The 137,098-nt window shown below is 38.4% G+C and overlaps 11 protein-coding genes and 2 long non-coding RNA genes across 18 annotated transcripts in view; 9 read left to right on the top strand and 4 right to left on the bottom strand.

Annotated features, from left to right (window-relative positions):
* The first annotated feature begins 11,770 nt into the window (after nucleotides 1-11,770).
* LOC143736888 (transmembrane protein 272-like) lies at nucleotides 11,771-14,632 on the top strand. Of its 2 annotated transcripts, XM_077227663.1 has the most exons (5): nucleotides 11,771-11,825; nucleotides 12,134-12,202; nucleotides 12,300-12,350; nucleotides 12,443-12,649; nucleotides 13,571-14,632. In XM_077227663.1, exons 2-5 carry the CDS (start codon nucleotides 12,139-12,141, stop codon nucleotides 13,762-13,764), a joined length of 516 nt encoding a protein of 171 aa, XP_077083778.1. In that variant the 5' UTR covers nucleotides 11,771-11,825; nucleotides 12,134-12,138; the 3' UTR covers nucleotides 13,765-14,632. The 2 variants fall into 2 exon arrangements, with proteins under 2 accessions (XP_077083778.1, XP_077083777.1); XM_077227662.1 differs by lacking the exon at nucleotides 11,771-11,825 and having other exon boundaries at nucleotides 12,045-12,202.
* A 14,364-nt stretch (nucleotides 14,633-28,996) lies between these two features.
* On the top strand, nucleotides 28,997-34,564 carry LOC143736442 (transmembrane protein 272-like). The gene is made up of 5 exons (XM_077227140.1): nucleotides 28,997-29,036; nucleotides 29,353-29,418; nucleotides 29,510-29,560; nucleotides 29,653-29,853; nucleotides 34,371-34,564. The coding sequence occupies exons 2-5, from the start codon at nucleotides 29,358-29,360 to the stop codon at nucleotides 34,562-34,564; spliced, it is 507 nt and encodes a 168-aa protein (XP_077083255.1). The 5' UTR covers nucleotides 28,997-29,036; nucleotides 29,353-29,357.
* A 2,163-nt stretch (nucleotides 34,565-36,727) lies between these two features.
* Nucleotides 36,728-40,367, top strand: LOC143736911 (transmembrane protein 272). Of its 2 annotated transcripts, XM_077227702.1 has the most exons (7): nucleotides 36,728-37,120; nucleotides 37,278-37,328; nucleotides 37,480-37,692; nucleotides 38,109-39,265; nucleotides 39,364-39,414; nucleotides 39,606-39,797; nucleotides 39,895-40,367. In XM_077227702.1, the coding sequence occupies exons 1-4, from the start codon at nucleotides 37,078-37,080 to the stop codon at nucleotides 38,333-38,335; spliced, it is 534 nt and encodes a 177-aa protein (XP_077083817.1). In that variant the 5' UTR covers nucleotides 36,728-37,077; the 3' UTR covers nucleotides 38,336-39,265; nucleotides 39,364-39,414; nucleotides 39,606-39,797; nucleotides 39,895-40,367. The 2 variants fall into 2 exon arrangements, with proteins under 2 accessions (XP_077083817.1, XP_077083818.1); XM_077227703.1 differs by lacking the exons at nucleotides 37,278-37,328; nucleotides 39,364-39,414; nucleotides 39,606-39,797; nucleotides 39,895-40,367 and having other exon boundaries at nucleotides 36,995-37,120; nucleotides 38,109-38,649.
* Nucleotides 38,995-64,122, bottom strand: LOC143736914 (uncharacterized). Its single transcript, XR_013203599.1, has 3 exons — nucleotides 64,029-64,122; nucleotides 39,704-39,794; nucleotides 38,995-39,171 (listed from the first exon to the last, which is right to left on the bottom strand). It is a non-coding gene; the product is annotated as an uncharacterized LOC143736914 (long non-coding RNA).
* On the top strand, nucleotides 41,132-42,562 carry LOC143736912 (cytidine deaminase). The gene is made up of 5 exons (XM_077227704.1): nucleotides 41,132-41,475; nucleotides 41,741-41,851; nucleotides 41,983-42,094; nucleotides 42,184-42,241; nucleotides 42,342-42,562. Exons 1-5 carry the CDS (start codon nucleotides 41,469-41,471, stop codon nucleotides 42,453-42,455), a joined length of 402 nt encoding a protein of 133 aa, XP_077083819.1. The 5' UTR covers nucleotides 41,132-41,468; the 3' UTR covers nucleotides 42,456-42,562.
* Nucleotides 45,401-51,762, top strand: LOC143736906 (amino acid transporter heavy chain SLC3A2-like). Its single transcript, XM_077227697.1, has 9 exons — nucleotides 45,401-45,921; nucleotides 46,806-47,058; nucleotides 47,233-47,420; nucleotides 48,236-48,409; nucleotides 48,978-49,066; nucleotides 50,299-50,429; nucleotides 50,635-50,932; nucleotides 51,019-51,081; nucleotides 51,189-51,762. The coding sequence occupies exons 2-9, from the start codon at nucleotides 46,868-46,870 to the stop codon at nucleotides 51,534-51,536; spliced, it is 1,482 nt and encodes a 493-aa protein (XP_077083812.1). The 5' UTR covers nucleotides 45,401-45,921; nucleotides 46,806-46,867; the 3' UTR covers nucleotides 51,537-51,762.
* On the top strand, nucleotides 54,150-66,499 carry LOC143736908 (amino acid transporter heavy chain SLC3A2-like). Its single transcript, XM_077227698.1, has 10 exons — nucleotides 54,150-54,469; nucleotides 54,643-54,805; nucleotides 55,106-55,285; nucleotides 55,431-55,618; nucleotides 61,532-61,705; nucleotides 62,209-62,297; nucleotides 62,483-62,613; nucleotides 64,068-64,365; nucleotides 65,026-65,088; nucleotides 65,214-66,499. Exons 3-10 carry the CDS (start codon nucleotides 55,134-55,136, stop codon nucleotides 65,559-65,561), a joined length of 1,443 nt encoding a protein of 480 aa, XP_077083813.1. The 5' UTR covers nucleotides 54,150-54,469; nucleotides 54,643-54,805; nucleotides 55,106-55,133; the 3' UTR covers nucleotides 65,562-66,499.
* On the bottom strand, nucleotides 65,424-80,110 carry LOC143736913 (uncharacterized). 2 transcript variants are annotated; one of them, XR_013203597.1, is made up of 6 exons: nucleotides 80,028-80,110; nucleotides 79,171-79,377; nucleotides 74,748-74,877; nucleotides 71,971-72,050; nucleotides 70,682-70,792; nucleotides 65,424-65,557 (listed from the first exon to the last, which is right to left on the bottom strand). It is a non-coding gene; the product is annotated as an uncharacterized LOC143736913 (long non-coding RNA). The 2 variants fall into 2 exon arrangements; XR_013203598.1 differs by having other exon boundaries at nucleotides 65,432-65,553.
* On the top strand, nucleotides 70,545-83,202 carry LOC143736901 (uncharacterized). Of its 3 annotated transcripts, none has more exons than XM_077227683.1 (12): nucleotides 70,545-70,775; nucleotides 76,491-77,316; nucleotides 77,400-77,521; nucleotides 77,662-77,811; nucleotides 79,192-79,415; nucleotides 79,804-79,955; nucleotides 80,033-80,136; nucleotides 80,323-80,383; nucleotides 81,109-81,197; nucleotides 81,280-81,414; nucleotides 82,347-82,447; nucleotides 82,579-83,202. In XM_077227683.1, exons 2-12 carry the CDS (start codon nucleotides 76,551-76,553, stop codon nucleotides 83,009-83,011), a joined length of 2,337 nt encoding a protein of 778 aa, XP_077083798.1. In that variant the 5' UTR covers nucleotides 70,545-70,775; nucleotides 76,491-76,550; the 3' UTR covers nucleotides 83,012-83,202. The 3 variants fall into 3 exon arrangements, with proteins under 3 accessions (XP_077083798.1, XP_077083797.1, XP_077083799.1); XM_077227682.1 differs by lacking the exon at nucleotides 70,545-70,775 and adding an exon at nucleotides 75,572-76,221; XM_077227684.1 differs by lacking the exon at nucleotides 70,545-70,775 and adding an exon at nucleotides 75,639-75,780.
* Nucleotides 83,175-88,734, bottom strand: zpax4 (zona pellucida protein AX 4). The gene is made up of 19 exons (XM_077227685.1): nucleotides 88,595-88,734; nucleotides 88,443-88,510; nucleotides 88,266-88,355; nucleotides 88,051-88,178; nucleotides 87,247-87,390; nucleotides 87,110-87,169; nucleotides 86,871-87,038; nucleotides 86,642-86,738; nucleotides 85,683-85,906; nucleotides 85,457-85,610; nucleotides 85,167-85,375; nucleotides 84,791-84,908; nucleotides 84,468-84,673; nucleotides 84,267-84,384; nucleotides 83,929-84,098; nucleotides 83,758-83,855; nucleotides 83,575-83,684; nucleotides 83,348-83,492; nucleotides 83,175-83,256 (listed from the first exon to the last, which is right to left on the bottom strand). Exons 1-18 carry the CDS (start codon nucleotides 88,615-88,617, stop codon nucleotides 83,368-83,370), a joined length of 2,310 nt encoding a protein of 769 aa, XP_077083800.1. The 5' UTR covers nucleotides 88,618-88,734; the 3' UTR covers nucleotides 83,175-83,256; nucleotides 83,348-83,367.
* Nucleotides 88,735-94,230: 5,496 nt separating this feature from the next.
* On the top strand, nucleotides 94,231-102,409 carry LOC143736882 (uncharacterized). The gene is made up of 8 exons (XM_077227657.1): nucleotides 94,231-94,538; nucleotides 94,899-94,964; nucleotides 96,088-96,159; nucleotides 97,035-97,210; nucleotides 97,293-97,350; nucleotides 98,312-98,483; nucleotides 100,627-100,824; nucleotides 101,364-102,409. Exons 1-8 carry the CDS (start codon nucleotides 94,527-94,529, stop codon nucleotides 101,477-101,479), a joined length of 870 nt encoding a protein of 289 aa, XP_077083772.1. The 5' UTR covers nucleotides 94,231-94,526; the 3' UTR covers nucleotides 101,480-102,409.
* Nucleotides 102,410-102,790: 381 nt separating this feature from the next.
* On the bottom strand, nucleotides 102,791-109,121 carry LOC143736884 (uncharacterized). The gene is made up of 3 exons (XM_077227658.1): nucleotides 108,610-109,121; nucleotides 105,549-106,238; nucleotides 102,791-104,540 (listed from the first exon to the last, which is right to left on the bottom strand). The coding sequence occupies exons 1-3, from the start codon at nucleotides 108,641-108,643 to the stop codon at nucleotides 104,455-104,457; spliced, it is 810 nt and encodes a 269-aa protein (XP_077083773.1). The 5' UTR covers nucleotides 108,644-109,121; the 3' UTR covers nucleotides 102,791-104,454.
* sat2a.1 (spermidine/spermine N1-acetyltransferase family member 2a, tandem duplicate 1) overlaps nucleotides 108,916-137,098 on the top strand; it is a 30,860-nt gene continuing 2,677 nt past the window's right edge. Inside the window, exons 1-6 of the mRNA XM_077227660.1 lie at nucleotides 108,916-109,186; nucleotides 111,836-111,935; nucleotides 132,298-132,361; nucleotides 134,241-134,292; nucleotides 134,401-134,484; nucleotides 136,967-137,068. Of these exons, the coding sequence (XP_077083775.1) occupies nucleotides 132,299-132,361; nucleotides 134,241-134,292; nucleotides 134,401-134,484; nucleotides 136,967-137,068 (301 nt within the window). The 5' untranslated portion in view covers nucleotides 108,916-109,186; nucleotides 111,836-111,935; nucleotide 132,298. The remainder of the gene's footprint in view (nucleotides 109,187-111,835; nucleotides 111,936-132,297; nucleotides 132,362-134,240; nucleotides 134,293-134,400; nucleotides 134,485-136,966; nucleotides 137,069-137,098) is intronic.

The raw sequence follows: 137,098 nt of genomic DNA, 5'->3' as shown, positions 1-137,098 counted from the left end.
GTGAGCCTACGTTCTGACGTACAACCCAGAAGTGCTGCGCTGTTACACTACGTCAACAGCTTAGGAGAATGACATGAAAGAGTAGAGATGGTTGAATAAAGTACAGTATTCTCGTCGCTTGATAAACTTGAGGTTTAGCCACTGTAGTCACTTGGATTATTTTAACAATGTCTTTAATAACTTTTCTGGGCTGGCAGATATCATTACCTTGCAGCCTATGGAGGAGTGATCCAGCTCTCAGATTTAATCAAAAATATCTTAATTTGTGTTCCGAAGATGAACGAAAGTCTGGGTCAACATGAGGGTGAGTAATTACTGACAAGAGTTTTCATTTTTGGGTGAACTATCCCTTTAAAGCACTTACTTGATGGTGTGATGAGATTTATACTTGGTTTTAATAAATAGAACAATACAAAAATATTAAAAAAGATAAATTGTATTTGGTTTCTTTTTTGATCCAATGTAATGTTTATTTAACCAGAAAAATGTAATAACATTAAGTTTAACTAGGACATGAATTTACATTTGAACGGAGGACTTTGCCTAATTTTAGTATATCACTGGTGTTCGTTTGTGTGTTTGTGTGTGCGCGGCCCTGGCAAACACTATGATGTGAAACACATCACCACTACTATAATGCAGTACCAATGTCGATGGACAAGCCATGTCATCCGCATATCCAAAACACGACTTCCCAAACAGATGTTGTACTCCCAGTTGAAGGAAGGTTGAGCCACGGGAGGGCAAAAGAAACATTACGAGGACAATGTCAAGGCCATTCTGAAGAAATTCCAACTGGGAACACATTGCACTGGATTGAAGCTCCTTTAAGAAATACATGCATGAAGGTACAGCACGTCATGAAATAGAACGCAAGGAGAAAGACAAAAAGGCTGAACCACCACAATCGATGACCACTTTCCCCAGGCCACACTGCACCAAAGTATGTGGATCGCGGATTTGCCTCTACAGCCATCTGAAGACCCACAAGTAGACCCAATGGAGAGGACAGTCAGACTCGCCTTGAGTGACCAGCAATGATGATGATGATGATGATGGGTGAGTTGAATTCTTGAACACATGAACTGAAAACGAGGCAAAAGCAATGATACCGTTTTAAAGTTATTTTATATTTAAAAGAATAGTGTTACGTGTAGCGTGTGTAGATAATCCACCAAGAAAGAGAGATGCGTGATGCAGAACGAACAGGAAGAATAAAACATTAACACAGGACATGGAACTGAAGAAAACTATAGTCTTCAATACAAACGGGAAAATAATTAACAGAACAGGGAACAGGTGGGTATGTAGAAACCATTAGAGACAAACAAGGAACTAGAGCTTAGGCCTTGTACACACTCATGTACAATGTATTTTTCAACTGTTTTCATTTGAAAAATGAAATTTAATTTTCTCTCCATTTTGGCCTTCTGTTCACACTGAGACAGCGTTTTTATTAATGAAAACTAAGCTTTTTGAAAACACTCTCCAAAGGGGATAAATTTGAAAACGCCGTTTTCGCGGTGTAGTGTGGACTGTGAAACCGGACGTATTTGAAAACAGGGATGCATGTTTAGTCATGTGACGCATAATGTACCAATAGATATTCATGTTTATACCAGTATTGTACCTATTATGTTCTATTCACTTTCACACAGTTTCTAAAATATGTTCCTTTGCACACTCTTCATATAAAATTCCTGAAAAGTTGACAGAAAAATCACTTGCATTTGCTGTCGTGCAGCAATACATGAGAGCAGTTGTGTTTTAGACCAAATATAAAATGTTGAGTGAGTGTGTGACCTGGAAACATCAGTGAGTGGTGAGATATTTTGCTGAATAAAATTATCCTGCCAGAAGAATTGCGTGACAACTTAATTATGTCTTGTTTTGTCTGTATCATCTCAGTGAGCTTTTGTGGTGGTTTACACATGAGCCATTCCACCGAATGGGGGACATTTGCTTGTTGTAACTCTCCAAATTAAACTTGATTTTTTAAATATTTTTTCAACGCTGAATCTAATACTACACATATTTAACTATTCAAAATGTGTATTGGTCAATCTCAGGCAAATTTTTTTTTTTTTTTTTTTTTTTACAAGGTTTAAGCAGAAGATGGACACATATTTTCTCAGTCCTGTTACCGAAACTCATGTGCCATTTAAAAAGCATGTTTAAAAGTATGTCAATTAATTCCTTTGTTTTCCCCACAAGAAAGTGTTTATTTTAAAGAAATTGTTGGTTATATTTTCAAATAATTGATATTTGTGAAAAAAAAACACTATATATTTAGGCAAGGTGTATTTTAATAAAAAACACAAAGCCATTTTTTCATTTTAAAGAAGACCGAACCCTCAAGTTTATAATTGTTTTAATAATTTAATTTTTTAAACTATTGTATAAATGATGGACCAAACAAAACTGATAAAAACACTGGTTTAACTTTATTTTTTTAGAAAAAAAAATAGTAACAGGAATGAACACTTGGTAACAGGAATGAGCGTCCATATGTGTGTGTATGGGAGAGAGTCTACATGACTGTATGTGCATACGATTTCTGTGTTGAAGTGATGTACTATGTGCTAGAAGTACTTCACAGAGAAGGAGGTGGAAAGAGAAAGAAGGAGAGAGAGAAGAGAGATGGAGGGAGAAAGAGGGAAATTAAGACAAAAAGGGGGAAAAGAGAGGGTTGCGGGTGTGTTTCGCTCCTTCCATTGCAATATGCCATAGGTGGGTGTTTTTTGGCACCTGCATAGTATGGGTTTTCTCCATCTTCTACAAAATATAAGAAAGACAAAGACCCAACGTTTAAGTTACCTCGTGGTGGACTGGCTTCCTGGAAGTATGGTGTTCACATTATAAAACTAATGCTAATGTCTACAATATAAGTAATTGTAACCATAAAACTCATAATTCAGCTGAATAGTATTATATCAACTAATATTTACAGTATTAAATCAACAAAACAGAGGACTCTACTCACTCCTGTTACTTTAACTCACTCCTGTTATTTATTCATATAAGCAACAGGACTGAAAGTAACAGGATTGAGTTTTTAAGCAAAAAGTTATCAAATACATGCCATATGGTCACATAGCATACGTGCTAACAGCATGAGGACACTGAGCAATTTCTAGTGACTTACCAAAAGTTCATATTTTTAAAATAAACAAATAAAATCTAAGAAATAATTTAGGTAACAGGACAGTATGTTGAGATTTACCTTCTCAGTCATAGTTACAATTTCATCAAATATACAGAAATTAAAATGAGAGGACTTACTTATGGTCTTCCCATTGCCTTCAGAAGATCCAGATGATGCAACTTCCTGTTGAAAATGTGTCTTGTGGAATATCCCAAATTTTTCAGAGGGGGGGATGTGTTAGGGTAACAGGACTGATGTGAAAACCCGGGGACACGACTAAAATTTGTATTGTATCTAAAATATTAGATAAAATATTTTTTTCTCATGAAAAAAAAACATTTTAAAGCATATATTGGATATAAAGTCACACACCAATGCAAACAAATTAAGATTTCTGAAGGATTTTAATCATCATATTTCATGGTAAATTTTAGAGATAGAGAGTGGGGACATGCAGAAAATGCAATTTTTTAGTATTCTATGTAGTTTTTATTAATGTTTTTAATTATACATTTTAAATTTGTAGTTAGCTTAATGTGCAGGACATTTTGCTTAATAATAAAATGTCTTTTAGAGTTAAATTTCATGCAATTTTATACATTTAATGTCCTGAGGACAGAAATGTCACCCTTTCGGTGGAATGGCTCACATGCGCTGCAAGGTGACTTTACCTTTTGCAGACGTTTCAGTATGGATGAGAAACCTGTGGAAACCGCTAGTGTGTTTTGAGTGTTTTGAAACGAAAACTCCTATCCGGATTAATGTAGACGTAGGCTCAGGCAAACGAGAACATGGAAAAAATAAAATAAAACACATTGAAATTAAACATAACCCTTACCCTTACACATACTGAAAAATGAAAACTGTCATCATTTACATGCCATAATTTACATTTTACCCATAGTTTACATTTTCATGTCGTTCCAAACCTGTACTACGACTTCTTTTTTTTCTGTGGAACATAAAATATATATGTTGGCTTTTTGTCCATACAATAAATGTCAACGAGGTCCAGTGTTGTTTTGGACTCCACTGACTTTTTATGGGAAAAAAACTGTTGAAACTTTCAAAATCCCTTCGTCTTCTCTCTGAAGAGAAAAAATTTATGTTGTTTAAAGCATGTTTAGATTTAGTTTTGCTATTGGAAAATGTTAATTAATAAAATGACTAGCCATAGCTGCTTGTCAAAAAACTGGATGGCAAATGAGTTTGAATGATTTTGACCATCTAGATTTGACTTAAACAAACAAGATCTACCAAGGCCTATAAAAAACACCAGGTGAAAACCATGGGAAATGGAACATTTTCAAAGCCTTAAAAGAACTTATGCAAAGTGTGCTTTTGTTTTTCCCCATTTGACCAGATGTTTAGAAATTATGGAAAGTTTTTCTTGTGAAGGACAATGTCAAGCCAATTTATTTCATATCACATTTAAAAGCAACAGAGTTGCACCAAAGTGCGGTACAATAAAACATTGTGCATATAAATAAGAAAACATAAAAAGAAACCATGCAGCATACAAAATATAAACACATTAAACAAAATACAATAAAAAGTAAAATATAAAAAACTATAACTAATCAAAAGCCAGAGAGAACAAATAATATTTAAGACCTGATTTAAAACATTTTGACATTTAAAGGCCGACTTTTCCAAAGTTTAGGTGCTGCTGAATAGAGAAGGCTTGATCACCCTTAGTTTTACTGCGAAAATGTGGGACAGTTAAGAAAAGCTGATTACCAGACATAAGTGTTCTTTGGGAGAGTAAGGAATCAGAAGGACACGCATATATTTTAATGCAACGCCAGATAATGCCTTGTACACAAAAACAGCAATTTTAAAATTAATTGTAATTTACAGGAAGCCAATGTAAAATTGCGAAAATTGGAGAAATGTGATCTCTTTTTTGTGCCGATAAGAAGTTTCGCTGCCGCATTTTGCAGGCAGAGGATTGCAGTTTGAGGCCGGCCACAATACAGGGAATTACACTAATCCAGATGTGATGTTATGAGAGCATGATTACAGTCTCCAAATCTTTCGGAGGTAGAAAACTGCTTTAATTTTGCAACTGTTGTGAACTTTTTCTTCTCAAGTGTAGAAAAGATAGAGTTGCAGACCAGGAGATTGTTGAGGTATAAGTTCTTTATATCGTCGCTGTAGTCATCTCAATCAAGTCTGACTTCTTGAGTCAAACATTGTAATATTTATACATTATAAGAGGGAGGGATTACATTGTGATGGTGGAAACTCATATACCAGTTTAGAAACCTGTATTAAAAGAGAGAGGGAAAAACTTATTCAAACCCTGAGACTCCAGAACAGGAGTGACAGGACTCTCTCTTGCTAAGACAAAAGCTCGCGAGAGTCTCCAAGAGTTTCATTAAAGGGGTGGTTCGGAATTTTGGACATCGGGCCTCATTTACAAGTTAGCCTGTGTGTTATTTACCAGTGGAGACAGTTTTCGAAAATGTTCACCCAGTCCTTCCAGTTGCATAGTTCGCCGGTGCTAGGCTAGCGTGAGTCAATGGTATTGGTTAGCCTACCATTAAAACAGTTTTATCCACTCCACAGTTCACCAAAAGCACATCAATTATAACGCCAGACTATCGATATAAACGTCTGTTGAGAGAATAATGTTAGAAATCAAACTACCCTTTCATCGCATTGCAATAGTTATACTTTGTTCACTGTATTTATCAGCATAGTCTACAGCAGCGGCGGAGTGATATTAAGTTACCTAGGCAACCGAGAGAGCCGGTCCACATGACAATCACGCAAGTGTATTTACCTGCCGCTGACACTCGTCACTACAGAAACAGAGTTTATTTCAAGAATAAAGCAACAAGACATATGATTATGGCCACGTTTGAAACCCATGACAATGTTTCGGACTTTGAAGGCGATGAAGATGAGGAATGTGTGTTATTCAACGAACCATACATGTATGAGCCAGAATACACACTGACTCCATTGGTAAATAACACACAGGCTAACGAGGCCCGATGTCCAAAATTCCGAACCACCCCTTTAACATGTTTCATTTAACTTACAATAGAAAGAAAAACCCATCTGACAGCTGTATATAGAGACACAGAATAAGACAGGAGTTTCGTGCTCCACAGCTGAATGCTAAATTCAAGTTACAGAACTTTCTCAGTTTATATATGAAACTAAATTAAACATTTGACAAAGTTGTATTCCTTCAATTCCCCCTTTGGGAGTTCTAAATAACTCCCACACTATATACAAATTTAAACAATTAAAAATTCATTCTTGTAACTTGTGATAGTTACAGGCACATAATGCACTCTGTGTTTGCTTTTCTGTAATTGCATGCTGACACAGAAAACAAACATGCAATCAGGGTTTGTGAAGTTCTTACGGATAATAGTCTTTTCTGGTTGGAACTGTGATTTTCTCGTGAGAGGCGTGATTAATTTGTTGAATGAAGCACTTGATACTGTGGACGCATAGATAGTACGCCAGTAGAACAAACAACAACATAATTACTATTTCCTTTATCCACAGCCAGGGTTTCCCAATCAAGTTTCCGAACCATGAAGAATTATCTTCAGTCATCTGGTGTACTTTTGCTGAAAGATCAAGAATGTCTTGTTGGATTTTGTTCAAGTTCTCTGTTGGATCCATTAAACCGGTGCAGCATTCAGGTCCGATGATGGTGCAGGCTCCTCCTTGTGTTGAATCCAAGGCCACTCTGTTCTGTAAGATCATTATCTTGTGCGAAGCGAGAGTGTCTGTCATGTTTCTGGTACGACAATCTTGATCATGTTGAAGGATGACTGAAGGTTCCGTATGTGAGTCTCTGCGTTGTGTATTTTTTATTTTTATTTTCTTTATCCTTTTGTGATAGTTGGCTCGGAAGTGGGTCAAGTTGTTTCTTGAGGTTTTCTTGTGGCTTCATACGCATATGACGAGGTCAGTGCGTATGGGTCTCGGGAAGTCATCAGTGGTATCTGCACAGAGTAAGAAAGAAAACAAAAGACAGTAGAGCAGTATTTGTTCAAACACTAGGGTTGTAAACTTTTTCTGGGTCTGCTATTTTCGTTCCATCTTTCCCTATTTCTTAATTCCTTTGACACCTAAAGAACGCAGTGAGGTGAGGATGGATTAATGGATGGGAAGGCCTATGAGGGATTCTTCACTGAAGGGTTGGCCCCCGACGCCTGTTGCAATCAGTTCTTCCCTCGGCTCCCCACTGGTTCGTGTCCTATCCTATCCCTGTTGGAGCAGGAACAACCTTACAGAGTGACACATGAGTCCAGGTTTTCCTTCCCTGACACAATACTGCAGCTGCTGTAATCAACATCACTTGATGTGGCCCATGTCACTTTGGTTCTAATGGAGGAAACGTCTTTGTACAGATCAATTATTGAACACACTTGTACAGTTGCATAGAAACAAGCCTGTTTAGCTGCCATATCAGCAAGAGCATTACCTTTAGCTTCCATAGTATTAGTTGAGATGTGCTTTCACTTTGATCACTGCTAGTTTCTTTGGAAGTTTCATGGAAAACATTAGATCTTTCACTAATTCAGCATGCTTAATGGGGGATCCCGGCATCCGCAGAAGTTAGAAACTGCCTGGTTTGCCAAATGACACCAAAATCATGAATTACCCCAAAAGCATATCTGGAATCTGTGTAGATATTAGCAACTGATCCTGAAGCTAGCGTGCATGCTCTTGTTAGGGCTACTAGTTCTGCAGCTTGAGCTGAAAAATGATCTGGAAGACGTCCTGAAGCTAACACTTCCGTGGTGGACGTTACTGCATAACCTGCTCGTCTGTTACCTTTTTCTTTTACTTCACTCATAGGAGTATATGTAAGCGTAACACAATCGTGAGTAATTTCTCCTTCATCCTCTAACAAAACTTCAGTCATAGCAGACATCATACATGAGGACGGATTTGTGACAGGTGCACGCTGTAAGACAATATTCGGCATTATTGTGGACACTGCATGGGGGCTTTTTTTACGTTTACAGTCTAACCTAACACTATTAATGATGAAAGGCCTGTGCTGTAAAATAACATTTAAGGCTGTGAGTCTACTTTAACCAGTGTCCCCCAAAGGAAAAACTGAGATAGTCACTTTTCTTTTGTTCTATTAAACAAAAACAGAAGTCTTTTATCTCTGTTGCAAGTTAGTGGGGAAATAAAGCACTCACAGCCCAAATGGTTAACACGTCAACCAGCTGCCCCAGTTTAATGATGAGGGGAGGGGCTGCTTCAGAGTGGCAAGCAGACTGAGTAGGAGCTGAGTAACATTGTTAACTTGTTTAAAGTTCTTTTTGTTTTTCCTACACTCTTTTCCCCAATGTCCATGTTTACCACAATAATAACAACTACTGCCCTCTCTCTTAGGACATTTGCGTTTCTGTTGATTCTCTGTGTTGACCTTAAAGGATGCTGCTGCAATTTTTACTCTTTCCTTGACATCAGAGTCTCTTTCCCATGCAGCCAAACTGTCTAAGTTGTTTTGTATGGTTCTAGTGGACCATGTTAAGTCTAAGAAAGGCAATGCTTTTCTATGTTCTGACAACAGACCATCAAACCATGTGCGAACTAGGGGACCATTATCTTCTAGCGCCTTCTCTGAAGTGTCAGCTATACCACTGTATGCCGCTGCTGACTGGCAAAATCTTTGAGTGTACTCACTAACAGTTTCACCCTTCTTCTGTAAACAACTAGTGATCTTCGACCAGTCAATTTTAGGTCCAACAATGTTCTTCAACGCTTTCAGAACTCCCTCTCTCAATTCATCTTTTCTGGCATGTTGTAGTTCAGAAGTAACAGCAGACTCAAAACTGTTGAATTCAGATTCAGTTAGAATTTGTGACATCAGCTGTGTGACTTCTGCCAACGACATGTCGTAAAAACGCATTTTACTGATCAATGCCCTTCTAAATTCAGAAACATCAGTGCGTACTGAAGGAAAGCTTTGGGATAGTCTTTCTATGTCTCTAGGTCCGAGTGCTTTGGCAACAGTTTGGTTTTGGACAACAGAAGAGTTGGGAGGAACACTTTCAGTTCCCTCAATTCCCTGAGATCTTCTTGCAACACAAACCTTTACTGAATCTACAGGCTTATCAGTTACTGATGGGATGTCTACATCTGTTTCAAAGAATGCTTTTAAGTCAGGATAAGTTTCATCTGACTGTTGGTCTTCTGAGTCACATTTGGTTGAGGCCTTGTTATGGCCCACCTTAGTGTGCATTTGTTTGTTCTGTTCTTTTAATTTAGCTATACACCTAGATTGTTCTTGTGCAATGGATAAGCTAAATTACATATGACAGAAAATAATGCCTTTTATGTTTCTATTCCTGATACATGCACCCAACACCTTCTTGCATTCTTCAATAGACCATACTTTTTCTGGGTGAATACCAAATTTCTTTCTCAAATCCAATCTGACTGACTCAGTCACTATGGAGTCCATCTGTTCTCCTAACAGTGTTTTAAATTCATTATCTGACCACAAAGGAGTAGCAAGACCACCTTTTTTAGTTGTGGAGATTAGTCTAGCACTTTTCTTAATCATTTTGTGGATTTCTTTGTTACCACACAAACAAACACTAAACTTCTCTGATCACAAAGGGTACGCTTGTTAACACAAATCAACAATTGTTAAACTTCCTTGTTACCAACAGATCACAAACTATTAGTACATTACGCTAATCTTCCCTAAAAGAAAAAATGCAAAAGGATCTTTCACCTTCTTAACTTTTAGAGGATAAAACAAACAAAAACACTAAATCTTCTCTGATCAAAAGAGGCTACACTCGATAACAAAGTTAACCTTCCTTGCCCAGAGCAAAGGGTAACAAATTACTAGCAATTTATACTAAAATCTTCCCTGCCTGAAAAAAACATTTGCCACTTCCCTGGCAAAGCAGAGGATAAAACAATATTAACATGTACGTTAATCTTCCCTGCCTGAAAACACAGGGTACAATATATTAGCACTTGATGCTAATCTTCCCTAACTTTATAGAGGATAAAACACTTCCCTGGCAAAGCAGAGGGTAAACAGTATTAACATGTACGTTAATCTTCCCTGCCTGAAAAACAGAGGATACATTTCATCTCTAAAAGCAACTTTAGAGGATAACTTTAGTTAACAAACCCTACAGTTGTCTGTTAACTTCTTCTCTGATGGCACAGAGGATAATTTTTACTGGTTTTTCAACGGTTCTTTGAATGGAGTGAAACTCACCAAATTTTTGTTGTATGGAAAAATTCCGTCTGGAAAACTCAGTCAGAGATCTTTGTTGAGCTTGGTTCTGGAACTCAGTTAGCTTTGTTGAGATCTTTGTTGAGATTCAGTTCGCGAACTCAGGCAGCTTTGTTGAGATCTTTCTGGATTCAAAAGATTCAGTCTGGAACTGGAAAGTCAGATCTTTGTTGAGATCTTTGAGCTTTGAAGTTCCAAAAGTTCATTCTTTGTTGAGTTTCAGTTTCTCCATCCGGGTCACGGCACCATCTGTTGTGAACTTTTTCTTCTCAAGTGTAGAAAAGATAGAGTTGCAGACCAGGAGATTGTTGAGGTATAAGTTCTTTATTTCGTCGCTGTAGTCATCTCAATCAAGTCTGACTTCTTGAGTCAAACATTGTAATATATATACATTATAAGAGGGAGGGATTACATTGTGATGGTGGAAACTCGTATACCAGTTTAGGAACCTGTATTAAAAGAGAGAGGGAAAAACTTATTCAAACCCTGAGACTCCAGAACAGGAGTGACAGGACTCTCTCTTGCTAAGATAAAAGCTCGCGAGAGTCTCCAAGAGTTTCATTAACATGTTTCATTTAACTTACAATAGAAAGAAAAACCCGTCTGACAGCTGTATATAGAGACACAGAATAAGACAGGAGTTTCGTGCTCCACAGCTGAATGCTAAATTCAAGTTACAGAACTTTCTCAGTTTATATATGAAACTAAATTAAACATTTGACAAAGTTGTATTCCTTCACAACCCATCTCAGATGAAAAAAAACTGTACTTTACCACTCTACTGATTTGTTTCTCAAAATGTAGCAATCAAATGTAACCCCAAGATTTCTTACTTGAGGTTGGACACTGGCAACAATAGCATCTACATTAAAAAGAGATATAGACCTGGAGGGGCCTAAAATCAAATTTCATTTTGCTTTCATTTAATTGCAAAACAGTATTAGCCATCCAACATTGGATCTCCTCAAAACAGTTGCAGAGCACGTTCAAAGGATAGAAACTGTTTTAGTTGGTAGAAAAACAGTTTTAGCTGGTAAATAACTGTGTATCGTCAGCATGGTAGGAAATTCTATATTTCTTAAAAATGGCACCCAATGGTAGCATATAAAGAGAAGAGGGCCCTGAATGGACCCTTGGGGCACACCGCATAATAGGGAAACTGACGAAGAAGAAAATTTCTCAATGCTCACAGAGAAAGTTTGTGGTAACTGGCCAACCACTGCAAGGTGTCAATGATTTCAGCTTATTCCAGCAAAATGCTTGTCATTTTTGTCATTTAGTTCACACAGCAAGAACCAGTTTATCTTGAAATGTTACAACTGTAAAAAAAGTTGCTGAAACCTTCTAAAACCCAACGAAGAATCATTTCAGGCTGTTTCTAATCCCGGAGTGTGTCAGGTAAAGTCTTTCCAGAACCAGAACTTTTAGGTAAGCATTTTTGAGCAAAGTTTAACTTGTGTGTAAGAGGTATGTCTATCTGTGTATTATTTACAGACTCACACAAAATCGTATTTGTTAATGTTGTGGAGTTAAATTGATCAATACTGTAGTTGTACTGTATTTCAAGACTAACTCAAACCAATATTATGTTTACACTTTTCTCTAAGTAATTTTTGTTAAGAAAACAGATAGATGATCATATAAATTCATTTATTAAAGTCATTAGAGCATAATGATTAATTAACTGCTTTCACAGACAGCTAATTTTGGGTTGTGATGTTGTATGCTTTGCGTAGGAACCATGGATCCAAAGCAAATGTTGAATTACGTGAAATCTCCTCCAAAAACGAGTATAGCTTGCCTTGGTATGATAGTTTTACTCCCTAAACAATAGTTACTTCTGCACTTAATGAACATTAAGTATACTGACTCAAGCAAATTTTGGACTGATTTGTATTTCAGTGATTTCAAAACTACTCTTACTGGCTATTCCCATTGCTCAGATTGCAATAGGTGCGTTGCAGTGAATGTGAGTACTGTATTTATTCCTTTCCTATACCTTCAGTTATATTTAAGGTGCTGTTGTGTTGCCTATATCATCATAGGTGCCGTTTATCTCAAAGACTGTCCCCAGCAGCACTATATCCCAGTCTATGTGCTGGTATGTGGAGTGTTTAGTGTGTTTCTGGCCTTGCTGTCTTGTCTTCCCTGCGCCAGGGAGACGGAGGAGGGAAATCATACTTCGCTCAGCCGCATCTGCACTGTGTGGAACGCTCTGGTTTCTACCTTTTTGTTCTGCTGGCTGATCAGTGGTAAGACTGGGTGGGGTATGTGGGAGGAAGAGGTCATTTAATGTGTTCATAGGTCTCTGAAAGATTTTGTGCATTGTTCGGTTAATCCATTATAAAGACACTTGCCAAACAAACAGCAGATTTCTATTAGAATTCTGTGAATGGAAAACAATGTCAATGTGTGTGTGGGTCTGCCTGAAATTCGGCTGTGAATATGAACTTGTTGATGATTGTTCTATAAAATATCTCTGACAATGTCTGTTTATCCACATCGCTACGGTCAGATGCTTTCTTAACTGCTGTTTTCTCACCACTGTCATTTTTGTTGTGCGTTTTTGTTATTGATATATCACAGCACATATTTGCATATTCATCTAAACTTTGCTCTCAGCTGTGTGGATGTTTGTTAACAGTATGTCGCTGCAAAAGTATTTCCCACTTCTTTTGACTTGAAAAGAACTTTACCGTGAGTACATAAATGCCCTTAATCACGTTCAGTCTCTCGAGTGCGAGCACGAGAAATAAGTCGCTGGCTGCAATTCACTTAACGGCCACCGGTGTCACTAAAAAACAAGGGTTTCTGAATTCTACATAATTATAGTCCCTTTGAGTATTTAATTAATTCATTAAAAAATATATGTGAATGAATGTTGTTGTTTTTTTTAAGTTAAAATTGTAAACATAGTCAATTGAAGTCGGGTTGCCTTTATTTATTGTGATTTATAAAACTGTGATTGTTTCAAAGCATCTTCACAGTATTATAGTAACAGAATGATGCCAACTTCATCAAATCATAATCTAAATTAAATTATGTTAAACAGATTAAACAGGGAAGTAACAGGATCAGTGAAGCCTGTTTCATCAAATAACTAATGTCATCAAATCGTAATCTAAAATAAATTATATTTCTGAAATATATATATATATTTTTTTTTTTAACAGGCAGTGTGTGGATTTACTCTATTTACCCTCCGAACTACAACCAAACCGTGGCTGGAGATCCCTACTGTAATAAGACCCTCTACTTGTTTGCATTCTGGACCACCACTCTGGGATACATTCTGTTAGGTGTGGGGCTATTGCTCGGATGCTGTTTTCATATCTGTACTTGCATTCGTGCAATAGCAAAAGATTAGCAAAAGCTCTATGGGTCATCTTAAAGGTGCAGTAAGCGATTTCTAAGAAACACTGTTGATATTTGAAATCAACCCAAAAACACACACCCCTCACTATATTGCTCCACACCCAAAATGTACTCTGCATACCCAGATGCTATGCTATGTGAAAAATTAGGCATAAATGACGAATGAATGACAAGAGGAACATACAGTTCACAGGAGTAAATTCAAGCAAGAGTTTGGTCGTGAGTCGCCAGCAGCAGCTCCAACAAAACAGTGACAAACTGTCCTGTTACTAAAGCTCACATTACAACAACAGCATATCTTCTGTGAAACAGAGTAAAAGCAATGTTACTCACATATGGCGCAGAAAACAATGCAACCTCTGTGTCCTTTTTCAGGTCTTTCCGCTTCGGTTCTCTCCAGCGCTGGAAAGCTTTTCTAATATTAACGCGGGTCCGAAAGCTGTTGCCTGATCATAACCCTTCATTTTCTAGTGATTTCTCTGAGCTTTCCTCTTTTGTAATGTCTCTCAGCTATCTCTCTTTCTACAGTCTTTCTTCAAATCTCCCTCTTCCTCACTCTCGCCCCCTAATGCTGATTGGCTCATTCTCTCTCCTCCCCCATCATGAGTGGACACACCCCCTACTGCTGATTGGCTCTCTCTCCGACCCAATCATGTGGACACACCCCATACATCTGATTGGCTACAAGTGTGTTGTGTTGCTCGGTCCGATCCGCTTGCTCAGAAATTGCTTACTACACCTTTAATGGATTGTAATGACAGTGTTCTTGATGGTTTGGAGGATAAACTCAGCTGAACTTTGTGTATTAAGTAACACAGTTGTAAGAATTGACATTAAACATTGTAAGAATTGACATTAAAGAGAACGAATGCTCTTGTCTTTTTTTGCTTACAAATGTATGGTGATTTTAAATAATAATAATCTAAAATTAATACCTTAATAACTATTTTGAAACAGCTTTTACTTTTTGAGCTACTAGTTTCAACCGAATTTCAACCGAGTAACATCATCTTTATAAAACACTATATTTTAGCCACCCATGCAGAATGTGTTTTTTTATTATTCTGTTCAATTTTACAAAAATAACATGGAAATAATCAAAGTGAAAGAGTGGTTAAGAAAACAAATGTGAAAAATGTGTGCACTGCAGTCTTAGTTCAACAGTTATGACTCATGTGCAGAGAAGAATCCAGTCACTCACAAACCTGACATTATCAACCCAGAAAAAAATGAACATAATTGCACAGAACTGCATTACAAACCAACAAGACTCAATCAACTGTCTTTAAACAACTGAACAGGGAATGAATAACAAGTGAACTCAATGGAGAGCGAGAAACAGTTCAATATACAAGGAGACAATGACCTCTGGCGTTCCGGCAATGACATGACAGACTCCTTAGTACTTCGCTACACAATTTAGCAAATGATTTCCTAGGCTACATGTTGTTTTTTAATATTCAAAAAGAGAGCATTTTGTAATTAAATTTACAAAATGTAATTTTGTAATTGCCATCAGAACATATTTTTTTGGTCTTAACAGTATAATAAAGCCATCCAACTCTAATGGGCTACTTAAGCTTGATTAACAGCGATAGACATAACTTAAGGCTTAAAGTAAAACTGATAGGCGAGTAACCTTCATTACTATAAATTGGAATTTAACCTTAAACATTATTTAAGTTGAAGTTTAGTAAGGGTCATCAGAAGACAATATTATGCTATATGCAAGATGTAGACGTGCTTCCCACTGGAAATGTCATTTATCATGAGGAGAAAGCAGAAGAATAGACTTGAAAAATGTTGTCACGTCGGAAAAGAAGACTTATGTTCAAATGTTTGGGGTCAGTAAGATTTATAATATTTGTAACATTGTACATGTCTTTGCTGACACTTATGATCAATTGAACGCGTTCTTGCCGAATAAAAGAATGCCTTTAAAAGGAAAGTGTTGTTATTTCTGTTGGTGATTTTAGGAAAGATTGTCTCGAGGTGCTGTTTTTATAGTAAACTGCAATAATACATTGATCCAATTGTTTTGGTTAAGCAAACATGGTTGCACATGCTGCAACATTACGCCAGAGTTTGACTGAGTCAGTTAGGAAATATTGGAAATTACTCTCAATTTTTTCTTTTTAACGTTATGAGGTGCACACTTGAGCACACACTATACATTTAGACGGTTTTAACCGTCATAGGAGACGCAAGAGGAAGCTTTTCTCAACATCTAAGTTGAAGTGAAACGACTAACATATTAAATCTTTCATATTATGCTTTCTATTGATTAGTCGCTGTTCATTTCCAGTAGTGCTGAAATTCTGCATTATTTAATTACCCGTAAAACTTCAAATAATAGCCAGGGCTTTATAATTTAGTGTTGAGATGTTCATTGAGATGTTGTTCCTAGAGTCTCTAATCTCTAAAAAAATCTCCAAATGCTCCACTTGAAACTGCGGTCTTCCGACCTTTTACTATCGTGTCAATTGATTTTGATTAATTTGCGCGAGAGAGAGAGAGAGAGAGAGAGAGAGAGAGAGAGAGAGAGAGAGAGAGAGAGAGAGAGAGAGAGAGAGAGAGAGAGAGAGAGAGAGAGAGAGAGAGAGAGAGAGAGAGAGAGAGAGACAGCGTTCGTGTTGTTTGAAGACGCGAGAGTGCGCGCGCTTTCTCTGCTAGTTTGGGCCCTGTCAAGCGCAGCAGTCATTCTATCATCACTCACCGATCAAAAAAGGCTTTGGCGTGACACAAGTTTGCTTTTGTGTGTGTGCGTGTGTGTGTGCTTTTGCCAAAAAGCGGACGATCTGACGGGTTTTAGAGATTAAATACAACCCTAAACTAAAAAACAGACCCGGCCTCTATTTGAGACCGGCCTTCATTTACCCAAACCTGTCGCCAAGCAGGCGTGTAAAAGAGACAGGCGTCTATTTGGGACTCGGCTATTAAGTTTTACGGTAAGTGGAAACTTTAAACTTCGCTATTCTATTGTCTTTCATATAATAAGTTTCAGACTATTTTAGTGTGACTGCCCAAATAGGCCTAAGTCAGGAGGGTCGAAAATTACGTTGTCAAATAGAAATGAGAGAGAGGTGCGACTGATCACAACCACCAATTGGGTTGAGACGTTCAATGTCCTGTAATAATAGTACATTAGAAAAATATACAATTTGTTTTGTGAAGAACAAAAATTTCGTACTCGCGTCTACTCCAAATATGGGGATAGTCAGATTCAGGAAATCGACTGTAGTGGGAAGTTCGGCTCATTTTACTGACTCGGATCTTTGAGTCTCGTTCAGCAAAATTAACGAATCTTTTTTCGAGTCATTTCGTTAAATTCAGCATAATATAATTAAAATGGCATGTTAAATATCCCAACACATCTAGTCATTAGGAAAATGTTGATTACATTTGTAAAAGGAATAAAAATAAACTATAGGGTTATGCAGCCAAAGCCAAATATAACAACCCGAAATGTTTTTTTAATTGATTAGTTGTTGGGTCTTAAGTTCAGGCTATTGCAGTCTGATTCTGTTGGTTCACCTCACCTCCTGATCCGAGACGTTCAATCCTTTGCAACTTCATATTTATCAGGTTAGTTCTCCTCTCGTGTCTCGAGACGTTAGTTGTCGACTCGTCAGTGTCTGACTCTGATCTGACTTCTGGGCCGACCATGCCGCGTTTGTGATACAGCAGGGCCGGAAAGAGAAATTAGTTCATCTTTCGAGTCTCGAGTTCTTCCTGTCAGTCCCATATAGGCTATGCCATAGACATAAAAAATACAATGCATTTATTATGTCTATGGGCTATGCTGTCAGCAGGGGCGCGGCTAGAAATGTTGGGCCCTATGAAAGAATATGAGGTTGGGCCCCCTTCCCCTCCCATACCATTAATAAAATCGATCTCTGGGGGCCCCAAAAGTGTGTGGGCCCTTATAATCGTCCTAACTTTTCCCCCCTTAGCGGCACCCCTGGCTGTCAGTACCGGAAAGAGAAATAATTAGTTCATTTTCTTCGAGTCTTCGGGTTTGAGTCCTTCGTTCTTTTGTCACGTGACCGCTGGTATCTCGCATCAAGTAGGCTACAACATTAGATTCGTATTATTGAGTGCGTCGGAATGTATATTGTTTTATATTTAGGAATTAAAATACAAAATATGTGCAATAAACATTATCTGAAAAATAAAAGTTCCATCTTATTATTTTCCCTGTCCGTCTCTTTTCTAAATGTTTCGTGTGCATCTGTGGTGTGTTTTATTATATATTATACATTAATTAACAACTATTATATTATGCATTAACTACGTGCTTGTTTGTGAAAAGGTTGTGAATTCGGTGACAAGTCACGTGACAAAAGAACGAAGGACTCAAACCCGAAGACTCGAAAAAGATGAACTAATCATTTCTCTTCCCGGTACTGACAGCATAGCCTCTAAAGCATGACGTTAGTTCTTTATGAAACCTCATAAAAGGGTTCAACAAAAAAAGAGTTCTGCTATTGTTATTTAAGTCTTTATTTGGTCCTGTTTAGAACCATTTTAACAGTTTAGTTAGACGTAGGCGATATAAAAGTTACCAGTATACGATTAACTAGCAGCGAAAGAACTCATTTCAGTAGGCTAGCTTATTTGTGCGCTCTCAAATGGACTCAGCGCTGTATGAGACGGGCGCACATCATGGCTTGAATAGTTTTACATTTACGTACAAATGTTTCAAAGTGACCATCTATTTGGATTGTTTACAAATATGCAGTACGAAATGCTTTTTTTCTGTAAAACACAATTTTGTTTACAAAACAATACATTTATGTAAATTTTGCAGGTTCATTTATAAAAGTTGTAATTCATTGAACCATGCTTGAGAGTCAGTTTAGCAGTTAAAGCAGTTTCTAACAACAAATCCATGTAAGACAAAGAAATGTTTAACCGTTTTCTGCATTTTGAATGATGACAGTACTAATTATATTCATTTTTATCTTGTGTGACAGTGAAAATGGGAAATGGCATGTCAACAACCCATTTGCAAGTAAACACTGTCAATACTTTTAAGTGATTTTAACAGTTAACGGAAAGAAAAAGAGTATAATGGAGTCCGGGCAGTGAGTTATGGGAAATGTAGTTTGTGATGGAGTGATAAAAGTCTGGTGTGGAGTGCCCTCTGGTGGCTCTCAAGGGCACTCCAGCTGGTGACCGTTACAGGCCTTAATTACCAGACTTAAAACCTTTTTAAACCGCGACTGGAATATAATGATACAAATAAGTTCCTCGATGGTGGTTTAAAGTGAGCTTTAGGTAAAAGTGTAATACTAAAGCGGCACTATGCAGGTTTTTTGTTTTTGTCAAACAGCGATCCCTAGAGTCGCTGTAGAGTACTTGTATTTAACGTTACTGTCGTAAATAAAACTCACGCAGAGCGTATCTGCACTCACGGCCTCTGCACTTCATAATAATAAAGTAGCCTACCGCGTTAGGCTTAGCCTACCTGAGCCTAAATGCCAGATGACACCAATAAAGTGTATCATGTACGTCCCATTATTGTCCGTTTGATGTTGTTAGACATAATTATTGCAATTTATCATAATAGTTTGCAAATTGCGCTCATTTACCCTATTTACAACGTGTAGGCTTATTTATGTCCTGATAATTATGTGAGATATTAAACACTGTTCTCATTATAATCGCAGGAATCAACTTTAACAATGAAAGCCTGAGCGAGTGGGACTCTTGTCCGGTTCCTCGCGCTGTCAGATTCTGGGGGAGTGGGCGAGACGACCACCATTCAACCCGAAAACAGTCATAACCATTCCAATAACTCCGAAGCTGTTCAGTTAAGCTAAAAAAACTGCATAGTGCTGCTTTAATCTTTTAAATTGTGCCATGTAGCTTGATGCTACTTGCTCTAATCCACCTGCTGCAGGAGCTTTTCTATTCCATAATCTTATTTGTTAAAGCGACCTAGCTCTTCCACTTCAACGTCCGCGCAGTAATATCTTCAGAATTCTTTAGGAGTGAAGATATCATGCGCGGACGTCGAAAGTGCTCCTAAGGTGTTATTACGCCTTACAATATAGTACCCCTTTTTATCCGCTTAGAAAATCGACATGTTTCATTTTGTGTAACTGTACTTGGATCATGTAACTACTCACGTAACCGTATTTAAATAGGGAAAACGTGGAAGAGTTGGATCGCTTCTAACTTCACCCCCGTTTGGGTCCATAGGAATATGCTGGGAAAGGCTAAATGCTAAAAACATCTTTGGTCTTTGTGCGTGACTGAGCGCACGCAAAAAGACCAGACTGGTACGCATCAATTCGTCTAAGCTCAGGTAAGAACATATCTCAGTTTGGAAAAACGGTTGCCTGTTCCTTTAAGCAGAAAATGCCTAACATGGTTCTTTTTGTATGTTTGTTTCTTAGTTTTCTGGTGACTGTGGAAATGCAAAGACTTCGGTACTTCTGTTTTCACGAAGATCTGAACTTCTTAAACATTATAAGCTTGAGCACAGACACTATAGACGTCGCTATTCCTATCCTTGCCTCTATTTTAGTTGTCCATGCACCTGTAAGACTTGGAAGGCACTTTTGACTCATTTGTCCAGATTTCATCAGCCTTCACAAATGCGAACTATGTTGTGCCAAAGGTAACATTTTATCAATTGTATATGTACCTATAGTTGACTGTGAAAGACTTAAAAAAGCAGGATAAAGCTCATTTTATATTGTTCCTGCAAAACATCACAGTCTTGTTATGTCTTTTCATGCTACCTTTATACTTTAAGACATCAGGTAAAGACCTAAATGTGATCACAATTACTGTAACTCTGTCCCCATCTTTTTTTTTTACCTTACCCATGTGGAAGCAAAAGAAAATGTTGCTGGAAAAGGGCTAATTTTGTCATTTTTGTGATGAGAAAATGCTTCTTCTTTTTTTTTTTTGCATCAGTTCATTACATTTTAATTAGCTAGAGACCAAAACCAAGTCGTCAGCAGGGCATTTTAATTAAAATTTATAATCATCCTACTCGAAAACTTGCTTGTCTCTGGCAATCAGACGACTGTGAATCCTGAGTCTTGTGTATAAAATATAAACCAGCTTAATCTCATCATCAACATTTTTTTATTTGATTTTGGGAACTGTCTGTGTCCTTTATGTCGGTACATTGGAAACTGGTTTCATCAGAATAACTTGTAGCTCGTCTTTTAACAGGTTGTCCAGAGGGATGAAGCTGAAACAGAGCTTGCAAGTTCCACAATGACTGTGTTCGTCATCAGGGAAGAGGGATTCTCTCAAACCACGACATGACATTGGTATAGTCATTGAAGGTGTGAAAGTCCTGAACAGGTTGCCATCAGGCGCACATGCATATGCCATGTTATTCGGCCTAATTTATGTGCTGAACTTGAGCTATCCAGGTGAGCTGGAACACACCTTTGATGCACTACAAAAGTTATTTATGGAGATTGAACCAAAGAAAATGACACGCAAAGTTCTCAGCCTCAGTGTTAAGCTGTGAAAGTAAAGTTGCCAAGAGAAATACATTTGGATATGTTGTATTTGGTTCTGTTTTAGAGCTTGTACTCAAATACATTGCAGGTTAAAGAATCACTGTTCAATGAAAAACACTTTAAACTGATGTTAAACTCAATTTATTGTGAAGTTGTTTTGTGGTATAGATATTTGGGCACATCGTTAACATTGAAACCTTTAAACAGTTATTAAAGTCTATTGCATTACATTTCTCAAGTTTTACATATTTTACTGCTTCATTGATTGGTAATGTGCTGCTCAATATTGATGTGGGATTCTTCAGCACTTTTTTTTTTTTTTTTGTTAATCTAGCCAAGTACAGTTTAGGAACTGGGAGAAACTGTATTGCACTTAATTGCTGTTACAAAAAAAGGTCAAACCATATTTACGGTGAAAGCTGTGGGTGTTACATGGTCTGCGAACATGTTTTAATGAAAGATATGTAATGCTTGCAGAATTAAATTTCAGTCCTTTTAATTTTTAATTTTTGTGTCTTTATTTAAGGAAAGTGAGCTACAGACCGAAATAAGGTATTTTCAGTTTTATCTGAAGTACAACAAAACTTGAATATGGGAGCAAATTTGGCTTTTTTATTGACGCATTATAATATTGACTTTGTTATAATTAAAATTGATAGTTTGTTCTGAGTGAAAAATTAATTCAACTTGAAAAACCTAATCTAATAACTTGTAACAAAATTACATCAATTTTGATGGTTTTTTTCTGAAGTAAAAATTAAATTTATTTTATTTCAAACTGAAAATATCCGTTTTTCCAAAATTGAAAAAATAATTTGAACCAAAGCAAAATTTTGATTAACATCAAGTAAAAATGTATAGTTTCAGCCAAATCAAAAAAATAATTTGAGAGAAATTAATTACATCTATTAAATTAGTTTTTCAAAGTTAAAACTTCACTTGGATGTAATTGTAAATGTTAAGTTTTTCCAAAAAAAAAAAAACTAGGTTGCATCAAAGAAAAGAAATTACACGTTCTTTGTAACAAACCATATTACTTTAGGTTAAGGTAAAACGTTGTGTTGAAAAAATTAAAATTATGATTTAGTTAAAACCCTAAATTTTGATTTAATGTCAAACCAAAAATACAATTTGAGAAAATCTAAAAATATTAGCTGTAACAAATTACGTCAATTTTTTTAAGTTAATCCAAAGTATCATTTTTTTCAGTGTGGCAACCAAGGTATAAGACTTCTGACCATTCAATGATTTATTTGTTTGTCAATTTCTGTATTTATGAGGTATCTTAAATAGTGCATAATTATGCAATACTTATTCAGATATATTTTTAATACTGTACTGTATTGCAGGGATCAGAAAACAAATGAATGATGGCGCTACTCAAAAGGGTGTCTACCCGCATCTTCATTGACTTGCCTTGGGATTTTTATGCACTCCTGCCTCCACAGTCCCGTGTGAGAGAATATTCTCAAAGGCAGGGGAAGTAGTTGCCCAAATAAACAAAGAAACATACTTAGCCCTCACTGTTGAACAAGTCATGTTCCTTAATAAAAATCTTGAATTTCTTCAATTACTCCCCTGTTCACCAGCATTTTTACTACCCAGCACTTCACCATTCCACAATAGTTTACTTTTATTTTGATTATATATGCCTATATGAGCCTTGCCTATGAACTCAGGTTTAGGATTATGGCTAAAGTTTTAAGACTCCATTTGTTGAACAAAGCAGAGTTAATTTGTCCTATGTATTAATTCTTTCATAATTAATTCGTGGACTCATTTGTTCATACATTGTGTAAAGATCAACACTGAGACTGATGATTTTTATTGCTTTGTGGTTTTCGTAGCACAAAGTGATTTATTACATAAAACAATTTAAAAATATTTGTGAAAGGTAGCTTTTCCGGCTTTTGACCACAAGATGTCGATAGTGTGCACCGTGTTGAAAAGCTTCGAGTAATGAACCAATTTACGATACACTTGTCTTGACAGAAGACAAAGACAGAAAGTCGTTGTTCTCCACGGATCTGCAGGCAAAAGAGCGCATCAACTTTCGGTGAATCGATTCGACGTCCTGGGTAAAAACAACGTAATCGGACGTTACGTCACTTCATTCATCCAAATGACTTTAATTCATCTCAATAAACAAATACAAACACAGGATGGCAAAAGTGTAGGCTTACTCACTTCAGGTGTCTTGTCTTTAAGCCAGGCGAGTTTTACTTTAGCACCTCGCCCATGGTGCGGCTTGTGCACTGTGCACTGTGCGTGATCTACAGAAACAACATGATTAGATTAAACAACATGACTAAATGATTTCTATTTTTTAATATTCAAAATTGTGATATAAATCTTTACTTACAGTACATGTTTGAAGGTGTATTTTATCTTGCTCAGCATTGTTGTAGTTAAATAACCTTTAGATTCAGGCTCTTGCCCAATATTATCTGTCTGCAGTCCCGGAGGCTGCATTTTCAGGACCCCACTTCTAGGACCGCATTTCTAAGACCCTAGTTTTTTGTGACAGCGCCACCTACCGAGTCGGAGAACCGCAGTCCCAGGAACGCATTTCCAGGACCCTAGTTTTGGAGGACCGAAAAAAGTGCCAGCAATGTAATATTTCCACCCAGTTTTAACTACATTAGAGTGTTTTTTTTCTTTCAAGTTTTATTACACCCAAATACTACTTTCTTTATTGCTATTAAACCAGGTTCCTAGGAATGTTGAGAAATTATTGGGTCTAAGTAGCATATAATAACTCAAGTAAAATAAACAAGGAATCATTTTATAGTCTTTTCAGTCACTATGGACCACATTTTCAAGTACAGAGGGAAGACAAGGATGACTCTGGGGGTAGATTTAAGATTTTGTATTTTACAAAATAATATAAAACACCTGAACTTGAACACACAAAATATTTTACAAAATAATATATAACTGAAATTGAACACACAAAATATTTTACAAAATAATATATAAAAACTGAAATTGAACACACAAAATATTTTACAAAATAATATATAAAAATTGAAATTGAACACACAAAATATTTTACAAAATAATATATAACCACTGAACTTGAACACACAAAAAACAAATTTGATTATGACGTGAACCACATAGACAGAACTTCAATGGATGGACAAACACATGGACAACATCATCACTGACTCCTAAGAGAGAGAAAGAGAAGTGATTTAAATAAGGAACATTTAGTTGACCATGTTCTACTCTCTAATTTTAAATTTCATATTTAAAAGATCTTAGTTACCACAGAGTAATGATAATGATAAAAATAATGATATCAATCTCCATACCAATTAATTTTCATAATACAATTATTGCATACTGTTCAAAGATTTGAAAAAAAAAAATGATTTTGATGTTCTCGGAACAAAGGTTCTAGAAACACTCATGTCGTTTCTTGAAAAACATTTTTAAGTTAATTTCATAAAAATAAATAGACATAAATTTGGTCTAAGCCTAGTGCTTAACCAATTTATTTATTTATCTTTTGTCATACTATTGCCTACCCTGAGCTGTGTCCTTGATAGCACTTCATATAGAGTACAGTATACAGTAAATGACACAATCCAACACGTGGGATTTCAATTATTATAATGGCCTCTCGGATATGTCTGACTATTAAAATGTCATATGTCTCAACCAACTTTATAAAACCATGTCAAAATGAAGAGACGTACACATAACATGTATTGTGGGTAACGTTAAACAGGCTGACTGTGAGCACGTGACAGTGAAAAGATTAAGATTATTTTAACTGAGTTAAAATGGAAAAACAATGAGTAAGAAACAAGCTTTCAGAACAAACATGCTACAGTTTATTGTGCTGTAAATTTGATACATTTGATACTCACACTCTGAATGTCATTCATCTTCGCTGGTCCTCTAATTCGATAGGTGGCGCTGTCACTAAAAACCTAGGGTCCTAGAAATGCGGTCCTAGAAGTGGGGTCCTGAAAATGCAGCCTCCGTGTCTGCAGGCAGATGCTACTCCTCTTGCCGCGCGCGGGTTTAGTTGCGCATGCGTCAGTGTCCTGAGACAAATGCATTTTCTAAATGCGTACATTCTTTGCCTTCACTCTGTGAGTCTTTCACCTCTACTCCAACTCTCTGCCTTTAGCTTTGAGAAGGTTAGCCGTGACAGTTCGTTTCATCATTGCTGCTCATCGGAGCAAAGTGCTGAGCTTTTCACTCTGCAGAGATATATTCTTCATCATCATCATCATCATATGCTGAGAAATGTTCATCATCATCATCAGATGCAGCAGCAGCAGAAGTCCCAGCCTCATTATTGTCTTCAAATTGGCCTGAATATAAACCAATTGCAGAAATCTTAGATGGCTCAGTCTCATCATCTGCAGACACCACAGCCTTCGCTATTTCATTTTCCCTGGTCATGAGATCCAAGGGCTTCTCTGAATACGGATCTCTTGCCAAATCCAAAGCGTCAATGTAAAACTGCCGATATACTTTTGGAGGTATTTCAGGGGGATACACCCACACCTTCTTTTCAAACAAGGCCCCTTTCAAGTTCTTCCAATGCTTTAAATTCCTATGCCCGTAGAGACGGAATCGATTCCGATCGGAAATCATTTCGTCCCTCCAGTCCCAGGTACTTGGCTTTGGTCTTTTCAGACTGTTAATGAAGGCTATGCATTTGTCCTTTTTACTTTGGCAATACCTATAGACAGGCATGACCACAAATAGAACTGCCTTCCCTATTCTTTCCGCTGCTACGTCCATTTTGCTCACACTCTTTCAGAAGAAACCACAGCAGAGGAACTCAATATCTCCAAAACACACCACGGAGTGACTCGAGGTTTGCACGGCTTTGTATAACCCGCTGCCGAGTCCCACGCTGTGACGTAAGGCGGACTGTGACGTCACACTCACGAGCAGAAGAACCCGTCACTATAGTATGGAACGCGGGCCAATAAGCGAAACGCGTGAAATTTGACCGCGTCAACACTTACTGTTTGTTCGCGTTATCGCGGCAAAAAGCACATTAGCCAATGAAATTGCTGTATTTGATACTATACTTGCATATGTGACGCGCTGGTACGTTTGTCTCTCATTGGCATATCTGTATACAAACATCAGAAATTATGTTTATTCATGAAGGATGTCGTTGTATACTGGTCTGCACCTATGCAAACATCAAACGTTATCATTGTTCATGAGGGATAATGCCATTAACCACAATAACAAATGATTGTTAAACTGTAACAACATTGTCAATTACATGACATTTAATTGGTTTAAATATAGCCTACAACATATCACTGTTACAGAACACATTCAGACAGCTGAGTTATGTAAAACGTTCATGGTTTATTTAGCTTTAATTACAAATAAAGATGGTATTATTTTCTTTCATATTTCAGATGTTGTAAAACAATGCATGTAAAATGTATATAGTAAAATAAACACAACCAGAAAAAAGCAGCTTCCTTCACTTAATTTTTCATATGCACACTTACATTAGCAAGTTAATTTTAAATGTATATTTTACATCGTCACTTAGTTTTTTTTCATATCTACATTCATTTTTAGAATTTAGTTTGTCGTCTTTTGAAATTCTTTCCAAACTTTCGTTTCATGTTTTTTTGCTCTGTGTGGAAACAATGGTAACATTTAAGTTGAAGTTAAACGACTAACATATTAAATCTTACTAGCCCTTATACATGTACTCCGCATTGTTTCATGTCTTATACACTTTTACGGTGTCTTATTTTACTTCTTTTTAAACTTAAAGCAGTCATTGTACATATTCATCAACAATGATACTCTAAGGATGGACAATTCAAAGCCATCACCATTTTTGACATCACTGTTTGGTAAGAATCGTATTAACAATCATGTTAAGAATATGTTCCTTTTTATTTTATTTATGCTAAGCTAATGTATGTTTTTCCAAATGTCCTGTTTCACTGTATACTTGGAAAATTGTGTAAACATATTCTTGTCTTAGTAATCTTTTCATTTTTCAGTGATACTGACTATTGTTGTACTGGGGGTTTTAATTTTAGAAATTGGAATAGGTAAATCATGTATTTTTACCTTATTATTCACTGTTATCTCTGCTAGAAACATTGTAAACAAAGAATGTATGCGTAATAATGCATTCCAGTGTAATATTGACAGAAACATTCACATATTTGTACTCTGCTCTTTATGTTTGACTTTTTTTAGGGGTCTACTTTCTGAGAGACTGTCCTGTCCAGCCTTACATCCCGGTCTACCTTATAGTATTTGGTGTATTTGTTTTGCTTGTTCTGATAGTGAGCCTAGGCTTGTTCTATGGTCTGCTTGCAAAAGACACCTTTGAAATGCTGCTGTTGTCTCTGCTGGTCATCTCCGTCAGCTTCATCCTCTATCTGTTTGTTGTCTGCTGGTTCATTACAGGTGAGTGGTAGTGAATTTGTCAAATGGGAATCATAAGAGGAGGGGTGAAGATATTTTTTAGAAAGAACGATGGAAAAATGTATCTGAGGGGTCAAACTTTCTCTTTCACTCGTTTGTATTCGGTCCTTCAAGTGAAATATATTAGTGGACTAATTTAGGGAATAGTGAATGAGGATATAGGGAGCGATTTCGAACACAGGTTGTGAGTGTTTCGGGTGTCATTTCGGATTGGGCCTATTGAGCGGGGAATACAAAAATGTGGAAGTTGGATCTGGAGTTGTCACAAAAATCTGGCGGATATCTAGCGGCTACACATGTTTCGCTTACCTTTAACTTAAATAGGAAGATATTGGGAGAAAATAGAAAATTGCCATTGCTGTTAGAGTTTTACAAATATCAAAGAGATATAGCTGAACTAAAAATGTTTTCTCTGTGTTGCAGGGAGTGTCTGGATATACTCTGTTCATCGTCCCAGTTATGACCCAATAAATGAGCAGAACTACTGTAACAAAACTCTGTACCTCTTTGCGTTCTGGTTGAACACAGTCTGCTATGGCTGTCTGGCTGTCCTGTTGCTTTGTATTGGATTTTCAGTGTTTTATATCTGTGTACAAAATGCTTGTCAAAGACCACAGTCATCGGCTTCAAACTCTCAGCAACAAGCATAAGACTTCTTTGGAAAGTATATTGGTTTTATGGTAACATGTTATAAGGTTCATTAGTTAACATTAGTTAATGTATTAACTATATTAACAATAGCATCTAAATTAAAAAGAGATATAGACCTGGAGGGGCCTAAAATCAAAATTTCGCTTTTGCTTTCATTTAATTGCAAAAAATTATTAGCCATCCAACATTGGATCTCCTCAAAACAGTTGCAGAGCACGTTCAAAATATAAAAACTGTTTTAGCTGGTAGAAAAACAGTTTTAGCTGGTAGATAACTGTGTATCGTCAGCATGGTAGGAATTTTTATATTTCTTAAAAATGGCACCCAATGGTAGCATACAAAGAGAAGAGGGCCCTGAATGGACCCTTGGGGCACACCGCATAATAGGGAAACTGACGAAGAAGAAAATTTCTCAATGCCCACCGAGAAAGTTTGTGGTAACTGGCCAACCACTGCAAGGTGTCAATGATTTCAGCTCATTCCAGCAAAATGCTTGTCATTTTTGTCATTTTGTTCACACAGCAAGAACCAGTTTATCTTGAATTGTTACAACTGTAAAAAAAAAAAAAAAAAAAATTTGCTGAAACCTTCTAAAACCCAACGAAGAATCATTTCAGGCTGTTTCTAATCCCACAGTGTGTCAGGTAAAGTCTTTCCAGAACCAGAACTTCAGGTAAGCATTTTTGAGCAAAGTTTAACTTGTGTGTAAGAGGTATGTCTATCTGTGTATTATTTACAGACTACACAAAATCGTATTTGTTAATGTTGTGGAATTAAATTTATCAATACTGTAGTTGTACTGTATTTCAGTATACTCAATACTAACACAAACCAATATTATGTTTACACTTTACTTTATGTAAATTTGGTTAAGAAAACAGATAGATGATCATATAAATTCATTTATTAAAGTCATTAGAGCATAATGATTTATTAACTGTTTTCACAGACAGCTAATTTTGGGTTGTGATGTTGTATGCTTTGCGTAGGAACCATGGATCCAAAGCAAATGTTGAATTACGTGAAATCTCCAATAACGAGTATAGCTTGCCTTGGTATGAGAGTTTTACTCCCTAAACAATAGTTACTTCTGCACTTAATGAACATTAAGTATACTGACAAATTTTGGACTGATTTGTATTTCAGTGATTTCAAAACTACTCTTACTGGCTATTCTCATTGGTCAGATTGCAATAGGTGCGTTGCAGTGAATGTGAGTACTGTATTTATTCCTTTCCTATACCTTAAGTTATATTTAAGGTGCTGTTGTGTTGCCTATATCATCATAGGTGCCGTTTATCTCAAAGACTGTCCCCAGCAGCACTATATCCCAGTCTATGTGCTGGTATGTGGAGTGTTTAGTGTGTTTCTGTCCTTGCTGTCTTGTCTTCCCTGCGCCAGGGAGACAGAGAGGGGATCTTCGCTCAGTCTCATCTGCACTGTGTGGAACGGTCTGGTTTCTACCTTTTTGTTCTGCTGGCTGATCAGTGGTAAGACTGGGTGGCGTATGTGGGAGGAAGAGGTCATTTAATGTGTTCATAAATCTATATATCCATTATAAAGACACTTGCCAAACAAACAGCAGATTTTTATTAGAATTCTGTGAATGGAAAACAGCATAGGTATAGGATTTTTTCTTACCGCAGCGAAGAAGCAACAAATCTCGCGGTTTGGCGGTTAACCATTTCTTCAACCAAATAACGAGTCACGCTGTCAGTAAATGTTGCTCGCCACTGATCGCTGCCTCTTTGGTATTTCGCACCTCTCGCAAAGGCCTCGGAGACTCCCAACTGTCGCTGCTGGCCTAGGGTTGTAGCAGACAAGTCTCACGGAAGTTCCGGGAGTCTCCGGCATAGATATTGATAGCGGCTCCCTGATGCCCACAAATTAGTTCAAATCTCCCGGAATCTAGAGCTCGCGAGCAAGAGCTCGCACATACTGTGCTCCATGCTCCACCAAACCGTGTAGCGTGCGTACGGCAGAGAGGGAGAGAGCGAGAGACCTTGTGTGTGTGTGCTAGTGTGCCTCATGAAGCTCATGTAAGACAGCATGTAAGAACATAGGACTCGCGGAATAAAGTACATTATAAGCAAAGATTAATGTGTTTATAGTTCATATCACACACCATATGCACTCCTGTAACTTTCAGCAGAAAAAAGGTGCGGTGACGACCTCACACCGCGGTAGGCATCTCATTAACGTGATATTGCGGTGATACAGTTATCGTCACACCCCTATGTGTGTGTGGGTCTGCCTGAAATTTGGGTGTGAATATTAACTTTTGTTCTGTAAAATATCTCAGAAAATATCTGTTTAATAGGCTATGTAACTAAAAAAACGATATTAATTACCTAATCTATTGCCAGTGAATTGCAGAACTGGTGCAAACATATCCCTATTGCTACGACCAGATGCTTTCTTAAAGGAACACGCCACCTTTTTTTTGAAATAGGGGTTATTCACCGTCTCCCCCACATTTTGATAGGTGGGCAAATGCATTTATGTCTCAGCGCATGTATTGTCCTAGTCTGGCAGCGCCGACGCTAGCTTAGCTTGGCATAATTTTCTTAGCAGAAGAAATTCCTGTTAACCCTGACTGTGCCACTTCACTCCTTTGTTCATCTGGGTTCACTGGTGTTTCTTTTACTCATTTCTCACTTCTTGATTCTGAGGCTCTCACAAGGGAGGTATCTAGCATGAAATCAACCACTTGCTTGCTCGATCCAATTCCAACGAATTTATTTAAATCATGCTTCCCTGTGTGGTGCCCTATTATCCATGGCATTATAAATGAATCATTGGAAACTGGGGTCATTCCAGCAGTACTAAAGACTGCTGCTGTTACGCCTGTACCAAAGAAAGATAATGTTTCTGTGGATGATTTTAACAATTCTCTAATCTTCCCTGTTTGGCAAAAATGCTTGAGCGTGTTGTTGCCTCTCAACTCTGTAATCATCTTACAACCAATAACCTTTTTGAACCCCTTCAGTCAGGTTTTCGTAAATTACATAGCACTGAAACGGCGTTGGTCAAAGTTACCAATGACTTGTTGATGGCCTCTGATTCTGGAGCTACCTCACTTCTCATTCTTCTTAATCTTCGAGCTGCTTTTGATACTGTGGATTATGGCCTATTACTTACCCGTCTTGAAAGTGTCTTTGGTGTGTCCGGGACAGTTTTAAACTGGTTTAAATCCTATTTTACTGACCGTTCCCATTTCATTTCTATGTGTGGCTTTAGGTCTGACACTTGCTCAGTGCTCACTGGTGTTCCTCAGGGATCAGTTCTGGGCCCTCTACTCTTCAATATTTATCTATCTCCACTTGGGCATCTGCTGCGATCGCTTGGTCTCCACTATCACTTTTATGCTGACGATACCCAAATCTACATCCATTCTAAATCTGGTGAAGACATCGATGCTTGTTATCTTTCTGGCTGTATCTCTGAGATAAAAGCATGGTTGAACAATAACTTTCTTTGCCTGAACAGCGGGAAAACTGAGGTTATGCTTATAGGTTCCCGTCATCAGATTCGCAAAGCGGCTCCACTGTCCCTGTCTGTTGATGGCTCTGTTTTAGAGACCCAAAGTATGATGAGGAACCTTGGTGTAATTTTTGACACCAGCCTCACTTTTGATTTTTTTTGTACAGAGCACTGTTAAGGCATCCTTTTTCCATCTCAGAAATATTGCCAGACTACGCCCAATGCTAAACCTATCTGTCGCTGAAAAGTTGATTAATTCATTTGTGTTGTCACAGCTGGATTATTGTAATGCTGTTTTAGCTGGAGTTTCTAAAACCACTATTAACAAATTGCAATATGTTAAGAACTCTGCCGCCCGGATCCTGACGGGAACCAGGAAATTTGAACATATTACTCCAGTTTTGAAGTCCTTACACTGGCTCCCGGTCAGGTTCCGTGTTGACTTTAAGATCATGATGCTGACATACAAGGTTTTACACGGCTTAGCTCCGCAATAGTTATCTGGCTTATTAATCACTTATTCTCCAAATCGCAGACTGCGTTCCTCACAGTGCAATTTATTAACTGTTCCACAAAAACATCTAAAATCTATGGGTGATAGGGCTTTTTCTGTTTACGCTCCTAGACTTTGGAAATCTCTCCCTCCTGAACTAAGGGAAGCACAGACTCTTGGCATTTTTAAAGCTCTTCTCAAGATACATTTTTTTAAACTTGCATTTGACTGCTGATGTCTCTTCGTGATCGCTTTACAGCTATTTTTTATTATTAATGTTGCTGCTTTTGTTTTTATTAACTTTTATTTGTCTTTTCCGGTGGATTGTGATTTTATGTACAGCGCTTTGAGAAGCTGCTTTTAAAGGCGCTCTATAAAATAAAGTTTATTATTATTATTATTATAATGAATGGAATCCTTTGTTGCCGGATAGCATGTTGTGAGTAAAAGTGATAATAAAAAAAACTAATTACTTCTTGTTGCCTGCATATTCACAACGAGTACAAATAGCATTGCAGATTAAGACTAGGCAATTTACTAGGCAGATATTGACTTGGGACTATATGGTGGGAAGCACAGGCGAAGCACTGCTACTTGGGCGCAGAGATATCACACAAGTTAAGTAGCTGACACAACTGTGGGCACGCTCACCTTGATCTGACACGTTGAGCCTGGTCAGCGATGGCAGTACCTTGTCCCACTCGCCACAGCGCAGACACTCTATTTCAGTCGCCATAGGTTGGCATATTCCCCCACACTCACACCACCCGTTTGTGTTGGCTCTCATCCTCACGTCCTCAGGCTGTTGAGTGATCGCAACCTCCTCCTCCTGTCGGCTTATTTCCAAAGCATGCAGCTCCTCTTCTGAAAACTCTGGTTCGTAGAGATATGGTTCTGGATCATGACTGTCTGAGAAGTCACCCTCTTCGTCTCTCACAAAATCCGCCATGTTCATCGCCATTCACTATGTCTACTGTAGGAAAAAAAGCCAGCTAATATTCACGCCGGTATGTTGACGGAAGTTGGGGGATTTCAGGTGTTGCGTGATATCTCTGTGCCCAAGTAGCAGTGCTTCGCCTGTGCTTCACCCTAATATAGTCCCATGTCAATCGCCTAGTCTTAATCTGCATTGCTATTTGTACTTGTTGTGAATACGCAGGCCACAAGAAGTAATTCGTTTTTGTTTTTTTTTGGATCACTTTTACTCACGACATATATTATCCGGCAACAAAGGATTCCCTTCATTATGCTAAGCTAAGCTAGCGGCGGTGCTGCCAGAGTAAGACAATGCCTGCACTGAGACAAAAATGCGTTATGCCCAGCTATCCAAACGTGGGGGAGACGGTGAATGACCCCTATTTCAAAAAACGGTGGTGTGTTCCTTTAACTGCTGTTTTCTCACCACTGTCATTTTTGTTGTTTGTTTTTGTTATTGATATATCACAGCACATATTTACATATTCATCTAAACTTTGCTCTCAGCAGTGTGGATGTTTGTTAACAGTATGTCGCTGCAAAAGTATTTCCAACTTCTTTTGACTTGAAAAAAACTTTGCTGTGAGTACATAAATGTCTTGAATCACGATCAGTCTCTTGTCGTGTAAACGAGTGCGAGCACGAGAAATAAGTTGCTGGCTGCAATTCATTTAACGGCCACCGGTATCACTAATAAACAAGGATTTCTGAATTCTACATATAGTCCCTTTGAGTATTTAATTAATTCATTTAAAAATATATGTGAATGAATATTTTTTTTAAAAAGTTAAAATTGAAGTCAATATTTAAATATTTGAAGTCAATTGGAGTCAGGTTGCCTTTATTTATTGTGATTTATAAAACTGTGATTGTTTCAAAGCATCTTCACAGTATTATAGTAACAGAATGATGCCAACATCATCAAATCATAATCTAAAATAAATTATGTTAAACAGGGAAGTAACAGGATCAGTGAAGCCTGTTTCATCATTTAGCCAATGTCATCAAATCGTAATCTAAAATAAATTATATTTCTGTATATATATTTTTTAACAGGCAGTGTGTGGATTTACTCTATTTACCCTCCGAACTACAACCAAACCGTGGCTGGAGATCCCTACTGTAATAAGACCCTCTACTTGTTTGCATTCTGGACCACCACTCTGGGATACATTCTGTTAGGTGTGGGGCTGTTGCTCGGATGCTGTTTTTATATCTGTACTTGCATTTGTGCAAAGATCTTTGGGTAATCTTAAAGGTGCAGTAAGCAATTTCTGAGAAACACTGTTGATATTTGAAATCAGCCCGAACAAACATACCCCTCCCTTTATTGCTCCACACCCAAAAGGAAATGTACAAACACGCAATATAAGTGGAGATGTCTCTTTCTCATAGCTGAAGTAAAGCAAAATAATGCTTTGTGACAGTGGCGTAGCAAGTCAGCCCTGGGTCCATATGTACGTGCGTACTCTGCATACCCAGATGCTATGTTATGCTTTGGGAATAATTAGGCGAAAATGATGAATGAATGACAAGAAAGAACATACAGTTCACAGGAGTAAATACAAGCAAGAGTTTGATTGTGAGCCGCCAGCAGCAGCTCCAGCAAAACAGTGACAAACTGTCCTGTTACTAAAGCTCACATTACAACAACAGCATATCTTCTGTGAAACAGAGTAAAAGCAATGTTACTCACATATGGCGCAGAAAACAATGCAACCTCTGTGTCCTTTTTCAGGTCTTCCCACTTCGATTCTCTCCAGCGCTAGAAAGCTTTTCTAATATTAGCGCGGGTACTAAAGCTCTTGCCTGTTCATAACCCTTCATTTTCTAGTGATTTCTCTGAGCTTTCCTCTTTTGTAATGTCTCTCAGCCATCTCTCTTTCTACAGTCTTTCTTCAAATCTCCCTCTTCCTCACTCTCGCCCCCTAATGCTGATTCACTCTCTCTCTCTCTCTCTCTCTCTCTCTCTCTCTCTCTCTCTCTCTCTCTCCTCTCCCATCATGACTAGACACGCCCCCTATTGCTGATTGGCTACAAGTGTGTTGTGTTGCTCGGTCCGATCCGCTTGCTCAGAAATTGCTTACTACACCTTTAATGGATTGTAATGACAGTGTTCTTGATGGTTTGGAGGATAAACTCAGCTGAACTTTGTGTATTAAGTAACACATTGAAAATAAATATTTAATTGTATTTAAAATAATTTTGTTTTGGGAACATTGTAAGAATTGACATTAAAGAGAATGAATGCTATTGTCTTTTTTTGCTTACAAATGTATGGTGATTTTAAATAATAATAATCTAAAATTAATACCTTAATAACTATTTTGAAACAGAATATACTTTTTGAGCTACTACCGAGTTTCAACCGAGTAATATCATCTTTATAAAACACTATATTTTAGCCACCCATGCAGAATGTGTTTTTTTATTATTCTGTTCAATTTTACAAAAATAACATGGAAATAATCAAAGTGAAAGAGTGGTTAAGAAAACAAATGTGAAAAATGTGTGCACTGCAGTCTTAGTTCAACAGTTATGACTCATGTGCAGAGAAGAATCCAGTCACTCACAAACCTGACATTATCAACCCAGAAAAAAATGAACATAATTGCACAGAACTGCATTACAAACCAACAAGACTCAATCAACTGTCTTTAAACAACTGAACAGGGAATGAATAACAAGTGAACTCAATGGAGAGCGAGAAACAGTTCAATATACAAGGAGACAATGACCTCTGGCGTTCCGGCAATGACATGACAGCCTCCTTGGTCCTTTGCTACACAGTTTAGCAAATGATTTCCTTTGCTAGGCTACATGTTTTTTTGTTTTTTGTTTTCAAAAAGAGAGCATTTTGTAATTAAATTTACAAAATGTAATTTTGTAATTGCCATCAGAACATATTTTTTTGGTCTAATAAAGCCATCCAACTCTAATGGGCTACTTAAGCTTGATTAACAGCGATAGACATAACTTAAGGCTTAAAGTAAAACTGATAGGCGAGTAACCTTCATTACTATAAATTTGAATTTAACCGTAAACATTATTTAAGTTGAAGTTTAGTAAGGGTCATCAGAAGACAATATTATGCTATATGCAAGATGTAGACGTGCTTCCCACTGGAAATGTCATTTATCATGAGTAGAAAGCAGAAGAATAGACTTGAAAAATGTTGTCACGTTGGAAAAGAAGACTTATGTTCAAATGTTTGGGGTCAGTAAGATTTATAATATTTGTAACATTGTACATGTCTTTGCTGACACTTATAATCAATTTAACGCGTTCTTGCTGAATAAAAGAATGCCTTTAAAAGGAAAGTGTTGTTATTTCTGTTGGTGATTTTAGGAAAGATTGTCTCGAGGTGCTGTTTTTATAGTAAACTGCAATAATACATTGATCCAATTGTTTTGGTTAAGCAAACATGGTTGCACATGCTGTAACAACATTACGCCAGAGTTTGACTGAGTCAGTTAGGAAATATTGGAAATTACTATCAATTTTTTCTTTTTAAAGTTATGAGGTGCACACTAGCGCATACACAACACATTTAGACGGTTTTAACCGTCATAGGAGACGCAAGAGGAAGCTTTTCTCAACATTTTAGTTGAAGTGAAACGATCTAACATATTAAATCTTACTAGCCCTTATACATGTACTCTGCATTGTTTCATGTCTTATACACTTTTACGATGTCCTATTTAACTTCTTTTTAAACTTAAAGCAGTCATTGTACATATTCATCAACAATGATATTCTAAGGATGGACAATTCAAAGCCATCACCATTTTTGACATCACTGTTTGGTAAGAATCGTATTAACAATCATGTTAAGAAAATGTTTTTTTTGTTTTTTTTAATCTATGCTAAGCTAATATATGATTTTCCAAATGTCCTGTTTCACTGTATACTTGGCAAATTGTGTAAACATATTCTTGTCTTAGTAATCTTTTCATTTTTCAGTGATACTGACTATTGTTGTACTGGGGGTTTTAATTTCAGAAATTGGAATAGGTAAATCATGTATTTTTACCTTATTATTCACTGTTATCTCTGCTAGAAACATTATAAACAAAGAATGTATGCGTAATAATGCATTCCAGTGTAATATTGACAGAAACATTCACATACTTGTACTCTGCTCTTTATGTTTGACTTTTTTTAGGGGTCTACTTTCTGAGAGACTGTCCTGTCCAGCCTTACATCCCGGTCTACCTTATAGTATTTGGTGTATTTGTTTTGCTTGTTCTGATAGTGAGCCTAGGCTTGTTCTATGGTCTGCTTGCAAAAGACACCTTTGAAATGCTGCTGTTGTCTCTGCTGGTCATCTCCGTCAGCTTCATCCTCTACCTGTTTGTTGTCTGCTGGTTCATTACAGGTGAGTGGTAGTGAATTTGTCAAATGGGAATCATAAGAGGGGGGGTGAAGATATTTTTTAGAAAGAACAATGGAAAAATGTATCTGAGGGGTCAAACTTTCTCTTTCACTCGTTTGTATTCGGTCCTTTAAGTGAAATATATTAGTGGACTAATTTAGGGAATAGTGAATGAGGATATTGTCAATGTCATTTCGGATTGGGCCTATTGAGCGGGGAATACAAAAATGTGGAAGTTGGATCTGGAGTTGTCACAAAAATCTGGCGATATCTAGCAGCTACACAATTTTCGCTTACCTTTAACTTAAATAGGAAAATATTGGGAGAAAATAGAAAATTGCCATAGCTGTTAGAGTTTCACAGATATCAGAAAAATATATAGGCCTAGCTGAACTAAAAATGTTTTCTCTGTGTTGCAGGGAGTGTCTGGATATACTCTGTTCATCGTCCCAGTTATGACCCAATAAATGAGCAGAACTACTGTAACAAAACTCTGTACCTCTTTGCGTTCTGGTTGAACACAGTCTGCTATGGCTGTCTGGCTGTCCTGTTGCTTTGTATTGGATTTTCAGTGTTTTATATCTGTGTACAAAATGCTTGTCAAAGACCACAGTCATCGGCTTCAAACTCTCAGCAACAAGCATAAGACTTCTTTGGAAAGTATTAAAGTAGTTTATGGTAACATTTTATTAGGTTCATTAGTTAATGTATTAACTAACATGAACCAACAATGATCAATACATTTGTTACAGTATTATTTATCTTTGTTAATGTTAGTAAATAAAACTCCAGCTGTTCATTGTTTGTTCATGTTAGTTCACACAGTGCATTAACTCATGTTAACAAATACAACTTTTGATTTTACTGATGTATTAGTAAATGTTGAAATTAATATTAACTAAGATTAATAAATGCTTTAGAAGTATTGTTCATTCTTAGTTCATGTTAACTAAGGCAGTTAACTAATGTTAAATAATGAACCTTATTGTAAAGTGTTACTGTTTTTATATTTGGCAGATGCTTTATTCAAATCAACTTCAATTCGTCATTTTATCAATATGTTCTCAAAAACTCAACGGTGCTTTTCTGTGCCCTGTACTGGTAGAAAACAGGATATATAATGCCAAGATCATGGGTTTATCTGTATACTGTATTTCCATCTAGCTCAAAATAAAGGCCTAGCCTTGAAGGTACTGTACAGAATTACTAAATAAAATAGGCTATATATGTTAATTGCAGTGTATAATACTCAAAACATTCAGATTTTTCAACACACACACAAAAATAGGTGTTTTTTATGTTTCGGTTTGGGTTGGCTAAAACAGTTTCTCAACATTTCACCAAAGGAAGTGTTTCAAAAATACTTAGCAAGTCTGGGGACCACAGAACTGTGAAAACATACTGACTCAGAGCATCTCAGTTCAGTCCTATTCACGTCTTCATGATGAAGCTCACTCCGGGGTCCTCCTCATATTTGACAGCCTGAGGCAAATTAATAAGAGATAGTTCACATTTTTATGGACTGTCGTTAAAGAAATGGACACTACTGAGAGAGCTGCCAGAAAATCTTTCATTGGTAAGAATATCAAGAAAGTTAAGGCTATATGTTTTTTCCAATAACTAATAAGCTACAATAAAAAAACAAACAGTATTCATTTTCTTGTTTTTTTTCAGTGATTATTAACATGATTGCGTGGATGATTTTAATAACAGCTACTGGATTAGGTAAAGAGCAGTTTTCATTTACAACGTAAAATATATTGTTAAGATGATTAGTTTAACCTCCTCAACAATCCATTGTAAAATCACAATCTTGAACGCTGTAAATGCTTGATTTTAATCAAGAATTGTCTGTGAGAAGTTTTATTGCACCACTGTAAGTCTGATTTTTACACTGTTTGGATGAATGTTTCTAGGAACAATCCATTTTCACGAGTGCCCTGTTCAACCAAAGCTCCCCATCTATATGACTGTGATCGGGGCTACTGGTCTGTTTTTACTGTTGCTCATATACCTGAGGAACACTTTGGATGACCGTCCGCTGGCTCGCTTCTGCACTGCCTTCAGCTTGATGCTCTGTGTATTCATTGTGTGCTGGTTTATTGCTGGTGAGGGAAAGAGATAGTTATTGACGGTCCAGTAAATATTTTATATATAAATGATAGTGAAACTAAAGTAAATGATGGTCGCATGTTGTTCTTGCAGGCACCTACTGGATTTACTCCATATATCCTCCCAATAATGACTCCACCAGGACTGGAAACCACTGTCATAGAACTCTGTATCTGTTTGCATTTTGGTTCAACAATATATGCTTTCTCTGTGTGTCCATACTGTTTGTCTTTTGTATGTACACCATTTTGTATAACTGTACTGTTGTTGTCTGCACTGATAGAACTGCATGTTAAAATGAAGATGCAGGCCTGTAATTCTCTGAAAATGTGCTGTATCATTAATATATCTTAATCATTTGTTACAAGAGATTTTCTTGTGTTTGTTTCATCAATAAATATCTGGATGTTTTTATTTAATAATTAAACATTGCTTGAGAGTTGCAAATTAAAGGGATTGTTCACCCAAAAATTAAAATCCAGTCATCATTTTCTCGCCCTCATGTCGTTCTAAACCTGCAAGACTTTTGTTCATCTTCAAACACGAATTAAGATCTTTTTAATGAATTCGGAGAGATTTCTGCACCTCCATTGACAGCTACACAACTGACACTTTGACACTTCAAAAAGTTCATAAAGAGATTGTAAAACTAGGCCTAATACATGAGTTGAGGGGTTTATTACAAATTTTCTGAAGAGACACGATTGCTTCATATGATAAATCTATGAAGAGATTTAATTTAAGCTTTTATTCGCATATAAACAATCATGATTAGCAAACATAAACAAGCTCAACCGAACCTGCTTGACGCGCGAGAACAAACCTCTTGCTGAAGCTCAAACGTGATCCGTAACATGAGAATGAAGTAAATAAAAGCCTTTAATTCAATCTGTTCATCAAATAAAGTGATCGACATGAGGGTGAGTAATTAAAGACAGAATTTTCATTTTTGGGTGAACTATCCCTTTAAGTAATCAAAACACAGACTTATATAAAGCCTGAAAGGTCTGTTAAATAATAACCATGTCTTGCTTTGCTTCTAAGCACGTTCTCTCTTTTTTTGCCATTTTAACTTCTTTATATACTTTTTACATGATAAATATAATATATAGTATAAATATAACTATCAAAATACATCAATCAAAAACAATAAAAGCCATCAATTATATATATATATTTTTTTTTTTAAACCCCCCAATATGATTGAGGGTTACACTTTATTTCGATGGTCCACTTTAGACATTCTACTAACTAGAAGTAACTTTGCAACTACATGACAACTAATACTACCAGAGTCTACTGCAATGTTAGGATATTAGATGTTAGTAGAATAGACATGTAGTTGCAAAGTTACTTAGTCAGTAGAATGTCTGTTGGGGAACATCAAAATAAATAGTTAGAATGTCTAAAGTGGGCCATCGAAATAAAGTGTTACCGGATTGAATAATTTATGGGAGGGTTGTTAGCAAGGAGGTCTTTGATAGGTTGTTAGGTTTGCTTGCCCCGCCCACAACACATGTATCATCAACAACCTGTCACAGCACCCGTCCCAGAAATATCATTATTCCTGGGAAGTCAACAACAATTGTTCATCAAACTGCTTTATATTTAAAAAAAAAAAAAAACATTATACTATCTAGTCCAGCGAAACGAGACGGTTAGTTATCATGGCTGGTAGGTAAACATTTAATCCAATAGTACATGTAAAATAGCCACATTTAACGCGGCTTTGCAGTGCACGTGACTGAGTTGATATGTTTGGCATATGTAAGTAACCTGAGTAAACTGTTTTGCAATATGCATCCCTCATACTTAGTGCATAACCTCATTGTTTGTGGTAAGGTGCATTGTAAACACCGGTATCATTGCTGCGGTGTTTTGATGCGCTTTTGTCTTGTCCCGTTTTGTTATTCCCTCTTTTGTTGTTTTATGGGTTAAGTTGCGGAACTAGTGGCTAAATGCTTGCAAGCACAGGAAATGGCTTACTGTCCGTACAGTGGGTTTCCAGTCGGCGCTGCCATTTTAACAACAGGGGGCGCCATTATCACGGGTAACCAGACGCACTTGTTCGTGTTTGTTTTGAAGCAACACGATTCAACCACATTTTATCTGCCATATATTCAGCTCTTTATCATCTTATGCTGTTATAGTGATCTTGACATCCAGCATCATTTGTTTTAGGCTGTAATGTTGAGAATGCCTCCTATGGCCTTACCGTGTGCGCGGAGAGAACTGCGATACAGAGAGCGGTCGCGGAAGGATACCGAAGATTTACAGCCATAGCTGTGACATGGTAGGCTATATCATATATTTCAAATACTGAAATTTTGCCAGTTGAATCACTGATAATTTTTATTTTTCTTCTTTCCATCTGACCAACAGTGATATCAAAGATAGTTTTGTAGGACCATGTGGTGCATGTCGACAAGTATTAATGGAGGTATGGCTGTGCTCATATTGTATCAGTCATTTCTTTTGAACATCATGGCCTTTCTCTCTTAATTTTTTTCATCCTTCTCTCCAACCCTGTGTTGTATTAGTTTGGCACTGAATGGGACGTTTACCTCACTAAGCCAGACGGGACCTATAAGAAGACCAGTCTAAGAGAGCTCTTGCCTTTGGCATTCACCCCTGCCCACCTGCAAAAGATCTGAGCGCACTGTCCTAAAATTGATTTATGTGGGCTTTTTAGATTTGTAAAATATTTCCTTTTTGATCTGAATTTTGGAACTGTGAATAATTAAAATGTGAATATACTGTCTATTCTCGAACAGTTTGTTCATTAGCTAACCCTGGTCTGTGTTACTGTTGAAGGTCATTCCAGTCCCATCATGATCCCAGACAGACCCAACTAGAGAGCACTGCACACCCTGGAATTACACAAGCCATTCAAATGTATTGCATACATAATAATGGTCAATGATATTTAAATAGGTTTCATTGAATACCAACTTTATTGAAAAAGCAGTTTTTTGAAACAACTTTATTTCTATCATGACAACTCTCTGAGTGTTTGTCATGGTAATGTACATGGCGTTTGGTCTTGGTGGAATATATCTGATACGCTGCAGAGCGAGTACGGGACTTGCTACTGCCAATGGCAAGCAAGACATGCTGCTGCTGCACAACAGCGTACATGAATTACCCGTAGCGGATCTATACAGGTGGAGCTGGGGAAGGTGGAGACTTTCTGAAAGCGCGCTGCTACAGTAAAAGCTGACCAAGTATTTGAAGGTTGAGCTGCGAGCTCATTGGCTGCTGATACAGCAGGAACCAATCAGCGGTGGCCTATATACAATGATGTGATTGCAAGCAGATTGAGTTAAGGACCTATCAGCCTGCGCCATCTAGAGTTTCAAGACAGAACTTTGTATTGTAGACATACTTGTATTTTTTAGAAGATTGTCTAAACCTTTTATCACTTGTTTATTTAGAGAATGTATGTTTTGCATACAGACAGGTTTAATGGTTTAACATAATTTTATACTTTTTGACAAAAGTATAAAATTGTGCAATTATAAGGACCTACAGAGAATTAAAATGGTCGCCTTAGATGGATGTCTGTTGGTTGACCTAATTCACATGCTATGCTCAAAAGTTTTGGGTACGTAAGATTTTTTTTAATAGAAATTATTTATTTTTATTCAGTAAGGACACATTAAATTGAAAAGTGACTGTAAAATCATTTATAATGTTACAAAGGATTTCTGTTTTGGACTCTCTATTCATCAAAGAATCCTAAAAAATAATAATGTATCATGGTTTCCATAAAAAATATTAATCAACTCAACTGATTTCAACTGTAAAAACAATTATATTTTTTGGAGATGCATCGATTGACCGGACATAAATCGGGACCGAACGGTTTTTACTTCAAAAACGTATGGCAACCTTTTCTTTTTTTTTGCCCGATTCTGTACCTGGCCGGGAAACTCATTGTTTGTGATGCTCAAAATATTGGAAGAACAAAATACATATTGAATTGGTGGTGGGGGTCAATATGAATGTACGGTATCTCTGAAGGAAACTGACTGTCTTCAGAAAAGTTTTGAAGGCATTTTCTTTTCTTCTACCTCCCAATACCCGTTTCTAAGCTTAGTGCTGCTTTGTGTACAGCGGTAACCAAGGAAATGCTGTTGTTCAATAAGCGCCACCTACTGTCAGAGAGTGAAATTGCAATTTCATTCACTCCGTCACTGTTTTTGTTTTGTGAGGGCAGGGCCATCACTAGCGGGGCGAAAGGTGGGGACTATTCTAGGGGCCCCCGTCGCTGTTCATTTGCATAAAGTTACATTTTTTGTCACCGGACTCGCGTTGCTTGACATTCTGTCGACTTCTAACGGAAGTCGCCAGCCATCAATTGAAAATGAATGGGATCATGTCGCTTCGTGTCGCGTGAACAATTTCAACCGAGTTGACTGGATTAATGATCCTGAAATTTCAGCTTTGCATCACAGGACTAAATTCAATTTTAATATATATTAAATCAGAAAAATGCTCTTTTAAAATGTAATAATATTTCACAATATTACTGTTTTTACTGTATTTTTGATCACATAAATGCTGTTTTGGTGAGCATAAGAGGCTTCTTTCAAAAACATAAAAAAATATAACTGACCTCAAACTTCTGAGCAGTGTAATTATGAACTTTTCAAGCATAAAACATAATCTATAGGAATTTATGGACAATCTCAGGCGGATTAGATTAGACCACTACAGGATGTTTAAAGCAGAGTTCGGAAAAGACAGTCTCCCAGTACAGAGAGAGTTATTGGTAATCCCTGTGACCCTGCTGCCCCGGGACTGTTTGAAATTCTCCTCACTGTGAGGCAGAAGGGGCCAACATACTGTTCTGTCACATGGGGAAAACACACACACATTGTTCTCTTGGTTGGCTGAGAGGGAAAGTGAACATTGGTGGGAGAGAGAATTTTTTCGACTATTTATTTGCTGTACAACCACATAACTGTTAAAAATAAAAATCGAGGACTAATGAGAGACGTTGTAAAGAGTTGCAAGTACAATGTTCATTGTGATGAGATTGCTATTGAAAGGAATTATGAAAACTACATTCATGAGATAAAGAGACTGACTGCACATTGCACAACGTTGGTCAAGCCGACAACAAGTATGGAAAGTATGTGGCATTATAAATCACACACTTTTGTTGTTCCCTCCTTCCATTGTAAAGCAAGCAGGGATATAGGCATGTATTTTTTCAGCCAACCTCTGGAAAATAAAAGAAAACGGACATAAAATTAAACCTCTGTGTTTTAGCCTATATTCACATGAAACAACCCATCATGCACGCATCGGTGACTGGCTTCTGGCTTTTTAACATTTAGTAGTTTAACAAAAGGAGCAAAAGTAGTTTAACCTTATAGCAATAAAATATTCAATTTTACCCATGCAATCTTATTTCTAATGTTTGTTTAGGGGAAAACTTACTTTGATAGATCTGTCTCTTATTAACAGACATTATCATGATCAAATCATTCAGCCTTTGTGTGCAGGATCTTTGTTACAGAAAGCTCAACCCAATGTTTTATGACATGATTGTGCAACAAATACAGTTTAAGCATTGCACTTTATGGCTATTGCTGTTCAGGGTCTTAAGAAGACTGCCTGAATGTTATGAGTAAGCACTTTTTTATTAGGCTACTCTGAATTTTTAATTTTTTTTAGCGTTTTTACTCCTCAACTATTTTCTTTTTCATCAGAGAGAGTTGTATGGGTTCTCATGGGGATGTTTTTTCAGGCTGAATTCCAGTTCACTCACGTGAACTCAGGCTCAATGATGCGCTCGATCAGGAGGGAAGATTTAAGGTGGAGGCTCTTTAGGATCTATGATTGTATTACAGTCGTGATTGTAGTGTAACTTCTTGAACAGTATGCAAATTCAGTAGGGTATATTAGAAAAGCGTGTAGTTTTGATGTCGTCGCAGAAGACTATTAAAGTCTTATCTTTTTCCAAGTTACTTTGGAGTTCCTCCTTAGATAGTGAATGGGCGGATGCAAGTGGAGTCGACACTATATATTCTGGATTGATCACCAGATCTGGTCTCTGTGGAGTTTTACGGCGCGAGTCCTGCTTGAAACGGAAGCTTATTCTTTTTGCAGGTATGTCTCATTCATTTATTCATTCATTAGGATTATTCTGTGTTTACATGATTTAACATAGGCCACTTTTATAAAAACATAATTATGCAAAAAGTAGCCGTATAAATAATATGAGATTCTGCAAGGAAATTTGAAACGCGTTTAAAATCTTTCTTTTTTTGTTGATTTTATTAAGACATATATGTGTTTGTTTGTTTTGAGTTAGTCTTTTAGAGGTTCTATTAGCTAATCGTCATTTTCCGTTTACCTTCTATAAATTACACAGAGAAAATTGCATTTAGAATACAATAAAATTAATCAATAACAGGTTAGTTTTAACATATGACCTCCCCTTCAGCCAATAAAATCATAATCTATTAGCCATGTGTTTGACACTTTTGGCAACAAGAAAGTGAGCATTAGCACATTAGGTCACATGCTGTCAAGGCTCCATTGTGAGCTAATTTTAGACTAGGAAATACATAAATTCAATTTTAAAAATATCATTGTACATCCAAATGTGTTTTTCTTAAGTTTTTGGGCATTTTTCATGCACATTTTGTAAATCAATAACTCAAAGACCAAAAATATAAGTGTTGTGCTTAAATGACAAAGTCCTTAGGGGATCCATATTTTCTGTGTAGCGGGCACTAGTGTTCATTACTGGCAGGCAGTACAATAGCCTTTTTGTCTTTGTTTTAGGTTGATGTTTGTAAGTTTTAAAGAAGACCGGGAGAAAAAGCTGTACTTTTCCAGAAAGTATTGATGATAGTGAAAAATAATTTACCCTAAATAAATCAATTATAAATGATGAAACCCTAAAAAAGGACATTTTGAAAACTAATTTTGGAAATTGATTTTAGTCTTAAATATATGTAAAATATAATGTCATTTATTTTTTCTAGCTGTGATTTCATAAGTAGTTCCACAGAGGGTTAAACAGACAGCTCTGAAATCACCGTCAAACATGAATAAAGAAGACGACATGAAAGACGTAGAACTGAACGAGATGGATCAGGAAAAACTGCCGATGACCGGAGAAACTCCGACAGGCACGGAAAAGAATGGCTCCGTAAAGGTCAAAGTGCCTGAAGACACAGAAGTCAAATTTACAGGCCTCTCCAAAGAGGAGTTAATGAAAGTCGCCGGTACAGCTGGGTACGATCTATCTATCTATCTATCTATCTATCTATCTATCTATCTATCTATCTATCTATCTATCTATCTATTGTCTATCTATCTATCTATCTATCAGGTGCAAGTATCTATCTATTGTCTATCTATCTATCTATCTATCTATCTATCTATCTATCATTTGCATATTTTCTACAGGTGGGTTCGGACTCGTTTGCTTTTGCTGGTTCTGTTCTGGCTCGGCTGGGTCGGCATGTTAGCTGGAGCAATAGTGATCATAGTACAGGCTCCACGCTGTAAACCCATTCCTGAGATGAACTGGTGGAACGAAGGTCTTCTGTACCAGATATCTGACGTGAACGCTTTCTCTGACAATGGACTGAAAGGTGAGAATGTCTCCATTTAATGCCTGAGTCATTTGCAAATTGCTTACTATTTGTGTTAATCATTGAAAAAAAAATGGGAACACATCTTGCCATGATCTCTCAACTTCGTACGCTCTTGATAAATAATACTTTAATAATGATCTATAACACTTTTTAATAAACAATTCAGACAACAGGCACATGAAAGTCCCGGTATGTTGGCTCTCTGCTAAGATAAAACACTAAGGCCTGGTTCCACAGACAGGGTTTAGATTAAGCTAGGATTAGGCCTTAGTTTAATAAGGGCATTTAAGTAGCTATGCATGCCTTAGAAAAAAACATTACTGATGTGCATCTTCAGACATATTTTAAGATATGTCAGTGCAAGTGCAATAAAACAGCGCGAACATGCATGTTAGTTTGGGACTATCTTAAGCCTCGTCTGTGAAACTGGGGGTAGAAATAATTGCAGATTTGCTGATGCTGACTGTCTTGTGACTCCTCATGTGAGGAAACATGTGCTGATCTGCGCAAGATTCTAAACACAACTTTGGCTGAGTTTGTAATTGTGATATTGCGCAAGTATTCAAACTCTCCCACACACACACACACACACACACACACTAAATTAAGATAATCAAGTACAGTGACCTTAAACCCTGATATCTTCAGCTGTGCACAGTACTGTGGTTAATCAATCAAAGCAGATTAATAATTAAAAGACCGTTCTGAAGTCTGTGGCTGGACTAAAAGGAAGCAACTTATCTGATGTTGATGGCCTCTCATTCACTTCCTCTTCTTCTTTTTAACTCTTCTAACTGTCATTCTGTCTGTAGGAGTGGAGGAGAAGCTGGACTATCTGAGCCAGATGAAGGTGAAGGGGCTTGTTCTGGGTCCGATACACACTGTGCAAGCAGACCAGCCGAATACACTGGAGCTAACTTCAATTAACCCTGATTTTGGCTCTGAATACGAGCTAACTTCTCTGCTGGAACGAGCACACAGAAAAGGTGACCTCACTTGTTTACTATGTTTGTTTATTTTCTAATAAAATATCAGCCTCGTCACATATGGATCTTTTTTGAAATCACAAAATAAGTCACTGGAATAGACCTTATCATTAAGATCCCGCTGCTCTGTTTTTGGGGAAGGATGTATGAAACAATTGTCAGTTTAACCTCTGACCTCTTACCCTGACTACGTGGCATTTTAAAGGTTTTTCATACAATTAGTGTCATTATTTTAACTAGTTCCTTATATTGGAAATATATAGAAATATACAGAACTGTGTCACCTCACAAACAATCTGTATGTTCCCCTGGCAGTTCACAGATAGATATTGTACCATTTTAGTGTCAACATGGAGGACTGGCTTGACACCGACAGTAAATCAAACACCGTTGTGTGGATCTAGCAGGAACATCACTGTGGTTTCCAGAAAATAAAGGCATCATACAATGCAAACATTAGGCTTTTGGTTTTGTCAGGAAGGATAAACTCAGGAAAGGTCATTTAACAGCCTTCTGGTTTGTTAACTCTCCCCCTCTTCCTTTCCTTGTTTTCCTCTCTTCCTCTCAGGAATCTCCATAGTGCTGGATCTAACACCCAATTATGAGGGAGTTTCAGTCTGGTTCAACAGTGCTGCTAATGTTGCTGAGCGACTCAAAGTAAGTGCTGATAAGAGGAGGGTAGATTTATTGATGAGAGAAAAGGCAACAAGATTTTGAGACCAAGCAGGGAAGGGGAAAAAAAATTCTTCTGATATCAGCATAGCAGTACTACTGTTCAAAAGTCTGGGGTCATTTTTTTTTATCAGTGTCAGTAAAGACATATTTTAGTTAATGCTGTTTGAACTATTACTCAAAGAATCCTGGAAAAAAGTGTATCACGGTTCCCACAACAATACTTAAGCAACACAACCATTTTTAACATTGATGATAACAAGAGATGTTTCTTGAGCATCAAACCAGCATATTAGGCCGTTTACACCAAGCGTTTTCATCAATTGGATCACAACGCTAAATACAGGTGTAAACGGGGCCTGAAACGTTTTCAGCTTGTCCACTTTCCACCACTTCCAGATGTAGTCGAAAACCCCTTCACCCGGATTGCTTTCATAGTGTAAACACTAATGTGAACAACAACAAAAGACCGTGTTCTCTCCGTCTACTGACATAACGTGTAACATTATCAGAAGCGCTGCCCAGACGGGATTTAAGCTTTGTCAGCTAAAGACCCAAATTTGGTTTGAAGATGAAAAACTAACCAAACACAATGATCTCTCATCATTCCTGATTTCTAAACACACTCACAGCGTTCGGCTGTTAGAGCAGAAACTGAAGCTCATCGTCTCCGGGCGCATTCATGTGTAAATTGCTTGAGCTTAGTTATTTTGTCCATTAAATTGAGAGATCAGAATAAGTCCACACATTTACCCGCCCACAGACCCTCCCCTCGAAGAAATCAGGACAGAAGTGGTTGAAAGTGGACAAAAGAGACGGATTAAAACACCAGGTGTAAACAGGAATGTGTCTCCCTCGTCTACTTGAGATCCGATCGATCTTTAATACCAGGTGTAGTAAACAGGGCCTTAGAATTGTTTCTGAAGCATCACGTGACACTGAATGGGCTGCTGAAATTTTAGCTTTGCAATTACATGAAGAAAATCTATAAAAACAGAAAGCAGTTTTTTAAAATTGTAATACTATTTCACAATATTACTGTTTTTACGGTATTTTTGATCACATAAATGCAGCCGTGGTGTGCAGAAGAAATTCCTGACCCCAAACTTTTGAACGGCAGTGTAAATTGAAACTAAAAAAAAAAGTGTAATTCAGTACTCTATTAATCAATGCCATATACACATATTTATTTGATGCATTCTGTGGCTTCTTTGTAGAAAGCATGCGTATACTGGCTCAGTAAGGGGGTGGATGGCATCATCTTGTCTCATCTGGACGACATCGTAAACACAGAAGCCTGGCCGTCTATTCAAAGCATATTCAACCAAACTGAGGAGACCAAAAAAACGTACGTGCTTGTGGCTAGTGAAGAACTACATGGGGTCATATAACTAGTTAAACAGAGACACCTGGTGGACAGAATGGGATACTGCTCACAGCTAGTGAATACAGATGAAAGAAAATACACTTCCAGAATTTCCAGAGTAAAATGCAATTTTTTTGACAGTTTCCCCTTACCTAAACCTCACTCTCCCTCTCCTGATCACTCTCAGAGCTCTGATGGGATCAGTCACCGGTCTCCCTGTGGATGAAGTCTCTCTCCTGCTGAACCGCTCAGGTGTTGACCTGCTCCTGACTGAACTGGCCGATCCGGCTGAGTCCGGCGTGAGACAGGCACAGGCGATACAGACGCTGTACTCTGGTCACCTGCAGACGAGTCTGGGCTGGAGTCTGCGTGGACGGTCTCGAGGATCTCCAGCAGTGCCAGTGAGGCTCTTTCACACACTGCTGTTCACACTGCCCGGCACTCCTGTGTTCAGCGCGGGAGACGAGATCGGACTCAAGGCAGGGGTGAGTGGAGCGTGCAATGAAAATCAAGCAAGATATCTATAAACCTTTCCTTTATTCATGAAGTTGACATAATTAAACCCATACAGGAGAAAATTCAAGCAATGTGGGACTTTGAAAGTGAAGCAGAAGATGCCAATGTAACGGCAAAGGTACATTTACATTATTGCATTTTCACATTTCTGTTCACATCACTGTAGTAAATGCGGATTTTAAAAACACATACACTCTGTTTCTTCCTTTCGTTCCTCTGACTCAGGCTGTACAGGAAGAGCGTACCACAGTGCGTGACTTCTTCAAAGCGCTCAGTGATCTGAAAGGAAAAGAGCGATCGCTTCTGCACGGAGAATATGTCCGTCTTTACAGTTCAGCCACTTCATTAGCATTTCTCCGCCTTTGGGATCAGAGCGAACGCTTCCTGATCGCCTTAAACTGGGGAAATGACTCAGTCACCATGAAGCTCACTAATAGTGACCTGCCGGCTCAAGCTCAGGTTCGCCTCACCACAGATGCTGTGAATCTAGCCGTGGATCACAAGGTGTCAGTAGAGAAACTAGAGCTTGGGCCCAAACAGGCTGTTCTGTTGTCTTATCCTTATCCTGGTTAGACACACACACACAAACGCACTCCTTAATGTCTCAGATCAGAGTCAACACTGTGCAAATGGAAATACTTTGTCTATTGAGTAGAAAAGTTTATATTGAAGTTATAGGAATGATTTTAGGGACACTAATTTTGAAGCAATGAAAGGCCAATTGTCACAGTTGTTGTAGAATAGAGAGACATGTAGATCTAAATATAATAAATCTGCTATAATAAAAAACAAAAAAAAATGGCTACTGTTTTTGTGTGAAACTGTCCACTTTCCTGCACTGGTGTGGTTAATGCTTACAGTATATCAAAAGAAAATTGTTCTGTCTTGAATATATTTACTTACCGGTATTTGTTGTTACAGACCATAATTCCTCATTTTAATCATAAAGCAGGAAACATGGATAGAAGAAATATCTTGAAGTGTTGATCAGATATTTAAATTATATTAATTATTAAAACAAGACTTTACTTTGTAGATACAATATAGTTAACAGAAAAATCTTTCATGCATACAAATATTTAAACACAAAAGTACACTACAATTCATATGATTGAATTCTAAGATTAAAAAAAACTACTTTTATTCAGCAAGGATGCATTAAATTGATCAAAAGTGACAGTAGTAGACTTTTAAATTGTTACAAATAATTATATTTCTGTCATAAAAACTCAAGTGTTTGTCATGGTAATGTATCTGGCAATGTTGATTTGTTTAGTCTTGGTGGAATATATCCGCTACGCTGCAGAGCAAGTACGGGACTTGGTACTGCCAATACATACATGCACGACACGCTGCTGTTGTGAGCAAGCAAGACATGCTGCTGCTGCACAACAGCGTACATGAATTACCCGTAGCGGATCTATACAGGTGGAGCTGGGGAAGGTGGAGGGTTTCTGAAAGCACGCTGCTACAGCAAAAGCTGACCAAGTATTTGAAGGTTGAGCTGCGAGCTCATTGGCTACTGATACAGCAGGAACCAATCACCTGTGGCCTATATACAATGACGTGATTGCAAGCAGATTGAGTTAAGGAGATATCAGCCTGCGCCATCTAGAGTTTCAAGACAGAACTTTGTATTTAAAATAAGTGGTTCTTTTAAACTTTTTTTTATTCATCAAACAATCCCAAAAAATAAAATTAATAATATTTGTTATTTATTTTATTATTATTTTTATTGTATTTTCGATTTAATAAATGCAGTCTTGTGGGCAGAAGAGACTTCTTTCAGAAATCTTACTGACCCTACCCAGATGGCATACATATCCCGGGCCTCATCTGGGCCAACTATGGCACATATGGCTCAGTCCTGGAAGCGACAAAAGTCACATGGGCAGTATTTGGCCCACATACATCAAGCTGGTTTTAGTGTGAGTTATGGTTTGCTTTGTGTGTCCCATGTGACCTTTGCCACTGCCAGAACTGAGCCATGTGCCATAGTTGGCCCAGATGTGGCCCAGATATGTATGATATTGCCAGCCACACTCAGGTTGAGTCATCGCTGTCATTCGTTATGTTGGCCAGAAGAAGGAAGATGTGGGCCACAACTGGACCCATTTGAAACGCTTGAATGGTGTACATTAAAAATGCTAAGTAACGAAACGTTCCATCTCCAATTAGTCACCCAGGCCATAAATAAAGGCTTGTAAATGGCAGTATTGGTCAGTTGGTCACTACTAGAGGGCATTTTATTAACGGTGAACTTGATTTTACCAAATCCAACATGTTTTCTGGATCAACATCTTTCTTGATCCTGGAACAACATTCCGATCAACCAGATTCCTATCAGAATCACATCTGATCTGAGGGACAAGTTTAAACCAGGGTTGAGTGCTTCTATATCAGTATTACTCACCTATCATTTTCCTCTGATTTTAGGGATAGGGATAAGGAAAAGGTTAGGACTACATTTTCAGGCAGGAATGTTGTTCAGGATCAACAAAATATGTTGATCCAGGAACGTGCCTGACTTGGAAATAATCAAGGTGACCTGAAAATGAACACGCACGTGTCCACAATTACACTTTGCCCATTTGACAACTAAAAAGTGTAAACGTATAATATAATTAATTAATATAATATAATAAATTGTATAATTACACTATAATACGGACACTTTAAAATAAATGTAACCCAATCAATTTAAAAGTGGGATACATGTTGTCTTGTAAAAACAATATTTTCTTCTTCTTTCTTTTTTTTTTTTTTTTTTTTACAATACTTACCGGATAATAGTAAAACACTATATCATATTATACTTTGTCTATTTCAAATTCACAATTTAATTACACAACTTCTCAAATTACACAAATTCTTGTTTTCACCCAATATCCATAAATGTTCCAGGTAAAGAATTAAGATAAACTTTACCATACATTTTTATGTTCATGCATACTATTTACATCTCCCAAAAAAAATTTCTTACCGTACTTTGAGAAAACTAGTGACCTACATTGGAATGAAGCACAATCCTGTGTCTTTTCAAACAACACACCGACTCCTCAAAGCCTACAACAGAAACAATAAACACGCTTGGGGAAAAAATAGAGCAGTTCCATCTGGTTGGAGTGTGTGTGTGTGTGTGTGTGTGTGTGTGTGTGTGTGTGTGTGTGTGTGTGTGTGTGTGTGTGTGTGTGTGTGTGTGTGTGTGTGTGTGTGTGTGTGTGTGTGTGTGTGTGTGTGTGTGTGTGAAAGAGGTTCTGGAGAGCAGGATCAGCATCAGACAGGCTTAGGAAGGTCCACCCAGACCCCTGCAGATCATCTGTGAACCTCAGGACCCCGTGCAGAGCTGAGAAAACAAACCGCACTCCTCACTCTTCCTCTCCCCCTCAGCTGCTATTGTTCATCTTAAACTGAGGGAAGGAGAAAGGGAAGAAGTGTCTTTGAGAACGTTTACATCTTCCTGCAATAGAAAAAAAATCCGCTCTGTGTCTGGTTCTGTCTTGGTGGTAAGTGCCTTAAAAGCAAGTGTTTGTGGGAATAGGTTTGCTTAGGTATGCTTACACTGCCTGACCAAAATAAAAAAAGTCGTTGTTTGTGAACACAAAGGTAACACGTGACATTTAAACACGCATTTTATTAAGTTGCTTGTATTTTCTGTGGTTTATTTGGTTCTGTACAGTCACTCCTCCAGTGCTGTGTGCACTTGTTGGCTTTTAGGGGCGGGAACAGATGAAGTCGTCTTCATAAAAGTGAACTGACCACCAAACCACTGTGTTCTGTCCGACAACACTGAGGACGACTCGCCTGATCTCTACGCAGATATTTAACTGAGCAATCTTCAGGTATTTTGTTTTTGTATTATTTATTTTATAATTTATTATAGTTTTAATCTATGTTTTCAAACTATAATGTACTATTGAAGCTATGACAGCAGCAGTTATTATTACTCTACTTGGTTTACAGTGCTTTGTATTGTTTAAAAGAATGATTTTTATGGTCTGTTCATTATTAAACTTTCATGGCTGCCTATAATTAATAAACTTCACTTAAAAGCAGTTCACATACATGGTAACCATTTGTTGCCTAAAAATGTAATGAATTTGTAGTAACTATAGTTTTTGCTTTGAATGTTTTTTTTTCAGTATTTTGACAATCTAACAGAGAAAAGAAATGAAGGACGTAGAACTGAAGGAGGTTGATCAGGCAAAACAGCTAATGACCCGAGAAAACAACGGCTGCGTGAAGGTCACGGTCCCAGAGAATGCTGGAGTGAAGTACGGCCTCTCCAAAGACGAGTTAATTCAAATCGCTGGTACAGCTGGGTAAGCCATCTATCTATCTATCTATCTATCTATCTATCTATCTATCTATCTATCTATCTATCTATCTATCTATCTATCTATCTATCTATCTATCAATCAATCATTGTATCTTTCTATCTCTCTATCATTTGCATATTTTCTACAGGTGGGTTCGGACTCGTTGGGCTTTGCTGGTTCTGTTCTGGCTCGGCTGGGTCGGCATGTTAGCTGGAGCAATAGTGATCATAGTACAGGCTCCACGCTGTAAACCCATTCCTGAGATGAACTGGTGGAACGAAGGTCTTCTGTACCAGATATCTGACGTGAACGCTTTCTCTGACAATGGACTGAAAGGTGAGATAAATGGAAATATCATCTTCTTTTTTCATCCCCCACGTCCATGTGTATTATTTGAATAACAATTATAAAGCCTTAGAGAAATCACAGCATGAAACAATTTTAAAGGTTTTAAATTGTTTGTTTTTAGCTTATGGTGATTTTTTTGTTTGTTTATTGGATCAGTAGCCTTGTTTTATACAGTGTATTACGGAATTGCAAACTGCATATTAGGTCTGTCAAAATGGCTGAAAAACTAAATTCGAACTGTATACTTAAATATTACTAATATTTAAATTATATTCTAATTTAAAATTGCATAATTTCAGTTAGGAAGAAAAAACATTTCCACAAGCCACAAGAGGGCGCAATGATCAAAATAATAATCCAAAATAATTTCGTAAATTGTATTTAAAACAATTATGAACAAAACAGCATCATGCACCTGTTCATGTGCAGTTTACAAAGAGCCGATCGCACAGAGTAGTAATGCATTTAAAAAGAGATGCAGTAGAATGGGGGAAAAAACCCACAACATCTCGAAAACTTCTTTCAACTTTACATGTCTTCTAAACACGCAGCTCTCTTGTGCGAGACGCAAATCAAGCGCAATGGTCAAAGTGTTCCGTCTAGCGCATATTTGCATTGAAATCAATGGAAAAGGGACGCGGAAAATCTGTTCTGCGTGAACGGTTTGGTTACGGTTTTGACTCAACCAAGATCTTCTCCGAACTGAGCGTCTCCATTTCTGCAATGTTTTTAGTTAAAGGTGCAGTGTGTGATTTTTAGCGACATCTAGTGGTTCGGCTGCGAGTTGCACTGAGGGCTCTGCACACTGCTCACCCCTCCCTTTCGAAGAAGCTACGGTGCCTGAAACTGGACAAACATATCGTCGCCTGAACAAGCAGAGAATAGCCAGAGTAAGAGTAGGGGTGGGAATTGGCAAAAATGTGACGATTCGATAGTATTGCGATATTTGGGTTCGATTCTGCGATATTGCGATTCACGTCCCCCATATTATTCAAAGGCATTACAAAAAATTAGGAAAATAAGACCACTCACCTCACTTTAAATGTCACATTTAATTCTGTAAACATTATCTTCTACACATTAACTGAAGTGCAAAAACTGAAAAACTTGTTCTTGAACATTCGGGACACATTGCAACACTGGTTTCATCACTTGCCCACCGCGGCACCGCAACAAAAACAAAAAAAAGTTTAAAGCGTTAAAAATGTTTAACGCAATTACGCAGTATCCGTTAAATCCTGCCTGTATTACACACACACACACACACACACACGACCCACAGAAAAGACGCGCGTCAGTATCAAGTTCTCTTTCGGGCTTGAACAAACCATAACACACACAAATTATGCCAAAATGTCAGTTTTGTCGAGTGTTCTCATAAGAGCAATCTTGAATTATTTAAATAAACGTAGAGATTTGTGAGAAAATGGGACGCGTGTCAGATCGCGTCTCTGTCCCACATTGCACTGCATTAACGAATGTACAGCTTATGTACGCTCAACGCCTGTCGCTCACTCGTTTTCATTCACTCCTTCAAGTGAACAGTATTAGTGGACTAACGTTAACTTTAGGGAATAGGCCTAACTTAGTGAATGAGGGTTTAGAGGGCGATTTCAACCCATGTTCTCAAGCAGTGAAAAATAGAGGACAATGACAACGCGCTGACAGACAAGACGGAGCAGGTAATATTTAATATGAAACAAACAAAACTCACTGAGCTCCCAGCACATAACTTAAAATTATTTAAATACAATAGAGTAACATAAAGCAGACATAATAGAGTAACATAAACCTGAGAATAATCATAAAACCGAAATTTACCCACACTTTCGATTTGAAAGATGCGGAGCGGCGTGTACAACCGTAATACTGAAGCCATTTTCATTTGAATTTGCTGTCGAATGTACGACAACAAAGCACCGCAACAAGCGCCACCTTGTGGATGTAATACGCAAATGTAAATGATCAGAGTAAACTCTGAGAAAACCGGAAAGTAAAACAGATAATTTTATAATTAAATATCGCAATACTTTGCGCTACTGTATCGATATAATTGCGTGCGCAAAATATCGCGATACTGAACAGAATCGATTTTTCCCCCACCACTAAGTAAGAGTGTGTAACATTGTCACTGTTTCTGTACCACAGTCCATTATAAACCACATCATGGATAAAGTTTACAAAGCCATAGTCAGGTGAGGATCAAGAGTCTTAATATATAATATAATAATAGTAATCAGCTGATTGTCTCACAAACGTAACCAGCACATTGCCCCCCACACAGCAAACCCATAATACAGCGAGGGAGAAGAACCACATGAAACTATGCAACTATATATTGTTTCTAACAGGAAAGTAAAAGTTTAGCTGGCTCATGAGCTGTTACTGTGGCTGAGCTGCACTTACTACACACAATAGGCTTTTTTTCTCTGATTTTGAAAACTCTTCGCGATCGACTTAAAATGCTTCCAAGATCGACGGGTTGGTGATTCCTGTAACTGTTTTACGGTCAATGACAAGAGTACTAATCAGCTGTCTCATGTACGTTATCAGCACATTTATCCCCACATAGCAAAGCCATAACACAGCGAGGGAGAAGAATTAAGTTACATGAAACAATCCAACTACATATTTTACACCACTGACAAGGGAAAAGCCACTACTCACGGTGTTTATGGCTATCTTCTAGCTTTCTGCTGCTTCTCTTTCAAGGTAGTGACGAAACGCGCTCTGTAGCGCTGTTTGTTCGCTGTCGGCTACAGTAGAAACATGACGTCACAATATGTCGACCTTCATAGAAGGGGATTCCCGCGGTTATGTAGATATAAATGTCTCATTCTAAGGTAATAAAAACATTACGGTTTATTATGCAAGTTCTTTATACACTATTAACAGAAATGCAATATGACATCCATAACTATGTTTTCAGTAGATACTAAAATTTTTTACACATTGCACCTTTAACAACGCAACAGCGCCAATGCATTCAACTGGATAGGCTAAGAAAAACATTAAAACGCAACAACGACCCGCACATGATCATCACACATCTTGCATCAGGCTGCATGACGCACACCTACAATTCGGACGCATCGTTTTTGCATTCTAATGTGGATTTTTATTTTAAACTAGAAGAATATTCAAAATTCTAATTTTAATTTGGCAGCCCTTCTGCACATATAAACATGCAGTAGCCAAAACAAATTCATTTTGATTCTTATATATCTGAATTGACACAGGCCTATATAAAAGGTGTATATATATTAGGGCTGGGAATCAATTAAAATGTTTTACTATTAATCGCACAATTAGCTGTGAGTAATCGCATTTCCCCCAAGCTTGTAATCATCAATATTTAAATGTAGAATCACCTAATTAAATTAAACAACATAGAAAAAAAAAGAAAAGGAAAAAAAGAAAAGGAAAAAAAGAAAAATGCCACAAAAATTGGACAGAAAATAGTTAAAATAATATTAAAATAATATTAAACATCAATATATTATTCTTCATTCAGTTCCATGCAACATGCTCAGATTTAACAGATGAATTTTTTTGACGAATTATTAAAATAAAGTATAGTCCTACAAAGCTATTATTACCAGAGCATGTGATCAGAGTAGGTAATTTTACCATTGTTGCCCAGCATGGCTATACCAGCTCAGTAGGGCTCAGTGTTGAGCTAGTTACTAAGATATAGTAACTAGTTACAGTTATAAGAATGTTACTTCATTCAAAAAGTAACTCAATTACTTTGTTGATTACTTACACCAAAAAGTAATGCATTACTGTTAAAAGTAACTTTTTAGTTACTTTAATAAAAAACATTCTTTAATGTTCCCATTAATGTTCTTTTATGCGTTATGGTCTACACAAACAAAAAACTGACTTAAATAAAATAGTGTTTAAAGATTACTTTCTGTTTAAGTCAGACCAGCACAAACTAAATACATCCCAAGGATTTCTGAGGCAACTCGCTATGCTGACTCGCGATCTTCGCAGTAGACGCGCCAGAGAGTAATGCACATTTCATACGGATTACATAAGCAGAGAGCAGTCTGTTTGTTTTGAATTGTTCTGTTTAAAAGTAGACATGTCTGTGAGGCAAGTAGGTTACCTTATACGCCGAGTTTCGGTTCATTTATGAGACGAGCTCCTGTTCACGCGCTGGTGCCTCCGTTTCGTGATTATCTATCGTCTGCTATATTTACTTCTTATTTATTAAATCCAGGCAATTGGTTGATGTAACATTGATTAAAATTAAGATACAATTAATACAAAACGAAATTCACTTTAAAGAAAGGTTTTGTGCTTTCTGTTTGATGTCTCTTTGAAAGTTTTAAAGCATATTTTAGTGCCGCTTTCAGAGCGCTCACGTACGGAGAACGGTCACATCCATAACATTGTTTCTTCCACATAAATGCGAACACTAAATAAAATAAAATAAAAATAAATATTTTGTTCTGTGGAGACTGAGAGCCAACCCTTCTTCATCCGGTGGGTAGTATTACTTTGGTTTGCGCAGTGTAATTCACAGAATTACTAAACAAAATTTAAGCCTATATATTATACCCGTGTAAATGTGCATTTTCTAAGCTTAGAAAATGGACAAAATTCATTTGAATCTAATCATAATGTAACATTATTGTGAAATTTATTTCTTTATAGGCTATTTGCTATTAGTATAGTAAATCCTTATGTTTTTATCCAACTAGGCTATGTGTGGGCCTTATGTAAAATACGGGACAAATCGCTTCCCTTATTGATTTGATACGGGACGCATCATTTTACTTGTAAAGGGACGGGTGGCAAGCAACCCTACCACCAATCCTACAATGCGTCGCTGCTGCAAACAGGTTAGGCTGTAGGCTACACTTCAGCCAAAATTAATTAATTTAAAAAAGTAACGGACAACGCACCATATGGTAATGGTAACTGAGTTAATTTATTTAAAAAGTAATGCGTTACAGTATGAGTTACTGTCAAAAGTAACTGCGTTACAGAAATGCGTTACTGCCCAACACTGGGCTATTGCAAACAGAACTACTAAGAAATGTCACGTTATTTGAGCGGACTTTGCTTTTCCAGTGCGTGATCAGAACATGATTTAAGCGTTTGGTCCGTGATCTACAGAGCAGAACGCGCAGCGCAAACACGGAGCGGAACATTGAGCAAAGAGCGCTGCGCGCCGACACACACACACACACACACACACACACACATACGCACGCACGCGGAACGGAGAGCGCGCCGCACACACGAAGCGGAAAAGATCCTCTCGTGAAGTTACTAAACAAGCTGCGCGAGAATGAAACCTGATCGCCGAACACGGGGGCGGGCGGCCTTTTTTCTCTTTCGGCCAAAAACCAAAAATGCCATTTTAGGCCGATAATTTTCACAGCATTTTTGTTTTGTCAAACGCGCCATCAGGCAACTTTTTTAAAATGCAAACATTCCTCCTAAAACTCCATCCTTGTCCTTCTCGACCATGACAGGGTGACTTGGTTCGGCACACTCACAATAACAGCCGCTACAGGAAGTCATTAAAACGAGGCAAAAAAAAAGTGCTGCGTCAATTGCGTTATTTTTCTTTTTAATGCGTTAAAAATTCTCAAATTAATCGCAAAGATTAACGCATATTCCCCCAGCCCTAATATATATGTATATATACATATATATGTGTGTGTGTGTGTGTGTGTGTGTGTGTGTGTGTGTGTGTGTGTGTGTGTGTGTGTGTGTGTGTGTGTGTGTGTGTAAAGTAGCTTACTACATTAGTACTATAGGCAGTACAAATGTCTACTTTAGTTTTAAGTTCATGGTGGTCATAATGTAAAAAGAGGCCCAGTGTTCAGGCTGTGCAATACTCCTCATCTTTCCTTTTCTTCGTGCTCTCATTCTCTGTAGGAGTGGAGGAGAAGCTGGACTATCTGAGCCAGATGAAGGTGAAAGGGCTTGTTCTGGGTCCGATACACAGCGTGCAAGCAGACCAGCCGGATACACTGAATCTAACTTCAATTAAATCTGAAGTAGGCACTGAGAATGAACTGGAATCTCTGCTGGAGAAAGCACATAAAAAAGGTGACATTTGACCCTGAATGACCTTTCATCCAGAATTACCTTTTTAATTCTGACTGCCGCTGAAGGTTTGCTAAGAGCATTATGAATGAAAATGAAATGAAGAGCTGAACATTTGAATCATACTCGTTACAGCATCCACACCTTAAAATAGACATCGAAACATTGAAGCCATTTTATGATTGGTCTTTTGATCTTCTGTGCTACAGTATGACAAGTTGCAAGTTACAAGTTCTCCATTGACATCTGTAGTGAGTCACTGGTTTATTTTTATTTTGAAAATACATTATGTTAGCGGTGTAAAAAGACTGTTCTGAAGCTTTTGCTGACTGAGCCAAGTGTTGCAATTTTGACTATTTTCAGCAAATGAGGGATTTTTTAAATGCAAATGAAATTAAATGAACACTACAATACAAACATTAAGCCCGTGTTAACTTTATAGATGATCGTCTTTTTTTCCCGCCCTTTTTTCCCCTGCTCTGTCTCTTTCTCTGTCTCTTTCGCAGGTTTCTCCATAGTGCTGAATTTAACACCCAACTATGAAAAATCCTCAGTCTGGTTCAAGAATGTCACCACTGTTGCTGAGAAAATCAGAGTAAGTGCTGATAAGACAGAGGAAATTGTGAAGGAAGCCCTATTCATGTGGACGGAGAATATGGGTAGATGAAAAGATGAGAAACTCGTATGAGAAAAATTGCAGATATTAGAATTACAACATGTATACAAAAGTATATGATACCAGCTTATTTTTAACTATTTAATTGTTTTTGAATTTTTTAGGAAGCATGTGCATACTGGTTGACTAAAGGATTTGATGGCATTTTCCTGTCTGACCTGGAAGACATCGTAATATCACACTACTGGCCATCTATACAAGTCATATTCAACCAAACCAACAATAATAAAAAAGTGTACGTCTCTGTAGTTGTGTTCTTAGAACTTCTAGAAACTCTTAAAGGTGCAGTAAGCAATTTCTGAGAAAAACGTGATATTTGAAATCGACACCCAAACTATTGGTGCGTTCAAGTCCTCCTGGAAAGTTCGTATTTACGAGTTGGGAAGTCGTGTTTACGAATTCATTTTTGTCAAGCAAGATGGCGGTGTAGTAGAAGTATTACTAGTATTATTTCTCTTGATTAACTACACAAAAACAAAGCAAGGTTTTTAAGTCTATGTTTTTTATTTATTTTCGAAGCCACTGTAAACTTTATTGTTACACTGTATATGGTTAAATTACAATGCTATCATATTTTGTGCAGGCAATTAATTTATTTTGTTGTAAAGAAGTGGTAGCTATTGTGGTATTCTGCCACATTTCTCACTGACACGCCCCCAACTTGTAAACTCGGGTATGAATGCGAGAATTAATGTATCAGCTGTGACAACAACATATCTTGGTTCTGTCAAAAAGCAACAAAATTAATGTCAAATCAATCTTGGCATCCTTCCCCACCATGAGTGGACACGCCCCCTACTGCTGATTGGCTCACTCTCCTCCCCCATCATGAGTGGACATGCCCCTACTGCTGATTGATTCACCCTCTCTCCTCCCCCATCATGAGGGGGACACGCCCCCAGGCCCCCTACTGCTGATTGGCTCACTCTCTCTCCTCCCCCATCATGAGTGGACATGCCCTCTACTGCTGATTGGCTCACTCTCTCCTTCGCATCATGAGTGGACACGCCCCCTACTGCTGATTGGCTCACTCTCTCTCCTCCCCCATCATGAGTGGACATGCCCTCTACTGCTGATTGGCTCACTCTCTCCTTCGCATCATGAGTGGACACGCCCCCTACTGCTGATTGGCTCACTCTCTCTTCCCCATCATGAGTGGACACGCCCCCTACTGCTGATTGGTTCACTCTCCTCCCCATCACAAGTGGACACGCCCCCTACTGCTGATTGGTTCACTCTCTCTCCTCCCCATCATGAGTGGACACGCCCCCTACTGCTGATTGGCTACAAGAGTGTTTTGTTGCTCCATGTTGCTCACTTAGTTTTTTCTCCAATTTACACAGCCAGGACTATGTACAAACACAGTTTTTTTCAGCATACACATACATAGCAGACATTTAACAAATGTTCACAAAATTTTTAGTTCAGGTGTATTTAAATGTTTAACAGAGTTTCTCAGATATAGCTTCCTGCACCTATTGTAATTTCTGTTGATTTATTTAATGAAATAGAGACACCTGCTGGCCAGATGGGCTAATGAGCACTGCAACTTGCTCCCTCAAATTGTTTTTCCATCTATTTATTCTCTTTTTTTTACAAGCACCAATTATTTTTCAAGCCTTCACTATTTTTTCGACAGTTTCCCCTTACCCAAACCTCTCCATCTCTACCTCTCCTGATCACTCTCAGAGCTCTGATGGGATCAGTCACCGGTCTCCCTGTGGATGAAGTCTCTCTCCTGCTGAACCGCTCAGGTGTTGACCTGCTCCTGACTGAACTGGCCGATCCGGCTGAGTCCGGCGTGAGACAGGCACAGGCGATACAGACGCTGTACTCTGGTCACCTGCAGACGAGTCTGGGCTGGAGTCTGCGTGGACGGTCTCGAGGATCTCCAGCAGTGCCAGTGAGGCTCTTTCACACACTGCTGTTCACACTGCCCGGCACTCCTGTGTTCAGCGCGGGAGACGAGGTCGGACTCAAGACAGGGGTGAGTGGAGCATGCAATGGAGATGATTGAAAACAGCATAGATGGATAAATAAATTGGAAATTGAATCAGTGTTTGGGTACAAATATCAGAATTGACTCTCTTTCAATTGTTGAGTTGGAATTTATCCATCCATCCATCCTTCTATCTATCCATCCATCTATCTGTCCTTCCATCTATCATCCATCTACCATCAATCCATCCGTCTGTCTACATCTATCTATCTATCTATCTATCTATCTATCTATCTATCTATCTATCTATCTATTCAATATGTAGGGCCTATACAAACTTTCCAAAAAATGTCTAAAGTTGCGATGAAATGGAAGTAGCGACCGATATTTTCTGTTATATAATGACTTAAGAATTGAGATTAAAAAATAATAATTAAACGCATGCACAGATTAATGGTTTACAATTACATCAATAACATGCATTTGGAAAATAGTTAGGGTGCATTTTCATTTCATGCCAACTTTAAACTGTTTTTTAAAAATTCACTTTAGGTTTCGTAAAAATACTGACTAACGTTCTCAGCGAGACTGTAAAAAGTCTTTAATTTCTCTGCTAACCTCAGGCCTTAGTCTTAGCATAGAAAGCTATGTTTATATTTAGCCAAGTTATTGTCATAATGCTGATGACTTAAGATTCCTCCTTTACAGGAAAAACTTCAAACAATGTGGGACTTGGAAAACCCAGTAGAAGCGGCGAATGCAACAGCAAAGGTACATTCTCATTATTATTTACATGGCTATTCATAACAAGTAGATGTGATCTCATCACTGTACTAATTACAAATTTAAAACGAGCACACTGTGCTTCTTGCTCTTTCCATGTTCCACTCATTCAGACTCTGCAGGAAGAGTGTATCGCAGTGCATGACTTCTTCAAAGCGCTCAGTGATCTGAAAAGAAAAGAGCGATCGCTTCTGCACGGAGAATATGTCAGTCTTTACAGTTCAACCACTTCATTAGCATTTCACCGCCTTTGGGATCAGAGCGAACGCTTCATTACCGCCGTGAACTGGGGAAATGACTCAGTCACCATGAAGCTCACTAATAGTGACCTGCCGGCTCAAGCTCAGGTTCGCCTCACCACAGACGCTGTGAATCTAGCCGTGGATCACAAGGTGTCAGTAGAGAAACTAGAGCTTGGGCCCAAACAGGCTGTTCTGTTGTCTTATCCTTATCCTGGCTAGACACACACATATTCAGATCCTCATATTGTCTCAGAACTGTTTTATATTCTCTGAGGCCAGTTTTAGTCCCTTTCTGCTTTTTCAAGTTTAAGTGGTCAAAGTAGAAATGAAATTAAATTGGAAATTAAAGTGATTTAGGATGACTTTTGTTTATGAAACCAATTTCTGCCACTGGGGGGGGGGATCATGCTTTGGTAGGCGAACAGTCATAATTGCAAGTTAAAAAGTTGAAATTATCACATACTAAATCATAATTATGAGATAAACCCCCGGCTTAAACCTAGTCCCAGACTAAAATGCATGTTTGAGCTGTTTTAACTGAAAGCAACTTGCACTGGCATGTCTTAAAATATATTAGTGTCATTGTTTTATCTCAAAATTCACACCAGTAAAGTTTTTTCCAAGGCATGTTACTTAATTGTCCTAATTAAACTAGGCCTAATCCTGGCTTAATCTAAACCCTGTCTGTGAAACCAGGCCCAAAAAAAAAAATTATGACTTAAAAAATCATGACATACTAAGACATAATTCTGACTTTTTATGTCATAATTATCTCATAGAAAAGTTGAAATTATGACACATTAGAAATTATGACATACTAAGTAAATTATGAGATTGAAACGTTGAAATGTATGACTTTTGGCCATAATCTCAACTGTTTAATATCACGGTTGTGACTTTTCGATTTAGTATGTCATAATTTCAACTTTCAATCTCGTAATTATGGCTTTTTTTTATCTCATAAAATTATGATTTACCAAAGCATGGTTGTTTTTCTTATTTGGCGGAAATGGGCTTCCACACTTTTGAGTGTCAATCAGTGTGTGTATTAAATTTTACTTCTCTTCTATACTAATAAAAAGTTGAATAAAAATGCTGGTCAAGTGTACTTTCAGTGCAGAAACATATTAAAATAAATAAATCAGCTTAATTACAAATGGATATATTTACTGCTGTATGTGTGTTATAATGCAGAAATGTGACCTTTTTTTGTCTACGGCTTTGAATTTTTTTTTCCGTGTGATTTTATGCACACAAAACATTATTGTTGTGCGCTTGTGTCTTGGCTGTATGCCATTTGTCGTTAATTCTCAGGGCAGGAAAAGGAAGACTCTAAAGTCAACAGGTGTGTGTATGTGTGTCATGTGCGATCGCGATATGTACTATATAAAACTCTATTACTTCCTGCACACTTTAGCTTGTAAAAAAGAAGGACAATTTCTTCCAGTATCTAAATGCTGAACGGGGTCGGCATGACATGCAGGATCATGTCATAAATCTAAGCTCTTCAGTTGAGAATGAAGTAACATGATGGCTAACTCAAATTGGTTTATACAGAGAAATAAAAATATAACTAATTTTTAACTCAGGACTTGCACTACATATGAGACAAAGCTCTTATTTTTTCAGTTATAACACTACAAGATGTGGTATTTTTGTATTTTACCTGATACCCCATTTGTTTAATTTTTATGACAATCTAGTGTTGATTATTGTGAGGTCATAGGTCAAATCTCAAATTTCAATGTAGGTCTCATTTACTTACCCTTTAGTATCTGATGGTCCTTTGTCGTTTTTTCTTTGGCAATAAGCCTTATGCTGCTCTTGAATTTAACGTTAATGTGTGTGTGTATGTGTGTGTGTGAGAGACAGAAAGATTTTATAGAAGAAATTTTTGTCTAACTCTGATTGTAAACTTTCCCTGATATAAGAGGTGTTGAGGGCTGTTCGTCTGCATGTCCTCCCACAGACAAGAAAAATTTTGTGGTACAGAAAAGTTCAAAATTAAGACACTGAACTACAATGGTAGAGCACAATAAATTTAGTTTTTCGTAAGTTGGAGTGTACTTTTAAAGGGTTTTGATGGTTTATCAATCAATATATTTTCTAATGCCTGTTAATAATAATAAAAAAATTATTCATCTAATATAACATTCAATTACAATTCAATGCTTTTTAAAATATTTCAAGTTAATTAGATCAACATATATGTACTTAAAAGAATATAAATAGATCGAAAAAATGTTTGCTGAGAACTAAAAAGTTTTTGGTAAAAACTAAAATCAGAAGGGAACAAACAACCAGGTCAGTAGATGTTTAGATAAAGACTGAACAAAACAACCGTTTCTACATAAACATATTTCACCACCAGTGTTTTGCGGTTTAAACGCATTCAAATTGACAAAATCGAAGAAAGCATGTGCTTTCCGTCTATATTACATTTCAAAACATGCTTTTTTTCCTTAAAAAAAGCCCAACTAATTTTAGTGACTTTTTATATATATATATATATATATATATATATATTAGCTGTATATTAAAGTAATTGCAATTAATGTACAATATGAGGTATGAAATGCTTCTTTGTACAAACATTCCTCCTCTATGATTAAAACATTCATTCAGTATTTAAATTATTATTAGTTTACAAAGATAGTGGATAACAGTAGTGAACCAAAGGTTAAGTTTTGGGTTTGGAAATTACATGGTACATAATCTTAAAACAGGACTAAAATAGGGCAGACTTTATTTCGATCGTCCACATTCTGCTAACTATAATTAACTTCGAAACTACATGTCAACTAACTCTCAGAGTATTACTAGACTGTTAGGGTAGATGTTAAGTGTTAGGGTTCGGGTTAGTAGAATAAGTTGATTTGTAGTTGTTAAATTACTTATAGTCAGTATAATGTCTGTTGGTGGAGCATCAAGTGTTATCAGATATTAAGCAGACAGTCTACTAATACACTAATGAGTGTTAGTTGACATGCAGTTGCAAAGTTACTTATAGTTAGTAGAATATCTAAAGTGGACAATCGAAATAAAGTGCAACCCTAAACTCATTTGATTTAGTTATTATTAATATTATTTGTTGTATAAAGATGTTTGGAGCAATATTTGTGAAAACAGTTTTGATACTTTAATTATGTTACAAATGACATTCTAACATCAGCTGTTTGTTCATGTGAGTGTGGATATGAATGTCAGCGGGGGTACAGTGATATTTCAGAGTCGACGAGACAGCGGCGTGTTTCTGGTAAAACACGGCGGCGCACTCTTGAGATGACGGAGTGTGGTCACAAACCTGTGTGTGTGTTACATGTATTTGTCAGATGTGTCTGTGTGTGCCTGTACATATGTGATTGTGTGTATCTTTTCTGTGGGGATGGGGGTTTCAGTTTGACTCAGGGCAGCTTTTGACGGCAGTGAATCGGGTTTTTTGAGAGTTAGAAAATGGAGTCAAATCACATAACTTAGCAACTTATCTTATTCAACTTAAGGTATTCGCTTGAAATGCCTTCATAATCAGGAAACATTTCTGCTAAGTTTAAACCACAAAACTCGTCTTCTCATCTGATTCGGGTTTTGTACAGGCTTTATTATCTCTTTCTCTCTCTCCCTTTCCTCCCTCCTTCTCAATAAGAGATAGATAAAGAGAAAGAACGACACAACGCCCCCTCTCGCCCTGTTGATGTGAAACTCACCGAACAATGCTCAGTCATGCCTGACTCTCGGTTTTACTGCTACAGCCTACTCACATTCACTAGACTTCATTAAACCCTGTTATCTCGAACCCCATCTTCATCATCTTCACAAGTATCACCAGCTCCATTATCACTACCATCATCATCATCACCACCAACCTATATATCATCCTCAGCAAGAGTGTGAATTTCAATATCAAAAATACCGTTGTTTGTCAAACTCTTCAAAATCTCTGCATGAAATAGTGATGAAACAGGGCAGTTGCTCTCGCGTTGCAATTTCAGCAGTCATTTTCAAACCTAATCATTAATAATGGCCTACTGAAATGTGTCACCTACACATCGAGGTGGGAAACGGCAATTGTTATCTTAAAATTAAAAACTCATCATTTACTCATGTGCATTTCAAACTGTATGACTTCGCGTGTGACACAAAAAAAGATGATGTTTTTTTTTCTTTATACATCAAAGTCCATAGGGTTCGGTGTTGTTTTGGACCCCACTAACTATCATTGCATGAAAATAAACAGTCAAAAGAAGCTTCAAAATATCTTACTTTGTGTTGCGCAGCGGAAAGAAAGTCACACAGGTTCGGAATCGGAACCACGTGAAGGTGAGTAGATTATAACAGAATATTCATGATTTCTACTTCTGTTGGTGTAACATAATGCGTTTTGGTTGATTGAGTGAATATTTTTGATCAATTATATCATACATGTTACCTTTTTTGCTTTTAGTGCACTAAAAAAAAGTACCTCCACTGCTGCAGCTGTTGAAATGGAAAGCATTTCGGTTGCACTTTATTTTACGGTACGTGTTCTTACAGTGTACTTGCCTAAGAAAGTACTGGTAATATAACGTAACTACATAGGTTAAGGTTAGGATTATGGTTAGTACCTCGTTATTACCCAGTTATTGCAATAAGTGCATAGTACGTACATGCAGAACAGGACTGTAAAATAAAGGTTAACGCTTTGTTTTACAGTCCTGTTTCGCATGAACATACTGTGTACTTATTGTAGTAATGACACTAACTAGGTACTAACCCTGAACCTACCCCTAAACCTTAACTTAACCCATGTAGTTACCTTACACTACTCATTACTTTTGTGGTAAGAACACTAAGTACAAGTGCTGCAGTATTTCTGCGATTCCAACATTCTGTATCAATTTTATTATGCTTTATGATCTACATCGACCCAATGTAGTACCATCATGTACCCCGGTTGAAGGATAGACCATCACAAGTATACCAGTGTCCTTCAACCAATCGGACACAAGTTTGTAGAATACATTTTTCATAGTGGTGAATAACAAACAAACACAAGACAGATAAGAAAGAGAGAGTGAAAAAAAAAGTATGGGCAAGGACAGGCGCTTTGTCAAACTGAGAGCTGCCTCCGAGGTCTGAGTCGGAGAAATACAGGTTTTTTTCTCTCTCTCTCTTTCTCAGTCTCTCTCTCTCTCTCTTACTCTATTGTGTATGATGTTTTTTTTCTCACTCGTTTCCAGGATCACAATGACAAAGGCTTCAAAAGATCAGAGTACCCAAGAGAAGACTGCCGTACCGAAAAGTTAACCATCACCCAACGCCTCCGCAGAGCTTCTCTATGTCTTTCTCTCTGTCTGTCTTACCTTAACAGTACATCCCTCCTTCATTCACTTGAGCTTTCAGACGTGCATGTAGCTGGTAGAGTTCAACTGTCCTGCGGGCCTTGACTTCAGAGAGGTAAGTGACATCTCACTCTGTTTATGAACAATCCAACAAAGAACAGAGAGCAAAGTGAGTTTGCGATAGGGTTTCACTGATAGGCATGTGAGAAGTGTTTTTACAAGTGTGTGCACATGCATTTCAGTTGTTTAAGACAGGCATGGCTGCGCGGACACTCATCTTGTTTTTCTGCACATATTGAATGTAAAGCGATGCACGCACGTTTCACTTGTTCTTAAAAGTGATAAGCTTGTGCATGGCATCCAACTCGTAGACTTGAGCAGAAATTGTTTCAGCTGAGCAACATGGATCTGCGTGTTTGAGGCCTAGTTAAGGAAAACAACTGGAGTATAGAGGATATGCTAGAATCTCAGCGTGGATTGAATGCGTTTTTTTTTTTTTGACCGTAATGTTCCTCTATTTGCATTTAAATAAGAATATGAAATACATAAACTGGTAATACTTAACAGGATTTTTAACGCTCCATGAGCATATTACAGTGGCTTCTGCACAAAATAGTTGAGCGATTTTGTTGATAATCTGTGAATTTACGCGTGCCTGTTTGAAAAGCTCTTTTTGGTTCTGTTCTCTTTACCTGAAAAACACTATATAGTAAAACGATGCTTTTTACGAATGTGTAACTTAAAAAAATAATTTTGCAGCTTTAAGGTTAATTCCTGTTTTAGCTCACCTTTAATGTGCAATTGAAGAGTCTTGTCAATGGTTATGGGGCTGATGTTCCTGAACAACTGAGATTGCGCAAGGTTCTTCCTTTTAACCCAGACAGCAGTCATTAATGACCTAGTTGTTGATGGTGGACAATGCAAATTATTCATAACTCACTTAATGTATAATTCATTGTGTGATTCTTCTGTCATTTGCATAGTTTTTCAATATTGACAAAGCGGGGTCTAATAAGCGAAGTTGAGGCTTTTTACTATTGCTGCAAAGTAAAATGTCATGTGTGGAAAAGCAATTCTGAATAGTCATTTATGAAATTAAGGTCACACAACACTTATTTTACAGTACGTGTACTTACAGTGCACTTAGCAATGAAAGTACTGGTAATTTAAGGTAACTAAATGGGTTAAGGTTAGGTTTAGGGGGAGGTTCAGGGTTAGTACCTAGTTATTACCCAGTTATTGTACTTGCTATAAGTAGTACATAGTATGTACATGACTGTAAAATAAAGTGCTCCCGAAATTAAACTCACCTGTAATATGACGGATAATGTCCTGCAACCGCCTCCATGACTCTCCTGCTGTCGACTACTCATCCCAGCGATGCTGATTCCTGAAAATATGTATTACAAATCATTAGCCAAAATATTCAATTTAAACTTTACACTGTAAAAAATATACTTAAAAAATGATTAGGCTTAATGAGAATCCAACTACTAATAAAGTAGCTTCTGGGTTGTGCCTTTAACTCTTTGCATCATTTGTCTAAGCAAGAGTTCAGTTTGATGTTGTCATCCAGCAAGGGCATATTTCCTGTGTACAGATCACCGTGGCCAAATTTAGCTTTTAAAATTAGCCGCCAAAGTAATGCTGATTAAACAGCAGAGTTACGTCTTTATTATTCAGCTACTGAATGGGTTTTTGAAGGTTGCGAAGTGGATTTTAAAACTCGGATCATTATTTTGTAAAGGTCAAACTGAATATGACGATGGTCACCAACCACAAATTAGCGATGCTTCTTAAAATAATAGAATACAAAAAGAAAATGTAGAGTTGGCTTGATGTAATCTGATAGATACAATAAGTAAAGCACGAATTGCATGTTCAGATAGTGTCAAATGTCGCATATCAGAAATATATATATATTTTTTTATTTTTTTTATTGTTTATAGATATAGATAATCTATATTAATTATAATTAGCTTTATATAAAACGACAGTATACTATGTCTTCATCTAGATAGCAAAACAAATACTTGTGTATGTAGACTCTGGGAGTCCTTAGAAACATCACTTAACACTTCATGCGTGTCAGTTATTTGATTATGGATATGTTGTACTATTTGACTTTGAAAGGCAAGATATCTAATCTAGATTGGGCTGTGTTTAATATTTAAAAAAAGACCAATCGCTTTTTTGGTACATTTCTTTTACTTATTATAGACAAATACTGGTTCAATGTTTTATTTATGCAGGTATGAGGATGGATTGCATTAGAGGCCTGTCACTATTTAAATTCATGATTATCATTTTGCACTAAACATTTTTAGATTAAACTCAGTTAGACACAAATTCCCTACTTTTTGGCTTCTGCACAGATATGAAAAAACGAACAAGAATTAATGATATTGGTGATAAATCTGATCGATAATCATTATATCAGTGAGAATGAGTGACTCAATGGCTCGTGAGTCATACAGATTTTGTCCTCTTTATTGCCATTCATTCTCTCAATAGAAAACCTTTTGAGCAGAACCAAAATATATTCATGTAATCATAAAAGCGTACATTCAAACTGTCGCTTATCTGTATTTATATGGGACTTTAATGCTACACTTTTAAAAATATATATATTTTTGCATGGTAAACGTGTACATTTGAGACAAGAATCGCCTTATGGGAATAATTTAAGTAAGGGTCGCTTTGATAAGGTATAACATTTAGCACTGAAAATGACTACCCATGAAAATTTTATATTAACAAAAAATATATTTTCATGCAAATATAAACATATGATATATCTAAATATATATCTTTTTATGACTTTTTAGCGAACTTCGGGTCATTGAGTTCTCTAACCAAAAAGCGAATACAGTTGTGCTAATAATTTGATTGATTAATTTCAAGTTTACAATTACATTTTAGCTATTATAAAATGGCACCATCAAATTCAATATAATTCCAAAAATAAAAATACTTTATAATATTATATGCTATCATAAAAAAAGGTCACCGGCTCAGAGCTGGTTAGACATGGACGGCCAGACATAAGTATCAGAATCTGAACTGTGCATCGATACTTATTTATATTTAGCAGACACTTTAAAAAAACTCACAGCACAAACAATTCGTCACATAAGAGCCAACAATACTAAAGAAGCTACAGCTGAAGTTTATGTGCACAATAGTTAAAGAACGCTTAGTTTATATGTAGTGATGTATTTTTCTCACGGCCACATGTGGCCTATTGTAATTAGTCCTGAAATTCAGTGGAAAGTTTCCGTTGTTATATATTAGCTCTGTAAAATATTTCTTCTGAAATGCATCATCAGCACATTTGACTTTGAATCAGACAGGACTAGACTAATGATGGAGAAGAGTCTAAATTCATTACAAACTGTAGGTTCAAGGGACGTAATTTGCACTTAAAAAAGCACATATATTTATTTGCGTAATAATTATGTGCAGGAAACATTTAACGGGAGTTTAGTTTGTCCTCTCATTCCTTTCTCAGTTCTTTTATTTGTTTGACGCATTCATGTCATCTCTTTGCATGCACTTATAAAGGTTGTCTCATTGATAAGATAAACGGTTTGATAGAATGATAGAGAAGGAGAGGAAAAAAAGTCCAAACCGCTCTGCTGCTTTCCCCCTCCTCTGTTCACTTTTTCACACATCTGACAGAAAACTAGAAAACAGCCTCCACACTCCTCTTTCCATCAATTATATCCTATGTTGTTTTAGTCCCCCTTAACCCGCTCGCCCCATTCTCCAGTATTATCTGATGACATACGGATTTAGGGCATGCAATGCTGATTTAAGGATGAACAAAATTAGCATTTTAAGCATGGAAATAAGTCCCTAATTCTTACACGCTCCGTCCTTGTATGTGAAAACGTCTAGAAAGCAGATTTAAAAGCCGAAAAAAAGAAAAGTAGGGCAGCGAGAGTAAAAAGAATCTGCATTTCTCTGGTCCAGGATCCATCTTCTCACTGTGTATTGTCTTACACCTTTATTCTTTCACCCACATTATGCTAATGGTGAGGTTTGTGTAGGTGACATTGTGCAGGTACATTCATACTGTACTCACCACTGAATTAACATCACACTCATCAGCCAAAACTGCCAAACCTACAACCTGTGCGGGGGCCGTCCAGATACACGCTCTCTCAAAGTGTAATGGCTCACAGAGACTGAGTGGGAGGAGCTGTGGTACTGACCTGTCATTCAAGATAAAAATGCAGTGGTTACGTTGCAGTGCTATTATCCAGTTAAAATGGTGTGAATATAAGATAGCATGAGAGAGAGAGAGAGAGAGAGACAGAGAGAGAGAGAGAGAGAGAGAGGGAGAGAGAGAGAGAGAGAGAGAAAAGAGAGGGAAACACTATGTGTGGGTGGAAAAAGGGGTGCGGAGACAATGTATGCGGTATGGAAACAATTTTATATTGTGGGTATAAGAGGGATACACTTGCAGAAAGAGAGCGAGCGAGTGAGCGGAGGCGGGGTGCACGGAGGTTTCCCTTGTCCACTTCCTGTTCTGTCGCTGTTTCATGGTCAACTTCCCGTCACATGATTTTGAGCAACCACAGATTCTCACTGGCGTAAACACAGTATGCCTTTTCGCCCACACAAACACATGCACAGAGAAACACACACACTTATGCATGCACAAAATCTCAACAAAACAATTAAGTTAAGCACTTACCACACAACAACACAACACAACATTAACACAAAGATAAGAGTTCAAACATACAATTACCCCCCAAAAAAACACACAAACATGTTCTTACTCTGGCCGACACTCGACAGGAAGCGTTGCCTCTCACTCATATCGTATACACTTACATGAACACCCACGCCTTACCTGCCAGTTAAACAACTCTTACGTTCTTTACACTGAAGTCACTAACCACAACAGATGCGAATCTCAAGATAACACTCTGAGCCACAAGCACAAAAAGCCCAAAAGGTCTCATAACCTGCTAACATCAGTGAAGGCAACACGCTTTCATCCTGCAGCTTTTGTTAATTGTTTACAAAAAAGCAAAGTTTTACTGGATTCCACTGTTTGCTCTACTGTCTACCATGAAAGACGCCCTCATCGGACCAAGAGGGAGACTGTGAGTATACCACAGATTGCTGTAGTCTGTGATGTAGGAGAACCGATAAAAATAGACTGAGAAGGAAAGGAGGTTAAGGAGGAGAGCAAGACAGAAGAGGGAGAGAGATATAGAAAGAAAGAGAGATAGAGGGAGATCCGTGACTGCTTCCTCAGGATGTGGCTTTCGGTTCAGGGTTTTAAGGGAGGGGGTGACTCTGACAACCGAAGGCTTACCTTTTGATCGGTGGCACCTGTCAAAGAAATATGTGTGAGAAAGTGTTTTCACGTTTAAGTATGATGCGTTTGCGCACGAGCCAGAAAGAACCAGAGAGAGCGGCTGCTTTCACACGTGGCTGCGTTTTCATTTCGTTTGCTTGTTCACACTTTCGACGTGGGTCGACGTGAAGAGATAGCACATGAACAAAAGCAACAGGTTATGGATAAAGAAAGAAGAACATTGGTGAGTAAGCACTTGACAAAAAAACAGAGTAAAAAGCATTAGAGAAAAGGTAAAAAGCTAAACATAGAACAAACAAAGGCCGTTTGTGGTCTTTTGGTTGTTGCGTTTATCTGTGTCTCTGACGTTGTTTTTCTTTGCAGCTAAAAAGCAACTGTTAGAGGGAGATTCAAAGAAACCATTAATCTGTTGTTTGTGTGGTTTGGCTCACTAACGTTCGTGAGGTTGAAAGGGTTTCGATGACTTCTTATGATCTTTGTGTGTCTTTTCAGTTTTCAGACACGATGAGCGTCTTCTAACTCGAGGGTGCTTCAGCCATTACAACACGCCACATGGCTGACCATACATCTCCCGAACCCGAGGCGCTCTCCTTCGCTCCTATGTTTCGACCTCAGACAGAAGGTCAAAGGTCAAGCCACGATCTTTACCAGCAAAGCTCAATGAGTGGACTCGGTCCGTTTGAAGTCCCGTGTGAAGCACCGGATGGCACCGGGAGCGCTCTGAATGGAATAGATCAATCGGGGAGCGCTACTTACTGGGGGAGTATGTCCCCGGTGTCCTCTATGGGACTGAACCGGATCAAGGCACAAGCTGGAGCGTATGAGACCGACTGGAGTTCTCATTGCCACCAACAGGAGGCGGCAGACTGTTACGAAACAACTGGGCGCCAGCAACAAAAACTGGATTCTTTCTCCGAGGCGTTTTGCAGTCGTAACACTTCGCGGATGCAGGGTGGAGGACAGCAGAGCGGCTTCAACAACTCTACTCCTCCTTCCCATTGCCTCTCTTTCCCTTTGGTTCTCAGCCCACCTCCGACGCCCCTGCCGCCTCAGTCCTTCTCTCCTCCCAAACGACCTCAACACTTCCTACCCGGACAGCTCTTGAGCCAATCGCAGATGGATGCGTCACTGCAGTTCTTCCCCTCTTTACCTTCTCCGTCCACCAGCAGGTACAATCACCCCATTTGGCTTCAGCTGCAAGCTGACGGCAACGAAAGTCTGGAGTTAGCACAGCACCTCCAACAAGAGTCAAACTCCTCCCTAGTTTATTCAGAGCATGGAAGCCCTCATCTGAAACAAATAAACTCCCTGCAGAAAGGTAAGGGTGATGTAAACAACGTAACGTTTTTTATGTTTGACCAGTTTTGAAATGCATGATGAAACGTGTTTTTGCTTGCATAGACTGTTCAATGCAAATGTCCCTCAACCCTGCACTGGCTCAACATCATCATCCTCAGTCGTGCGTGCAGCAACATCTAGGTCACGAGCCTGGGTCATCTGAGGATCACATGACATGGCCTCAGGTCTGTCATCTGCACATTCACACAGATTGTTACCCTTGTCAAGCATTTTAGATTGAAGCATCAATGGCTTTCACATCATTCTCGTGTTCTGTAGTTTTGCTAGCATGCAACATTCACAACTACTTTTCTCATCTTGACAGATGGGGCAATCGTCCCATTCATATGGACCTTCTCTGCACCAGTCCAGTCTCCATGTGCAGGGGTCAGAGCCAGAAGGATCACGGTTCAGTTTTGGACAGAACTTCAGTCCTGGGTCCTCAGACAAACCTCAGGGGTCCTCCAGCACACAGGCATGAGACCAACTATTTACTAATTCATTTAGTTATGGCCTATATATATTTTACAGTACCAGTCAAAAGATTGGAAACATTACTATTTTTAATGTTTTTGAAAGAAGTCTCTTAAGCTTATCAAGCCTGCTTTTATTTGATTAAAAATACTGGGAATAAAAAACTGTAATATTGTGAAATCTTTATTACAATTTAAAATAATGTTTTTTGTATTTTAATATACTTTAAGATATAATTTATTTCTGTGATGTAAATCTAAATTTTCAGTATCATTACTCAGTTTTCGGTGTGACATGATCCTTCGGAAATCATTCAAAAATGCTGATTTGATACTCATTAATGATTTATTATTAATGTTGGAAAAAAAGTTAAAAAGAGCAGCATTTAATCAAAATAGAAATCTTCTCTAACAATATAAGTCTTTACTATCACTTTTTATCAATATAACACATCCTTGATAAATAAAATAAGTAATTTCTTCCAAAGAAGAAAGAAAAAAATTACTAACCTCAAAGTTTTGAACGGTAGTGTATATTGTTACAAAAGATTTCTATTTTAAATAAATGCTCGTCTTTTTTTAAAACTTTCTATTCATCAAAGAATCCTGAAAAAGTATCACAGGTAATCAAAAAATATTAAGTAGCACAACTGTTTGCAATATTGATTATAAATCAGCCTATTAGAATGATTTCTGACACTGAAGACTATAGTAATGATGCTGAAAATTCAGCTTTATCACAGGAATAATTTACAATTTAAAATATATTTAAAAAAATTATTAAAATAATATATATATTTATATATTGTAATATTCCATATATTGTAATAATAGTTCACAATATTACAGATTTTTTATCAACGACAAGCAGTTGGCGAGCATAAGAGACTTCTTTCAAAACCATTAGAAAACCATTCTGACCCCAACCTTTTGAATAGTAGTGTACATACAAGTGAAACTCAAAAATTTTAATATCATGCAAAACTTCATGCATTTCAGTAATTCAGATTAAAAGGTGAAACTTATATATTTAGTATATATAACTATATACATATGCATGATTATACTTTTCAGAGGGCCGACATTTCTGTATTTACAATCCTTTTTTTTATTGATTTCATGTACTACTCTAATTTTTTGAGATTTTGAATTTGGGGTTTTCATAAGCTGTAAGCCATAATCATCAAAATTATAACTATTGCATGATATTCAAATTTTTCGAGTTTTACCTGTATACAATAAAAACATAAAATATATCAAATGTAATGAGTGTTAGGTTAAAACCACAAGCCTTGATGCCTTCGACTGTTATAAAAAGCTGTGATTGGCTCTACAGCGACATTTTACGTAGCATCACTCACATGCAACTTTTGTTCATGTAGACTGTTCCCAGTTCCGTGTATACTGGAGTCCCATTCAACAGTGTGATCCAGCTGAGTAGAGAGTTCATGGAGAGCTGGGAAGGAACTGTATCTCACTATACACCACCTCCGATGCTGAACCCGACACGTAGTGGAACGGGGCTCTTCTGCAACCTGCTTTCTTCCCTTGCTGTGGAAAACAGAGCACTGTGGACAGACGAGAGGAAAGAGGATGACTCACAATGGTGAGCATTCAGATGTTTTGTTCTTCTCAGTCGCTCATTGGTGTCATATACGAGGCAGAGCATTGCCGCTCAGAATGATTTTCCCCTGAAGCAAATGCTGTTTTATTAAGAGCATGCCTGAACAACAGAAAAGAATGGTTGCTTATTGGACAACAATAATAATTAAAAAATTGGAGTCAAATTTTTTATTTCTTGATTTGGTAAGAATCTGCTTGGTTGTGTGAAATCTTCCTCGTTTTAAGAAACACGAGGTTTTATTGGTGCTGGTGCTTCCATATGTAAACCGCTTTGAGTACCTAGAAAAGCGCTATATACACATGTAACGAATTATTAATTTGTATGATTTTATGAGACAGATAATGTCATTAAACTTTCTATCACGTTCAAGGTGCATAAATATAGGCCCTGATTTCCAAGCTGAGCTGCCAGATCTGATAGTTAGAAGAGAGCATGAGGAATGTCCAGAGGAAGAGGTCAGGGAGGAGCTGTTATGGAAACCTTGGGCAGAGTTAGAAGAAAATGACACCCTTTTACAGCATGGTAATAAAAATATTCAAATTATAATAAAGCAAGTGGTTTTTTGAAACATTATTCATGAGTGTGATTTCAAACCTCAGTTGAGAATCTTCTTGACCTGAGTGCCTCCAGTGTCCTACCAGGAGGGGGCGCCAATCTGGAGCTTGCCCTTCATAGCCTGTGTCGTTGCAAGGGAAACATTCTAGTAAGTGCAATATACATTATGAATTCATGTTTATAGATTTATAATATTACAAGACTCTATTCACAATTACCTCTCCAAAATGGTCATGACTTTTTCATGAAAAGCTGTCTTCCACAAATTAATTCAGCGTGATATTTAATTTCTTTCTTTTCCCTGTTTTCCCTCTTCACCAATCCTATACAACAGGCAGCGCTTGAGATGCTGTTGTTTAAAGACTCCCCTCCATCAGAAAACTATCACTATTCTGGTAAATACTCATTTTTTAAAGGGAGGGTAGGCAATTTCAGAGCGGCTAGCAATAGCAAGTTAGCTTTAAAAGCATGAGATCCCACAGTCCCTTCAGAGCATCTCCAAAGCCACGCCTCCTTCAAAACACATGAACGCGCACAGAAGAGTCTACAAAGCGTCACAAGAGATATGGCGTTAAATTACCTTGTCTCAAAGCACATAACATTACGAATATAATGATCGTAAACAACTTACAGAGCTCTTACTTGTACCACCTGACTGCTGCAGATTCATTTCAGCATTAATAGTGTTGACATAGAAATGCACCACAAAAAGTCTGAGAACGTTATGGTTTTGCCATCTCGTCATTACGGTTAAGACATGGTGTGAACGCAGCATAAGCTCGTAGTTTCGGTTCAGGAGGAACTGTAAAGGGCGGCTGCTGTTTCGGTTGCGGTGCTCGGTGACTGACGTCTGTCTAACTCTGCATAGCATGAAACGTGCTGATGACATGTGATGTTCGGATCGAATGCAATGATTGGACAAACATCTTTTATTCCTGAGACTTCCACAGAAGACATATGTACATATTTTAATATTGATTGTTATCAGGATGTGAATAGATTTTCAACCAGTATAACAAAAAGTATTTATAAAAAAATTGCCTACCCTAACTGTAATTCTCAAAAACGTTTAATCAACAAATTATAAAATAACGCTAACCCATTTTTACTTTGCATTTAGGAAGGGATATCTGGACTTTGAGTGAACAAAGACTGTTCAATAAGGCATTTACAATTTATGGAAAAGATTTCTCCTTTGTACATAAAATGGTAATATATAAAATATTTGTAAATCTATGCCACAAATATTTGGGATCACAGCATTTGCAATTCAAAGTGTTTATGCTTTCAGGTGAGAACAAAGCAGGTGTCACAGTGTATTGAATTCTATTACAACTCCAAGAGGCTTTCAGAGAAACAAAGGAAGCAGATGGAGAGAGAAAAAGAAAGTTTGGAGGAAGAGAGACTTGCAGCAGTCATCAATCAGGTAAGACTGACATCGTGAGGCTTCGAAACATTTAAGAATCATTTGTTTGGAAGCAGTGTGTATACATCGCATCAGTGAGTTGGTGTTTGCTGCCGATATCGCGTGAATGCAGCATTAAAGTTAATTCAAAATAATTATATAGCCTAATTGCTTTTAATTTACCTAGTTTTCCATGCCCTGTCTTATACTAAACACACATTAAAGAACACACATTTTACAGAATTTTCATATTTAAAGGTAGATTACGTTCAATAGATAACGGTTAAAAAAGGTGTGATAATTGAACTGAGTTGTATTTCGTTGCATTTACCTGCAGGTACCGCCAGTCTGTGGTGTTTCGAGTGAGCTGCATACTAAACATTGCACGGCCCAAGCCGTTCAAAACTCGAGAATGTTTTATAATAAACTCAAAAGCAGTGTTTGGTGTGGCTCCGTGTGAGTTGATTTGATAGATTGCGTGTAACGTTTGTGTTTGAGAAATGTTCTACCACAGTGAATAACTACCTTTTGCTGTTATATACTCATCTGCAAATGTGAGAAATTCACGCGAGTGATTCCTTTTTGGAATGCGAAAAGGCTAGCACGCGACGCGAGTCTACGGGAAACACAGTGCGCATGCGCAAATGGGATATAAATGACACATTTTCAAATGCACGTGCTACTATTTTCAGTGGAATAAATGTTTATTTTTGCGGAACATTCTCCCTCTTCCCAATTTTGTTTTTCATTTGTAATTTTAATTAAGCTGTCCTTCTGTTTGGATTTACATCGGTGGCCATTTTTTAATGCAGCCTAGCAGTCAAACGCACATCTATTTGTAAACTATGTACAAATCAAAAGCTGTAAACTTTGAACAACATCAGGACACATGCAGAATACCACTTTTGCAGTGATAAAAAAGACATCTAAAAATATTTGAAACTCTTCTACAGGTTCTTCCACCCCCAAAGACGGTAGTTAACCAAGCCAGTATCGAGAGACTGATTCATACCCCACTACTTCCCACAAGCTTTCCCTGTAAACAGTGTGGAAAGTAAGTATGAATGATTTGCCAATGCTGTTCCAGTAGCCTACTTAATATGCAATTGAAACAAACACCATGGCTTATGTTGGACATCCAATTGGGTCCAGCCTTCCATTTGACCTTGCAAATTGTTTTTTCAGGATGTTCTACAAAATAAAAAGTAGAAACGCTCACATGAAGATCCATCGACAGCAGCAAGAAGACTGGAGAGAGAAACTACAGATACACCCCAACCAGCAAATCCTAAACCAGACACATCATCAGAATCATATCCTGACCCAAAGTCTGATTCAGAATTTGGTCCAAACACAGACCCAGTTGGCGTTTCTTCAAAGCACAAAGACTCAGAGCACATGCCCAACCAGTAGTACCAGTTGCATGGCTCCCGCCCAGAATCCACAGATTGTGCCCAAAGCACCTCCCTTAACCCTCCACACTGGACATCAGCAGACATGGAGCTCCCTGCACAGCGTAGAAACAGGTGGCCTGTTTTATAACCGAGGATCTATGGTAAATGGGCTCCATTTGAGCATACAGGACAGTGTAAGTAAACCATGGACTGATACCCAATAATTGGCATTATGTCTGTACAGCTGTTTAACCCTTTCAATGCCATAAGAACTTTCATTAATTGATATTACTTGTATCAAGGAAGACTCATCTTCACACATTTAAAAAGCTACTGTCATGTGAAAAAGGACCCCAAAAGGCTTTATTGGAAAGTGTTTTATTTTGAAAATAAACTACACAATCAGAAGACAATCCTCAAGAAACAAGTTTATTAAATATCAGTCCAATCTAAAAGTCTCCATTAGGTCCTGAAAAAAAGTTAAATGTATGCATTTAAAATGCATACATAAACATGCATATACACAAATAAAATTTAAATAAAGTTAATGACTTTATCACCTAGGGACAAGCACGTCTGTCTACTGGTGCACTCTATTGGGCCGCACACGCACATATTCAGCTGGCTTCATTGCAGGAGCTGCCTGATAAGTCTTCAGGACAGTTTGTTTTTGCGTTTGCATGGGCTTAAACACTTGGGGAGGAACTGAAAATAGAAGATATTCAAGATTATTCTAGGCCTACATGGAGACCAAATGGCTCTTAGGTAGTTATGCAAATTAACTTGCCTATCACAGGATCTTTGATTTGTCCAATTCCAGGAGCCTCAGCTCTGAACTTCCAGTCCACAAAGAGGCTTTCAGTTCCACGCACAGGGTAAATGCACCTCACAGTCATCCTGAGGGTGTAGAATGGCTGTGTGGTTAAGAAAGTTGGCCACTAATAGGTAATCACTAGGGTACTTAAGTTACCTGTATGCAGCATCTCTCGTGATTACTGGCTTGCTGTCTGTGGAATACAACTCATGAAATATAATCTCGTTTTCATAAGTCACATACTGCTGATCAACCTGAATAGAGAAAGAAAAAAAGTAGAGTAACTTTCATATGCATGGGGTGGGGAAGATACCCATTTAACCACACCTGAAATCTAGTGCCACAGGTGTTAAGTCCAAAGGAGAACAGGACTCTGGTCTCATCAGTTTCTTGAGGTCTGCAGCTTGGGTCCAATAGTGTCGTTCGGGCAGGGTCTGCAGTAGGTACAGCTTTAGTGATGTCACTCACTACAGTCATCACACCCTCAGCAGAGCACACTAAAAAAAAAAATAAGGAATCCATTCAATTGAAAGTAAACCAGACTATTCTGTAAAGTGACCATTCCTAAACCTATCAAGCCTGCCTAAACCAGTTCATATGAGAATTGTGCTTTCTAGTACCAAAGCCATAAATTTGGGAGAAGCCAATAAGAACCACTGCATTACCCAAGAGCTCAGTGGTTTGGAAGAGACAGCATTTGCCTGAGGACTGCTCAATCTCCAGGGTTTTAGCATTTCTGGTGAGAAGTTCAAAAGAGCCATAGAACTGCTGCAGTGTAATATTCTACAACAGAGGGATGTTAATTTTGGCAATTTGAAAAAACTTAATTGCTTTCAACAGTTAGGCCATGCTAGTGGTTAACAAACCTCATAGAGGTATCCAATTGTAAATAGAGGGACATCCAAAATGAAGGTGTTGCTGTCATTGGACATGATGTAGCCACGCTCAGACACCAGCTGTTGGGTCAGCGGGTAGTGACCGATGACAATGTCCCACAAGTAGTCGTACTCCTGATAGGCTCTCATGAAGCGCATGCCATTGTTAGCACACATGGCGTTAAAGATGGGTGGGACTGTTGAGATAAAATTTAACACGTCAGTGTATGACAGACAATGTTACTCTTGTCTAAATGAGTCTAAAACTTCCAACAGAAATGCAAAACCTCTTAATAAAAAACTATGATCCTTACCGACATCATGAATTACAGCACTCAGAGAGGAAAAATAGTAATAGGGCTCCATTTGAGGAAGGATGTTCAAAGTCCACTTAATTTCCAAAGAGTACTTCAAAACGCTCTCTGCAATATGCTGCAAGACAGAAATAAGACTCAAATGCAGACTTTGGGCAATCTCGTTTTTAAACATATGGGTCTGAAATCAGCTCCACTTAGTCTTAATAGTGCAAGTTCTTGGAGCAGTGTTGTGTTTTTCCCAAACTTTTTGATGCCAATGACACCCTCAAAAGGTTCAAGCTAGGTAGGAGTCTGCATTTATATTAAAGTAGAAAAGCCACAAAAAAAGTCTGACCTAGAGAATGAAGAATGCGGTTAACGAAAGCAAACTCACCTCCTTCACAACAAATTGGGCATCAAATGGCACCCTGATGATATACGCAAAAGTATTGTTGTCTTGTGGGACTCTGTTGATGGTACATCCCATCTGCATGGCAGTTGACACGGAGAACTCCTGCCCATTCAGCTCCAGGGACATCAGCTCCACATCAAAAGGAATATTACCCAGGTAGACTGTGAAGACTTGTTCCTCAGGTGTCGTTTCTGGGATGGACAGTACAGTTGTAGTGAACAATCCTCACAGAGCAGCATTGACATGCCCATTTAATATCCAACCCAACTCACGGTTAATTGAAAAGGGAATACGAGGAATTGCTGGAGTAGCCATTTTCTGGAACGCATTGTACTTGGTGTCCACACCATTCTGATCTACAAGCTTTTGCTGGTATGTCAGCTGGACGGTGTACAGCTCATGATACATACCGTCGATCACAAGGCTCTGTAGGCAAATTAATATTTAACATTGGATGCTTAGTCCAGCATCATACAGGGACAGAACTCCAGATCATACCTTTCTAGTCCCGCCCACAGAAGCAAGGGGGATGCTACTGACAACAGCCCCTTCACTTAAGGTCACAGAGTAGCCTCGGTCTATCAAGTTCTGTTCATCTAGGATCTCGCCATTAACTCCCACACCAATGGACTCACTCCTTAACTCAGAAGGTGGAACAGCCAGAGGAGTCATTACTGCAGGGGTCCTCCAGTAAAGTCTGTAGCCATCAAAAAAGCCTTCATCTGAAATGATTTAAATAAAAATCAGATATGGAACCTGAAAACAGAACTCCTGCAACATTGTTCAGATGCACAGCATGTGTCCCTTTTTCACAATACCAAATCAATAGTCACTGACCTTAATTAGTTGCTAAAACATGCCCAGCAAAAAAAATCAATCATTGCAGTGGTTGGTTCTAGCATGTTATATGTTTGGCAATAGTTCTTCTAACCCTAATTGCAGGGTGTAGCTTTTCATTTCTTAACCATGTAGAAAGAAATGACGTTTGCCTCTTGAATCTTGACATTGTCATCATAGAATGTGGCCATAAGATTGGCAGACCTTAAATTCATTGAAAGTCTTTGGGATGTGCTGGAGAGACTTTACAGAGTGCTGGACTCTTGCATTTTCAATACAAGATCTTGATAACTTCCCATTTTTGGTCAAGATCTTGTATTGACAAAGCACATCCCAAAGACTTCCAATGCATTTAATGTCTGAACTCAGAGATGCCAAGTCATGTGTAAAAATGATTCATGCTCCCAACCATTCCTTCACATTTCGAGCCTGAAACTTGACATCCTGGAATATGACCATGTGTCCTCCTACATAGTGGTTTAAGAAATGAAATGCTACTCCAATTAGGGTTAGAAGGACTATTGCCAAACATAACATCCTAGAAACAATCATTGCAATAATGATCCAATGTGATCCTTAAGCAGCCTTTTAGCCAGGCAGTGTACATATTTAGTTCTTACCCAGGGAGCAGGAAGCAACCAGTTCTAGCATGACAACCATCCAGTTCTGTCTAAAAAACACAGTGGCTTGGATCACTTCAACTGCAACACCACTGACCTGAAACAAGTAAAACAGTGATTAAATCACAAGGCAGTCCTAAATGTCTGTATAAACACTTGAGAACAGGTCATATGTACCCATTCTGGGTTAAGGGGAAGTGACATTAACCATTTTGGTTACGTGGCATACCATTTTGACAGAAGCGTAAGGTTGTCCAAAGGTTGTCCGAAACACAAGTCTGCCAGGTGTGATCATTATGAAGTAGCCCAGAGCAGCAGCATCTTCAGTCGACATGACTTCAGACTGCCGTCCATCTTGTCGTAGCATCACCTGCCAGGCCTCCACTGAACTTCGGGGCTTGAAGAAAAACAGTGCAAACAAGACCATGTTTCAAAGTGAACCATTAAGATAAACAGCTAGCCACTTACCACAGAGAAACCTTTAACGCTGCTGGCTGTAGAGCAAAGAGGATCAGTTGTCACCGACACCTAGGGAGGAGGGGTAGAGAGAGATTAAATCAATAAAAAAAAAATTTAAAAAAAATTTCTGAAAATCTCAATCATACCTCCATGTAGTTCTCCTCACAAATAATCTCTCTTGGAGAAAAAGGAGAAACAACACAAGTCTTGGAGACATTGAAAAATAATTCACCACCACGCTCATCATCTGTAATGATCACACCGAACATGAAGGTGAAGACCTCATCATTCTGGGGGAGAAAAAATAAATAAACTTAATCAACAAGAGTGTTTCTGACGTCTCTTATGATCAAGTCTGCATTTAAACAAATACAATAATATTGGAAAGTTACACCTAAAAAAAAAAAACTTGAGACAAAAGCACCTGGTTGCCTTAATACAAAAGGAGATTTAGTAAATAGAAACTCAAATTCTTATCTGAAATATTATATATAAATAATATATAAATATTATCCAAGTTAATTGACAAAAGTGCTATAAATCATGGAAATTTACAGTGTAGTTTTATTTTAATAGACCAAAACTTTTTTCTGTGATGGCAAAGCTACATTTTCAGCAGTCATTGACCATCTTTCATCATCACATGATTCTTCTAATGTGCAGATTTTGGTGCTCAAAAACCATTTATTCTTCATGCTGAAAAAAGTTGTTGCTTTGTGCAAACTAGGATGTTTCTCATGATTCTTCGAGTAGAAAGTTCAAAAAGCCATTTATTTGAAATTGTACAAGTGAGGGTAAAGACTTCCATTGTTAATACAGTAATGAATCTCTGAATATGTTCAATTTAATTGAATCCTTTCGTTGACTTCAAGCATTTGACCAGTAGTGTAGACCTAGATCACACTCAAATGAGGATTATCCTGAAAGTTATCATTAAAGGCGTTTTGTACCTGATTGTCCGTGTGACAGGAGAAGTATGAGGCTCTGAGAACAACACGACCCAACAGGGGATCGACAGAGTAAGTGTAACCACACCGAGCCCCATAGAGATCTGTAACAGGATACACACCTGTGGCATCTAAAAAGACCAAAAAAAGAGAAACACGCCATGTTGCATGATTTATAACAAAAGCACATGCTAAAAAGAAGTAAAACTCAAACCCACCAACTGCCTCAAAGCGAGGCTCAACACCAGAGGATGGTATGTCTACTGAGATGAACAGGGAGCGGTCCTTGCACTCAACCTCAACAGGAACTATGAGCAAGACAAAAATAAGTTTGAAAACAAGCAGACACAGACATTAACCCCTAATAATAGAAATCTCTTTAGAAGTCCATTTACCTTGTGGCAGACTGGGGGACTGCTGGTCATGTAGAGCAAAAGATACAGCACACAAGAAAAGCACCCCTCTAAATAGAAAGAAACAATGCCAAGTCCTATTAGAATCGCTTCACATACAGAGAAAAAAAAGGGGCTTAAAAAAAAACAATTACCCTGAAACAACTCCAAAAGCCATAGCCACTGATTAACTGAAGTGTCTGCAGTGTGCTAGCTTAAAACACTACCAAAACTGCATTAGCACTAAATAACACTATCCTGAACTACACAGTTAAGAATAACAACATACGATTGCTGGCCAGATTTTAAATACATTATGATGATTGACTTGTTAGGAACTAGATGTGTTGATTGGCTACTTCGACAGCAGTCGTGCTTAATAGAACACTTTATTTCCATAATTGACAGCGGCGGCATAACTTCCTGATTGGCTGTAAAGCTCCGCCCATCATCTAGAGCTAAAAAAAAAAAGCCAATTTTGTTTTATTTCAATTTTTTTTTAAATTACATGTTTAAACGTTTTTCCTTGAAACATTTTTTATTCATTCCTTAAAATAGCTTGAATACACCATTGCCTCATTTAATATAGGCGGTTCTATGATTATGCAAATTGGCCCCGCCTCCAATAACTCACGCCAACTCTGATCCACTCGTTGACGATCACAACACAGACATAAACAACATTAAAAACTTGATTTTAATCCACAGGGGGACTTTAATTAAAGTAAGACACTGGCAGTTTTAAGATGATAATTTACAGTATGTGTTACATATCATCAAAAGTATTAATTACACAACACAAATGGCTACTGCGTTTCTTTGTTTGGAAAACGCTAGACATCAATGCAATTTTGGAAGAAAAAAAACTTCCACATGTTGTAAGTCCAAGAGTCATTGCTGTTGTCATAAACAATTTTCAGACAGATTTTTGCAGGCTGATGTTTGATGGCCTGTATAAAACAAACACACAATAGCCTGGAATAAAGTGAATAAAGTCACTATAAAATGAGTAAGTACACTGAAAAGTTATATGAAATTATTTATCTGAACTAATCAAGACATTTTTCAAGAATTCTATGGAAAATAAATAGTGGGGAAATATGAATAGGCTACATAAAATCTACAGCCCATGTTTAAAGGACTTTTTTACATGACACTTCAAATATTATTTGATAAATTATATTCATTTACATCTTTCAGTATTTCACTCAAAGTTATTCTTATTTGGTAGTCTCAGGGCCTTTTCAGCAGTAAAAAAAAAAAAAAAAAAATGAATTCTCAACTAATTTAATGACACTGACTAAAGAAAAACTATTGAACCAGTGTTATAATGTTCCTGTCCACAAGGTGGAAGCAAATACATATAAAACATGTTCCAGGATATGATTTAAGTGTCATCCACTGCAAAAATTACAGAACCTGATAATCCTGAAAATAGAAACAAAAAGTTATAGCATAATAAATAAATGAGGTAGGGCCTACTAAACAAAACATATAATAGCCTACATGAAGTCATGATACCAATAAAGTGAAATTGTTTTTTTTCCATAATTGACAAAAAGTTGTCATAATTACTTGAGATATAATTTCTGTTTCTTTATAGTCCCTAATTATAGTAAGTTTTAATTAGCCCTTAATATAAAAAGTCACAGAAAAAACATAATTTTTTATTAGAAATGAAAGGGAGATAATAAAATTTCACAGTGACAATGACAGAGCCAAATAAAACTGAAAATGACAATGAACCACAAAAATAACAATGAGAATGACTTTGCACTCCAGATTACATCCAAGCATAAGAATATGTCACTGTGACCTGTACTGTGACATCATGATGTCATGCGTACAGGGAATTAACCGAGCATGATAGAGCAGCTCAGTGTGACCAGTCAGGCATCTTTCTTTATGTTATGCATTAAAGTAAAGTAATGCATTACAATATTGAGTTACTCCCTAAAAAAGTAACTAACTGCGTTACTTAGTAAAGTAATGTGTCACGTTACTTTTGTGCTACTTTTTCTCACCTGGGTTGGGCTTACTTGTTTTTTAGAAAATGAAAAACAAAGAACAAACTTTAGAAAAAAGCTTTTCTAAAGACATTGCTTATAAGTATGGTTTGATTGCATCATTGGATCATGGACATTGATTGATACATTTTTGTGTATTTTTTAACATATTTAATTATTGCAGGTTTGGGTAATATTCTGAGTTTGCATTTAACTGTTTTATTTATTTTGAGTAATACTGATTCTGTTTTTGTACAAGTGAGAGATGAGTAAATGCATGCTCACATTTAGTCTACAGCTACAACAACCATCATGTTCACACACAACACCTCTGCACTTACTCATGTTTTCACTCAGCATGGGGACAGAAGAGCTGTCAGTCGATACATGTGGAAAAGTAACTTGCATTACTTATTTGAAAAAGTAGTTATTTTGTTGTAATTTCAAAAGTTATACATTACTTGAAAAAGGTCACCTGATTACTTAACTCACGTTACTTGTAATGCGTTACCCCCAACACTGCTTGTGACATTCTACACAGAATCATTCTTATTCCTCATTTCATCCTACATTATAACACTGTTTAATATATTTTTAAACAAGATACAATTTTCAATTCATAAAAACAATGAAAGAGGTCTCAAGAATCTTATCGGCAGCCTTCTACTACATGACCAGTTAATAATAATGATAAAGTGCAAATGGACTGCTATGTCTTTTCTAAAAGTATGGTGTCCCATACTCGGAATTTGTGCTCTGCATTTCACCTATCCAAGTGCACACACACAGTAAGTATTGAACACACACACACACACACACACACTGTGAACATACACCCGGAGCAGTATTTCTGCTGAGGCGCCCAGGGAGCGATTGGGGGTTTGGTGCCTTACTCAAGGGCACCTCAGTTGGGTAATGAGTGTGGAAGAGAACAGTGTTTATTCACTCCCTGCTGATACTTTATGTATTTTCCTCCCATCTAAATTATACACTCACTCACAGCATGGCCGTCAGCAGCCAACCACAAATGTGACCCTGGATCACAAAACCATTCACAAACAAGATGGGTCAAAATTATCGATTTTTCTTTTATGCCAAAAATCATTAGGATATTAAGTAAAGATCATGTTCCATGAAGATATTTTGTAAATTTCCTACCGTAAATATCTAAAACAATTATTTTTGTGAGTGAATGCAGCACAATCGCGAACATAAATGGACAACTTTAAAGGCGATTTTCTCAATGTTTCGATTTTTTTGCACCCTCAGATTCCAGATTTTCAAATAGCCTAGTTGTATCTCAGCTAAATATTGTCCTATTCTAACAAACCATACATCAATGTGAAGCTTATTTATTCAGCTAAAAAATTTGCTGGTTTTGTGGTCCTGGGTCACATATCAGCATCCAACACTGCAAAGGATAAGTATAAAAAGAACAAGAACGATTCATTCAAGGATTCGTTCAGACAACCATTGTTCAATGGAATCAACGATCTTTTGACCTGAAACAAAAATAATGAACTGACAACCTTCACCACTGTCTCCGGCTTTTGTGAATCAGGGCGAAAATGAAATAAATATTCTACACGTGTATCAATATGAATGGGCACGTATATGAATGGGAAGATGTTTGCATAGAATCAATGGATTAAACAATCTTTTCAGTGTCTTTGAATTGAGACATGTTGTATTTCTCTGTTATAAAGACGGTCAGATGTAGTGAATTAATAAATAAACAGTGGGTGGTTATTGCACTTTTTTGTATAAACTTTACTGCATCTCCTTATATGTAAAGGCCTAGCTATATTAACTGGTGTCAGGAAAGGAACATGATGCCCTCTGTCAGACAGAAAGTGAGGTCAGTTTCAAAATTGAAATCATCCGATGACCTTATAATAACGCTATGAAATTTGCGAATTCAGGAAGGTCCCCTCGTGAGAAAGAGGAAGAATAAATCACAAACTATAATGAGAAACAATGATCACATGCATGTCACATTTCTTATATTGTACTTCTTCATTATATTCTGAGAAGAAGTGGCTAAAAGTGAAACGGGGACATTCATGCCAGGGTTTTGTCAGCATCCTTAAAATAGGTACAGGTCATTTAGGTTTGTATTTGTATGTGTTTAAATGACTTGCTGTATTAGTTTTATTCTATGATTAGTCGTTTTTTATTTGTTTTATTTATTTTTTGTTAATTTAGAAAAGCCTTTCTATGCACCCGAGACGCAAATTAGCTTATACTCTTGATTTGCAATACATATTTTCCAGTTTTCGACTGGAATCATGTTTTTTTGTACTGTCACTATATAATTAAACGGTTACACTTTATTTTAAGGTGTCTGTGTTACAGTGTAATTATATATTTAAGTGCTGAGTAATAATAATTAACTACATGTAGGGTTGGGTAGGTTTTGGTTGAGGGTTAGTTGCATGTAATTGTGCATAATTTACTCTTATTACTATGGTAAGTACATGTAACATATGTAACAAGGACACTGTAAAATAAAATGTTACCTAATAAACTTATAATTACATTGGTGTTTGGTATTGTAAAGTAGCATAATTAATAAAAAACCCTGATTAAAACAGAAGGAACATAATGTATTCTATAGAATATTTGTAGTAGACAAAACACATTCCACTGAGTCTCTTCTGGCAGCTTTGGGCGGCTGCTATTGTGTTCACTTCCTGTTGTGGGCAGCAGGTTGACATCACTGTGCTTGATATGTGCAGTGAGTCATTTGTGTGTCGACTGTTGAATTCAAGTCAACACAGAATTTAACCGCTACAGATTGTGACCTTTCAGCACATTAATCAAGGCCATTATTGATTAATGTGCTGAAATTATGAAAAAATGATTGGCTTTTTTTGATAAACAGATGAAACAGAATGAATACAGCATGAAAATGTATGCGAAAGAACCCAATCACTAATTTATTTCGCACAGGCAATTACAGCTGTGCATGGGAGACTGCTGTCTGGTTTGTTGGTTTTGGAGCGGTTTATTTGGGCTCTTGTTAGCTAGGCATGGAGACCACCAGACCAACCATCTAAACCCCAGCTTAAAGGGATAGTTCACCCAAAAATGAAAATGTTGTCATTAATTTCTCACCCTCATGAACACAAATGAAGATCTTTTTAATGAAATATGAGCGATCTATATCCCTCCATAGACAGCTTAAAGGGATAGTTCACCCAAAAATGAAAATGTTTTCATTAATTTCTCACCCTCATGAACACAAATGAAGATCTTTATTAATGAAATATGAGCGATTTATATCCCTCCATAGACAGCTTTACTTTAGTCAAATCACGGTTTCACATATCAAGGATTAATAACGCAGAATGTTTTATTTTATTTTTTTAAATCAGTTAACATTTGTTATTAGGCCATTAGTAGCCTAGTAATGACCTGACAATGTGGCTAAATGAAAATAATAACCTTGTAGCCTACCGCTAAAAACAGTGCCATACACAGGGGAAATGCAATCCATCTATTTACTTAAACATTAATTGGCCTAATTCTTATGACTGAACACAAAACGGCATTTGGCTATAAAATCATGTGGCTATAATAAGTTCCAGATTTTGCCTGTTGGTCATAAATGACTCTGAACATCTGTGCACTGATCTAGCCTTCCTAACCATGAATCTTCAAACGTCATTGACTATTCGTGCTGGATTTGAATAATGTAATGGTATTTTAAACGTTAACCTCCAAAAATACATTCAAAGTATTTACACAGGAGGTGATGTGATATTTTACGTTTTTCTTTGAGAGCACAACACGCAGAAGATCCCTTGGATGGAAGCATCTGCACAATGATCAGCGCGAGAAATACCTACGAAATAAGATCTGAATTCCCATACATCTGAACCCGTGGATGAAAAACAGTATGAGAGATTATTGCTTGCATTATTAATTTCCAAGGAAAGTGACACAATGTATAGTAAGGGGGAGACAAAGAAGAGGACATGGAAATAGGCGTGACATGCAGTGTGCTTGCAGTAATTTGTCCAGTGTAAATGCATCACATTTACAAGTGGTTTGATTGTCCATCGGCGTGCATGTAAACATGAGTTCTGGTGTAAGTATATACAAATGTGTTTAATTGCATTATTTATGCTCAAACCTCTCGTTTTTGCGGTTAGATATGGGTTGGCAGTCATAAACGGTGTTGCAAATGTATTATAATGATGTGGAGAAAACATAATTTGTAAACTCATAGGCTACTAAATACAAGGGGTTTTATTTTCTTCTCAACACATCGCTGGCAATGACAGGCTTGGCTGCAGTTGCCTAGTAACGGAGCAACGAGCCCTTAGTAGTGGGCTTCATCAAATCCTGTTCATTCAAGATTAGAAGGTTACACATAAATAAGTGTGTATTGTGTACAATATAAGAACCACTAATTAGATAAACTGTTTGCTTTTTGTGACATATGCAGGAACAAGAACACAGGACGAGACTGCAGCACTTTCTGTCCGAACTTGCAATATTGGGTTCTTTACAGGTGGGATGGTACTAGCCTAATATCCTACTATCATTTCATAGATGAGTGAAGTTTGTGAACAAACTCTAAAGTGGCTTGACAAAGCCTTTTCTGAAAGTTTTAAATAACTTAAAAGCACATTGCAAATGCATGATTAGTAGGCTATGTTGCTAGCATGAATTAGCACAACGTTGCTAGCATGTTTATACAGTTTGTTAACATAATTCAGCATTTGTTGCTCACATGATTTAACATGTTACTAGCATGATTTAACATTGTTTTCATGTTTCTAGCATGACTAGCATGTTGTTAGCATGTTGCTAGAATGATTTAACACGTTGTAAACATGCCTTTGCATGTTGCTAGCATGATTAGCATGTCACTACCATGTGGCTAGAATACATTAGCATGATTTAACATGGTGCCAGTATGTTGCTAGCATGATTTAACAAGTTGTTAGCATGTTTTAGCATGCTGCTAAAGACCACAGGTAGATGTCAAATGACTGCATATAGCTACTATACGAATGTTTAGCACATAGCTAGCATTACTTAGCATGTTGCTAGCATGTTTTAGCATGTTGTCCTAGTATAGTCATTAAGCTTTGCTATCTTAATTACTCACTGCGTCCAAAATCGAATACTTCTCTACTATATATAGCATGTACGCCAACAGAGTAGTATGTCCGAATCCATAGTATTCGAAAAACTGTATGTAAAAAGTCCCCTGATGACCTACTACTTCTGTGAGATTCTGAAGTGCGCATTTGCTGGACACTTTACTGTCCCAAGAGGCCACGTGAGAGGATTTATGAATGGCAGTGAAGCGACAAACTGGTAGGTTATATGTAAATGACAACATGGCAGATGTAGTAGGCCTACGTCCAGATTACACTCACACTATATAGACTGTACTTTTTTTGAGTTGCGAATCTCATTTTCAAATGCAGTACCTACTCAAGTATGTGATTTCAGATGCAGCATATAAGTCTTATCGTGTAAAAGTCTTAAGGAAAATATACAGCATACCAAGTCTGAAGGTCTGAAATCTCTAGGAAGAGATAACTGTTTAAATTTAGTCTCAGAAGAAGTAGAAGAAAAAATATCTTGCCACTTTTTTCAGAGTCTTTTATGTCTATCTGTAGGGATTCCATTATTTTCAGCCCTGGCTAAGAGGGAGAGAGGAACTTCTTTTGACCGTAGTCAACGATGACTCGGTAGGGTCTTTGTCAATCTGTTTATCTCACTTTATTTTCTCTCAGACCGTTTTTATATCCAAAAGTTTAAGATGTTTGGAGATGTTAAAGGGATAGTTCACCCCAAAATGAAAGTGCTGTCATTAATTACTCGCCCTCATGTCATTTTAAACCCATAAGACTTTCGTTCATCTCCGTAACACAAATAAAGATATTTCTGATGAAATCTAAGAGATTTCAGTCCCTCCATTGACAGCTACGCAACTACCACTTTGACACCTCAGAAAGTGCATAAAGAGATCGTAAAACTAATTCATATGAATTACGGTAAGTGGTTTAGTTCAAATTTTCTGAAGAGACACGATCGCTTTATATCATGAACTGATTGAATTTAGGCTTTTATTTAGGCCTACATATAAACACTGATCAGCAAAGAAGCTCAAATGTGATGCGTAACATGAGATTGAACCTCATTGGTTCTCATGTGTCAAGCTAACATGCTTGAGCTTCCGTTTACGAGTTGAATGTTTATGTTAATAAAAGTCTAAATTCTATCTGTTAATCATATGAAGCGATTGTGTCTTTTCAGAAAGTTTAGACTAAACAGCTCAATTCATGAGTAGTAGTTGCATAGCTGTCAATGGAGGGACAGAAATCTCTCAGATTTCATCAAAAAGATCTTCATTTTGTGTTTCCAAAGATGAACGAAAGTATTAAGGGTTTGGAACGACATGAGGGTGAGTAATTAATGACTGAACTTTCATTTTTGGGTGAAATATCCCTTTAAGTCATCAGTTCTGGAGCAGCTACAAACACATTCCTGTATATCTCTGGAAACAACTGCTGCAGCATCAGTGATAGTTACATCTGATGGCTACGTCTTCCTTTGCTCACAGAGATGGCGTTCCCCTGGGTTCGCTGTGTCTGTGGCCTCCACCTTCACCAGCTCAACATGCAGTAGCAGTTACAGTCTGGACAGCGATTATGCCAGCTCACCTCTAGCAGGAGAAGAACCACTTGCACAGCACGAACACCAGACACCAGAGGCCACACAGCAACGAACTCCCAGCAGGTGGAGAGGAATATCCTTCGACTCTCTCGAGCAATTATAAACCAAGTGCTGTAAATCCATTCTTTTCATTATTCACTTATAGGGATGTTGATTCTCATCTTCTCCCAGCCTCACCAAGTGAGAAAGAGATCGCTGTTCCTGTGAGTATCGTTTCAGATTCACAGACTTCAAGGGCCAATATCAAATTCACAGATTAACGGGATAGTTCACCCGAAAATGAAAATTCTGTCAGTATTTACTCACCCTCATGTTGTTCCAACCTCGTAAGACCTTCGTTCATCTTCGGAACACAAATTAAGATATTTTAATTAAATCTGAGAGCTGGATCACTCCTCCATAGGCTTCTAAGGGATTGACACTTGCCAGCTCTGAAAAGTTATCAAAGACATCGTTAAAATAGTCCAAGTGACTACAGTGGCTCAATCTTAAGTTTATCAAGCGACGAGAATACTTTTTGTGCGCAAAAACAAACAAAAATAACGACTTTATTGCAACTATTCATTTCCTTTTCTGTGGGCCTCTAGTCAGTTAACGTAGTGAGATTCTGTAGAGCTACGTCACATGTAGGCTCACTATTGGCCGACGCTGGTCATGTGGGTGATGCGTGTGACGTATAACAACAGAAGCGCTGTGCTGTTACACTAGTGAACTGACTCAAGCCCCAATTGATAAACTTGAGATTGAGCCACTGTAGTTACTTGGACTATTTTAACGATTTCTTTAATAACTTTTCGGGGAACAAGTGTCAATCCCTTAAGAAGCCTATGGAGGAGTGATCCAGCTCTCAGATTTAATCAAAAATATCTAAATTCGTGTTCTGAAAATGAACGAAGGTCTTACAGGGTTGGAACAACATGAGGGTGAGTAAATACTGACAGAATTTTTATTTTTGGGTGAACTATCCCTTTAAGAACATTACTAATCTTAAAATACACTGGGAAATTGATTAGAGAAGACAAGATGATGAAATACAATATAGGTTGCATAGTGCACCCTTGTATTTTCCCTTTGACTTTTGAGTTTTCTTTAAGATATCAAGACACAATTTCTGATTGTCTAGCAGTAGTCAAGGGTCTCAAAAGAGTTGTTCTCTCATTGCAGGAAATGAACTGCACCCTGTTCCTGTTAGCCGGCTATGCCAAGTATGGGCAACCTTATGCCTGGATTAGATCCAATCACGAGCGCCTAGTAAACGTTGGAGGAACTGATACGCTAGTCAAGGATACACCAATGAAACTTAAGTCCATCACAGACTGGGTTTCAACATCCCAAGGTTTTAAGATCAACTTTTATTGGCCATAATTTCACTATTTTATTATATACACCATTTCTTAATGTTCCTGGCTCAAGGTTTAGAAACTTTTAAAAGGTTAAAGATTATGTATGAATGCACATATGGCTTACTTTAGTGGCTTATGGTGGTTGTACATACATATAGTTGTGTTACCATAATAATTATAAACGCTCCAGCGAACATCTTGCCTTTACCTCAAATTTAGCAAAATAACTAAACTGTACACTTACACAACAATGATGTACTAAACACGGAAAAGTTTTTCCTTTGTGTTTTTTCATGTAGACGACAACGTTGTCAAAGCGATCCCCGTTCACACGGATCCATTAACTAAAAACGCTGTAGTATTATTATTAAATAAAAAAGATTTTACGTTTTATCAATAAGATTTATTAATAAGAAAAAAAAGGAGACCAAGAATTATTTTGGAATCGGATCATGACTCCCAGACTCGTAATTGGATCGGATCGTGAGGAGCCTAAAGATTACCACCACTACTATACAATGATTTATTGCTTGTCTTTGTTGAATAATACAGAAGATAAAGAGCTTAAGAAATAATGGCATATTAAATCACAATCGCAATATTGGTTTAATTTTTTTTTAATTATTTTCCTAAATTATTGAGCCCATATTCAAATGTTGAAACGCTTTGAAACGCATAAAACGTTTTTAGTTGAAAACAGTGTTGTGTAAACGGCCCCTGGTTATAATGAAGTTTTAATTTTCAACCAAAAACGTAAAACTTTTTTATGCGTTTTGGCTGTTCATTTACTTTACAATGTTGTTTTTGGGGCCTAAAATGCACATTTTTGTAAATAGGTTTGAAAGTGCAAGTTTTTGAAAACGATAAATTAAATTAAATCATCTCCATGTAAACCACAAAAATGCGAATTTGTGAAAACAGCGACATGCGCATGAGTATTAAAGGGGCATTCGGCAACTCTAGCTATTTCTTCGCTGATTTTCACTTTTGTTGTCGCATGTTTTCTCAGCGAGCTCCTCCTACAGCTGTGAGCGTATATTTCACAACAATGTCGTAAAAAAACTCACATGCGGCCCCTCCTCCCCTTTCTACCGCTGCTCATGTGCATTTGTTATTATCGGAGCCGGCCAACTTTATCATCTGGAGTATGTCTACCGAGGTGGGTAATACATCATACACATTGAGGGCGGCGTGTGTGTTTATGTTGAATTGCCTTAAAGCAGTTTGTGTTTCTCGCTTATTCTCGCTTCTCACGAGACTTCCTATTTCCAACTTACCAGGACGTTAGTCCCCATGTTGCAAGGTTGGTTTTCCGCCTGGGAATGTTGGGGGAAGCGGGGAAAGTCACCATTCTCACCAGAACAGGTTATTAAACCATCCAAATGATTTCTACACGGTTTTATTAAGTTGAAATAGTTGCCGAATGCCCCTTTAAGTGTTCAGACTGTAGACGTGTAGTGTTTCTTTACAAAGTGACATCGCCAACTACTGGCCTGGCATGAATGATACAGCGTTTTTAGTTGTTTACGCAGTTCCGTGTGAACGTCAAGTCAACTTTATTTACATAACACTTTATACAATACAGATTGTTTCAAAGCAGCTTTACAGTGATAAAAATTATTCAATGATGAAAACGGTTCATTTTGGCTGTACAGCAGCTCTAAAAGAAAACACTGTCATTGTTCAGTGTTGATTCAGTTACGTTTTAAAGATCATCAATTATTAAATTAATTTCATCTAAAAAAGCAGTTCTACAGAAAACAGTGATGTCATTATCCAGCTCAGTTCAGTTCTCATCCAATACAGTGTCAGTACAGTCAGTTCAATAATATTGTTGAATATTAAGTGACTAAGCAAGCCAGAGGCGACAGTGGCAAGAAACCCAAACTCCATCAGGTGACAGAATGGAGGAAAAAACCTTGGGAGAAACCAGGCTCAGTTCTCCTCTGGCCAACGAACGAACAGTGTGCGATTATTATTCAGGCTGTGTCACAAATCAGTCATCAGATTGTGGACAACGTTGTCTTCTGTACGCGAAAAACACAAAAACTACCACTTTTAGTACATAGTTGTTGTGTAAACGTACCCTTAGAGGAGCCTTACATAACACACTTAACATGTCTCACTGCCCTGCAGGAACTCATGTATGGGACGTAGTGAGTGAATTGGTGGGACTGTGCACCATGCCGCCTCCCGACAACCCCTTCTCTCTGGACATGCGCTACCTCCAAACCCTGTCCCTCCCAGAGCGCTTCCTGGCCACCGGGGCCCTCCTGAATTTCCTGGACATGATTGTGGTTCAGGCAAGCCGGGAGGAACCGTTCTATGATCTGGGTGAGCACAGAGCTTGAATTTCTTTGAAAGATTGGAGTCCAGGAAATCAGGATCCAAACATTTTGAAAGTTCTTTTGTCCTTGTGCTCACAAGATAAGGGGTGTAAGAAAAACAATAAAAAAAAAGCCTTACAGCGAAGTCTTAGGCTAGATTCATACTATTGTAAGGCCAGCCCAATCATGTATAGTGTTGTATAATAATTGTTCACATTAAACCATTGGGCAAATTTCAGGTGATCTCAGCATGAGAGAGCAAATTAATACAATACTGAGGTGATTGACTCAGTGTCAATGTGTCTTGGATGGGGATGCTAATTTCGCAAGAGAGAGTTAAAATGTTAATTCCTTTGTTTTCTCAGAGAGTGGCTCCCTCTTCCAGTTCTTCCAGTTTCTCTAGTCATACAATACAACCTGTGTCTGTTGCATATAATCACTAATGTATTGTATAATCACTTTCTTTTCTGCTAGAGGCACCAGTTTGTGTAAAACAGGCCTTAGGCTATTTTTTTTTACCTCTGTTTCTTTTGGTATGTTTCTTAGTTGTGGCAGAGTTGGTGCCATTGAGACGACTTCATTTCCAAAGCCTCTCTGAGTTCCAGAAGTTACAAGGCAGTGACAGGTTTCACAGGACTTCAAGTCACTTACCCGACGAATGAGAACTGATGGTTCAAAATACATCAATATGCAAGGGTTTTCAATTCCAGAGGATTTTAACAATTGGCCTAAAACTCCAAACATCACAATCTAGAATGGTTACAAGTTAAACCCTGAACTAATACAGTATGTTTTGTTCTTTATTTTGATACTAAGAAACATTCATTTATGTGTAAACAAAGAGGTTTAATAATGACAGCTTTAGCCTCATGACTTTAAGCTCCTAAATGACAGTCATGGCATGTTTTTGTGAAACACAGCACGTATATGTCTTTGAAAAGTTATGAAATCAGACCAGGAGTATTTTAATCCCTCGCATTAAAAGATTTGCGCCCCATGACTTATGAAGAAACTGCTCCCTCTTTAAGGATGTAGTCTGTCCTGGAAGTCAAGGAAAACACTGGCTTTTTAGGGGCCGTTTACACAACATCGTTTTCTACTAAAAACGGACGACTTTTTATGCTTTCAGCCGACAACAGCGTTTTGGGGGCCGGAAAATGCAAACTTAGTGCACATTTTTGAAAACAATACTGTTATAGTCACCGAATTTGTGATTGTGAATTTGTGTGTTAGTGTTTCTTTACAAAGTGACATTGCTAAAACACATGCGAAGAAGCTGCAGAAACAAGTGATAGCATATGTAAGCAGATGCACATGTAAAATAACATGATCATCAACATTAAACCGCATATAAATCAAAACTGCCTAATGTTACGGAATGAAATGTCGACCCAGGACTGTTGGACTGTGAAGCTTTGGAGTTGTTGACAGACTCAATCTACTTCATCTGTGTTTTGATTATCGTTCTAAATCCGTTCTGGACGTAGTCTTTGAAAAAAATGTGTTGCTTTTTTTAATGGAACTTACCCACATTCAAATGTTGTTAAAAAAAAGAATACATTAAGCTAGAATAAAACTTATTTATTTTTAAAGCAGAGGCTCTGTTCTTTCTTTTGATATATGGCATGTTCAGATATTCATACAATAAAATATTCTGGGAGCAATGACATTTTTGTAAAAATTATCAAAAATGATGGCGGTAGCTGGCAAATGTTTTTTAAAACACTGTTGGGGAAAGTGTTAAAAAAATAAAGGTTCCAAAAGGTCGTTTTTGCAGCAATGTCATAGAAGAACCATTTTGGTTTAAGAAAAAAATCCTTTTTTTCTTAATTCTTCACATTTCTTCAGTGCAATGAAAAGGTTCCATGGATGTTAAAGGTTCTTCATGTAAGCATCAATGCCAATAAAGAACCTTTATTTTTTAAAGAGTCTTTTGTCTGTTTATTAAGTGAATAGAATACAAGACACAAATGTTTCATGTATAAAAAGTTTAATATTCCATAAAATACATTTCATTTTTAAATAGGTACACGCAAATAGTTTAAAGTTTTAAAATAAGGTTCAACATTAAACACCTCATAAAGCAGACAGAACAGATCCAACAACAGACCTGAAGTCTTTGTAGTGCCAGATATGGTTTAATACAACTTTAAATAAAATCCATAAGGATAAAACAAGGAAGAAAAAAAATCCTTTGACGTAATAGCCCTAACGCATCAGGCACAATGTTTAATACCATGAGGCACTGACTATACTAATGTGATCTATGATCAAATGTGATCTATGATGCAATTCTCAGTAAGCATATGTAACTGTGTGAAGGAAAGTGCTAGACGATCTTTGTACTAGGAAAACTTGACTGTTCCAGTCATGCGAAGCAGAGCGTCCTTGTTTAAAATACTTCTGCAACCAGGCCACTTAAAAATGCTTCCTGTAACATAACTACATGTAACTGCAGTGCAACGATGCTGCTTTTTCAAGGACATGACGCTCTATGCAAACAAACCTTTGAATCAGTCAGCATTCTGATGTCATAAGCGGTTGCCTGGAGACAGCTGGCTTTTTTTCCTTTTATAAGAAAAATGGGCTGATGCTGTAAAAACTTGCAGTTACAAAGAAAAAATAGGAAAAAGTGGGATTATGGCCTCAAAAACTGCTGGAACGCAGGTGCATAGAGAGAATACTTCTCATTATAGTAATACCATTACCTCTACACTACATTATCTGTTGGTAAATTAGAACCTACACTTCAAGTTCAAAGCTTGAATGACTCAAGCTATGAATATAAATGGCAAACTGAGGTAGAACCCGGCAAAGCACGGCTATAAGACAAGACCACCAGAAAAGAAATCTCAGTACCTCCGTCTTTCCAATGCCAAATTACAAACAGTCCTGATCGTCAAGTCGGTCCTGATGCCAGGTAAATATGCAGTAAATAATTCACCAGGAATGATGTTCACAGAGGATGTGAATTCAACATCGTTAGTAACAATGTGTAGAGATTTGGCAATATGAAAAAGAGCATTTGGAAGCATACAGTAGTGTAGGATAAAAAGCTAATTGTCTTTCCCATAAAAGCATTACACCCATTGTGCATTTGGGATAGAAACACTTTTAAAACACTTTAAAGCTGATGTTCCGATCATGCTACTGTTTACCAGCATGCATCCACCCACTTTCCACACGGATCCTCTCTTCATACCTCTAATACAAACAAAACGGTCTCTTTGCTCATCAATCACTTTAACAAACTACCCAGACATGTACACAGAGGAGGAGACTGACTGGAAACACTCAACTCTGTGATACATACACGGCTTTAAAACTAGATACCGGTTCAGAGCAGATGACCAGCTTTGGTTTTGTCTCTTAGTCCTTAAGCAAACAGAGATAAAATGACTGAATCCATCAACTTCCTAAACCACAAATAATTATCTCTGGAAACCTCTAGTTCATCACTTTGGTAAATTGGTAACCTCAAATGTGTTAGCTGTTCAGACACAGACTCGGCACAAGCTTGAGCTGCAAACTCTATCAAAGCTCTAAAGTTCCACCAGTTGTAGGTGTGGTTGTCCATTTCCTCACATTCAAATTGCCAGGCATCACAAAATTAAACTCCAGGGTGTGACGGGGACTCTCAATGCCAGTTGTCACTGGCAGAACCTCTTCTGGTGATGGCACGGAGAGGACTGTGGGACACCGACCCCCTCTTCTTCCAACGGACTGCAACACAAAACAAAATATAGTTACAACTTTGAAATGGAAACTAAAAAGAACATTGAGAACTTTACAAGATTCTAGTGCAGAAGTTCTCAACTCCGGCTCTCGAGATCCACTGTCCTGCTCCAAACCTGATCAAACACACCTGAACAAGCGAATCGAGGCCTTCAGAGTTACTAGAAAGCTACAGGCAGGCGAGATCAGAGTTAAAGCGAAACCGCTGGAAAATTGATTTAAAGGGCCAGAGTTGAGATAGATTGTTTTATTTAATGCCATGTCAGAATCTAAGGCTATTTTCATGGCAAAAATACAAATATCATATAAATACAATAAAACCAAGCAAACAAACACAAGGCATATTAAAAACCTTTTCATGCATAATCTTACTAAATAAGTCCTTAAGTGAAATAACTTTAAAAAAGAGCATTCTACTTGTATTATACCCAGGACAGTCCAATAAATTATGTTTAACAGAGAGGGAAATCTTACAAAACATGCATACAGTTAAGACTTCACCTTTAAGCAAAAAAGCTTGTATGACCTATACGACATCTGGTAAATACTACTTGATCAAATCTAGTTTTAAGAGCGATTAAAATCTGTTTGAAATTGCCAGAGCTGAGAAGAGAACCCTGGTTCCAGTGCTTGCATTCCTGATTGCACTCATTAACATTAATGCATTCGGCAGGTGCTTCCATCCCAAGCGACTTAAATTGCATTCAAGGTACACATTTGATCAACTCATGCATTCCCTGGGAATTGAACCCATGACATTGGCATTGCTAGCAACATGCTGTTTGAGCTACAAACTCAGTTCCTGGAGAGCCACTGTCCTGCAGAGTTTAGCTCCAACCTTAATTAAACACTCCTGAGCCAGCAATTCAAGATCTTAAGGATTGTTAGAAACTTCCAGGAAGGAGTTTTGGAGCTACAACTCTGCAGGACAGTGGCACATGCGAGCTACAGGAATCTTGCATTCATCAGTCTTCACTTTGTCCCTCGTCAACTCACCTTTTCCCAAACTGGCTGGCAATGTTGACCCTCTGGGTGCAGTGGGCGTACCAGGAATCTCCGGCTCTTTAGTGATCCCGTCCCCCTGCGGTAAGGTGGCGCATCCACCCTGCCAGTCATTGAGCGCTCGCTGAAACGACCTCGCTAGGCAGGCGGTCATGTCCTTTGCCCTTTCAGCCCGACTGCACCAGAACACTCTGCATTGCAGTTGCTGACCGGGCTGCCTGCAGATGTACAGAAACACATTGGGTCTGGCCGTGTGCGAGGCGCAGTACGCAATGTCCTGCAAGTAAGTCTTAGTGAGCTGCCTTCCGGTGCTCAGTTCTTTAACTTCAACGTATCGGGGCCGCACTACCAGGGCATGGTCTTTAGAAAGCTTCCCGGGGGCCCCGTCTAGCAGTCGATCGATGGCTTCCTCCGCCTGTTCTAAGTCCAGGGAGAAGATCTTTTTGGTGCCGAGGTAGTGCACTTTGAAAAGGGGATCGCCATGAGAGAGGCTCTCCGTACGGTCCCGACGGAATCGCCGACGCAGAGCCGCCGGTGAGTTCTTTAGAGTTTGCATAAGATGGAAAGAGGCCAGAGCCATCGTGGGAGAAGATAAAAGTGGAGCTTTTTTGGAGTCACAGGGATCCTTCTCCTGCTTATCCAGGAAGCCTCCCAGTGTGACGCAGCAGAGTATAGCCTTGAGATCTGAAACAGAGGAGGGAGAGAAAGAAACTGTTATACTCAAATCACAACACAACTGGAAAACACATTAAACAATGCAGGTATGATTGAAACGGTCTTTTTTCTTTACCCAAAAGAGATATTTACTCAAGTGTGGTCTAAGTGTTACTTTTCATTATCAGGTTTTCCCACCTCACTTATATGTTTAAGTATAAAAATGACCCAGAACATTATGTTCTTATGTTGCAATCAGACTGCAACTATCTGTGAGCTTTTCATGGAAAAAAAGTAAACACAAATAAACCCACACCAATGATCTCAGGATAGGATCAGTTTCAGTCAAGCATTAACACACACGTGTGCATTGTGTCCTCCTGCATGCAGCACAGGAGCTTCAAATATTAAACAGGCCGCATTTGCGTCTAGTAAGAGTGGAAGAACGTCTGTGAGTCATCTGAGACACTTGCTGGAAAAAGGACGTTAATGAACCTCTGTGCGTCTGTGTGTGTGTGTGTGTGTGTGGGGGGGGGGGGGGGGGGGGGCATCGAGAAGTACTTTCCACTTCAATTTAGCAGCTTCACACCATGTTGAAGGGGCTTCACACCATGTTGAAGGGGCTTCACACCATGTTGAAGGGGCTTCACACCATGTTGAAGGGGCTTAAAACGATTTTGTTTATGTTTAGATGAGTGGGGATGGACAAATTAAAAAAAACCTGCCCAAAACTGATAAGCTAGTAATTATTTTACCTTATGGCTGATAACTGCAAAATGATCGACATTAAAATGTATAAATGCAAACTAAAAGTGAGTTTAGGCATCAGAACATTCAATAAATATTCATTTTGAGATTTGCTAAAGATTACATTTAAGTGTCATTAAATTTGTGTTTTTAAAGATTAATTCTAGCGTTACATAACAGCACATGTAATCTAAATGTATAAATAGAGGAAATGAGCATACACAATTAAATACGGTCCAATACTGATGAATACATTTCTAATATTGACTGACAATCAATATGGTACAAATATATATCATGCATCCCAAGTTTCTGACCAAGAAAGTGATGACCAAGCTCAAGCATATCCCATAAGTATATACTTAGTATGTAGAAACATGCACACCAACCATTTCAAACATGTACTTTAACAAAACCCTTGAGGGCCTCATTAGGTCAAGTCCAAATGCATGGACGGGTGTTGAAGTTCCACCTTGCAGAAATTATGTAACACTTGAAGCTGTTTTTTCCCCCATTGTCTTGTGCTCCAGAAAACAAACCTCACTTTTATTCCCACATTGTGTTGGCCATGTGGCCGATACCATTGTGCTGCACTTTTTTTTCTGCTGTCTTTTTCCTGGCCCATTATTTGACCATTCCCAGAGGCTTCTGATGTTGGTTAACACTCAGACGTCCAACTGTTTTTTAGCTCTGATGCCTATTGAAGAGAAACTTTCTACAGGAAACAGCTTTAGACGACATCCCGCCACCTTCAAAATATTTCTTGTCCCAAAGACAATGGTGTGTAGCGTGTCATGTAAGGAATGCCAACACAAAATAACCTAGACTGATTTGATCTAGAGGCAACAAGACACATACAGTCCACACACCTGTAAGGAAATGACCTCTCAGTTAGCCAACCTTTGTGAACATCTGACCCAGAATGAAATTTGTGAACAATGTCTGAAATGGCTTTTTTTTTGTGCACTACATTTGAATATTACATTTGTCTGTGATGTTGCCTCATTTGTTGTCAAGAGACACTCAGATGTACTCACATGATAAGGACGTTCATAGTCAAATGTAGAAGGCAACTAGACGTACATGCAAAAGTCATTCTGATTGTTATCCTCTAGTCGCAGCTAATAATAGAGATAAGCTTTTTTTAAACATGCTGTGGTCAACATGAAGGAAAAACACTGGTTTAACTGACTTTAAAAGTCTGTATTGAACTTTAGTCAGAGATTCACTGTGGTCATCCACAAGCCTTGAAGAGTTGATTATTACAAATCGGTGCAATTACTTCATAGTGGTTGGATCACTAGTTTTTTTTTTTTTTTTTTTTAAATAACGGATGCCAATACTGATATTGCTGACCTACTATGGCGGAAAAACTGCCCAAAAATTGCTTACACTTCTTCTAGTCTGGTTTTACTGTTGTTGGTTCTGATCAGGTAAACACAATATAATGTACTAATAACAATTGTTGAATTGAGTCTGACAGACATCCATTAGGCTACTGCATAAAGACAAATTTAAAAAATGGTCAACTAAAGAAAAAAAATAGATGAGACCAGCTACTTTTCATCGGTTTAGGCTGAAAGACCATCTTAAACTAATGCATAACCCTATAAGGATGACAGAAAATACAAATACAATTTCGTAAAAGACTCACCTTTCATGCACTCTTTGCTTTTTGGATAAATCATGCGTCCTCCGCAAACAGCTGAACGGCAAGTAGACGTCCAAACCTCGCACTTTTTGTCACCTCGTAAACCGTTTTTCACTCAAATCGAAATTTCACTAAAAGCGAATCGGTAGGGACGCTTCACGATACACTGAAACCAACGCGCTCTTTTACAATGTCGGGATTGGATATGAAACGAGGCAAACGCATGTTCTCCTGGCGTGGGCCGCGCGGCTCTGCTTACCTCACTCTGCGCGCTCTGACAAACCGAGTGATTCAGGCGCGCGTCGCTGTGCTGTATTTGAGCGGCGTAGGAACGCCTCCGCGCCGCGGGGAGATGTGAGGCAACCACGAGGAGACGGAGTTAACGAGTGCTGGAAGAAGTGTATGATGATGATGGTGATGAGGAGGAGGGTGTGTGGGCAAAGTTCAGCCCTGAAGAAAGCGTCAGCGATGTACCCAAAAATAAGATTCACCAGGGACAACGACCATTTAACTTTTGGTTTGGTGGAGTGAATATGTAAATTCTCAAGGACAGATAACATCGAAATATGATGAACTTGTTGTAAGTACACAGACTGGTAAGGCAACACTACACCTGCATGTGTTTGTGTGACTATATTTAGTTATTTTGCACTTTTTGTCTGGTGTGTGCTTACCTGCACATACAGGTGATACATTGTAGGTGGTAGAGGTGTATATAAAATATAAATTAATGATAAAACATTCAGTGTGTAGCTTAATTAGTATTATCTATTAAATTAAAATTTAAAGGCCTATATAATATTCGACTCTTTATTAGACAGCTGACAAGCTGTGGAAACTAGCGAGTGTTAGTTGACTTGTTTTAAAAATATATATAGTTGATTAGAAGGTTGTAACACTTTCTAAGGGTACGTTTATTATGTAGTAAAAATTTAAGTTTTTCTTTTGCATTTTTCATGTACAGACGACAACAAACCCATTAAAACAGAGCCACCAAAACAACTAAAAACGCTGTATGGCTTGCCTGGCCAGTAGTTGGCGATGTCACGTAAAGAAACACTATGTGCCTAAAGACTGAACATGTGATATGCATCACCGTTTTCACAAATTTGCGTTTTTGTCTATATAAAAACTTGCACTTTGAATTTCCAAAGTTGTCGTATAAATGATCCGCCAAAACATTTTTCTGTTTTTAGTTTATAAAAAGTGTTGTGTAAAAGGCCCATAGTTTCACTTTTATGGACCCATAAAGATTGCACAAAATGTGAACTTTTACTGGAATTATTTTACAGTACGTCTCTTAACAGCATCTTTCCCATTGCAACCAAAACCTTCACACTGTGCAAATTGCCTGTAATTTGTTTGTACTCATCTCTACTGCACTGATAGTTATGCTTCGCTCTGTCAGTGATGTGTTTATATTGTACTTTTATTGTTTGATTGTAATGTATGATTTTATTTCTCTGGAGCTCTCATCTGTTTATCTCTTCCTATTCCACTGCACATTATTGAATTTCCACCAGCCTGGTTTAGTGAAATTGGGAATCTTGTCTCCTAAATAGCGAATCTCTGATTTAAAAAAAAAAAAAATTATATATATATATATAGTACACAAATAAAGAAGATTGGATGTCTTATATTTTAGAAGATTTAAACATTTGTATGTGTTTTAATAGTTTTCTGGGTTTTTCAGTAGAGTAGGTGAACGTGAATTCAGTTAATTCATGCCATGTGTTTAGACTGAACACTGAGTCCCTGTGTAATCATCAAATGGGAGACTTGGGAGACACACCCACCAAAGTACCTTTGGTAGCACAGCAGTGCTATTATACAACTGCCAATGACGCCACAACCCCCCCCCCCCAAACAACACACAAACTCACAGAATGCATAATGAGTCCAACACATTCAGTACAAACCCGTTTTTTGAACACTGTGTCTTTCATGTAAACCGAACATGAAATACAGTGTGCCAGGTTTTTTGCACAGTGCCAAAGCAGGAATGACTGAACAATTGTCACGGGAAAATCTTTTGACGTAAACGACTTCATTATTTTTGCCAATAGGATAGCAAATTGGCATGAACATACAGGGGCATCATACGTGCAAAATAAATATATATAAATGCAATATAAACACTGCTGTGTAAAAAGAAATACAACCATTTCTGGATAAAAATCTTTTTGGTTATATCTTTGATCTTAATCTAATGTCCATCAAGTTGTGTTGTTATTTTTAGGGGTGGGGTTGCTATTTGTGGAGCCTGAGAACTTCAGGAAAGCAAAACATAAAAAATGTTTGCAGTTTTCTTTCTACAACTCAACATCTTAGCAATCAGAGCAACCACCCACTTCTTTCAAAAAACCTTCATATCTTATCTTACAGGCCTCAACTAAAGCTTTCCAACAAAAACAAGAAAATCTCAAAAAGCAGGGAGTGCCTGCTCTAAATAGGGGACATTTTTAATTAGTCTAAAATGTGATTTGGGCCTTTTCTCTAAGCAGGTAGCTATTTACTAGATCTTTTATGCGTGTTTCCCAAAAGCATCGTTAGCCAACAATGGCATCGCAAAGTTGTGTGGTTGGATCGACAGCTCTTAACCTGTGGTTAGTAGTTTCTTGTTTGCATGACATGTGGACTTAATAAATTCTTATTTTTAGCAAAATAAGCTAGCTGACATTCAGTACAACCTATATCTTTTATTTCAAATACATACAAATGTCATTTACGTCTCTTAGTTTGTCAAGAGATTTAAAGCACTGTCTATATCGTTATAGACAATAACTATAACGATAAAGATTTTGTTCTATAAATCGTTTTAAATGTAAAAGAATAATTCACAGCAGAACGATGTCGTTGAAATTGCTTTTTTACCAGCTAATGGATGATAAAAACATTGATAGCTAATCAAAATCCATCTTGCTTTAAAGAGCTTGAGCATTTAAAGCGACAGATGACAAAACTGCAGCGTGCGCTTATAATAAACTAAACGATATCATAAAGCAGTGATCAGTAAAGCAGTTCCAAGCCCATGAAGCAGCTACAACAGCAGTGAAGAGCAAAAACAGCAGAAATTGAATGTACTTTAAAAAACAGCTGGTTCAAAAGTACAGGTGAAAATGAACTCAAAATGAAATCCAAGAGAAAGAAAGATTAGTACAACGCTTGAATAATAAAGGAATCAAAATGACACAATATTCCTCACTTTTTCTAAATTCTTCCCACACAGGACTTGAACCCATTATCTTTGGATCAGATGCCTGTCACTCATCTCATTGCGCCACTGGGAAGACATGCATTCAACAAGATGAAGATGTTCGATAATTCAAGTGAGAATCAACTCAAAATTAATCATTTTTGTATGCGCTACATGTCTTATTTATTGAGTTCCTTCTCAGATAGAACAATGGCTGGAAATGAAACATCTTTGCACCACTTCTGGCCACAGTACCTATTGCAGTCTGGGCATGTGCCACACAAGATTCGAACCCACAGGGCTGGTTCAAGGCTCATGACACATGGTTTAGCAATTTGCGCCGCTCAGTTGACCAGTAGCACCTCATTGCAGTACACGAGATCCTGGGGGCGGAGTTGGATCCAGATCTAAGGGGTGGAGATGGGTAGGATTAGGGGTGGGTTTAGGGATCAGGGGGTGGAGATGGTAGGTTTAGGTATATGTAAGGTTCCTGGATTCTGTGTTCTGCAGTGAGCACCATCTCCAGTTGACGCTGATTTTGCATGACACTGGCATGTTAACCAGATTAGCATGCTAAGCTATCTTAATGCTAATGTAGCTTATGGTTAACCTGATAGCTGAAGAGCACCAATGCATTCATAAAGTGTAGCATTTTATATCATGATAATTAATGGCAATGTCCTTGTTTTGTTCTATTATAGAGCCACCAAGTGATGCAGTTCCACCGCTTTTTTAATGTGTTCTCAGAGTGAGCCCATATATGTGTCAAATTTGATGAAAATATCTCATTTTGTTTTAGAGTTATACACATTTATATGTATGAGAGCATAAGAAATGACCCATGGGCGACATTGATTGGATTTTTTTGCCACTTACTATCTAAATTTTGACATTTGGGCATTAACATTTTACCAAAGACCTGTTTCCAAGCTTCCTACAGTGGTTTCGTCTCGATCGGTTTAACGGTTTCGAAGATATTAGCAAATGTTTTTTAAGCGCTAAATCACTACGCTACTCAAACAGTAAGTCGAAACCTAGGTTTGGTATCGTTGGACTCGGCAAGGATTCAGGAACCTAAGGAGATTTTCACTCCCGTGAAAATAATTCAACCACACCCAGAGTTATAAACATTTGAAAAATGTATTTTGGCACTAGGTGGCACTGGTTCGAAACTTCTCAGGCTCCTTCAGGGCATTGTATTGATGACCCATACCGAGTTTCGTAACACTACGTTCATGTGTTCATAAAATACAGCATTTTAGTAAAAGATTCAAAATGGTCAATATGGGAAAATGAGATATTAGCCAAATCGGCATGACACCCTGAATTTAACGAGACCACTTTTATGATTTTTGGATAAACCGTTCTGAAGTTATAAGCAAAAATATCCATTTTCGTATCTGCGGACCAGTAGGTAGCGCTGTGCCGAAACGCAGCATGTTGCCTCAGGTCTTGCTTGTGATGACATGTACCAAGTTTTGTCTGAATACGATAAAGCGTTTCGGAGATACAGCTTTAAGTTTTTTGTTTTCGCAAGCGCTACGTAAAATTAGTTTGCACGGTATTCGAGAACGGTTTGACGAATCAACTTGAACTTGAACTTTTTGTTGGCATGATCTGAAGATGATCTGGTACAATTTTTGTGAAAATCGGAGCAACCGTCTAGGAGGAGATCGAAAAAAGTAGGTTTTTCAGAGAATTCAAAATGGCAGAAAGATTTTCATGACAGAAAATTATGTCATAGGATGCAATCGAATGAGCCAAAGAATCAGAAGAAACACGATTTTTGTTTCTAGCCTTTACGGTTAAAAAGTTATTAGCATAAACAGGAATGAAACTTTGGACAGTTGGTGGCACTAGAGGGATTGAGTTAGAGACTCCAAATTTGCTAATGTGACTGTCCTCTATCAGTGTGCCAAATTTCATAACTTTCCCGCAAGCGGTTCTCTGGGCTGCCATAGACTTCCATACGGAAGAAGAAGAAATGGTAGAAGAATTATAGGAACACCTTCTGTGCTTGGCCCCTAAATATGATTCAAATGTGACAGTAGGCGCGCTTCCATTACAGATTTGCGCAAAACTTTTGCGATTTTTCCTAAATGTCGACAAAATCTATTGCGAAATTACGGTGTTTGGATTAACCGATGTTAGGCGACTAAAACTTCATTTTTCGCGATAAATAATCCCAAAAATCATGGCAACGGATGTTGGTAGTTTTATGTATATCCCAGCCACTGCACTTGCCATTATTATTAATCGAATGAGACGTATGTGTGTTATCCAATCATTAATGGCAAGGAAAGACCCTTATAGTACTTGAGCGGCACAAATGATTTGTTTCTTGGTTTTTCTCCCTCATTTCTGCTTCGAGGTCTTGCTTGTGGCATTTCTTTGAGTTTTAGAATCCAGCATTCCTGTAATTCTTTTGTCTTTTATGAATTTAATTTAGAACTCTGTCTCGTATTCTGTCCAAACATACCGCGTCTTCTACGTCAGGTGACCTGTAAATGCGCAAAAACTGTTTCCATTGCAGTTTTGCAAAATATTTATTTTTCGAATTGCCTGAAAAAACCACCACGTTCGAGCATAAAATCTTTTTTTGTTGCGATAAATGAGGGTTTTTGCGAAATTGACGTGCTCCCATTGGGCGTATTTTCAATTCGCAATTTCAATTTGCGCAATTTGAAGGGTAATGGAAACGCGGCTAGTGAGAGATGTACATCATTTATGCTCGTGGTAATTGATTTGGAAAGACTCCTAATATGCTTCTAACAGTTCATGTACATTATTTTAAACTAATGTCTGTTTAGTGAAGTTATAAATGGCTTTTTTCAAAGGGCTGTAAAATATGACAGAATTGGGGTTAAGAGATGTTGGATGTTTTAATTTGAAACACAGAGATATTTATTAGTACTGGACTTTGTCTGCTGTAGCAGATTCAGAGACAGCTGCGTGCTGAATATTTATGTGTGACCTCTGACAAAGCACTGGTGCTAAATTTAGTTAAAGTGAGCGAGCCATAAACAGCATTATAAGATTAGTTGTGACAATTTATACAGCCTCTCCCACGTAACACGTTTTGAGTTCACAACGTAACCTGCATGTATGGAGTATTAACATTAGGACAGCGTCAATCTAATTGCCTAATATACTTCTTAATTAGATGAGTCTTCCTTTTTAATCAAACATGACAAATACCTAGATTTATTTGACTAAACGCTTCACGTGCAGAAATATAATATTCTAAGCATGAGCTTCTTGTTTATCTTTTTTTATATATGGGATTGTATGTTGCATTTATAGTTTCAAAGTTATTGCTTTTTATACATCCAAATGCTCTTTCTTTTGCCAATATGCTTTGAAAACAAAAACAAATCAAAAAAATAAATTCTCGTTCAATGCTTTGTTTTCATGTTTAGATGAATGTTTTGTTTAAGGAATGAAAAGAAAACATAAAGGACAAAAAATGGCAGACATAATGCCAAATCTATTAGTCAATTGTAATTAATATAAGCCTCTGGGATATTTTAGCGGTCGTTTACACGACCATTTTCAACAAAAAAATGAATTTCAATATATATAATTCAATGAATAATTTTTTTCAATGCGTTTTGGTGATTCATCTACACAATGGCTTTTTGGGGGCCTTTTGAAAATGATACCATTATCATAGAGAGTTTGTGAAAATGGTGACATCATGTGCATGTGTATCACGTCTTCAGGTTATAGGCACGTGGTGTTTCTTTACAGTGACATCGCCAACCGGCCTTGCATGAATAATACAGCGTTTTTTGTTGTTTTGGTCGATCCGTGTGAACAGGGATTGTTTTGACAGTTGTCGACTGTAGCTAAACTTTTAAAAAACACGAAGGAAAATCTTTTAAATAAATCTGTTGTCGTCTACCCAAAGTCATTCTGTTAAAATATGGCCAATCAACTTGAATTACACTGTGAAACAATCAGGCAAATAATAGGCCTCAATTTTGTGTTCTTGTTTTTTTCTTTAGAAAATTTCTTAAAACGTGCTACAGCTACAGCACTCACACTATCCAAAATAATTCCCTCAATGTTCTTTCTTGTTGGCGTGATTAGGTGTGTGCACACTGTCCATGAGTGCCTCTACTCATAGTCTTCTGGATGTGTAAATAACACGTGTACTAGAAAATGTACATGTTTGTTTTGGCTGCAAACACACCCTGAAGAGCAGCTATGTCTGCTCAAGAATACTGCGCGAAGGTCAGTTGAGTGTGGACAAAAGTCCATGATAAAATAAGGTTTTACCAATAGCAGATGTAGTTTAGGTGAGGGAAATTCAAACATTTCTGAATGGCTCACTCACTGACTGAAACGGTTAATGTCTAACAAAATATTAAGTCTTGCGCTGGACGACCCAACACGACCAGCACGAGTCACTGTATGTCCCATGACTAATGCGTCTGGACGCTGACGGCCAACGTTTATTTCCTCATTCAGATACGGCAGCGATGATGACAAACAGTTGTTCTTCTCCTAATATGGGAAAGAGGGACGTTAGTCCTGTACACTGAATAACAGATTTCCCCCCCTTTTCCTCACTCTTGAATTCGCTTGCGGCTCGGTTGCATCAGCTAGATTATGAGCTCATTTCCCTCATTTTTTTATCTGATCTATATATAAAAAAACAATAACTTGGTTAATTGTACTTATTTGACAAAAACGCAAAATTCTACTTTACTGTAATACTGTCCAGGTAGTACTAATTTTACATGAATGTCCTCTAGGCCAGAGGTTTCCAATATTTTATTCTACAGCCGTAATATTCATATATGACCATTCTATATTTTCATGTATAAAGACACAGTTTATACTGTCTGTGAACAATAAATAATATGAATTAAATGTATTCAAATTAAGTATTTATTTAGAATGATAATGTTTTTTTTTTTTTTATTATATTATATTATATATATAATATTTTTTTTATTATTACACTGTTTTTACACTTCCCTCGAGGGGTCTTCGGATGCCAGTTTGAAAATATTATTTTATTATTATTTCTTGTTTTAATAAAAAAAATAAAAAAAGTTTAATCATGCCACATTTGAACTAAGGAAAGCACCCTAAAAAAGATACTAGTAGCCAAACAAGAATGTCATCACGTCAGAGACTAAACAGGAAAGGAAGACGGTTTCCTGCCCAGCACAGGATCAAGAGCAGAATGCATTATATAGTATGAAGGCTGTGAGCAGACCTTCAGATGATGTTATTTTCGGTGTAGGCAGTTGTTATTTTTGCACTGTTTACATTTTGCATTTAGTGTACCTTTACATTGTTTGCACTGACTGCTAAATACAGCTAAAATCCTCAATTTCTTTCCCTGTTTGGATCAATCGCATTCTACATAAAGGTTCTTACATCCTATGTGAAGAGTGACTGAGCCTCTGTTCTTCCATCTGGTGCTCTTTATGAGGTGTGTATAAAAGGACTTAGGCTACTGGTTGTGACGTCAGAGTCGTCATTTTTCCATGAATGCATGAGTTTTCTAAGCACTGTAGTTAGAAGTGTTAATGTCAGTTATATAATGGTTCTTGGCGCTGTACTGGTACTAATGAGCCTATATGCCGGGGCAGCATGTGGCGTAAAGAAAAAAGTTGCATCTATTTTTTGCTCTTTCATGTCGCCATCAACATTTTCGTACATCTGTAGATCACTCACAGGTCCTCTTTACGTCAGTGTTATCCTTGACATTTCGGGCACAAATTGAGATGTTCAGTGTGTAGTCTTTAAACCCAGAAGAGAATTAACTTTTTCCAGTCATGGTTTTCAATCCTAACCATAACTTTCTGAAATTTACTATGGATTTAAGAGGAAATTATAGGTCTGTGGTTAACATTACTTTAAGAGAGTTTTATGTTTTGTTTATTAATTACACTCTACTTAATTACGCTTTTTATATAAGTTGCACGTTAGTTCCTAAATATGGAGCTCCAAAGGGGATGTGGTTGTGGAAAAAAATATGAAATGGGAGGAAAAATATAAGTCAATGCTTTTGCGTTCGCTCACAAAACTTTTGTGTTCTTTCCAAGTGAACGCAAAGTTTCTCGGGGGAGTGCAAAACTTTTGCAAGAGATTTTTCCTCCCATCTCATATTTTTTTTCTTCACCATGTCTCTTTAGGGGCTCCGTACTACACAAGAAAGTTGGTGTGTTCAAGTCATGTCAGAAAGATTGTATTTATGAGTTGAATGCACATGAATGGCAACACAAAGTCGTAAATACTAGTGGGAAGCTCAGGATTTATTTTGATCCCTGATCTTTAGCAGTTGGGGGCGTGTCAGTGAGAAACATGGCAGAATACCATCATTTTAATAGGAATTTAGCAGTGAAATTCTCAGACTTTTTTATTTACAACAAAATAAGCAAATCGACTGCACAACATATGATAGCATTGTAATAAAACAATATAAAAATATGTAACAATAAAGGTTACAGTGTCTTCATAAATTTATTAGGGTATCCCGAGAGGCTGGGCGACAGTGTGTATTTTTTACCCTTTCCAAATTAAGTCACATCTCAAGCGAGATAAATAAGTGTCTGCTCTGGATTAAGTTATGCGGTAGACCACAACACCAACTAAACGTGGATAAATTAAACAAGGATGTCTACATCTGTTCTAAGGTAACGTTAAGTCAACAACGTATTTGAACGTTATTTTTAACATGTCTAACGTAACGTTAGGCTATTGTTAGCCTAACATTAGAAAACGTTAACGTTAGCTTCTAGCTGTGTTGTACATCTTGTCACTTAGCTTCATTAACGTATCATTAAATAACCGAGATAACAAATGTTAGCAATGTTGTGCTGAATGATTCATGTAAATACTGTAGCACCAAACTAATGGAGAGGTACTCTAGGTAAAGATGGTAAAAAGGCTTGTCCTGGAAACGTATGCAACTTATTAGACCTGTACATATTTAATTTGATCATGAACCATTACTTACATATTAAAGCACAACATTTTAGACAACTTTCTACCAAAACAACTGGGGAACTTTGTGGTTTTTCTTTTAGCAAAACATTAGCCTTTTCACTCCTCTTCAACATAACTAAATATAGCGCCTGTCACCGAATGTTGACTGTTTGTCCGAGTGAGTGAAGGGGGCGTGGCTTAGCCATAGGTCAATTGAATGGACAGAAGCGCGCGCGGTCATGCGGTTGGATCGTTCACAGACGTCATCATCTGAAGATCATGAGTCGCTGATGGAAAACGGCAGCTTTTCTTTTCCCCCTCGCTTGAGTTAGTCAGCCTCAGACAACGGTTCAGTCAGCAGCGCCCATTACTTCAACACTGAACCTGTTTTGAGTGGCATAAGGCCAGTTTCTGAGAGCGAAATCTGAATATAACTGTTCAAATGAAAGCATCCCCATTCCCCACCCTGTTTGTAATGCCCGAGCCAACGAATCTATATTTAGCAGCATATAGCCTACTAACTCTGAAAATACAGTTTACACCCCTGAGTTGAATTGCGACTTTGTGGTGTGGAATGTGTGGTCCTTTTGATTACTGGCCTTACATTTAATTAGCTAATGCAATAATGAATGAAAAAGCTCAAGGAAAGATGTTATCATATTATGAACTGGTTACATATGCAATCTAAACAGTAAATTCAGAATAGGGCCTATGCTTGTAAAAGTCAATTTGATTCTAGACACATGCACTTTTGAATATTTTATGGATATATTTATGTTGTTATATAAACTGTTCAGTCACATAATACATAGTATATTCTTTATTTACAATATGGGGTAATAAACTGAGAACGAAAGGCATTTGAGTTTACATGCATTACAGTTTCGGATAGTTTTATTAAATTACATTTGAAATAAACAATAGGTAATACCAAATAATCTTAATCTTAATGAATGTTGGCCAACTGACGTAAATTTGGAAGACTTGTACTCAAGAAACAAAAATTATTTTCTCCTTTCCTTATGTTTTGTTCAAGGTTATTCCAGCTTTAATACTGGTTGAATATGTGTCATATTTGAATGATTCATGAAATAATGTGTGAGGGAGAAATAGTTTGGTCACACAAGCTAATAATTAAACCTCACAGTAAACGGTGATATTACTAGTAATAATGAAAGCAACTGTTAAAAGCTCACTGAAGTGCCTTGAAACACACAGCATTATTCAGTGTTGACGTAATTTCCAGTAAAACAGGAAGAGAGGGTGGGACCCTAACCCTATTGAACAGGTCCTCCCATTTAAAAAAAAAAGCCAATAGCGTTTAGTTTATATCACAGCTCGACTAGAGCCAATGAGCTTATTAAAGCCGCAGCTTCCTCCTTATCTCCTCCATATTGTTTTAAAATATAGCATTTTGTGTATAATTCAAATGGGTCCGATATGTTTTGTGGTCTCGCGCATATGATCCGCTCTGCGCTATGTCTCTGGACTGGAGCAGAATGTGGCGGTTCACGTGATACTAACGACAAACCAGAAATTTTCCCAATGAAAAGCATATTTACACTGTCTGAATTGTTCCCTATACCCTACATAGTGCACTGTACGGTCCTTCTCAAAAAATTAGTTTATTGTGATAAAGTTCATTATTTTCCATAATGTAATGATAAAAATTAAACTTTCATATATTTTAGATTCATTGCACACCAACTGAAATATTTCAGGTATTTCATTGTTTTAATACTGATGATTTTGGCATACAGCTCACGAAAACCCAAAATTCCTATCTCAAAAAATTAGCATATCATGAAAAGGGTCTCTAAACGAGCTATTAACCTAATCATCTGAATCAACTAATTAACTCTAAACACCTGCAAAAGATTCCTGAGGCTTTTAAAAACTCCCAGCCTGTTTCATTACTCAAAACCGCAATCATGGGTAAGACTGCCGACCTGACTGCTGTCCAGAAGGCCTTCATTGACACCCTCAAGCAAGAGGGTAAGACACAGAAAGAAATTTCTGAACAAATAGGCTGTTCCCAGAGTGCTGTATCAAGGCACCTCAGTGGGAAGTCTGTGGGAAGGAAAAGTGTTGCAAAAAACGCTGCACAACGAGAAGAGGTGACCGGACCCTGAGGAAGATTGTGGAGAAGGACCGATTCCAGACCTTGGGGGACCTGCGGAAGCAGTGGACTGAGTCTGGAGTAGAAACATCCAGAGCCACCGTGCACAGGCGTGTGCAGGAAATGGGCTACAGGTGCCGCATTCCCCAGGTCAAGCCACTTTTGAACCAGAAACAGCGGCAGAAGCGCCTGACTTGGGCTACAGAGAAGCAGCACTGGACTGTTGCTCAGTGGTCCAAAGTACTTTTTTCGGATGAAAGCAAATTTTGCATGTCATTCGGAAATCAAGGTGCCAGAGTCTGGAGGAAGACTGGGGAGAAGGAAATGCCAAATTGCCTAAAGTCCAGTGTCATCCCACGCATATTCTCTTTGTACATCCCAATTAACGTAAAAATGAGCGCACATGCACGAGCACAACGCCCCACCCAGTCTCCTCCCTTAATTAAATACATTTAAATATGGTAATGAGTCCACTTTGTCAAAAGAAAGAAGTAAGGAAATGGCTAAAGCAAGCGGCAAGAAGCGAAACTTTACAGAAAGTGAATCGGAGGTGCTACTACCGGAGGTAGAAACGAAAAAAAAAATATTTGGAACTTTGTCCTCCGGAATTTATAACAAAAGGAAAAAATATGAGTGGGAGAGTTTGCTGATGCCGTCAATGCAGTGGGATCTGAAAGACGCACTGTAAATGACCTTAAAAAGAAATGGTCTGATATAAAGGTGGACGTTAAATGTAGAACTGCTGCGCACCGACAAAGTGTGGGCACAACAGGCAGTGGTAAAGGGGTCGATGAACTTACACCCTTTGAGCAGAGAGTTGCCTCAATTATGGGTGACACTTTACTCTCCGGAGTAGTATCTGCTGCTGTGGGAGACTCGGATTTACTACAGGACTGCCACGAAGGTAACCAATATTATCTTCACATTTATTGAATGGAAATGTTTCCGATTCACATATGCAAATTCTTCTTCAGGTGGCGCCTTTATAGCAATGTGTGTGCAGTCGATCGGTCCGATTACATTAGGAAAACCGGCTATCGCTGCAAATTGCGTTTTAATGTTTGGCTGGTCAACTGCATCATATGGGAACCTTATATACCTGGTAGACATGCGGATGATCCCGACCCATAACGCTGACGTTGCGTGGCTCAAAGACGACTGGCTTATTCCTGAATGGTCTGCCAGTTCCTTTTGGAAAGAACCAGTTGCCAGGAAACCAAGTGTTGTCAGCACCTGCAAGGGAACGGGTATTGCGTGGCTCCTCGCTGTCTCTCTCTCTCTAGATTCGGACCCAACTCAGCACAGAGCTCCTAGAGGATAGCCCTTGGAAATCTGAAACGGCTGATAAGCCAGTCATCATCCTGGGCCAGAAAATCATTGTGGTCCCTAAAAACTCGTTCTCTTCGGATTCTGCCATAGCAATGTCCTCTAATAAGGCCAAAGCTGCCATTGGCATAGACTAAGGGTTGTATCAATTTGCATATGCTTTTATATGTTCTTACTTAATTGCATAATTGATAGAATATTCCCATAAGGCTTGTGTGACAATATATGTAAATTATTTTATAAATTGCAGGTGGTAGTGCGATAGACTTGTAGAACAATTCGTTGTGTAATGTTTGCAACTTAACTTCATTGCCTGTAAGAGTCGCCAACGGACAAAAACCATGAGCAATGTACGTACGCCAGACATGAAATTGGCGTGGACATTCTCACGTTAATTTCACTGTTAGTACATCCGACCTTGAGTGTAGTGAAGATAATGGGTAGACGCTCAGTCTAGGTGCTAGTTCTGGGTTTATCACCAAGTTCACTCAGGTGTGTCGGCCAGAACACCACTTAAGGCCAAATGTTCCAGAGTATGAAATAAAGAGCGGAGAAATAGTTCTGATTCTGTTTCTTTATTCCTCTTTCTTGTGTGAGTGAGTTTGAGGGTGAGTGTAATTATGAGTGTGGTTTCTATAAAGAGAGAAACAAATTACAAATGAATAAATCAAAAATATGCATACACTCATTCCTCTCTAAGCACTAATATACATTACTAAACAAAGCAAACAATAGTCAGTATATATAACTATACAGTATATCTCTTAAACTCTAATACTGTAAGCATAATGTAAAGATTCAAACACTTATTATAAAGGATCCTCAGATTTTCTATCATAAGTTAAATTCCCACATAGAAAGCACTTACTGTCATCTATGATAATCCACTTTATAGCTTCAACTAACTAAACAGCTGGATGGTTTTATTATGAAAAAACCCCGTACTGAATGCTATATTCCATTCGAGCTAGCAAAGCCTTGACAGAGAAACCTCGATAGCGATCAAAATAACAATATTTACCACCACTTACTTCTTAATTTACTCAACCACAAAGTACTGATCAATCCTAACAACAAATATGAAAGTATGAACACATCTAAACACGATATTACATATCGTTAACTCGACGTACTAAATCAGACGAGTCGAAGCTCAAGCGTGAAATGAACGAACGTGGATATAATTAGCACCACGGTCGCATAGCGACTCCTTAAACTCCTACCTCTTATCCACATCAAATAACAGAAATAACTAGTTTCACAAATAATACAATATCACAGATGTACTTACTCTTCTCATTTACGCACACTCTGAAGAAAGGTGCAGCTCACATCTACAATCCGACCGACCGACTGACTGACTATCTCTATCGTACTGCATACTAACTGTGTGACGTCAGATAGTATACAAACCAGCGCGCGCTTCGGCTACCGTTACAAGCACTGAATAAACGGAAGTAAACGTGAAACATAAAGCCTAATATGGTCAACTACACTAAATAATATCAACACTGACATAACTTTGGGGCCTTTTCTACAGCCGCCCCCGAATGTATGTAATACATTCGCTCATCAATAAAGGCAACAAAGTTCTATGGCTGGGGTGTAGCGGCAGGAGTGGAACCGTTTCCATCTTCTCCAGATGGAAGTGCAGGGAGGACAACCAGCCTGGCAACTGGCCGTGTGTAGATTCTCTCCTTCACCTTTACATCAGCGGACCTGATGTGCCCGTCAGGGCTGGGATGAGTCTTGACCACTTTCCCAATGGGCCAGAGGGCCCTCGGTAGATGTGGGTCAGCGATCATCACTACACAGTCCCCTTCAATATCAGCTGGTGTAGCCTGCCACTTCTGGCGAGCTTGCAGGCTCGGCACATAGAGTCGGATGAAACGGGCCCAAAAGTGGTCAGCCAAAACTTGGGAGTGTTTCCAACGGCGGCGACAGATGAGCTCACTTTCGGGGTAGACTACCTGAGGCAACGAACCATCAGGCCGCCCCATAAGAAGAACACTGGGAGTCACTGGATCTGGGTCGCTGGCATCTGAAGACACATAACCCAAGGGCTTACTGTTAAGGATCCCTTCCACCTCAGTAAGTACAGTGCGAAGCACTTCTTCCGGAACAGGTTGAGCACCGACTGTGGCATAGAGTGCGCTCTTAACTGAGCGTATCTCCCTCTCCCACACCCCTCCGAAGTGAGGAGCGGCTGGGGGGTTAAAGCGGAAGGAGATCTTCTGTGGTGCAAGGAGATGTTGTAGTTCTTTAGACATTCCAGCGAAGGTCTCACGGAGTTCTCGCTCACCTCCCTTGAAATTTGTCCCTTGATCGGAAAACAGCTCGGCAGGTGTTCCTCTACGGGAAATAAACCGACGAAGGGACATCAGAAAAGCATCCGTATCAATAGAGGTAAGGAGGTCCAAGTGCACTGCCCTCGTTGTGAGGCACTTGAAAATGATCCCCCATCTCTTCTCCCGGCGCCGGCCAACTTTGACCTCAAATGGCCCAAAGCAGTCCATCCCTGTAGAATAGAAAGCCGGCTTGTAAAGGCGCAGACGGGCTGATGGCAGGTCTGCCATTTTCGGCACTGCAGGTCTTGCCCTCCATCGCCGACAGTCAGCGCAGCTATACTGGTAGCGCCGGACAGCCTCACGCCCTCGCAGGATCCAGAAGGAGCGTCGAAGCTCAGCGAACACCCGCTCTGGGCCTGGGTGGCGTAGGCGGTTATCGAAGTCTTGGATCAAGAGGGTAGTCACTCGATGACCTGGGTCTAAGATGACTGGATGAAGAGTGGTCAGTTCTAAGCCTTCTGCTCGACGGAGTCGTCCTCCAACACGAATGAGCTCTCCCTTTTCATCCAGCTCTGGAGACAGCGTGCGGAGTCGACTGCTGCTGGGAACTGGTTTACCAGCTTTCAGGAGGCTGTACTCTTGTTGAAAACTATCCCTCTGAGCCCTCTGAAGTATTAACTGTTCAGCCTGTCGGTAGTCTTCAGCTGTGGGCTTATCATTAGAGTTGGCCGCCCCATGCAGCTCCTGCACTGTCTCATCCAGCAGCTCCTTCCACGAGCCATATTGACTCACGTCTGAAGTCGACTGGCTTGATGCAACTGTGGCGACCCCACAGAAAGTAGACTTGCGCAGCTCTGAGGTATCTTCTGCTTGTTCAACAGCAGGGTCCTCTGGCCATGAGTCTGGACTGGTCAGGAGGAAGGCAGGTCCCAGGCTCCATCTATTTGGCTGAACAAGCTCTCTCAGCTTCTTCCCTCGTGTTACGTCATCAGCAGGGTTTCTTGCGGTATCAACATATCTCCAGGCATGCCTGTCAGTCAGCTCCTGTATCTCGGCCACGCGGGTGCCCACAAAAACCTTGAATCGGCAAGATTCAGACCTCAGCCATGTCAGCACCGTTGTGGAATCTGACCAAAGGATTGTATGATCAATGTGGATGGTAAGCTCCCTCTTCAGCACCTGCGAGAGCTGTGCACCCGTAAGGGCAGCACAGAGTTCTAATCGGGGCATAGAGTGAAATCGCTTGGGAGCAACTCTAGAACGGGCCATCAGGAATGACAGATACACTTCACCGTGTCTGTCAGTGGTCCGGAGGTATGCCACTGATCCATAAGCCTCTTCTGAGGCGTCGCAAAATACATGCACCTCTCTCTGAAGACCGGAGGTGTCCACGTCCTTCGACAAGTATGGTCGGGGCAGGGTGACTTGAGATAAGACTTGTAATTCTTCTTCCCAGTCTTTCCACTGCTGCAGAAGCTCCTGCGGTAGTAATGGATCATCCCATCCCCTGTGTTTGTCCCAAAGGTGTCGGACAATTATCTTAGCCCTGGTGGTGTAGGGTAGGATGAACCCCAAGGGGTCGTACTGACTCGCCAGCACCTTATAGATATTACGCATCGTGGGAACCCCGTACTCCACATGGCGATGCTTGTAGCCAAGTACATCCGTGTGGAAGAGCCAGCTTAGCCCTAGAGTAGATTCTGGGGTATCTGTCTTGTTCTGAGCCAGCCATAGCTCAACACTGGCAGAGCAGCTCTCTTGTGGTAGGTGACTTATTACACCTGGTTCGTTGCTTGCCCACTGACGCAGATCAAAGCCTGCAGACGCAAGAAGGGCTCGTAGCTTGTCTACAAGGTGCCTCGCATCAGCAATATTGGGAACACTCTGGAGGCAGTTATCTACATAAAAGCATTTCTCAACTGAGAACCTCACCTCTTCATCTGGCTGGCTGTTATCAGAGACGTGGCGCTGTAAGGCGAATGTGGCACAGCAGGGGCTACATGTTGTACCAAACGGTAGCACCTGCCACTCGTACACTGCAGGAGGGCCTTCTTGACTGACGTCGCGCCAAAGGAATTTGAGCAGAGCACGATCTTCTGGGAGGAGGCGAACTTGGTGGAACATGCCTCTGATGTCTCCGCTAACCGCAACTGCATGCTCTCGGAATCTTAGCAGAACTCCCAGTAGTGATGCTCCTAATGTCGGCCCAGGCAGTAGATGGTCATTGAGGATCTGCCCTCGATACTGGTAGGAGCAGTTGAATACCAGCCTATTCTTGCCATTATGGCTCACCAGATGGTGAGGAATATACCATTCCTCACAACCTTCCTCGGCTGAAACTTTCGGTCCACACTTGATGACATAGCCCGCCTTGATAAGTTTCTCCATCTCCACTCTGTAGGCTTCTGCCCGTGCAGAATCTCTAGCCAGTCGCCTCTCTACACTTCTTAAACTGGGCATGACGGCTTCTTCAGTAGCCTGAAAGAGCGGCATGTCTCTCTTGCGGAGCAGCGGGGTGGCGTAACGTAGAATGCCATCAACCTCTACCCTGATGGTTTTGGTCTCCAGGATGCTGATGGCCTCTTGGTCCTGTCTTGAACGAGTAACTAGTTTCTCGCTTCTGAATGGGACATCGTCGACCTGCCATAATCTCTCAACATGTTTCATCAGTTCGCTCACCTGGGGTGCTACTGTTGTAAATAGACACTGCCGTGGTTGGGTGAGGTGACAGACTACACTCGCTGGGCCCTGCAGTGTCCAGCCCAACCTTGTGCGGATGGCAGCAGGCCCTCCTGGAGGTCCCAATCTGACAGGTTCAATGGGAGTGACGAGATGGGGGTGGTCACTTCCAATTAGAAGCAGGGGCTTAACATTCATAAGGGTCTGAATGGGAAGGCCAATAAGGTGCTTGTATGTGTTCCTGAGTTGCTCCATGGGGTAAGTATGGGTAGCTAGTCCAATACGAGCACTGGTGAATGCACCTATGATCTTGAACTTAGTCTTTGGCTTTGACGGCGAAGAAATGGAGAACGACACTGATGCACCACGGAGGGTCCGCACTTCATCTCTAATTGTGCGTAGTGGTAGGTTCTCTTGAATCCCCTGCACACCTAGCTTCTCTGCAGCATCTGGCAACAGCATAGTTCTCTCTGAACCGTCGTCAAGTATGGCATAGGTGTTGATTGATTGGTCACCATGGTGAATGAGGACTTTGACAACTTTAAGAAGAACCCGACTGCCTTCAGTGGGTCTGTCTAGATACAGAACCTCTGTTGTGCCCCTTATGCCATGGCTTTCCGCTGCTGGTGTCGATGATGCCTCCTTAGGTGACCTCATATTCACCTCATGCAGCACCTGGAGGTGTTTCCCTTGGCAGAGGCTGCAAGTTTTCTTTAAGTTGCACTGAGCCGCCTGGTGTGGCCGTGCACATCGCCAACATCTCTTGTTCCTTTTAATCCATTCAGTCAGCTGATCCTTTGATAGCCTGGATACCTCTGTACACTGGCTAAGGTAGTGTTCCTCGTTATTGCAGAATGGACAGTATGGCTTGCTCTTGTTCCCTTTGAAGGAGCTGCGTGGCACTGGAGCCTCAGGTTTCTTAGCTGTGTCCTTCACACCATGGAGGACAGTGGTAGGTTGCTTACCCTTCCTACCCTCTTGTCGGAACACCGGCTTCTCCCGCACTCCTCTCACAGCTAACTGTCCTTCAAAGTCCTGGCACCAAGACTCGTATTTCAGCCAATCTGAAAGATTAGTTAAGGTGTGGGTTCTTGTTCCCTGATGATACATGCAGCGGCGAAACTCGGCTCTTTGCTCAGACGGCAGCTTGCTCAGCAGACGAGCAACATGTGAGCCGCATTGTAGTTCCACTTCACCCTCGTGGCCTAGTGTTTTCAGCATTCCCACGAGTGACTGGATCTGGAGTGCAAACTTCTCAAATGCAGCGAAGTCTCCCCGTCTTATGTCTGGTGAGTCCAGTACAGCAGCAATACGCCTCAGCGCTATCTGATGTGGTTGGCCAAACTTGTCATTCAGGGCAACCATTGTGTCTGAAAAGGGTGTTGGGGAGTTAAGGTAAGCATCTGCTATTAACCTGGCTTCTTCTAGTTGCAGGTGATCGACCAACACTTGGTATTTAAACAGCTCAGATGCGTCATGTGGTAAGAGGTTTTCCAATGAGATCTTGAGCCGTGCGAACTCACTTGGGTCCCGACTGGCGAAGTTGCGGATTGTTGGGCGTGGCCCACGGTAACTTGGCTCTGGGACGTTGGAGTTATGACCCTGAGGTGATCTAAAGGGCAGTGGCTGTGTCCATGCCATGCTTGGATGTCGCTGTTGGGGCGTTGCGTTACAGCCAAGCTTACTCCGTTGACCACTATAACCTGTAGGGCACTTGGGCTCAGCTGGAGGTAATCCGTGTGACTGTGGCAGAAACTGAACGGGCTTGAACCAGGGCGATGGCTGACGGACAGTGTCCTCCCATGGCTTTGCAGTAGGAAGGGCCCCACGTGCTGAGTGATAAACTTGTGGCTGGCCCACAAACATGTCAGGAGCTGGGGCTGGCAATGCTTCTTCCTTAGTTCTTGGAACCTCATCTGTTCTCCTAATAAGCGAATTTAGCATAGGTGGGTCACCAGGCAGAAGTTCGTCAATTACTGGGTCTGGCCATGGTGGTGGTGCAGGCCAATCATCCTCTTCCTCAGCGTTAGGTTCACTTTCAACAGGTGGCCGTGATGACATCACCGTTAACTCTGGCTTTCTGGTATGAAGAGAGGTTGGACTCTGCATGTTGCAAACAGAATCTACTAACTGTCTCATGTCTGCTCGCAGCGCTCTAAGCTCGACTAAGTCTGATGCCATGTGCCGCTGTGTCTGCTGCAGGAGGTGTCTTTCATGACGAATGTCATCTAACTCAACTCGGCTGTCATGCTGTGGATGTATGGGGTGCAGCGCTGGAGGTAGGGGAGTAGAGTAATCTCGTAGCTGTTCCCTAAACTCTCTCTCTGGAAACCGCTGGGGGGCTAGCTGATTCTTCTGGCTGTGCTGTTGGTTCTCAGCCCTATAGCCCAGGTCCATCTCCTGAAGAATAGCATCCCGCCTCTGGCGTCGAAGAGGAGAGTCTGGTGGGGAGGTGAGGGATGTCATCCTGGCATTTCCCTCCTGGTGAGAACTCTCTGATTCCTCTCTGTACCTCTGACCGATGTAGCCTCTATAATCGACCTCATAATCTGCATAGCGCACAGGTGGGCGAATGTGCCGTTTGGGACGTGCACCACTAGCATCATACTCTGGATGTAGTTCCATCTCTGACGTAAACTCAGTGATCCGGCTCGAAGGACCATCAATGTAGTGAAGATAATGGGTAGACGCTCAGTCTAGGTGCTAGTTCTGGGTTTATCACCAAGTTCACTCAGGTGTGTCGGCCAGAACACCACTTAAGGCCAAATGTTCCAGAGTATGAAATAAAGAGCGGAGAAATAGTTCTGATTCTGTTTCTTTATTCCTCTTTCTTGTGTGAGTGAGTTTGAGGGTGAGTGTAATTATGAGTGTGGTTTCTATAAAGAGAGAAACAAATTACAAATGAATAAATCAAAAATATGCATACACTCATTCCTCTCTAAGCACTAATATACATTACTAAACAAAGCAAACAATAGTCAGTATATATAACTATACAGTATATCTCTTAAACTCTAATACTGTAAGCATAATGTAAAGATTCAAACACTTATTATAAAGGATCCTCAGATTTTCTATCATAAGTTAAATTCCCACATAGAAAGCACTTACTGTCATCTATGATAATCCACTTTATAGCTTCAACTAACTAAACAGCTGGATGGTTTTATTATGAAAAAACCCCGTACTGAATGCTATATTCCATTCGAGCTAGCAAAGCCTTGACAGAGAAACCTCGATAGCGATCAAAATAACAATATTTACCACCACTTACTTCTTAATTTACTCAACCACAAAGTACTGATCAATCCTAACAACAAATATGAAAGTATGAACACATCTAAACACGATATTACATATCGTTAACTCGACGTACTAAATCAGACGAGTCGAAGCTCAAGCGTGAAATGAACGAACGTGGATATAATTAGCACCACGGTCGCATAGCGACTCCTTAAACTCCTACCTCTTATCCACATCAAATAACAGAAATAACTAGTTTCACAAATAATACAATATCACAGATGTACTTACTCTTCTCATTTACGCACACTCTGAAGAAAGGTGCAGCTCACATCTACAATCCGACCGACCGACTGACTGACTATCTCTATCGTACTGCATACTAACTGTGTGACGTCAGATAGTATACAAACCAGCGCGCGCTTCGGCTACCGTTACAAGCACTGAATAAACGGAAGTAAACGTGAAACATAAAGCCTAATATGGTCAACTACACTAAATAATATCAACACTGACATAACTTTGGGGCCTTTTCTACAGCGTGAAAGCTGGCGTAAGCAAAGATTTTGTGCGTACGCAATATTGATACATGAGGCCCCAGGAGATTTTGGAGCACTTCATGCTACCATCTGCTGAAAAGCTTTATGGAGATTAAGATTTCATTTTCCAGCACGACCTGGCACCTCCTCACAGTGCCAAAACCACTGGTAAACGGTTTACTGACCTGAACCCCATAGAGTATCTGTGGGATATTGTGACGAGAAAGTTGAGAGACGCAAGACCCAACACTCTGGATGAGCTTAAGGCCGCTATCGAAGCATCCTGGGCCTCCATAACACCTCAGCAGTGCCACAGGCTGATTGCCTCCATGCCACGCTGCATTGAAGCAGTCATTTCTGCAAAAGGATTCCCGACCAAGTATTGAGTGCATGACTGAATATAATTATTTGAAGGTTGAAATTTTTTATATTAAAAACACTTCTTTTATTGGTCGGATGAAATATGCTAATTTTTTGAGATAGGAATTTTGGGTTTTCATGAGCTGTATGCCAAAATCATCAGTATTAAAACAATAAAAGACCTGAAATATTTCAGTTGGTGTCCAATGAATCTAAAATATATGAAAGTTAATTTTTATGATTACATTATGGAAAATAATGAACTTAATCACAATATGCTAATTTTTTGAGAAGGACCTGTATGTGCGATTCACCATGTAGAAAACAGTAAATGTGTGAACAAGTGACCGATTTTAGCCACAGCTTCAGCGTCTATTTAAAATGAAGGGGGCTGAGCTTCAGCTTCTAGAGAGCATTTGACTGGACAGAAAATCTGATGAGAATCTGAAGTGCAGAGTGATGTCATCAAAATAATTGATTTTGGGAATGAGACACTGTAAGTTTTGAATGCTTATCTCTTCTAAATGCAAATTTTGTCATTATTTTGGATCACACTAGCTTATAGATAACAGTAAGGCTAACATTCATACTAAAAGCCAAAAACCTCAATCCTGATTTCATGGGGACTTTAAAACAGCTGTCATGAGTCAGTGTAGCCTACAGACGAAATGTTTCTTTGGAACAATCCTTCAAGCAATGACGTGCATATATCTAGATATGTCTAATAATAAGTGCCTGATAATATACACATTTTAATCTACTGTTTAACGGTTTCTTTTTTACAACAACAATTGTATAAATGGACAATGGTGATGATGACAGGACGATATTATTATATAAGTACATGCAGATGGCGCTGTTTCAGCAGTTCCGTCTCTAAGTGCCGCGTGAGAGATCGAGCAACATAAACATATCTCTTCCGTTTCATAATATTCCACGTTGATAGACACTCAGATTTTGTTGCTCAGTGTGTGTTATTATTGTTGAACACAGGATGGACTTCACAATCCGGGCCGCCACGCTCGAGGACTGTAAGGATATCTCGCGGATGATTCTGGTGAGTCGAAACGCCCATACGCGTCGCGTGCGTCTATTTCTGACGATTTTAGAACATAATCTTCCGCGTCACCGGCAGCATGCGCAGTCTTTCATTATCCTCCAAACTCCGTTATGTGTAACGTGGGTATAATGACATCAGTGATGGCTGGTTTACAGTAAGCCATGTTTACTTGATACACTGTAATCTGACACTTTCCTGTCGTCGAACGAAGTGGACTGCATTTCAAATGCTCGGGAACGTGCAGTAGCCTTCACCTGTCAGCCGCGACATTTTTTTTACAGTATATGGTTTTGAACCGAGCCATAGAGAGAAAGAGTTGCGACACGCTTTGATGTCGCCGCTATGGCTGTCACGTGGTTCATGTAAGCCCCAATAGTTCCAAAACGCTGGCTGTCATGTTCTTCTATGCAACAGACATTATTGAACGGTAAATATAAAATAAAACACACACCCAAGTAATTTTTCAGCTGTTACTGCATTATTGCATTTAGTTAATGTCAGTTTTGCATTTGGAGAGGCAGGGTGACAACGAAATACTCATATTACTTAGATAAGTTTTAGGGTTTTTTTGGAGGTAAAAGCTTAGTGTTCATGTTCACATGGGTAGTAGCACTGGCTTTAGCGGCTCATCTGATGATGGACTTCTCATGATATTTATTTTAGCACAACTGGGCTGTATTAGGCTATTGATCCGTGATCTTGCAGTGGCGGTCCGTTCAGAATTCCAACCAACATAAAATAGGCTATAAATAATTACGCTGTGCACATACAAATTAATGATTAAGGAGGGAAATGGACTGCTCCCATAACGTAGAAAGCAACGACTATATTTGCAGCAATGTTCGGTAAATATTAACTTCATAAAATGAAACCGGAGAGATAGTTAATGAGTGAATTAACTATGTTCCTAAATACGTAGCTAAATAACTGTTAACGGGATTAATTTCAGGATGGCTAATGTACCCCGTCATCCTACCCTAATCATAGACTAAACCATTCATCAGAAAACACACACAAATACATGTAGGCCTATACGATGTACTGTGTACAGTACACATGTATATATATTTCAATCACACATAACTAACCCTAACCCATACACATAATATATTAATTGTGTGTGTGTATATATATATATATATGCATGTGTATTTATGTAGGCCTATATGTATTACACAAACACACATTTTGACAAATATGCATATATACACACATAACCCTAACCCATTTAAATAAATGAATTGTGTGTGTGTGTATATAATATTATATATATGTATATATATATATATATATAAAAATATTATTATTAATAATATTCTATATTATATTAGGTTAACGTAAGTTAGCTAACGTTAGTGTCACGTAAGCTATAGCTGCAATTAACCTATTACCTTCCAATAAACATTAACTAAAACTGGCTACATAAAATATAACTCCTGACTAGATTCACGAGAGGTCGGCTAATGTGTGTGAAAGTAAAAAAATACAGTAATTTCATTAATTTACCAGCGAGCCTACTTCAGAAACACTGAAAATGAATGGGGTTCAATGCTGGAACTATCCGTGTTTGGAACTATCGGCTGCTCCACGACACGCGTTACTTCCGCATTCCAAAGTTCCTTTGGCGTTCTATGGGAGTGTCGCAACTCTTTCTCTCTATGGCTCTGGTTTTGAATGGTGGATCTGAATGATGATGAAAATCAGATCATATCGTGTCCGCTACAATAAGCAGGCCAGTGTCACGTCATGGATTTAATGTACCTCATTATTAATAAATAAATAAATAATATTATTATGCACTTTGCAGAATAGTGATAATTGGCCCCGCAAAATCAAGCCATAAACTGTTTGTATTATCGAATCCTTTTAACTATAGGAACTGGCAGAGCATGAAAAAGTTTCAGACCAGATCAAGATTACACAAAGAGGTAGGCATGATTGTCATATCTCTCCAATACAAATACAATGATTTGTTTATAATAATTTATACTGTGGATTGTTTGGAGCTGATACCAATCATACAACTTTTACTACAGATCTGGAGCAGGATGGATTCTCCAAAAACCCTTTTTTCCATGGAATTATTGCTGAAGTGCCAGAGCATCTTAAGTCCAGAGATGGTGAGAAAAAATAACCTGGTTGCCTGTTTCAATATTTACCTTTGATCAAGAAAACTTCAGATAAAAACTGAACAGTAAAAACAGTCCTTCTGTGTTGGTCTGCATTAGGATACAAATTTGTTATATAATCTGGGCATGCGTGTCATGTCTAGCCTGAGTGCATGGATGTTACATAAGCTAGTTTTGCCATTGTATTCTCTGTTGCATTACCTCCCCAGAGTTACACATATATATATTTTCTACAAGGGGTCATGATACAACATGCATATAAGAGGTCTTTGTACCATTAAAAAATCTTGTAAGTTTCATGGCTTAAAACATCCTCCTCATTATAAACAAATCCGTTATTTAATAAAGCTCCAAAAATGGCTCATACATCAGGCAAATACACTATATTGCCAATAGTATTGTGACAACCCTCCAAATCATTGAATTCAGGTGTTCCAATCACTTACATGGCAACAGTTGTATAAAATCAAGCACCAAGGCATGCAGACTGCTTATTCAAACATTTGTGAAAGAATGGGTAGCTCTCAGGAGCTCAGTGAATTCAAGCGTGGCACAGTGATAGGTTGCCATCTGTGCAATAAGTACATTCGTAAAATTTTCACTACTAAATATTCCACAGTCAACTGTTAGTGGTATTATAACTGGGGCTGCAAAATTAATCGCAATTTACATGAAATCGCACTTAAACCGATTTGGCTTATCACGATTATGAAATTGCATCAAACATATTTCCAAACATGAGAAGCATTTATTAACTTCTTGTCCAACAAAAGACAACATTTAATAACATGCTGCTTTTACTCCAAACTCACTTCATAACAACAGTTGAGCATCCTCCTGTGAGATGATGTGGCTTCTTACACAAAAATAAGGCAATCGTGTGTTTATTAGTCATGTTTAATCAATCAAAGCGTTTCAATCTTCTGTTTATTCAGCTACAGCGATGATGCCCATAGGGATTTCCTCGATGTGCTATCATACTTCTGCTGCGGGGCATATTTGGCGTGTCTGCGTGAGAGCGCCCTCTGGCGTTCAGATGGAGCAGCATTTCCTCCAATCAGCCGCTCTGCACTGATAAGCTGCACATAAAATAATCGCACATAAAATAATGCCTTTATTGGCCATAAAATAACCCGAATTATAACAAAGTGGAAGCAATTGGGAACAAAAGCAACTCAGCCATGAAATGGTAGGCCACGTAAAATCACAGACCGGAGTCAGTGCATGCTGTGGCGCAGAAGTCGCCAACTTTCTGCAGAGTCAATAGCTACAGACCTCCAAACTTTGTGTGGCCTTCAGATTAGCTCAAGAACAGTGCATAGAGAGCTTCATGGAATGGGTTTCCATGGCCGAGTAGCTGCATCCAAGCCTTACATCACCAAGTGCAAAGCAAAGCTACGGATGCAGTGGGGTAAAGCACGCCGCCACTGAACTCTAGAGCAGTGGAGATTTGTTCTCTGGAGTGACGAATCACGCTTCTCTGTCTATCAATCCAATGGACAAGTCTGGGTTTGGTGGTTGCGATAGAGAATGGTACTTGCCTGACTGCATTGTGCAAAGTGTAAAGTTTGGTGGAGGGGGGATTAAGGTGCGGGGTTGTTTTTCAGGGCTTGGCCCGTTAGTTCCAGTGAAAGGAACACTTAATGCTTCAGCATACCAAGACATTTTGGATAATTTCATGGACACTGTTTAGACAACAGTTTGGAGATGGCCCCTTCCTGTTCCAACATGACTGCGCACCAGTGCTCAAAGCAAGGTCCATAAAGACATGGATGAGCGAGTTTTGTGTGGAGTCAGTGTCCTGACCTCAACCCGACAGAACACCTTTGGGATGAATTATAGCGGAGACTGCAAGCCAGACCGTCTCGTCCAACATTAGTGCCTGACCTCACAAATGCGCTTCTAGAAGAATGGTCAAAAATTCCCATAAACGCACCTTCCCAGAAAGCCTTCCCAGAAGAGTTGAAGCTGTTATAGCTGCAAAGGGTGGGCCAACTCCATATTAAACCCTACGGTTTAATAATGGGATGTCAATGTAATGGAGAGTTCACAAGGAAACTTTTGTTGAAAGTTGAAGCAGCAACTGTATTGAATCTGACAGCAGCTGCATCACAAACTGTAAGTAAATGATTTCATAATGCTTTGTCTGTAAATAACGGTATTTTTTTTTTACTGCATTAACATTATTAGTGAACTTCAAGGAACATATTAAAATAATAAAAATGAAACCATGTCATGACCCCTTTATGTTAAATTGCATTTACGTATGCAAGTTAGAATAGGAAACTAATTAAGTACCAAGCCAAATGTGCTAATGTGAAGGGGAAAAAAAGAGCAATAAAGGAACACATTACTGATATTGTGCTGACTGCGTATGTTTTGCAACTTGATATTGTTAGCTCACAGTGTTGTTTCTGAGTTTTGTGTTTTTATTTTGATTCTCTTATTTTGACAGAAATGATTCTCTTTACAGGTCATACCAAGGTTGGTTACTCAATGTACTTCTACACGTACAGCTCATGGAAAGGTCGGGCTGTGTACATGGAGGATCTGTACGTGATGCCAGAGTTCAGAAGTATGGAAACGACACTGTGCTTTCGTTTAT

The sequence above is a fragment of the Siphateles boraxobius genome, unplaced genomic scaffold (assembly GCF_051911475.1).
Source record: "Siphateles boraxobius isolate OS27281-9 unplaced genomic scaffold, OSU_SipBor_1 130, whole genome shotgun sequence".
NCBI classification, from domain to species: domain Eukaryota; kingdom Metazoa; phylum Chordata; class Actinopteri; order Cypriniformes; family Leuciscidae; genus Siphateles; species Siphateles boraxobius.
This window is presented reverse-complemented; position numbering and strand designations above follow the sequence as displayed.

Coding starts and splice junctions, on each gene's coding strand:
- LOC143736888 (XM_077227662.1), top strand. CDS start 12,121: ATGCTTTGCGTAGGAACCATGGATCCAAAGCAAATGTTGAATTACGTG. Junction 12,203..12,299: donor AACGAGTATAGCTTGCCTTG/GTATGATAGTTT, acceptor TTTGTATTTCAG/TGATTTCAAAACTACTCTTA. Junction 12,351..12,442: donor CATTGCTCAGATTGCAATAG/GTGCGTTGCAGT, acceptor ATATCATCATAG/GTGCCGTTTATCTCAAAGAC.
- LOC143736442 (XM_077227140.1), top strand. CDS start 29,358: ATGGATCCAAAGCAAATGTTGAATTACGTGAAATCTCCAATAACGAGT. Junction 29,561..29,652: donor CATTGGTCAGATTGCAATAG/GTGCGTTGCAGT, acceptor ATATCATCATAG/GTGCCGTTTATCTCAAAGAC. Junction 29,854..34,370: donor GTTCTGCTGGCTGATCAGTG/GTAAGACTGGGT, acceptor ATTTTTTAACAG/GCAGTGTGTGGATTTACTCT.
- LOC143736911 (XM_077227702.1), top strand. CDS start 37,078: ATGGACAATTCAAAGCCATCACCATTTTTGACATCACTGTTTG. Junction 37,329..37,479: donor AATTTCAGAAATTGGAATAG/GTAAATCATGTA, acceptor GACTTTTTTTAG/GGGTCTACTTTCTGAGAGAC. Junction 37,693..38,108: donor TGTCTGCTGGTTCATTACAG/GTGAGTGGTAGT, acceptor TCTGTGTTGCAG/GGAGTGTCTGGATATACTCT.
- LOC143736912 (XM_077227704.1), top strand. Junction 42,095..42,183: donor ACAGCCATAGCTGTGACATG/GTAGGCTATATC, acceptor TCTGACCAACAG/TGATATCAAAGATAGTTTTG. Junction 42,242..42,341: donor GTCGACAAGTATTAATGGAG/GTATGGCTGTGC, acceptor GTGTTGTATTAG/TTTGGCACTGAATGGGACGT.
- LOC143736906 (XM_077227697.1), top strand. CDS start 46,868: ATGAATAAAGAAGACGACATGAAAGACGTAGAACTGAACGAGATGGAT. Junction 48,410..48,977: donor GGAACGAGCACACAGAAAAG/GTGACCTCACTT, acceptor TCTTCCTCTCAG/GAATCTCCATAGTGCTGGAT. Junction 50,430..50,634: donor ACTGAGGAGACCAAAAAAAC/GTACGTGCTTGT, acceptor GATCACTCTCAG/AGCTCTGATGGGATCAGTCA.
- LOC143736908 (XM_077227698.1), top strand. CDS start 55,134: ATGAAGGACGTAGAACTGAAGGAGGTTGATCAGGCAAAACAGCTAATG. Junction 61,706..62,208: donor GGAGAAAGCACATAAAAAAG/GTGACATTTGAC, acceptor TCTCTTTCGCAG/GTTTCTCCATAGTGCTGAAT. Junction 65,089..65,213: donor CGGCGAATGCAACAGCAAAG/GTACATTCTCAT, acceptor CCACTCATTCAG/ACTCTGCAGGAAGAGTGTAT.
- LOC143736901 (XM_077227683.1), top strand. CDS start 76,551: ATGGCTGACCATACATCTCCCGAACCCGAGGCGCTCTCCTTCGCTCCT. Junction 79,416..79,803: donor AAAGAGGATGACTCACAATG/GTGAGCATTCAG, acceptor ATCACGTTCAAG/GTGCATAAATATAGGCCCTG. Junction 80,384..81,108: donor AGAAAACTATCACTATTCTG/GTAAATACTCAT, acceptor CTTTGCATTTAG/GAAGGGATATCTGGACTTTG.
- zpax4 (XM_077227685.1), bottom strand. CDS start 88,617: ATGGCTTTTGGAGTTGTTTCAGG. Junction 88,356..88,442: donor GTCCCCCAGTCTGCCACAAG/GTAAATGGACTT, acceptor TCTTGCTCATAG/TTCCTGTTGAGGTTGAGTGC. Junction 84,099..84,266: donor CCAAACCACTGAGCTCTTGG/GTAATGCAGTGG, acceptor TTTTTTTTTTAG/TGTGCTCTGCTGAGGGTGTG.
- LOC143736882 (XM_077227657.1), top strand. Junction 94,965..96,087: donor CAATATTGGGTTCTTTACAG/GTGGGATGGTAC, acceptor GTCTATCTGTAG/GGATTCCATTATTTTCAGCC. Junction 97,351..98,311: donor AGAAAGAGATCGCTGTTCCT/GTGAGTATCGTT, acceptor CTCTCATTGCAG/GAAATGAACTGCACCCTGTT.
- LOC143736884 (XM_077227658.1), bottom strand. CDS start 108,643: ATGATTTATCCAAAAAGCAAAGAGTGCATGAAAG. Junction 106,239..108,609: donor AAGCAAAGAGTGCATGAAAG/GTGAGTCTTTTA, acceptor CCTCTGTTTCAG/ATCTCAAGGCTATACTCTGC. Junction 104,541..105,548: donor GCCAGCCAGTTTGGGAAAAG/GTGAGTTGACGA, acceptor TTTGTGTTGCAG/TCCGTTGGAAGAAGAGGGGG.